Source organism: Misgurnus anguillicaudatus, chromosome 15 (genome assembly GCF_027580225.2).
Source record: "Misgurnus anguillicaudatus chromosome 15, ASM2758022v2, whole genome shotgun sequence".
Taxonomy (NCBI): Eukaryota; Metazoa; Chordata; class Actinopteri; order Cypriniformes; family Cobitidae; genus Misgurnus; species Misgurnus anguillicaudatus.
The window spans coordinates 10455538-10599716 of NC_073351.2; the positions used below are offsets into that span (position 1 = coordinate 10455538).

Sequence of the window (144179 nt, forward strand, 5' to 3'; positions counted from 1 at the left end):
TGAATAAGTTCAACCTGTGTTTGTGTGTGTATGTTTGTTCAGATGGTAAGAAAGATACAAGAGCCAACAAACAAGATCTCAGATGACCAGAAGCCCTCTCTGTTTGGAAAAATCTACACTTTGACAGAATTTTGGGCTCATAAATAGAGACATCAGATGGAAGAGTTGCAAGAAAAGAGCAAGGGAAACAACACAGATTTGCTCTTTTTGAAATGTATGTTAATGATCCGTCAGTGAAACATCTGCTTATCAACAATCAAGATGAACTATAACCTCTTTTACAATGTGTAAGGTACATTTCAGTAGAGTGCCCATTTTCAGTGACCAAATGCTTAAGTTTCATCAAAACATGTGATGATGTTATACATTTATAAATGCTCAATAATATGTAAATATAAACAAGACAAAGTTATTTACCATCAGTATATAAATTGTATAATAAAATGTTTTGTTGACTGTAATTGGTTAATTTTGCAAAGTTCTTTGTTGGGTTAATTTATGCAGTTGCTTGCATTTGTAAGCTTATGCCTAACATAAAGTAATTATAACCAGAAAAACATACAGTTGATGTATTCTATAATGTAGTCTGTTAAAAGTTAATGCACATAATGAATTAATACATTGTAAAAAAAAATTAGTCGTTAATGTTGTCTTAAACCCATTTAAACATGCTGACAGCGTGTAATTGTTTGGAATGCGCTCCATGAACTCAAAAAAGCATGTATCCAAAATAAACACCAACACCCTAAAGTGCATTATTTGAGATAAAACAGACATTTTAAGTGCTGTCCAAATCATAGTGAATTATTATTACTGAGTGCACTTATTCAATCCTTTTTGCCGCAAATGAGTATACAACTGTCTTCGACTTAATGTAACGCTGCGCAGAATGATACGCCTATGACAACAAAGTACCGCAAGAGCGATTTGAAAGCAAACTGCTTTACATAATTTCTCGAAACGCTCTCGCGGTACTGTGATGTCATAGGCATGTGGGTCTGCGTGGCGTCGCAATTTTTTGAATTTTTTTTACTCCGCTGCTTGTCCATTTGAATGAATTTTCGCTTCTCGGCTGAAGATGGCGCCCGCCGCACATCCGACGCCTCAGTTTCCGAAATCACTCGCTTGTTTTTGGATTATATTAATAGTGACTTAGGGCATGCGGACATTTCGAGCAATGCCAGTCTCAGTTTTTTCTTGCAACTCGGTTTATCAACAGCTCTGGTAAACTGACGCCACGTGCTTTAACAGATTCCGTGAAGTCAAAGGGGAACGCTATAAATTGGAGCGCTGCCCCTCAGTCTGGCGTGTTTGAGGTAAATATCAGAAGCTAGACGGGAATAGAGATAAAAGTATTTGTTATTTTTTGTTATATTTGGATTTTTAATTTTTCGCAGTTATATATATAAGCCTAAATCCAGTGGCGCAAGTGGGTTATAATTTAATTTATGCACATTTTTTTTTAAAGTGGGCCATTGCCTTGTGTTTTTTAAAATGCCCATTGCCCTGTGTTATAAACAGTGACATGACTAGTCATGTACTATTTATATAGTTCCCTCCAAAATCGGCCCAGTACCGTCAACATCTAGCTGCTGCTTCACTTCTCAGCATAAGGACCATTATAAAATTATACCATTAATCAATGTTTAGAATTTAGAAGTGGGTATACCCCATGCCATCTAATAAAGAACTGGGTATACTCTGTATACCTGTGTATACCCTGCACTACGCCACTGCCTACAGCATCATGCTAAAAAAGTTTAAATTTTATGTTACCAGCCATTTAAAAGTTATGCTAGTCGAAACAAAAGTAGAAAAAAACAGATACCTAAACTTAAGGCGTGTGAAAAATAGGTGCTTTGGACTACATCAAAACGTGTGTCTCTGGTAGAAGGTTAAACTATGCGCTCATAAGGCGGAGTCTGTGAACGGTCATGGGTGGGGCGTAATCAATGTGACATCACACTGATAGGGGATCCCTAACAGCCTATTTTGTTTAACTTTGCGGTTTAAAGGAGATTACACAAAGAAGAAAAGATGGATTTGTATAATAACCAAGCGTGCCGCACAAGCCCTGAAAAGTGAAGCCAAAACGTCTCGATCGCCCCCCAGTGACCGGTCCCAGTATAGGTCATAAAGCCCGCCTCCCCATGTTATTCAATGGGACTTGAGACCAACTAAAAAAATTAATTACACTTCAATTATCTTTTTTCCGAAGCTGGTTTCTGTCATTTACTGTAGCTTTTATCACGCTGATGTAAATTCAAATGTTTGTTTTTAAAATAGGTTTGTGTTTAGTTAGTTATTTAATGATATAAAAACGGTGGTGTCACGTCATGATTGACAGCTGTGATATCGTGTGATATGCGCATTCTACGAGAGCGAGGGCGGGGTTTTGACTTCGCGCCTTCCCTTCCTGCTCACTACTGCGCATGACTGGTCCCGAAATCGCTATTGCGCAGACTCAAGACCCAAGATGTCAGCGCCATATCGGGCAACTGGCGGCTTCACTTTTCACCAATGGAAGAGAGCGAACAGGCGTCGTCCATCTTTTTTACAGTCTATGATAATAACAGGATGTTTCTGCACATACACTGGAGACTCATTTTCTAATAGAAACACATGTAAAGGGGACAAATCATGAAAATTTGACTTTTCCATGTTTAAGTGCTATAATTAAGTGCTTTTATCAACATAAAAAAACATGAAAAATAACAACCCAGTAACTTAGTTTTGGTAAGCCATTCTCTGCAAGCATGTGAAAAATTGGTGATTGAAATTTGGCTCCCCCTGTGATGTCAGAAGGGGATATTACCACCCCTTAATCTGCACTATCCAACCGCAGCACTGCCATTTAGTGCAGAGATCAGCTCATTTGCATTTTAAAACGACACACCCAAAATAGCACATTTTTGCTCACACCTACAAAGTGGCTATTCTAATATGCTGTAATAAATTATCTGTGGGGTATTTTGAGCTAAAACTTCACATACGTTCTCTGGGGACACTAAAGATTTATTTGACATCTTTAAAAAGTCTTGTGAAATGTCCCCTTTAAAAGTGCATTTTTTAGGTTAGGGGGACTTTAACAATTTTAAGATTCACGAGAAGGTCTGTACACCTGATCACACTGTCGGGGCTTATTTCCCAATAACTACCGGCTGCCTCTACATTATCCCTTACTTATATATTATATAAATATAAACAAGGAAAAGTTATCTACCCTCTGTATATATATTGTATATTATAAAACGGTTAGTTCCAATCCTTGATTCTGATTGGTCAATAGGTGTGCTTTATTCACGATAAAACACTGCTATGACCGCTTCACCCAACAGTTCTATGTAATATCACTGCGCCCTTAGCAACACATAAACATATAATGAGACAAAGTTTGAGAACAGTTTGTTCAGAGTCGTATAATAATAGAGTTACAACACTCACATAGACGTCCTTTGTAAGAATGGAATGCAGAAGTAACAGCGTGTCATGTAGGGACCACTGATCTATATAAATGACTGGATTGCGCATAGAACGCTTGACGTAACTGCGTGAGGTGAAGCCAGCGCAGAGTTCGAGCCGCCATCTTGGTATACCCAACCGGCAGAGAGCGTCATTGACTTCCATTCAAAATCATGATCAAAATTTACCCCATTTACAGCGTATCAGTTACACAAGGTTAATTTTTAGGACATGTGTACGTTAATTATTTGTTAATTCTGGTGTTATTTGCAATGTTTATGTTTTAATCGGGCAGGATAATGGATTTATAAAAAAACGTTAATGTGAGTGTGTCTGTTGCATTTGTTAATGACACGGGTATAAATAAAGTTTTGTTTGACATTCAGCTACACTGTGACGGTCAGCGTTATTTATCTAAATAAGTTAAGGTAACTTGTAAGTTTAGATAACATAATTACAAAACTAGCAAATTATTGCATGCACATACGGTACAAAGTATGATTATTTATTTAGAATTCAGAATGAGCACGTTTATTGTCATTAATACTAAATATGCCGCGGTCTGTCTGCTGATCTGATACTGTCATGAAGATGAATGTATAATAACTGATTAAAACGCAAAATGTACAACTTTCAGTAAATAACTATTTACATGCTTTGGACGTTTGTGTTGTAATAATGTACAGGGTAACTTCACATATAAAAACGAAGACGAGTAAAGTGATGTTTTATCATTAAAATCTGATAACGTCCATTGGTTTAATAGAACGTTTGGGTATACCAACATGGCGGCGCGGTGGCTTCACAAGTGTGACGTCATGCGCGGTCCGGTCATTTATATAGATCGGTGGTAGTGACGCATAGTTCCAAACGCAGCACTGAAGCCCATTCATTTCAATGACACCTGCTGGTAAATCGATGAAATTACTGTTTCTCTTTACATTTTCCAGACATTTTATGAATATAGTCAACAGTGATATTTTATGAACTCTGCTGTAGGTAATGATTATCGTTAATAATAACTAGAAAATTTTTTATATTTAAATGAGTTGTGTATAATGTGTGAATAATATAGATTTAATGGTTTAATATTTTATTACTGGTGGCCATCTACTTTATACTTATCTTTTTTTATATATTACGAGTAACACTAGGGGGCAACAGCGACAAGCTAAATGCCTTATAATGCTGAGTTTACACCAAACGCGCCCTGGGCCTCAAAATCGCGTCCACCGCGCCTAGTTTGCCGCTTGAACACTTTGAATGCATTCGCGCGTGTAGAGCGGAGTAGACGCGCGGAAAAAGCAAGCATTTCACGCGCGTCCGAAGCAAAATCCGCTTCTTGTGGGAGGGGCAACTGCTGTGCGAGTGTCTGTTTGCAAGATGACTGATGTTACTTGTGCATTTATCAGTTTGTATTGGGTAACCTTACTATAGGGGGAAAATAATCGGCGCGGGTCGATAAACGTCACGTGACTCAAAAGTGAAGTGTGTACTACAACTTACGATGTTGCCCAAAGTCCTTATTGACGCTCTTCCAAGCGAGGTCCTTTTTATTCATGTCTCCTCTATAGAAATAACAACTTGTGTCATATAGCTTCGAGTGACTGCTTGAGTGAGTAACTCCGGGCGGGGCTGCCACCACGGCAGCAGGCAGGCTCCTGATTGGTTAACGCGGCGCAAAATTCCGCCAAAGTTCAAATTTTTCAACTCGGGCGTCAGCCGCAAATTCGCTTGAACCGCAAGATGCACAAAAGCACCATTCGCGCGTACCGCGCACAACGCTCAATTTGCGTGAAGCTCGCGTGAATGAGGCGGAAACCTCCTGACGCGCGTCAACACGTCTGCACATTGACTTAACATTGAAATCACTCACGCTTCACGCCTCTACCGCGGTTGGTGTAAACGCACCATTAGAAAGTCACACTGCTTTACAATGCTGCTATGTGTTTCATTGTGTTTGGTAAGTAATACGAGTGATGTATCCTCGAAAATCAGGTATAATTATATTAACATTTAATGTGTACTATAAGTACAATTAAATATGAATTTAGTGTGTTTCTGTTATCTTTCACTGTTACAAATAACCGTGTTGGTGATCTTTTTTGTGATTTTAATATAGTAAAAGTGTAGGAATTATGTTTTTAGAAGATTGATAGCCATAGCCATATTTTTGCTATAAAAATAAAAGATAAACTGTGTTGCTGTAGTTGGTATAGATAACCACAGTTATCTTTGAGTCACCATTCACTGTTTATCTTTATTAACTTATTTACTGTATTTCCATCACTGCCTATTAAAAAAAAATGTATAAGCATATTTAGTATAATGATCAATTCACATTACAAGCTAATATTTACCTAAAATAGCTGAAAACCTATGCAAACAGATTGACAGCCCTGCTTGGTTTGGAACTGTAGAACGTTACATGAATCACGGGACCACGCGGCGGCGAGATCAAAGCGTTTCGTAACTCTCTCTTTATATGACTCTGAGTTTGTTGTTTTTATTTGAGCTTTCATGTTATTGTTCGCAGTCAGGGACTATTTTTTCTAGCAGAAGGAATGCTTTTATTGATTTAACTTCATGAAAGTTGCACTAATATTTTTTTTACTTTAATATTGTGTAACCGTTTTATAAAAGCAATAAGGTACTCGAGGCAAGTGCTGTATCGTGAATAAGTAACGGCTGAAGGGGTTGCAGGCACTCCGCCTTGTACCTTATTGCTTACATAAAATGTTTTGTTGACGGTTAATTTTGCTCAGTTTTTTGTTAGGTTAATTTGTTCTTTAGCGTTAATGTATTCTATAATGTAATTTATTAATATTTGTTAGACCTTTACCTTATTGTTTAGTTGCAAATTATGTACACATTCAAATTAAGGTACCATATTGGTACCTCAGAGGTACATATCTGTACCTAAATGGTACATAAAAGGGTACCATTCCAATTATAACATTATTTCTGACAGTCTACATATTAAGTAAGTCAATCAAAGCTACATGAACAACATAAAGTTATAAATGATTTTCAGTGATCAGCTCTTAGATCTTAAGGAATCTTAAAGAAGTGACAATTTCTGAATCACTTTCTCATAATTTTGTTAAAATGAAAGATTAAACTATTATCATATGTTTTTACTTTTGTTTTGTTTAAAAGTTCCAAACCACCACGACTGTAGGACTACAGTATATGTTTGTTTGTGCTTTACAACAAAGCCTGCATTGTTCGCTTTGTATCAAATCATTCTGGGCATTGCTTCATTGATTCAGTTGGTACAGTGGCCACAGCTTCACTGCTTTGACTTGCTTTCATTTCTCTACCACTGCTTTGTATGCCTTTGGTAAGATTTACAGATTGTTTCGTTATATCCATTTATACTTTGTTAATATTCTAAAACTAGTTTTCTGAACCTTTTGGCTCTTGCAGATAATGTCAGTGAAAGAGGGACTGAATGCAGACTCAACCCATTTCACTTTAGGAGGAGCACCATTTAGGATCCTGGGGGGATCAATCCATTACTTTCGGGTCCCTAGGGCGCACTGGAGAGACCGGCTGTTGAAACTCAAAGCCTGTGGTCTCAACACTCTCACCACGTAAGACATTGACATATAAATCAATTAAATTTTTTTCTGATCAAATCTTCATAAAGCATTGAATCAGTTTTGTCTTTCAGGTACGTGCCGTGGAATCTGCATGAACCTGAAAGAGGAGTTTATCAGTTTCACCAGCAGCTGGATTTGGAGTGAGCACTGTTTCTAAACTTGGACGTATTTATATTTAGGATATTCTTGGTTCTCTATTTTGTGGTCTCTATAAATTGCATTTTAGCTACATTCTAATACAAACATTGGTAGCACAAAGGTTTAAACAACAAAGCAGTATAAGCAACAATGCTGTTTGCCTTAACAATTTTATTTCCTGTCATGTTTCAAAAGCGACCATTTCTATTAAATCCATACGCTTTTGCTTGTTTTAAGGGCGTACATTCGTCTTGCAGAGGAAATTGGACTATGGGTTATTATTCGTCCAGGGCCGTACATCTGTGCTGAATGGGATTTGGGTGGTTTGCCAAGGTCAGAACCTCACCTGTTAGATGTAAATGTGTTGAATGTGACGGTGTTTGTGTCAGTGTTCAATTTATATTAAAGATCATTTGGGGTCCCCTAGCTAAGCCCCACCGAACCCCCCTCATCATTATAGGGTCGCTGTGATTTCACAAAGTAAGATGTGATCCTGGATCTACGTTTTAATCAATGAAACCCCAAATTAGCTGTAACTCAAACCCTAACCATTTTTTACCCCTCAAATAAGTGTGAAATAATAGTTTGAAAATAAATATTTTAAAGCCCCTAACCCAATCCTAAATATAACAATCTGCCAATTCCTCCAGAAAACAGGCAGATACTTGAAAGATACATTTATTTTAGACAGAAATCATTTGGATTAGTTTATTGCAACAAATATTGGGACAAATAATGGACAGTATTGCATTGTGGCATGCACAACACGAGAATTTTTAATTCATGTAATATTTAAATTTTAATAAAAACCTTTTGTGCTTTACAGGGGGTACGGGACCACCCCAGCCCCCCTTAATTCAAACACTTGTTTGTGTGTCTTGTTCTCTGGTCCAGTTTTTTTATTAATGTTTTTTTTTCTTTTTTTTTAATCAGCTGGCTACTTCGAGATAAAAATATAAAATTAAGGACGACTTACTCTGGTTTTACAACGGCTGTGAACTCATACTTTGATGAACTCATCCCAAAAATCGTACCGCTCCAGGTAAAGCACCTGTCGTTTGGTTGTCTTGTTTTTATTAATTTGTTTATTTTCAGTCATGACAGCGTCTGCTCTTTTCCACCTGCAGTTTAAAAAAGGAGGTCCTGTTATCGCTGTTCAAGTCGAGAATGAATACGGTTCATATGCAAAAGATGAGCAGTACCTGTCATTTATTAAAGAGGTACAAATCTTTATCATTAAGCCAGTACTTTAAATACAATGCTTTGAATCTAAACACATCTGCGTTTCTCTTCATCAACAGGCATTACTCTCCCGGGGAATTACTGAACTTCTCCTGACATCAGACAACCGGGAAGGGTTAAATTGTGGAGGGGTGGATGGAGGTAGCTTATGGAAATCATTTTATAGATTTCACATTAACGTGATTCATATGCTTTTTGGATGTTCACGTCTTAAGAGCTAAAAGACAAAGTTTGGGATGACTTGGAATTCTGCACTTGCCTATTGTGGGCTGATTCTTAAACATAATCTGACTAAACTAATAACTAAAATAAATAAATAAATACTTCACATTCACATCATAACTTATCAATATAGATATCCTGATGTTACTTTTCTTTGCACTTGTAGATATTGTTTATCATTTTCAGTCCTTTTCTAGTCACAGCTTTCTGTCATAGATTATACACTCACCTAAAGGATTATTAGGAACACCACACTAATACTGTGTTTGACTCCCATTCGCCTTCAGAACTGCCTTAATTCTACGTGGCATTAATTCAACAAGGTGCTGAAAGCATTCTTTAGAAATGTTGGCCCATACTGTTAGAATAGCATCTTGCAGTCCAGATTTTTGGGATGCACATCCAGGGCACGAAGCTCCCCTTCCACCACATCCCAAAGATGCTCTATTGGGTTGAGATCTGGTGACTGTGGGGACCATTTTAGTACAGTGAACTCATTGTCATGTTCAAGAAACCAATTTGAAATGATTCGAGATTTGTGACATGGTGCATTATCCTGCTGGAAGTAGCCATCAGAGGATGACAATTCTGACTCTACCATCTGAATGTCTCAACAGAAATCGAGACTCATCAGAGCAGGCAACATTTTTCCAGTCTTCAACTGTTTTTTGGTGAGCTTGTGCAAATTGTAGCCTCTTTATCTAATTTGTAGTGGAGATGAGTGGTACACGGTGGGGTATTCTAATGTTGTAGCCCATCCGCCTCAAGGTTGTGTGTGTTGTGGCTTCACAAATGCTTTGCTGCATACCTTGGTTGTAACGAGTGGTTATTTCAGTCAAAGTTGCTCTTCTATCAGCTTGAATCAGTCGGCCCATTCTCCTCTGACCTCTAGCATTAACAAGGCATTTTCAACCACAGGACTGCCGCACACTGGATGTTTTTCCCTTTGCACATCATTCTTTGTAAACCCTAGAAATGGTTGTGCGTGAAAATCCCAGTAACTTTTGTGAAATACTCAGACCGGCCCGTTTGGCACCAACAACCATGCCACGCTCAAAATGGCTTAAATCACCTTTCTTTCCCATTCTGACATTCAGTTTGGAGTTCAGGAGATTGTCTTGACCAGGACCACACCCCTTAATGCATTGAAGCAACTGCAATGTGATTGGTTGATTAGATAATTGCATTAATGAGAAATTGAACACGTGTTCCTAATAATCCTTTAGGTGAGTGTATATCATGCTATATATAATATGTTATATTTTGTGATTAAGTCCTGCAGACAGTCAATCTACAGAAACTGTCTTATGGTGGTGTACAGTATCTAGCAGAATTGCAGGTCAGTGAAGTAATATTTCTTTTATTGAAAATTTGAATCATTTATTTACATTGACAAGTGACTACTATGGCTATGTCTACATTTAAGTCAAATAATCTGCGTAAGATGTTATATATCTGCTTTGAGAGAGGAAAATCCCTTCAAGAAAACAATTTGTTTTGAATAATGAATGTTAATGAGAGATCTGTATTGAAGCCACAGAAGCCGTTGCTGGTGATGGAGTATTGGTCCGGTTGGTTTGATGTGTGGGGAGAAGCTCATCATGTTTTTGATGCACAAGGTATGTGATTTCAACACGACAATGGTCTACCTGATGAAATTTACATGTAGGATTTTAATTCGCTTTATAGTGTATTTGTGACACAATGCATGAAATGTCTATGTGTGACAAATTATCCATCCCCTCTGTATGGTCTACTTCCCTCTCTATAATAGTCTGAATTCATTTCTGCTTTGAAATGCATTTGTATGTTGTGACAGAAATGATCTCTACAGTACGGGAACTTTTGGATCGTGGTGTCTCCATCAACTTTTATATGTTTCACGGAGGAACCAGCTTTGGTTTCATGAACGGAGCGATTGACTTTGGCACCTACGAACCACAGACGAGCAGCTACGGTTCGGTGTTTTTAACCATCATGATCACAGGGCTTATGTGTAAATATTTTGTTTTATTCTTGAGGTGAATTCTCTTCTATGTTCTTCCTATTGTAGATTATGATGCTCCATTAACAGAGTGTGGTGATTACACAGTCAAATATCATCTCTTGAGGAACCTGCTGAGCACCTACAGCAGTATGTTTCTATACTTTACTCCTTATTGGTTAAACGTATATGGAATAATTGAGGACGTGCCGTTGAATTATTCGCAAATAATGCACACCCAAGGTGTTAATGTAACGTGCTAAGACTGTGGTAGAATCCAAGTGCAGAAGTTTATTGACAAACCAAGCAAACAAGACAAAAGGGTAATCCAAAGATGTTATCCAAAAACAGGCCAAAATCCAAAACATGCATATGAAACAATGGCAATAAAATGAAATGCTTGGTAATGCAAGTTACTACTAACAATACTTAGCAATGTAAATGAGCCAATGGCAAAGTTAAATACACACAGAAAAGGAAGTGAATGCAGAAGCAGTGAGTGAGTGTACATAGTCCTGTTGGTGGAGTGGGTGCCACCTGGTGGTGGGATGAATGGTATACTGGTAATGCGGCACAAAGCGGAGTGGGTGTGCATTATTTGTGAATAATTCAACGGGCCGGAGTCAATTATTCCACTTATAACACGGTTACAAAAGACATTGCTCTGGTGGTTATTTTTACATTTGACAGATTAGGTGTGCGTTTATCGAAAAAAATAATGCATATCTGAGAAACATTTCTCAACCAATCAAAATAAAGCAGCCCTGTGGTATAAAAATAAATAATATTGGTGGAGATAAACATTTTGAACCACAGATTTTAATCTCTATCTATAAACAGAGGAGCCCTTTTCAGAGCCACCACCCATACAGAGCAGGAGATCATATGAGCCGGTGTTTGTAACACATTACATTTCCCTATGGGATACTCTTCAGTGTGCGGAAACGGTAAGAACCCGGATTGCCATTATCATGCGCTTTTAACAATGAACAATGTGTTTTTGACACATGACTATGCTCTTTTCATCCAATAGCATTTCAAAGCAGATGATCCCATCAGCATGGAGAACCTTCCAGCAAATCACAACAATGGTCAGTCCTATGGTTACACACTCTATGAAACAGACATTTATTCGGGTGGAGAACTCAACTCTAGGAACCATGTCCGAGACAGAGCTCTTGTAAGATCATTTCCTATCTGCCTTGGCCCACGTTTCATCTTATTATGGATAAATATAACAAATAATAAAACACTGAGCAATTTTATATGTAAAGCAATGTGGAATGTGTTATAATTGATCTGATGTCTTTTGAAGGTGTTTATTGACAGAGAACTCATTGGTGTTTTGGACTATAGGACTCAGAAGATTAAAATATGTCATGTTAAGGTATAAACGTTAAAGGGATATTTTAGGTTTTATTGCCATCTTTGACATGTAGAATAACAGAATTTGAGGAGTTTGGATTAGGGCTGGGCGGTACATTGAGTGTTTGTAATATATCGGTATTCAGTGGCGGCCGGTGACGACTTTTTCGAGGATGCACAAATGCGAAGCTCGTCATAACATGTATTTAGCCCGTCATGTGAAAATATGTGTTCGGCACGTCATGTGAACCTATGTGCATCACACGTCATGTCAAGGTGCATGCCTGCTGCGGATGCTTCGGAGGGGTTTATGATAAAAGAGACGCTCGCTTTTGACAAAAATCGCGTTAAATCTCATGTGTAATCAGAGTTTACTGTTAAGTGAGTGTCTTGCGAGTATTTTGTGAACGTGAGTGTGTCTTTTGTCATAAGCCCTTTCGACGTGTGTGCGGCGGGCAGGTATTTTGACATGACACATGATGCACCTGACACAACAAACACATATTTTAACATGACAAGCCACACACGACACGCCAAACACATACATTGAATTTGCGCCCCTCAGAAGAAAAGTCACTGGCCACCACTGTCAGTATTTTTCCGAGTGGGATTCCTCTTTGCCCTAAGGGCAGACATTTGACCTGCCCATTTAGATTTTTCCCACTTTGTTAAAAATATAGAGATATACCGTGTTTCACTATTAATCCCAAAATTTCATATATATGAATTTTGGTCAACATCGCCCACCCCTAGTTTGGATTAGCATTTATGCATTGATGTTATTTTATGATGATTTTGATTGTGTACAGGGTGAGATGACCTTGGGTTTGCTTGTTGAGAACTGTGGGAGAGTGAACTATGGTCCAGGCCTGGACAGCCAACAAAAGGGTCTGGTCAAATATTTTTTATTGTAATCTACATTATATTAATATGCAATTTAAATATAAGGTTTTAATATAAAAAGATCTTGAACTATTTTTTTCTTCTTCAGATAGGCTACTTAAGATACAAATGTAGTATTATAAGGTGGATATAGCTTTGATGTTACAGTCTAAAAAACGTTGGGTTGTTTTTTCAACCCAACTGCTGGGTTGAGCCAGTTGGGTTATTTTGTTGGGTTGTTTTATCAGTGTTGGGTAGTTTTTGTGTAACCCAACTCGTTGGGTTAAATGTTGGGTAATTTTGAAGCAAAGCCAACTTAATAGATACATATAGCCGTTTCTCAATATTACTTTCTCTAGTTCACAAAATGTATTTTTAAGATAAGTTTAGGTGAGAATATATGTATAATGTTCAAATTTGCAGTCAATTTGTAAAGAGAGCGCCAATTTTAAAATTTAATTACACTTTAGTCCCTTTCACACATACAGTCTTTACTGGTAATTTACTGGTAAATTGCAGTTAACAGATCATGTGTGAACAGAACCTTTCCGGTAAATCAGTGCTCCCAATTTACCAGTAAGACAGGTTGTAAGATTACCAGTAATTTACCGGTAAGCGCTATGTGTGAACGAACATTATAGGATTACCGGCATTTAGAACGGACGACGTCAGACCGTGCTGACAGCTTCGGGCCAATCATAGCGTTTTAATACAGATGACGCGTTTACCCCCGCACTGTTTACGGACGTTTCCACACACAAGTTCAGCACACCTGAAGTTTGTGTCCACATTTCTTGACCAAAGTTGTTTAAAACAGCTTACCGCCGAATTGCCGACGTCCTTAGCACGCCCTCTGTGAAGCCTAACGTGCAAACAGTAATGTTGTTAAAAACGCATTTTCGGTTTGACGTCGTCTCATTCAATGTTGTTTGGTCATGAGCAACTTCGCGACTGTTTACCACAGAAAACAGCAAACTACGAACCGTGGATATGAACGACGTGGATTGTTTACAAATACAACACTGAGCTCGCCACGTGCTACAGGTACTTCCGCTTTCTCAACGCATTTACCGGTATTTTGATACTGATGTGTGAATGATGTCTTACTGGTAAAATAGCGGAACGCCACTGCGTGTGTGAACAGCACATTTTTGTATTTACTGGTAAATTCAAACGGTACCTGACCATGCCGAAAAGCTATTTGAAACTTGGGCACTGCATTTTACAGACAGAATCCTGCAACTTCCCATCCAGGAACATCAACAAATCACCTCCAGGTACACTTGAGAATACAAAGTTGTTTGCTGAGTATTATGAAATGAAGTTACTAATTTAACATAAACATTAATCTCTACAGAACCCCATGATGATATTCCAACTCCTGTCTACAAAAGTGGAAAAAAATCTTAAGTCTACATGTAAGTAATGGAAGTGTTACACACTTTGCTTTGCAAGCAACATAAAACATTTAATTTTTTTTGGTAAACTAGCAAGTAGCAACCTAAAACATTTAATATTTATTTGGTAAACTAGCAAGTAGATGTGTTTACAAGTAGGAATAGAGTTAAAACTCTAAAAAGAAAAAATGTCTTACACTTCCACATCTAAAACATTAACTTTAGGGACAAACTTTAATGTCCAGCACTGTACATAAAGTGTTACATAAAGTGTTGGCTATATTAAGCAATAATGGCAAGGATGCAGATTGTTGTGAAATCTGAAAATTGGGCTTACTGTCAGGTAAAGTGATGTGGCAGAATCTATAATTACTGTGAATCTGAGTTATTGGCATGAAGAAAGGTTATATTGTAAGGTTATTGAAATAAAACATAAATGTATACATTTCATGACAATTAAACTAGATGGTACATTTGTGTGTATGAAATATGAATTGTTTGGTTTTGTATAATAATGCTGCATCATGCATTTAGAGTCTTTGCTTCCGTTCTAACAAGTGTTTGTCTGTTTTCAACAGGTTGGGACCAACATGATTGCATTCTTGTGAGAGGCTGAGGTGACAAAACCATTCCCTTTTGTCCTTGGATTGGAAGATGGCGATCTCTGCCATCAAGCCTTCGTTGTTTTTGAAAGACAGTCACTCCAGCAATACACCCTCCTTGCTGATGTTGACATGTTTTAAACTTTTTTTATGTTTTGGACATTAATTTTACTAAGCAGTGCACATCAGTATGGGTGTTTTTGCAGACCGTTGTTTAGAAACTCCCAAGAACGGAATTCCCTTTTGTAAGAAGTCTGTGCAGTTATTTCATTTGTCATGCTAAGGTGATTCATGTTGATCATATGTTGACTGTTTGTGCAACTTTGTGTTGATCTTATTTGTTACATTAACTATTTCTTATTACACGGTTCTCTAAAATGCTAGATTCTGATTGGCCAGTCGTGACATTCTACTACTGCTAAAAACTAAAAACTCAGATGCTGTAAATCATTTTGACAGGTAAACAAAAATTTAATGTCAATTTCTATTAATGACATGTCCGACATTAAATTTACAAATGATTAAACCAATGTGTTCGTGATATTTGTCCTGAAGAAACTGTTGGGGCTTTTTTGTGATAACCTGCTGCCAATACATTATCCCTTACTTGTACAACTTTTTACTTGATCTAATTGTAATGTTAACTGGGCATCTGTAAATATACATTTTTTTAAATCAGAAATGTGATTGTTTGTGTAGGGCTATGTACTCTTTTATTGTTCATGTGCAATAAACATGCTTTTTTAATTAAATCAATGCTTTGTTATTTATAGACACCACAATGAAAGGTATGAAAGCAATTTAAAATAACCCAGCGTTGGGTTGGTCCATATTAACCCAGCGATGGGTTGCAAAACAACCCAAGTTGGGTTAATTTTAACCCAACGTTTTTAGAGTGTAGTTGCCACATTGTATATAATAAATGGAGGTTTAAAAACTAGATTCAGTTCTGATTCATTTGGTTAATTCAATTGAGAACATAATCCTATGAGGGCCACATTTAATATTTTTATGTTTTTACACATCAATACAGGTCTTGTTGGAGATATAACTCTGGATGATGTACCTCTAAAGAAATTCACTATGCATTGCTTGGATATGAAGCCCAGTTACATAAACAGGTTGTTTTATAATTTGCTGTTAAAAATACAGACATCTGAGACTGTAGTTTGAAAAAAAAGATATTATAAATAAAGGCCCACACAGAAACACTAAGTCTGTTTGTTTTTCTCAGGGTGGAGACACTGAAATGGGTGTCTGTCGGTAAGAAACCCTCATACCCGGCATTTTTCAGAGGAAGCCTGGTTGTCGATGAACCCACAGATACCTTTGTGAAGCTACCAGTAATTCTTCAGTGAATTTTCACAAAATAAATTGACATGCGTGCTTGATGCGTTTGAGAGAAAATGTTACTTTGTGTTTTTCTCCTTCAGAATTGGAGCAAAGGTGTTGTTTTCGTAAACGGGCAAAATCTTGGACGCCACTGGTCAGTTGGTCCTCAGAAAGCTCTCTATCTCCCCGGTCCCTGGCTCAGACAAGGAGATAACCAGGTGAGTACTGTATGCACATGTAAATATGGAGGCAAATAAACATTGGACTTCCTCTTATGCAAAATCAAATGTGTCAATAAGTATCGTTCTTTTAATCTGTGTAACACTTTTGTTCAATTTTTAGATCATTATTTTTGAAGAGTTCAAAGCTGCAGAAACAATCCAATTCGCTGAAAATCCAGAATATGGCAAGATAATTGACGTATCAAGACAACCGTTTTGCGCTCTCATGTAATGAAGGCTTGCAGTTTTACAGTTTTTAAACTATATAATGACTATAACTATATAGTCTCACATCGATCTAAACATGAGTTATTCAATAAATGATGTGTAATATTAACTGTTAAAATGGGTTGGTTTAAAGTGATAAACCTTAAAAGATAATCTGCTAACCTATGTATGCAATATAAGTTTATCATTAAGTGTTTAGCAACCTCATTTCTAAGTACCAGTATATTTTATTTAGAAAAGTCTTATTTAATAAATAAAATATAAAATTGTAAAATCTCTCTGTAGTTATTTACATTTTACAAGTATTAAACACTTACAACAGACCAGAGCTTGAGGCAACTGTTTTTGTGTTTTGTTGGTTATTCTCCAGTTTTCTATACCTGTGGGCATGTCATTTTAAGGTCACTTTAAAACCTTTCAAAAATGTACCCCACCTTAAATTTTTACTTCATTTCACTTTATTGCTTCTTTCCAAATAAATCTTGCATGGATAGAACTTATTACTTTACCGGAAAAAGATGCATTGTTGTGATGCATTCATTCACTGTGAGAAAGATTTGTCAGCTTTTTAAGATTGTTAAACTATTGTGATGTAATTTCCACCACAACAAACTAGTTGTCCCTATTAAAGTATTTTTGTTTTCTTTGTGTGTGTGTGTGTGAGCGCGCGCGTGCGTGTGGGTGTGTGCACTTGTTAACAAAGCAGTCAAAAGGTAAAGAAGTTAGTGTAATGCTTTAAAAATTATATGACTTGCGGGCAGGTCTAATGGGGATATTTCATCATAAGGTCAAAGTTCAGCGGTGCAAATACTATCATTAGAACAAAGGTCGTTTTACTGTTGAATGTTGTATTGTGTTACCCGCACATATATCTATACTTTATACCTTTGTAATACTACTTTAAAATGCTTAATTCATAAATACAAAAATAACAAATATTAAAACAATTATGTAGGCAAACACATTATTGACAAAGCCTTGCAGTTCCTGGTGGGTGTGCGTTGCTAAAGTAACGGAGAAACGTATTCGTCTTCCATTGGACGACTGCGCTGTCAATCATGTCACGGCGCAGACTGCTATTCTCAAAGATAACGAGCGAATGCCTCGAGTGTGCACGTGAGAGGGAGGTACGTAAATAGCGGAATCTGTGTTCCGCTTTTTGCGCAATTCTCTGTCACTTTGTCCATTCACCGCTTTGTGTTATTGACGACATTTATCCAGAGGAGGAGGTATAATGTTATCTTACATTAACCTTTGCATTCCAAGATCAAACGTGACTGCGTGTTGAAGCCAACGCAAAATTATCCAGCAAATGCGCGGAAAAGGTCCATTTGAAACGTCATTGTGAGGGGCTCGGTTATTGATTTGTTTTCCTGCTTTCGCTGGACTTCAGGTCGCAGTCACCGCAGCGATGGGCATTTGTTTAGTTTTGGGCACTCTGGGTGCTGCTCTTGCGGGTCTCGTCCTTGCAGCTTATAAACTTGGCTTACTTTATCAGCTGTTTCATAAGGTATGTAAGGAAATTATGTATTATAACGTTTTTACAATATTTAGGACGACTGCAGTTTATACTTTAACACTTTCACTAGATAGATATGACAAATAGAATGGACACTTAACATTTTCCAAAAGCAGTGTTTAAAATATAAAGTTGTAATTACATGTAGGTACGTTGTAATTACAAAATGCTATTAATATGAATGACGTGGACCAAAAAAAGAAAAAACCTGTGTCTGTAATAGATGGAAACTCCTTTAATAATATTTACAAAACATTTGAAAGTGAGATTGCAAAAAGCTGCTTGATAAAAGGGTAAGGGTATTTGTGCAATGTTTAAGGCAAAGGATGACTATTTTTTAACATGTCAGTTTAAATTTATTTTTGGAAGTTACATTTAGTTATTTGATAGTTGATTTTACTATTATCCAAAAATAAAAAGTATAAAAGTTTGACAGGGGGGCGGTACGGTAGTGTATAATGTTACAGCTAACAATGTTTGGTTCCCAGAACCTTGCCTACATTAGTTTTTGGTAATCTGTTTAAAATAATGAAAGCACACATTTCAATATAATAAGGAGGATTTTCTGAAATAAATATAGAAGGTATGTGGCTTTATTTGTGCAAATATTATGAAATTGGAGACATGTTCATTTACAACCCTATGATTTCTCTTCAGAATTATTACCTTATTTGAAAGGGTCATGAATAATAATGCTGCGCTGTGCTCTGATTGGCTCAGAGCAGGTCAATTCAGTTGTTCTGTGTGTGTGTTTGTTTGTGTGTGTTTGTGTACCTGGTAATTATCACGTTGTGCCCACAAAGATAGGAATACCAGTATTTTTATGACCTTGTGGGGACATTTTGAGGTCCCTATGAGGAAACAGGCTTATAAATCAAACAGAATGAGGTTTATTGAAAATGTGAAGTAGCAGAAAGTTTTCTGTGATGGTTGCAATTAGGGTTTAGGTTAGGGAGAATGAATAGAATACAGTTTGTACAGTATAAAAACCATTACGTCTATGGAATGTCCCCACAAAAGATGAAAACCAGAATGTGTGTGTGGGTGTGCGCGCGCGTGCATGTATGTGTGTGTGTAAACATACTTTATGCATTAACTAGCATATAGCATATAATCCATTGGACTAACCTAATCACCATAGCGCATAAAACAATAATATATCTGCCTTCAAAGAAACCTGGAAACCTTTCATAATTTTTCTACAAATTCACCAGTTAATGTGAACCAAGTACATTCCCATCAACCCCGTCCCACCCTTCACTCTAACCACCTCTATCTTCACCCCCCAACAGCACCTAACAGACACACGTACAGTTATACCAACCCTACACTCATAAATCCTCGCCTGTATGTCTGTATGTTTCTGTAAGTCTGTCTCTGTATGTTTGTTTGTCTATATCTGCCTCTCTCTGCCTATCTGTCTGTCTGTCTCTATCTGTCTGTCTATCTATGTCTGTTTATGTCTGTCTGTCTGTCTGTATATGTGTACCTACTGTAACTGGTGTGTACCCCCCAAATTTCCTTTTCTTGTTTTCATCTTATGTATTTGACATTCGGAGTTGGTTTCTTTTTCTTTCACCTGTTTTTTTTTTAAATCAATATATGCGTTTTTTAAACCTTCATATGAATAAAAATAAAGTTGTCCTCCGAAGTCTGGGGGGGGGGGGGTTACTCAGCAGTCGCAGCTTTGTTTTTAGCATTGTAACAACATTGTACTTAATTTAATGTGTAATTTAATGTTGGGGTGTACATCTCGACTGTAACATGACAGTGTTATGTTGAGATTGGCCTGTTTTCCAGCGGTCTTTTGCATGCACACAGTTTAAATAAGAAGGAGGAAACAGTTGTGTTTAAGGCTCAATGTACAAAACTCTTATTATTCATCTATGCCTAAATAAATACAATTTTACATTCTATTGCACCTTTAAACTAGGGCTGGAACGACGCGTCGACGTAGTCGATTACGTCGATTACGTAATTACGTCGATTTGCCGGAAATGCGTCGATGCGTCGCATTGTTTACGTTTTCAAATGAAGGCGGCTTCAGCTCCGACCGGATAATATACCAAACAGCCAGAACGTGATCAAAAGTGTGGGAATACTTTAAGCAGAGACCAAATAAAACACATACTGTGTAAAACTGAAATGGCATACCACAGCAGCGCAACATCTGTGCATGAATCATGATCATCTTAAAAGAAAACAACCTGGAGCTCTCCGACCTCAGAATGACGCGACGGCAGCGTAAGTATTTGAATTTTTACAGTAAGTTTTTATACAACAATAGAATCAATGCAGGCATATATGGTGCTTAATACAGATGTGTTTACATCTTAGTTTAATACGAGCTGCGAGACGCCTGACAGACACGACATTGCATCGCGTCTGGGCAGTATGTTGAAACAGTAAATATAGAGCGGGACATGTTTAACTTTTTATATTAATAAGTTATGAAATAATAAGTTACTGTGTTACACTGAGATGGGCATGTGACCGCGTGCACTGAAAGCCATCTGTCAGCGCGGAGTTCCCATAGCTTATTTTTTTGCTATGTGCGCAGATATTATAAAAGCTCGTCTCGTTAGGTATTCCTGACATGCGTTTATTTAAAGTAACAGCAGCGTAAACGCCGTTTATAAAATATTAGAAGATCATACTAACTAAATTTGTATTTACCCGAGACTTAAGAAAAGTTCAATGTTAAAGTTGATGCTAAATGAGAATGCAGTAACGTTACTACTGATAGTAATAATATTAACAGTAATAATATAATGGTTACATTTTATAATAAGGGTTCATGAATCACAATTAACTTATTTTTACTTCAGTCAGAACTAATGCTGAGTAAATGCATGTACTAATCATAAACTAATGAAGAGTCATCATTAAGTACAACATGACATGTTTTTTAGTTAATGTATTAATAAACAATGATTTCATGTGAGTCATTTTGTAGTTAATGATGACTCTTCATTAGTTTATGATTAGCACTAGGGCTGGAACAATAAAGAGCGGGACATGTTTTTATATTAATAAGGAGTTATTATTCAGTTTGATTTATTTTTATTTTACTTCTTTAATATTAATATATTTTATTTGTTTAAGGTGAATAATGCCCCTTTTGCACTGTTTATGTTAGGCTGAATTAATGTTGGACTTGTTTTGATTTGTTATATTTTCCTTGGCACTGGCACTGTTTGTGTATTTGTTTAATTGAGAAAATGCTTCAATAAAATGTTGGCATTAATAGCAGATGTTACATTTATTATTTGTAAAAAAAATCTTTAGACTATTCGATTAATCGAAAAAATAATCGATAGACTAATCGGTTGAAAAAATAGTCTAAATTTGCAGCTCTACTTTAAACTACTATTTTTTTCAGTATTTGAGAGAAATCTACAAACTCTTCATTCAGCCATAATAAAGACCTCCTGAGGTTCACTGAGGAACAGCCAAATTGTTGGAGAAAAGTTTTTCAATAATTCTAACCACCCAAAAACTACTGACATTCATGAAATGTGTTTATAGAAAAGGTTTTGAACATAAAATAATGACAAAGTATCTTACTTTGAATTTTTAATACTTTAAACACAATTATAACATTTGTCTTAAACTGCTCATTTGAATGGACAGTTGCCATTTTACAAGTTTAAGATACCAAAAAATGAATATTTATTATTAAATTAATACTAAAAATTTATTAAAACTAACTAGATTTTATAAAATAAAGTGACACATGTCATAAATGTATCAAGCTATTTTTAAAGTACATAATGTCCCAGGACACAAAAATAGGCATGTTATGTTATGTCATTGACCCAGCTGTTTGACAGGTCTGCATGTGCAAGACTGCTCTTGCGTAATAACCGCATATTGTTTCATTCTTTTCAGCTGCTGACAGCTCTAATCATTGATCTTAAACATCTAGTTGACAGTCTTTTAGTGTTGCCAAAAAATGTTAGCCTATAACAACATCTTGTTTTAGGACCTTGTTTAAAAAAAGTTTGGCTGATTTCCAAGGAGACAGAAAATCACACCTTCAGGCTGACATCTGTTTAGTCTTCCGTTCTCTTAGCCATTTAAAATTGTTTTTACCCGAACAGTAAGACTTGTTGACAGAAACAATGCAGTGAATGAAACTTCCAAACTTTGAAACTGTCTTAGTAACTATAAGCATTTCTACCACACACAGACAGAGACAAAGAGCCCACGACATGGAGGAGAGAGCGTGGCAGAGGTTTTGCGGGCTCACGGGGTCAAATTCGTTTTCACGTTGGTGGGTGGACACATCTCACCCATCCTGGTGGCCTGCGAGAAACTGGGCATCCGCATTGTTGACACACGGCACGAGGCCACAGCTGTGTTTGCAGCCGACGCCGTGGCAAGACTTTCTGGTAAGAAGCAAGAACCTCTGAGGGGAAGAAGTTGTTCTGGTAGATCTGCTAGAATATGCTGCTATGATTTAAATAACAGAGACAAAATCTTGTATTTCGCTACTGTAGGCACAGTGGGTGTGGCTGCAGTTACAGCGGGACCCGGGCTTACTAACACGGTCACTGCGGTGAAGAACGCTCAGATGGCCGAATCTCCGCTGCTTCTTATCGGTGGTGCAGCTGGGACTCTCCTGCAGGTCAGCATGTAGACTTTCACACTTTAATGAGTTACTTTAGATAAGTCTTACCTGCACGCATGCCCTCTGCTCTTGCTGTTGTGCTGAAACACCTCAGCCTTATCTGTTCTTCATATTGCTATGAAAGTGAGATTTCCTCACTTCTCACAGAAGCAGCCTTGAACTGTAACAGTGATGGTTTGATTTGATAATTTTTAGAGCTGCAACAACTAATCGATACAAATCGATTATGACATTTCGCATTTGTTGTGCGCTTTTAATTAAAGCCAGGTTGGTTTAAAAGCACGGAAACAAAAACACAAACGAACGCTGGTTAATAAAGGTTTAATATCCTTTAAAGGGGCAATGAATCTGTCGATTTTATTGTTTTATACTGTTGTCTGAGGTCTACTTATGATGTTTGCATGGTTTTTACATTCAAAAACATCAAAAGCAATAATTAATAAGCTATTTTGTAACATGGATTAGTGGCTGTCTTGAGAAATGGTTCGTTTGAAGGGGCGGGCCGCATTGAAGACCTGGATGTAAACGCCCACTGCTATGATTGGACAAAATTACCGTATACAACACAGTAAGCGAGCATCAGAATCTAAAACGCGGCTGATAAGTCCTTATCAATAACTTTGTATATTTCTATTGTGCTTGTGAGGTTGCTCTTACATACACGTAACGTTACATACCAAAGTTATATGATTAAAAATGCTTTGTTGAGTGTTGGACCTTTCAAACGCAACTTGCCTAAATTACCGTATACAACGCAGTAAGCGGGCATCAGAATCTAAATTGCGGGTTAAGGTCTAAAAAATCCGAGTTAAGGTTATACAGCGTCTGTGTTCTTCCCCGACGGTTCTTCCACAACCGAGCACTCCGTTTCCATGGGTACTAATAACAGATCACTGTGTCAAAATAAAAGTCTCTCAGGAAAAATGTATTTAAAAGTCATTTTGGTTACATTTGGCAATCTTTAAAGACATGTTTACTGATTGTTTAGACATTGCATTTTTTGCTTTGATCCTGGCCCACATGTGTGTCACGCGAATCTGTGAGCAGGGCTACAAAAGTGGTCATTGTATGGAGGAGGTGTTTAAATTCTAGTCTGACGTCTTATTTCAGCACATTCCTAAATCGACTGTTTTAATGGCTTGGTCCAAAAACTAATCTCAAGCTGCAGGATGTTAATTTAAGTATGATGACCTCTTATATAACAGAATATCAAGTTAAAATTCTTTTTTTGATTCACCGTTCCTTTAATATAAGTGAGTTTGTATTTGTTTAATTGTTGTTGGGTTTTCATTAAAATAGTAACCACAAGCACCTGATTTAATTTAAAGTAAGGGGGAAATCCAGGTTTTTATTACTGTAACAACGCATCACCACTTTCATATCATAATGGCTTATTTATTGTGTTAATAACAAATCATCTTAATATTCATCAAGGTCTGAAGCTGAAGATTAAAATGAGTTGATTAATCCGTGGCAAAATTCTCAGCACATCCCTGAAGACTCAGTTAATTTTGTTAATTGATATTTTTACAAGATGTTTACTATTTAAAAGTTGCACAAACTTTTTTATTTAAGGCTTAAAATATCTAAATCCCCTAATTTAGTGCCTTATTTAGCTATAATATGTGAAAACATCTAATTAAGTAAATATTTATATTTTATTTGATTAGTCGATTAATCGAAAAATGCCAGATTAATCGATTATGAAAATAATTGTAGTTGTAATTTTATACATTTAATTCTGAAACATAATATATTTGGTATGTCTATACACAAAACATTTTGCATGTCTATGCACAAAAAATATTTCTTTTGTTTTACTGTGTCAATGAATTTTCAGTGTTTTATTGGCTAGTATGTTTACATGCACAAAATGTTGTCAATCCCACTGAATTTAATCTGATTGGAGGTAATGACAATACAATTTACATGCACCCTAAACATTGCAATCTGATTAGTAGTAGTAGTATAGCAGTATTAGTATATATTTATTGTCCCCTTAGGGAAATTCTTTTTCACATTTCCATAAAAAACGCTTTTCGTCATTCACATATGTGAATATATGTACATATTTAAATGTTTGTTTACATGTACATCCTGTATAATCCAAACCAAACGTCTGTGCAAGCACACAGTCAGGGTTGCCAGATTCGCAAATTCAAAACTAACCCAAAAGTATCCCAATGACTATATCACAGTCTAAATACCAATAACTAATGAACGAAATCCTTTCATTTTAACCTGCAGAAAAAAATCAACTCGCGGAAACAGTTTAAACAGTAGTCCAAATCTGCACTCAACCAAAAGCAGAGCACTTGGCAACGCTGCGCACGCTCTTGTCATTTTCTCAAAATATTGTCAGGGTTTTGAGACAGAAGAACCCAATCGCAGACGATGACGGGGGTAAACAGAACACTTTATTTGACTCACAAGAAACAAAAACCCTCGTGGGGGCAAACAACATAAACTAAGACAAACTTGACACTGAACACGACTTAGACTAGACCTAGATATTTTAACTGGAAAACACACAACTGACATGCAGAAACAATACAAAAAGATCCAGGACAGGACAAAAGACAAGAGGGAATTAAATAAGGAAAACTAAACAAGATAACAAGGTATGGACAGGTGAGGGGAGTTAACCAATAATTAATTAACGAGGAGACAAGGGGGCGGGGAAATGAACGAGACACAGCAGCACACTACCCAAACAAAAAGCCATGTGCTGCCACACAAAACATGGGTACTACCACGATCCTGCCCCATGACCATGAACAACTATGAACTATTATGAAAGACTGGCAGGATTATGACAAATATCTTCCTTTGTGTTCATCAGAACAAAGAAACTTATACAGGTTTGTAACCACATGAGAATGAGTAAACGATGACAGAGTTTTCATTTTTGGGTGAACTATCCCTTTAAGGTGTGTACATGAAGGCTTTTTAATACGATTGAACCATCAATACGATCACGAATTGATTATTTGGTTGCATGTAAACGTAGCTACTGAAGTTCAAAGATTAGATGCCATTAAATTCTTGATCATTGATGAAGTACATTTTGTAGAGTTGTCTACTCATCATGATACCATATGTTCCTGACTGGTATATTCTTTGACCTATGACCTCATGATTATATCTTTCAAAAAGATCACACTTAACCGGTTTTTACTAATGAAATTGCTTGCCATCATTAGGTATTTAAAACAACTTAAACACCTTAAACAGTTGTCAAAAGTATGTTCTGACCAGACCAATGGCAGGCAGAGGGAGTGTTCAGGAAACCAGTTTGAAAACAAATTGGCCATTTCATTATTCGGCATGTATTGGTCTCTACAGCTGCGTCTGAGCTTCAGTCCAGACCTTAAATCATTGTTTATAAGCATAACCCATCAATCATCCTCTTGTGTATCCATTATCTCTATTTACTAAAATATTGTGCTATTCTTCTGCATTTTAGGGTAGAGGTGCACTGCAGGATATTGACCAGATGTCCCTCTTCAAGCCGCTGTGTAAGTTTTGTGCTTCAATAAGAACCGTGAGAGAAATTGTTCCTACTGTAAGAAAAGCATTAAGCATCGCACAGTCTGGCACACCAGGTAAAGCTGTTTTTTAAATCACAAGTTCATGCTACATTTGTTGAAATCAAAGAATTTAACATTGTCTAATACTTTTACAGGCCCTGTGTTTATTGAGTTCCCCATAGACACGCTTTACCCTTACCATGTGGTGGAAAAAGAGTTTGCCCCTAAAAACACTCCTAAAGGACTAATGGGGAAAATCATAGCATGGTATGAACATTTCTCAGTATTCACAATGATATTATTATTATTATTACACTATGACTTAATTAATAACTTCTCTTGGTGTGAGTGAAAATCATTTTAAAGTGTCATTTGTTTGTTTTTTGCATGGTATCTTAAGAATCACTTATGTAACTTATTCGCTGGAGCATGGGAAAGCCGTGATCTGTCTCCGCTTCCTGTTCACATCCCTCAGGCCACAGAGGATCAGGTAAACATGTTAAATCCAAAGGGACTAGTGCATTACACACAAGGTAGCCTATACATTTTTTATCAGTATATGTGTTTATTGGATTTGAGCTGATGACCTTTTGTGCTGTTAATGCAATGCTCTACCACCGAGGGGAACTAACATTGAAAGCTGTGACTTTTGCCCCGATCACAGCAGATTACGTAACATAATCAGTGATCACATTGACACATCTTCACTCAAAATGTTTATTGTTTTCCCATTTCCAGATCCAAAAATGTGTGGAACTGGTGAGCAGAGCCAAGAAACCTGTTATACTGTTGGGCAGCCAGGCAACCTTACCACCTACACCTGTGGATGATATCAGGTGATTTTAACATTGTTTTATTCACCCAATGTGTATCAGATAAATCAGTCTATGGATTCATTCATTCTGGGTATCAGATCTTTGACTTTTTGAGGTCTTCACGGGTCCACTTAGATCCGAAAATCCAAGGTCTGACCCAAGCGGGTTCGGGTCTAACAGTTATATGTGTGCCCCGGTGTTGGGTATAATAACAGCGGCATTGGGTCTCGTGTAGGGGTGGGCGATAAACCTGTATGATAGTAATTACCGGTATTGTGTCATGCCATGATATGGATTTTGCAAAACCGTTGATACCGGCGTTACATATTTTACATTCTATTTTTGCACTTATCAGGGTTCCTGCCGGGTGTTAAGAAAACTGACCTTCAGAAAGTTATATCTAAGGCCTTAAAACGCCCAGATCTTCATCCTATGACTTGAATTTAACTTTCTGAATGTTATTTTTTTAAGACCCCGCGGGAGTTTACCCAAGTCTTAAAAGTCATACCTTCGTTCCTGAGATGCACTGTCCACAGAAACATAAAACGAAAAGCTCCGATCGCACTTCAATTCATTTTTTATCATAATTTTTTTTTAATAGGATGCACATAATAGTGCACGCAAATCCTGCCAAAGCCTATATTTCAGGTGTTGTGATCTGTATACAGCGAGTTTGGCGAGAAACAAGGCCGTGGCTTACCTAAGCATTACCAGGTTCTGAAACATAAGAGGACTCAGAAGCGAACAAAATCAACACTGATTTATTAAAAATCAACTTAAACACCCAAGGCACCAACAGCGCGTCAACAGTGTTATACATTTAGGAGGCTTTTTTACCTCACTGCTTCAAAGTCGTTTAACGGTGTTACTCCCTTTTCACTCAGATCTGCTCTCTACTGCGCCCTGCACGCGCTCTCCATATAACATCAGCGATTGGAGGACGGAAAGCAAGACATTACCGTAATAAACCATAATTTGCCAAAAAGTGCAATTTATCTTTTAGGAACCATTCCTTTTTTTGATAGCGCAAATGGTTGAGGAGTTACGGTTAAATGAATTGCACTTCTGAGTCCTTTAGCGGATAACGTAAGCAACATACCAAACACATTAAAAACAGCCTTTAATGGTAAATTTTGTTTTTTTAATGCAGATTTATTCATTAGAGAGGCTATTAAACAATACATAGTACATATTTACGCATAAAAACGTATGAGTGGAGTGTTTTTGGCACTGTGAATCTGCTGGTTAATTAAATTAAATGCAATAAATACATTTATTAATATAACTAACTTGTATTAATAAACTGCATTTATTAATGCGTTCAGGGATTAATAATAATTTAAAGTGAGATGGCATCTTCCATCAGATGTTCATATTAACAACAAAAAGAAAATCTTGTTCTTTGTATATTTATAAATCAAACAGACACAAGATATACACAGCACACAGCTTTAAAGTTGTTGGATGTAGCGTAAAACATTGTAATAAGACACATAGCCTACCAGCAAATGATCATACTAATTTCAATACTTTCATACTTCAAATTTTAGTGATTAATATGCACAAGAAGATGACTCCACCAATCCACATAATGGCACTTTTTAAGGAAAAAATAGGAAAAGATAAAAAATCATGTCTATACGTCCAATGCCTCACTTATTAGTTACATAAGGTTAAAAATACAAATTTTGCTAGTAATTTAACTAAGGTTTACTACAGTGTGACTCCAAAATGTTTTCTCTCATATGGCAACATACAGTACCGTTATACCGGCTGAAGAGTGAAAATACCTTGATATAAATTTTTGCTCATACCGCCCACCCCTAGTCTTGTGTAATTTTAAATGAATGTGTTTTTCCGATTGTACCCGAGACAACCCGAATTGTCTCATGTGTTAGGGCTGTGTATCGCCAACAATTTCCCGATACAATACGTATCCCGATACAAGGCCACGATACGATGCACATCACAATACAAGACTATTTTGAATGACACACGTCGGTGCCGTTTACATTCAGGTCAAGTCGGGTTAAAAAAATTGCCTCAGGTTTGTCTCGGGTCGGTTTTTATTTTTAAATGATTTATGCACGTCAGGTTCGGGTAAAAAGTGATTCAAGTCATTTCGGGTCTGGTACATTTCTTTGGAGCCGAGAAGACCTCTACTTAAAGGGGCCATGGCATGAAAATCTGACTTTTTCCATGTTTAAGTGCTATGATTGGGTCCCCAGTGCTTCTATTAACCTAGAAAATGTGAAAAAGATCAACTCAGTACTTAGTTTTGGTAAACCATTCTCTACAAGCACATGAAAAAATAGGTTGTTGAAATTTGGCTCTCCTTATGATCTCATAATACTTCCCCTTAATCTGTCCTATCCAATCACAGCACTGCCATTTAGTGTAGAGAAAAAGAGAGAAAATAACTCACAGTACAATTGAGTTTCAATTGCAACAAACCGCCATCATTGTGATCAGTGTTTGCACTTCATCAGCTCATTTGCATTTTAAAGGACGCACCCCAAAACGCCACATTTTTGCTCACACCTACAAAGTGTCAATTTTTACATGCTATAATAAATTATTTATATGGTATTTTGAGCTAAAACTTAACATATATGTGCTCTGGGGACACCAAAGATTTATTTGACATCTTAAAATCTTGTGACATGGCCACTTTAAGACTTAATCATTCGTTATTCATTATAAAGGTGTTAAATGTATAAAATAAGAATAAAATAAAATAATTTATGGGAATTAATTAGTTAAGAATGTTTATTATATTTTAGCTTTAATTACCTTTTGCCTTATGTACAGTTTTGCACACTTTGCATTATTGAAAGAGTCACCATTGATGACACATAACTCACTCATTTAAAAGACAAAAGAAATCATTTTATAAAGAAATGTATATTAATGCCCAACCTAAATTTGCCCTGGAGGCTTAAAACTCATGTTTGAATTTCTCAATTGAAAATAACTTGTACTGACAGATCTTAAAATATGCCATTGCCACAGATTTGTCTCAAGATGCACACAAGTAACGTCATTTTGTAATGCATGTTTATAATATTTAAGTCCTAATCCTGGCTTTAGCTTAACCTTGTCTGTGAAACCAGACCTTAATCTTAAGGTTTTGGTCATTTAAGCTTTAAGTTCAAAGGGTATCCTACACGCTAAAAAACGTCGGGTTAAATATGGACCAACCCAATGCTGGGTTATTTTAACCCAACAAGTTGGGTTGTACATAGGGTTGTGCCGATAGACGATATCATCGTCCATCGTGATGGTTGACTGACATTACGATGGAGAGTCACCATCGTGATGCCACGCCCCCTCCCCACTCCGCTGCGAGTCGACATACACTTACTCTCTTCTATATAGACTATAGTTAACCTAATATCTTTGCGTGAATTGCTCTATAAATTAAATAGAAACTATAACTAATGCATATATGCTATTTTAAATACTGTAGTTTATGCCTGAGACGTGACGTGTGTTAGTCTGTGAAAATATCCTGTCAGGCATTTGATCTTGACTAGGGATGGGCACGGATATTCGAATGGCAATAATAATTCGAATTTAAAAAATGCTATTCGAATGTTTGTTTGTTTTTAATGTGCCACCAAAGGGTAACAACTTATTTGATGCTTTTTCACTTCATCTATACTGTCTTTTACAAACTTAAATGTAAAATATACATGAACATTAATTTGTATGTATTTCTGATTGTTTGGCAATGCAGATTGCAGACGAATTTAAGTTTTTCCTTTTATCTCCGGGTTTGTCCGCGCCGCGCCGTATTTGGCCACTGGCTCAGTGAGGGCTCACGTGTTATTAAACGTGCTTCTCCGCCGCCCGAATCAACACATCATGATAGATTTGTAAGCTTTCTGTTTAAAGTCTACTTTATTTTGTTAATAAGGAGACAGACACGGAGAACGAAATGAAACGGAGAACATTTATTATATGCGGTGCTCTTTTGAAAATGAACCGGATAACTGCACATGGCTGTTTAAAGCAAAGCATTATTGTATCTAGTCAGAAGAACGGGCTTTCACCGAAGCAGGTAGGATAAATACGGTTTTCTTTATTCACAAATACATGTCAAACTAAACTGAGAAGATATTTAAATGGCGACTGAGCAGTCGGTTATGTAGATGTGTTTTTTCATTTGCTCCGGGCTCTTGGTGTTTTGAGTCTGTTTAAATGATGATAGCCTACTTTGTCAAGTCCTCAAACTTCGCTTAGATTTGGGGTTAGTGTATAATATTTGGTATAATATAATGTATGTAAGATCAAACAGTAATGAATTAATACTAACGACCGACCTGAAACTAAGGATTTGACTAGACTTCGCTCCGCATTAAGTTTTAACGCATTTTTTAGGATATTTTTTAAGAAGAATTTAAAATATATATAAATAAAATATATATTTTTACAATGTTTTCAACTTAAAAATACATATATATATATATATATATATATATATATATATATATATATATATATATATATATATATATATATATATATATATATATATATATATATATATATATATACATACAGAATATGCAACAAAAAGTTATTTCTACCCAACAGATGGGTTAAAAAAATTAACCCAACGAGTTGGGTAGATTGTACAACTAGGGTTGGGCGATGTCCCCATAAATTGGCAGTTGACGATGGTTACGTAAACCATCGCGATGGACGATGATATCGTTAGGTGGGAGGGGGGTATTTTAATTTTTCGTTATTATTCGTTATTATATAATTATTATTCGTTATTTTACTTTATTACTTCCACTTAAGAAGACTTGTGCACTTTTTATTTTAATATATATTTTACATAAATACTATTCTGTACTTAAAATCTATTATTTTGTTATTTTACTATCCCAACTACTATAGGTTGCACATAAGGGGAAAAAGTAGCTTTAATCCACTGAAGAAGAGTTGTGCACTTTTAAGCACTTTTTAATCTCTTTACATAAATATTTTTTTTCTATTTAAAAGCTATAATTTCGTTATTTTACTAACCCAACGACTCCTCCGCGCTTTCCAAATTTTGCACGTAAATATCTGCATATGTGCCACCAGTACTCCGTCAGAGAGCGGGTCTTCAGCACTGCGGGGAGCAGCCAGCACTTCAATCCGCAGCTTATTAAAACTGTTGCAACAACCCAATGTTTGGTTAATGTGTTTAAAGCTGAAATTTTGGTGGTTTAAATTGCTTTCATACCTTTCATTGTGGTGTCTATAAATAACAAAGCATTGATTTAATTAAAAAAGCATATTTATTGCACATGAACAATAAAAGAGTACATAGCCCTACACAAAAAATCACATTTCTGATAAAAAAATGTATATTTCATATCTCATAATCTAAAATGACAGATGCCCAGTTAACATTACAAAAGTAAAAAGTTGTACAAGTAAGGGATAATGTATTGGCAGCAGGTTATCACAAAAAAGCCCCAACAGTTTCTTCAGGACAAATATCACGAACACATTGGTTTAATAATTTGTAAATGTAATGTCGGATATGTTATTAATAGAAATTGACATTTAATTTTTGTTTAATATCATCTACAAGGACAGAATGTTGAAAAAAGCCAAAAACATTGTATGCGATCACACACACCCATTAGCATCCCATTTTAATTTATTACCATCTAGGCGTCGTTTCTGCCCATCTCTTATGACCAAGAACAGATCAAAATTTTATTTTGTACCACAAGCCATTAAGGCGTTAAATCAATTAAAATAAGCTATCTGTCCAGCTGGCAGGGTTAGACCCGATGGTATTTTATTTGTATGTATGTATTTTAGTGTTTTTGTAATGTATCGTATTGTTTTTTGTTATATGTTGTCATGTAGTGCCTTGAGACTGCGCCGCAAATCCAATTGCCCCAATAAAGTTCTTCTACTACTAATATTAAACTGTACCTGTCAAAATGATTTACAGCATCTGAGTTTTTAGTTTTTAGCAGTAGTAGAATGTCACGACTGGCCAATCAGAATCTAGCATTTTACAGAACCGTGTAATAAGAAATAGTTAATGTAACAAATAAGATCAACACATAGTTGCACAAACAGTCAACATATGATCAACATGAATCATCACCTTAGCATGACAAATGAAATAACTACACAGACTTCTTACAAAAGGGAATTCCGTTCTTGTGAGTTTGTAAACAACGGTCTGCAAAAACACCCACACTGATGTGCACTGCTTCCAAAACATTAAATGTCCAGAACATAAAAAAAAGTTTAAAACATGTCAACATCAGCAAGGAGGGTGTATTGCTGGAGTGACTGTCTGTCAAAAACAACGAAGGCTTGATGGCAGAGATCGCCATCTTCCAATCCAAGGACAAAGGGGAATGGTTTTGTCACCTCAGCCTCTCACAAGAATGCAACCATGTTGGTCCCAACTGTTGAAAACAGACAAACACTTGTTAGAATGCAAGCAAAGACTCTAAATGCATGATGCAGCATTATTATACAAAACCAAACAATTCATATTTCATACACACAAATGTACCATCTAGTTTAATTGTAATGAAATGTATAAATTTATGTTTTATTTCAATAACCTTACAATATACCATTTCTTCTCAGATTCACAGTAATTATAGATTCTGCCACATCACTTTACCTGACAGTAAGCCCAATTTTCAGATTTCACAACAATCTGCATCCTTGCCATTATTGCTTAATATAGCCAACACTTTATGTAACAAATACAGGGCTGGACATTAAAGTTTGTCCCTAAAGTTAATGTTTTAGATGTGGAAGTGTAAGACATTTTTTCTTGTCCGAGTTTTAACTCTATTCCTACTTGTAAACATGTCTACTTGCTAGGGATGGGCGATATGGCCTAAAATCCATATTGCGTTATACATTGCAGCCTCTTGCGATAGCGATATGTATTGCGAAATAATAATTCAATAGACTCGTTTCAGAACAGGTTATATAGACGCTTACAAAAGCCAAACTGCTAAAAAAGTAAGTAAAAGTAAACCGTTATGGCCAGATTAGTCTTGTTACCTCTCTTAGCTGGAACTTTTGCCTGACACACTCTACAGCAGGGGTGTCCAGACTTTTTTGTGTGGTGATCTACTTTTAAAATCACAGTTAATTATTTTTATAACACAACACTTTAAATGCTTGTGGGGACTATACTAATATATATATATATATATATATATATATATATGAAGAGTTTGGTTCCAAAACGCGATAAATGCCATTTTTGAAAAAAAAAAGAGTTACTGCCAAAATAATTATTATATCAGGTAATTAGTTAAAAGTAAATTATTAATTTTACGCAAAAACCAATATCCGCTGTGTTATTCTGTCATCTTTTCTCCCTTTTTCCCAAAATGCGATAAACGCCACTCCCCCTTTTTTACAGAACGCAATAAATCCCACAGCGCACCATTCACGCAATGTAAACAAACATGGCGGCGCGCTGAGTACACAGAGTCCTAGTTTTCCTCATCTACTTTGTACTTTGTGATCAACAAACAAAACAAAATAATACTTTAATTGCATCGCTAAACCTGTGATGGTTTTCTGTAATTGGAAAGAAACGTAAGCCATCAACATCTAATAATTTCCCTGTGAGGCACTCGGGAGACGGGTGCTTGTTCTCCCGACAGCATCAAGCTTCTCATGCTAACACATTGACCCCAGAGGATCTTATGAAAAACTTTACATAATTTTACTCAAAGTCAACGAAAATCGAGCAGGACCAAAAACATTTTACAGCTGATCGCTGTGAAAGACGTTAAGCGAAGACGTCAAGTATAACCGCAATGACAGTGATCTTAATATGACAAAGTAAGTGTTTTGATTAATAACATTAATGTTTATATTTTTAATTAGTGTGTACAACTAGTCAACTTAATGAATATAACATGGCAAAGATAAATGCACATTTATATAGGCTATTAATTCAATAGATTTATAGCATTTTGACTAAAAGCTTGTCATGGATTTATTGCATTTTGTGGAAAAATAATCTGTTTTTATAATAAATCTTTGAAAATCAATTTATGGATTTGAATTTTTTATGTTTTTATAACCTAAAGATGCTGTGTGAAAGTTTGTAACAGAAAATCGTTGTTTTCATCTTGTCACTTTATTGGTATAGAAAACACGTTTTTACCAAAATTTGTCAAAATGGATTTATTGCGTTTTGGAACCTAACTCTTCATATATATATATATTGCATGTTTCACAATTACTACTAGACCATAATGCCAATTTCGCGTGTGGAGCAGCAGTTAACTTATGTAACTTATGGCTTAAATCCAAAAATAGATGTTGCATCGGTCTTTTTCACGAGTTCCTGTTTCGCTGATGCTTTCATCCATGATTATTTGGCTGCAGCTTGTGGCTCTAAAGTTCGCGGGTAGATTGTGTCATCAACACGCATTATCGCGATAAATCTCTATCGTATGCCAATTTTCTATCGTTTATATTGCATATCGTTTATATATTGCCCATCCCTACTTGCTAGTTTACAAAAAAAATATTAAATGTTTTATGTTGCTTGCAAAGCAAAGTGTGTAACACTTCCATTACTTACATGTAGACTTAAGATTTTTTTCCACTTTTGTAGACAGGAGTTGGAATATCATCATGGGGTTCTGTAGAGATTAATGTTTAGGTTAAATTAGTAACTTCATTGTCATAATACTCAGCAAACAACTTTGTATTCTCAAGTGTACCTGGAGGTGATTTGTTGATGTTCCTGGATGGGAAGTTGCAGGATTCTGTCTGTAAAATGCAGTGCCCAAGTTTCAAATAGCTTTTCGGCATGGTCAGGTAATAACATAGAGAAGTCTTGTGAACTCTGAAAATGACAAATCATGCATTCATTTTCAATAAATCTTTAATGTTAATTTATGCAATAACGAACAATATATGGGCTAGCTTTTCAGTGAACTACGGCTGCATGTAGTAAATGGTGCTTCACCTGTTTTCAGATGATGGCAATTTACTACTAATCACAGAACCAATGAGATGCGCTTGACAATTTTATACAATTAGAGGGATAGTTTGGCCAAAAATTATATGAAGCCCCGGATTTGCTCACCTCAAAGCCATCCGAGATGCATATGTCCATCATCTTTCAGACTAACACATTTTCGGTTGTTTTGGAGGGTGTCTTGGATCTTTCGGTTGATCAAATGTAAAGTTACGGTAACGCCGCCATCTTGGTTGCGTCCAAATCTAAGATGGCGGTGTTACTGGAAGGTAGTTATTTTCATTTATAAAGTTTTAAATGTGGATATTTCTACAACAAAACGGCGCGGATTACCCTCAGAAGCCCTTTTGTTTATCATCGTGGAGCCGTGTGGATTTCTTTTGTGAAGGATGGATGCACATTTTTTTAACTTGAAGGAGTTGACACCGTAACTTTACATTTGATTAACTGAAAGATCTAAGACATTTTCTAAAATAACTGAAAATTTGTTTGTCTAAAACATGATGGACATATGCCTCGCGGATGGCTTGGGCGTGAGTAAATCATGGGTTTAATATCATTTTTGGTCAAACTATGCCTTTAATTGTGCAACCTTACATACCACTTTTGAAAATGGCATACTCACAGCTAAATAATCAGGGATTCTTAATAAAGAAATGCTTTGATATGCCTCATTGTAATATCAACATATAACTTTGAATAATAAAAGACAAACAAGTGCATTTTCATGTTACCTGTAAAGAACTTGGTAAAAGCTGGTATCAGAACCTCCACATTCCATTGTTTTAGCTTCTCCAGGACAAAATTATTTATTTAAAAAGTACACGTTTCTTCCTCATATTAACGTTATCTGTTTTAAACTGGATTTCTAAACCATTAGAATACGTTACCTTCTAACGTTATCTAAAATGACGTTTCTGTTAAAACAAGCCATGAGACACATTTCATAAAACGTTTGATCAAACAAAATATTTAAATAATTTAAAAGCAAGCATAAACATAGTTTAGATTTACTGGACATTGCAGACTAGCCAACGGAAGCGAATAAAACTAGTTTAATAACAGTCATGTGAACCATCATTTTGCCTGGAACATTCCGACTATGTGTAATAAAATTTTAAAATTGGCGCTCTCTTTACAAATTGACTGCAAATTTCAACATTATACATATATTCTCATCTAAACTTATCTTAAAAATACATTTTGTGGACTAGACAAAGTAATATTGAGAAACGGCTATATGTATCTATTAAGTTAGCTCTGCTTCAAAATTACCCAACATTTAACCCAACGAGTTGGGTTACACAAAAAGTACCCAACACTGATACAACAACCCAACAAAATAACCCAACTGGCTCAACCCAGCAGTTGGGTTGAAAAAACAACCCAATGTTTTTTAGAGTGTAGGATGTGATCATAAAATCATCGACTATGTTTATAAATTTGATAGTTACTCTATGCATTGGTCAAAATAGGCCGCATTGGATTTGAATGTTTTTTTTTCCCCTATATGTTTATAACAGAAAGGCCTTAGAGTCTTTAGGTATTCCCTGCTTTCTGGGTGGGATGTCCCGAGGCATGCTGGGTAAGAACAGTCCACTGCACATCAGACAAAACAGAAGAGATGCCCTGAAGGATGCTGACCTTGTGCTGCTGGCAGGTGAGAAACAGCGCCATCTGATGGACAAGTGAAGTGTTCGTGCCGTATCTTTCCTGTTGTGGTTATATTCTGATGATAAAGGCTCAATTGTGTTTTATCTGTGACTGTAGATGCTTTGTTTTGGTTTATAGGCACAGTTTGTGACTTCAGACTGAGTTATGGAAGAGTGCTGAACAGACGGAGTAAAATCATCGCAGTCAACAGAGACAAAAGTCAGCTGCTGAAGAACTCAGACATGTTCTGGAAACCAACGGTGGCCGTTCAAGGTGAAGAACTTCATTTTTTAAAGTCTTTATTGTAATCTATACATAAAAATATTAGATATATAACCAGTAAGAAGTTGTAACTTTGCAGCATTTCTTTTCCAACTGATTCAGGCGATGCTGGCTCTTTCCTCCTGCGTCTCTCCAAAGCCCTAAAGGGACACAAATGCCCAGAGGAATGGCCTCAAAGCCTGAAAGAAGGAGACAACATTAAAGAAAAGGCTAACAGGTGATCTTTCTCCTACCTTACTATTTTTACTTAGATGCTAGCTTTTTCTCATACCTTTAGTTTTGTCTCACTCCTTATTTATTTATCTCAGAGCTAAAGCAGATGAGAAGACCGAGAGGCATCTAAACCCTCTTAATGTTCTGCACCGGGTAGATGAGCTGTTGAACGAGGACAGTATCATAGTGACAGATGGGGGAGATTTCGTCGGTAGTGCTGCTTATATCATGAGGCCGCGAGGTCCCTTGCGATGGCTGGACCCAGGTTAGCAGGGCTGTAATGTTTTTAGTCTGATTGTGTGAGCATGTTTTTATAAATAAATCTGCACTCTTGATTTGTCAAACACTGCATGTGATCTATGGCCTCTGTTGTTTGTATCAGGTGCTTTTGGGACTCTGGGTGTTGGAGGAGGGTTTGCTCTGGGAGCGAAGCTTTGTCGACCTGACTCTGAGGTGAGACCGTACACTAGAAGTTAAATAGTATTAGATGCTGTTATATCAGTCTCTTGGACTGGTGGACATTAAAAATTTAAACGCTCTTCTTTATGTTGCTTACAGGTATGGATCGTATACGGCGATGGTTCTCTGGGATACAGCGTTGCTGAATTCGATACCTTTACACGGCACAAGGTATGGAAACCACAACTTGCATATGGATACATTAAACTGAGGACAAAGTCTAGTTTGCTTAATATTAGTTTTTAACACTGATAGACAGAGCTTTTACAGCGTCCCAATTTATGAGATTATATGAATTAAAGTTTACAATTTGTAACATTAAAGGTGTTAAAAGAATATGCAGGGTTAAATTTATGGTTGAAAACTAGTATTGCTTTAAAAAGGCCCTCATTGCGACTTACTTTGTCGTGAATGGTTGTAATAGCGTTTTTCATCTTATGTCAGACCCCAGTGATAGCTCTGGTGGGAAATGATGCCTGCTGGAGTCAGATCTCCAGAGAACAAGTGCCTATGCTCGGGAGCAATGTAGCCTGTGGTCTTTCCTTCACAGGTAAGATGCTTTACTCTTATCAGTTCATACTTTGTGCTAAATTGTGTCATATTGTCATGATTTAGCATGTCAAGTCAATAATTCCAGTAGTTGAATAGCGTTTACAAAAGTAAATCTCCTTTTTGAGTTTTGTGGTTCATAAAAATATTACATTTTATTTGTATAACGCTTTTCACAATAGGCTTTATGCCCAGCTGCACTACTTCCTGAACTTCAGCCAGCTCCTTGTTTCCTGTCTGCCATTATTGGACAAACTGATTAATCCAGGTGTGTCTGATTATTGTTGTTGTGGCTACTGAGGTTAGGCACACCTGGATTAATCGATCTGTTTGTGACTACTGAGGTCAGGCACACCTGGATTAATCAGTTTGTCCAATAATGGCAGGAAGTAGTGCAGCTGGGCATAAAGCCTATTGTTTAATTGTTCCAAAGCAGCTTTACATTAATAAAAACAAGAGAAAATCATAGGACAACAAAGTGGCAAAAATATGGCAAAAAAATAGGGATGCACCGATCGGTATCGGCTGATAATGTCATTAAATGACTCGATCGGTACTCGCTAAATTTGCCGATCTCATGAACCGATTTTTTTTTTGTTTACTTTTGTCATCATAGGGATCCTGAATGCGGCTGCAATTAGAGACTATTTTTTACATAGTGCGAGCATTTTTATATATACCTGTGGTTCATGTGCTACGTGCAGATTTGTATTTCTCTCTCTGCCTTTACAGAGATATGTGTATTTTTTTTGAGGACGCGCTCCGGTCAACAGCGCGAAACGTCTTCACATCCCCGTCAAACATCGTATACAACACATATCTATCACAGACAATTGCATCCTCATGCCAAAAGTTTATTATTTGCATGCGTTTTAAAGTTTTGTGTGTTTAAACTTTAATTTCCTAACAGCTGCTCTTGTCTGCGTACACCTGACGCACGCACACACAGCAGCCTGTCAATAGAGCATGTGAATACAGCGATCTCTCTCTCACGTCTTAAAGCTACAGTAACCCAATTAATCTTTTAATAAAATCACTCTCTTCTCTTGACTAAAGAAATGTTATATTTCATACGAATGTGTTTATATTTAATTCATACAGTAAAGACTGTGAAGTATTTTATTTTCATAATTTTTAACAGACATAAACCTTTTTAAAGGCATATTAAATTTCTTTTTGCAGAAAAAAAACATTTGTTGTGCTAATTTATTAGATTTTCTATTAAAGGTGCAGTGTGTAAATTTTAGCGGCATCTAGTGGTGAGGTTGCGAATTGCAATTAATCCACTGCTCACTCCTCGCTTTTGAAACAAATAGAAAAGCTAAGGTAGCCACCACCAGACAAACATGTCATCGTCGGAGACAACTTAGTAAAAAAATTTGGATGTTAAGGGCTTCTGTAGAAAAATGACTGCACAAAATGGCGACTTCCATGTAAGGGGATCCTCGGTGTATGTAGATAAAAAGGTCTCGTTCTAAGTTAATAAACACATAATGGTTCATTATGAAAGGTCTTTATACACCCCTAATAATATAGTTTTGTATATTATTTTGCATTTTTGTCAAGAGATCCTTCTAAAAATTACACACCGCACCTTTAAAATAATAATATACCTAATTACTGCAAGTAATATAACAAAGACAACATCTGTGGTATTACTTAATTTAGAAAAAATGTTAACAGTTACAGTCATCAAAGAGCAAGCATGTCAGCTTTTAAAAATCGGTATCAGAAGCAGTATCGAAGATAATCACGAAGATAACAAATTGGTAATCGGTATCGGCTGCAAAAATCCTGATCGGAGCATCCCTAATATGGCCTATCAATTAAGATCTTTTAACTCTTTCTCCACCAGCGTGGGTTTTTTTTTAAGAAGTTTCCAGCCAGTGTCAGCATTTTTAAAGTTTAATGCCTTCCAGAAAATGTTCTTATATAAATATATAAACATACAATATATCAAATGAAAGAACAGACCCTCTGCTTTTAAACAAACTAACAAATGGAAAAGAAATCTTGATTTTTTTATCACCTCTCAAATATGGGTAGGTTTCTACAAAAATACTAAATTTTGAGTTGGTTTCACGTGACGTCACATTGCTGCTTCGCGAAAGCGCGAAACTCAGATGGAGGGCAGGAAGTGAAGTAGCTTCATCTGCCGTATGTTAAAATGCCTATGTTTTGTGTAATTTACGGCTGTTCCAATCGTTCTAACCGAGAAAAAGGAAAGGGGGTTTATAGAGTTCCAAAGATTGTCGTTCATAAAGGTGAAAAATGTAAAAATCTCACAAAACAACGACGGAAAAAGTGGATTTTAAGCTTACGTCTGCCGCCGGGAGGAGCAAACTCTGCTAATGCCCGCAGCGATCACTTGGTCGGAGGTATGTTGATATATAACTTGGTTTTTGTTGCTGTGTTTATATAACATTAGGTTGACGTTAAATGCTCATTTACGTAGTAATGATTATTAAGTAACCGGTAGTCTAATGGACCTCATTTCTACATTTTAAGCTGCCCTAGTGCTTTGTGTGACGCTAATGGGCTCCGACATTCAACCTCGTTTAACTTACCAAAAACTAAACTCAAATCATAGGCATCTCTGCAACAAGAGCAGATGAAGATGTTTAAGAAATACCAACAAACACGGTCGGAATGTACAGAGGCTATTGGATCTCCAATAGACAGCTGAGAGCCCGGATTTGACGCAGACAGCCGAGAGCTCCGAACCGAAGCAGCCAGCTGACAACTACTCACAATCAGAGGGCATCAGTGGGAATGGGACATTAAATGATCAAGGTAAATTATTGTACTAAGATGTGTAACTAGCATTATTATTCAATGTTACAAATGTGATTGTCAGAAAATCACCCTGTGTAATTGGACCAGAGAACTTGAATGTTTGTTAAAAGGTTGTCAACCAACTCCACAAAAATTCACATAATTCATTCATGAATTTCAGGTGATACTCGAAAAATTAAAATATTGTAAAAAGGTTTCACCTATAAGTTGAATTACTGAAATAAGTGAACTTTTGCACAATATTCTAATTTCTCAAGTTTCACCTGTAACTAATTATGCTCCCCACTGCTATATTGCAGGCTATACAGATGCTGGATGCCAGACTGAGCTGATGATGGATGACATTGAGAAGATGAAGGATGTTCTGAGACATAACACAACAGAGCTGAGAGATCTTTGGACCAAACCACTAAGATGACAAAGTTCTACACAGGGCTCCCCAACTTCTTAGTTTTAATTCAGATTTTTTTTAGCTGTGCAAACCCTACATCACATGTGGTCCTATGTCTGTGCTGTCTAAATTTGAATAGTTCATTTTAGTTTGCTAAATAAATGTAAGAGCTGTCCAAATTGAAAACGACCTTCACTGACATCTTAAAACACATCAGTGCCCTTTGTTTTGCTTCAAAATGCACACAAGTAATGTTTTTAGTAAGGCATGTTTGTTAAAACTAGTTATATTTCATAATTAAACTAAGGCCTAGTCCTGGCTGAAAGATTTAGCTTGAAGATTTATAAATGCCTGTTATTTGCTGTGTCTTGTCTAATCTTTTGGAGTCTGTCATCACATTAGAGTAATGAGGAGGGAGGGTCATCAGTCACATCATGTGTTTTCAAATGTAATATTTTTATCCCCTAATCTAATTGTACTAGCAATATGTATTATATGAAATGAAATGGATGCCAATGTATTATTGCACACCATGTTCTTGTAGTTATTATAACAATTGTTTAAAAAATCTTGTAAATAAACCAATGGCATTTAATCACAACAATATTCAAAATGTCATCTTGTCTCATACGACACTATTGATATAACAGAAATATATTACACAGCCTACTTTAAAGAGTGCTTGGAGTTCATATCCTTTCATCACATTACACATGTAAGATTGTAACTCGCTGTCGCGGTATTTCTGGAAGTATACAGTTTCTAAAAAAACATTCAACATTAGGAACCACACACCATCCCAAAGTTTAAGATCTGGCAAAAAAATACTTTCAACAAAAATTCCATTACAGTAGTAGTCAAGACTTTGGTGACATTATCCCCATCGATACGATGTCGTTGATAATCGGTGATGTCAACAGCCTTGACTGTCGGTAAATCTTTCAGTTCTACCGAAAACGCACTCATCTTCATGAGGTAAGGGTCACGTCTAACATATGTTAATAAACTCCTTGTATCTATGTCTTGAAACTGGATCTAATTCTGTACAATACGGACTCTGCAACGGTTCCCTCCATTAGACGTATTCAGATTTTTACTTCCTGCCCTCCATCTGCCCTTAGACCCGCCCTCGCGCGTCATCAAAATCACGTGACTGAAACCCTGCTATTGCATTTTTGTAAAGGACATTTGTTAGAAATCAAACTCTGCACAAACTGCTGTATTTAAACTTCTGGATCATAAGGAATATTTTGTCTAAGGTTTGCAAAAGAAGGGCAGTTGCCGTGGTGCTTACTTAGCATAAAATCCCCCGCTTACCGTTTTTCCAGTCATCCGGAGAATGTTTTACTTTTAGTTAAATGGCATGCTCTTTACTGTCATAGTGTAACCAATGCTGAAACAATGCTGAGGTTAATATGTCTGTACTCCGAGTAGACGTCTGCACTGCTGAAAACCCCTGGGGTACTACAAAATTAATATTTGTTGATAAAACAAACTATCTGTAAAATCAGATAACATATTATTCTGCCGGTAGTGTCGTATAAATACATTTCCAGACATTCAGCATCTTTATTGTTGGCAAGGCTGTGAACATTATGTTGTTTGACCTTTAGCATACTTTTGCTTACAGTAACAATAATTTACTTGGGTATTGTTAAACCAATACAGTTCAACCCTGAGACTTTCTTGGTATCTATAGCAGTTAATAACTTATTTTTAGTCCTCTTATCTCCTATGGTCTTATGGGTTAGCAAATCTCAGAAAAGTATTTTTCAAGAAAACTGCAAAACTGACCTTTGACCTGCTTTCTGCATACTACATTGGAGAAATGTATATTTGGAGTATGTATTGATTTTGTCTTTTACTTGCAGATTATCATATAGTAGCCGATGGTTATGGGGGCAAGGGTTACCTGGTTGGGCGAGAGGATGATTCGCAGCTTGATGACATCATTAAAAAAGCCCAGAAGGAGTGCAGAGAGGGAAAAGCCACTTTGCTAAATGTTTTGATTGGGAAAACCAACTTCAGGGAAGGCTCTATTTCAGTTTAGACGGAGACACTGTGCACGATCCTGCCTAGAAACCCAAAGTTTTAACGTTTTACTTTCTAAATACGATATGCGGTACACCCTTTACTAAATTTACAGATTCATTTGATTTGAAAAGAAGGATATAAGTGGTTGTATAAACTGTTTGTGCAACAACATACCAGATGCAATCTGTGCAATACGTCTACTATACTTCTTCATATGGTAGTTTTTTTAACGTTTTAAAGATTTTCACATTACTGTAATAGTAAAAAATAATGCTATATTTAATTTGTAAAGTATATATACTGTACGCTCTGGTAGTTTATGTTGTCCTGCTTTTAATTTATGCTAATTTTAATTATATAAATGACTTTTTTTTATTATTCTGACTCCTTACAGTCCTAAGAATATACAGAAGTATGGCATAATGTTAACAGTGCCAACACCAGCCTTAAATTTACTTAAAAAAATACTATGATGTATCTAGGACGTGTTTCATAAAATTCACCCAACTACTCAAGGATCAAGAGTGCCTTTGCTTTGTCCAGACTTATGTGATACTTTGAAAGAGCAGAGATGTAGTGGTCCATTCAATTTCATTTCATTTTTTTCAAAGCACATGAATATTTTACTTGAATTACATATTGTTATTGAAACTGAAGGATTGATCCCTGTGTTAGTGTGACTGCTTGTGTGATATGCAATAGTGTTAAATCTCCTGCTTCATTCACCTGTGTGCCTGTCATTACTGAATGTTAAACTGATCTTATTAACAAAGTCAACTGTTTGGTAAAAATTTTGAGACTTTGCATCTGTAGTTATTTGGACAGTAATGTCTCACTAATGATTGAATCAAATTAATCTTCCTATTAAAGTCTAGGAAAATGAGTTTAAACCAAAGTACCATACTGTATATTTAGAAATATAGTCCTGTATTTTGAGTTTTTCCGAAGTTTGACACCTGGATATACCACAATGATTCACAGAAACATTTGCATATGGTTACATGATTTATCAGGATATATTGATTGTAATAAAATCATGAAAACTGCTTCTTTGCCTCCTATAAGGTTTTATTTTACCCATGCCATAAAGCAGACTCCTCTATACACACATTTGTACAATGTTGTGTGCATTAGGGACATCTTTTGTACTTAATAAAATTGTACAAAAAATTTAGGAAATTGAAAATAATGGTTTTATAGGTTATTCTGCCATAAAATCCCACTGAATAAACACAGATGTCTGGAAATCTTTGCTCAGATCTCTACTTGGTTAGTTATCCATTAACATTATTCACATTGTGTTGATTTTAATGTACAGACTCTGGCTTCTTCATTACCTGGCCAGTGTAGTTTAATAGGAGACGACAGCAAAGGAAGTACTAAATAGAGGAGGTCTGTGTTATCTTGTGTCTGTTTGCAAGAGCCTATTATGTTTAATGCTTCATTTAGTCTGGGCACATCATGACCTGTCCAAAGAGCCCTCGTCTTGCCATTAACTCGTTTACTGCTTTATGGTTGGCAAAATGTAAATGGGAACATTTCTTTCGATGAATATGAACTGGAAGCAACTTAACAGACAGAGTTCTTTCTGTGGCCATTTGTTATTAAAGTGATAGTTCACGCAAAAATGAAAATTCTGTCATCAGTTACTCTCATGTTGTCACAAACCTGAATAAATGTCTTTTCCTTTATGTTAATCAGAACAGATATTTTGAGAAATTTTTGTAACCAAACCGATCATAAGCCCCATTCACTTCCATAGTAGATAAAATGCATGGAAGTGAATAGGGCTCATATTAGTCAAACAGCTGTTAACTTACAGCTACTTGGACATAATTAAGTGGCAGACATTTTGAAGACAAACTAACCTTTTTTTGTATTTTGTATTTAATTGATCAAATAGCCAGAAAGTATAGGCTACTGACTATCAACTATGTTATGTAAATTGTGAGTTATAAAATATTTATTAGACGAAAATGTCAACTATGTTACAATGTTGCTTATTTTGTAAAGCATATGCATGAATCAGTACTTTTATTATAGGCCTAATTTAAGCCATAATGCATTATAATTTAAAGTCCCAATGAAATCAAAACTATTCTTATTTTATAATCGAATATTGCAGTGTTTATTATAAACAATTCATCTGTCAAGTAATTTTTTTTGCTGCTAATTCCATTTCTGAATAAAACGCCTACTTTCTATATCCAATCAAATTTCACAGTGGGAAACACAAGCCACACCCGCTATTTTCTTTGTGTGATATAGACCTATTGAGTAGATGTCACAGTTATGTCACTGCAAGCAAAAACAGTGGAAATGAATTATTCCTGACTCACAAGCATGATAACTCACTAGAAAATGTCTTGTTGTGCTGTTGGGTGTCAGAATAGGAATGCCAAAAAAGATGGCCTTCATTTTTATAGAATACCGTTGCCGAAGAGATCATTTGAAGATAAACGTAGGCATTTATGGTTGCAAGCCCTTAAGCTGGACAGACTGAGTGATGAAATCGTATAGAAGTCTATTAATAATTAGAGTAGAAAATAATTAGAGAAGGTGTCCTGTGTTCTGTCAAAGTCTGTTCCCTCCATAAGTGTTTCTTATAGTGTTTTCACCATGTTACATTTATAATTTAGATTAAAGATTTGAATGGGTTATACTAAAAAAGCAATAATATCATGTATTAATTAATATATAAACAGGCCTATGCATCATAATTTGTATTTAAACATAATAGTTTTAGAACACGTAGGCTATAAATATAAGGAAGAAATAATAGAAAACAGGAGAATTATTTAATATTTAATAAATTGTATTATATAGTACTTTATAAGTAGCTATGTACTTTAGCGATTCATATTGTAATACAAATAAATAACAATACATCATTCTACAAAAAAGGTGGAAATGCTTGTCCCTTGCTTTTGCAGACCCCTTAATCATTTAATTTGACCCAATAATCCCATAATGATATATATTTAATAAATATAGACTGTCCTTAACATGATGAGAGAGTTTATTTATTTAATTTTTTTAAATATCCTGAAAATTGCCCTGTCCCTTTGATCATACATTAAACTGTGTACTTATTATTTAAAACCATGTTTTTTGTAAAACAAAACAAATTTACATTTACCTTTAACCCTGTATGAATTTAATACAGCACTGAAATGGTAAAAATACACTATTAATATGAATAATATCAAATAAATATTTGTCCCCCAAATTTATGTCATTGGTGTTACCCTACCTACCCAAAGCACTTTTATTTTGAAACAATGCATCAGCTCTTTGAAGTTTTTCCTGGGTCAAGAGGTCAGTGAAAGAGGTGCAGTGGAGGAAGGCAAAAGGTTTGTGAGATGTCTTACCTTATTTGTCTAAAATATAATTATATATCTAAGAATTTTGAGATAAGATTTTTTTGATGTCATTAGTGTTACTTTTTTTTTTTTATAGCTGGGAGTGTTAAAATCTTTACATAAAAATACATTATACTGAATAAGTATGTGATTGTTACATCTCTGATGAAATAGCACATGGCAAATGGCAGCCATTTTGTTAAAATATTAGTTTTTTTTCTGTAAATTGTCATTGGTGTTACCATCATTGGTGTTACTGTCATTAGTGTTACTTCTCTAATGAGTACTTCCTAAGCACTATTCCTTTAACTGACCAACATAAAAGCATAAAAACAAAACAAGATGGAAAATTTTATGAAAGTTTATAAGTTTTATCATATTCATCATCTATTATTATATTCTAATTTTGTCATTGGTGTTACATTGTGTCATCTGTGTTAAACCAAGTTTTGGTGTTATGAATGTATTTTCTTGTACTTTCTAGTAATATTTTGTTGTTGATATGGGATGTAAGACATTGTTGATATTTCAGTCTTTGCATCAAAGCCTTTTTGGTTGAATATTTTTTGTTTTTGTTGGTTTTAAAGAAAAAAGTCAAACTGAGAATCAAATAATTTCATACAATGCTGGGTAAAGATTAAGAATTTAATTAAACAAATATTAATAATCAATTATTTTTCTTGCTGTTATCATTCCTCTACTCAACCTTTAACTAAATACACAAGCTGTAATTAGAAAAAATATTTAGCATCAACATTAATGTTGTTTAATTCACAGGTAACACCAATGACAAATAGATGACGCATGGATTCTTTATTAAAATTTATCAAAAAGTTAAAAATAGATTAAGCTCCCTGCTTTGTGGATTCATAGATTTGACAAGTTAATTAATGCTATTAAAGAAGTTTTGGGTATGTTAAAAGAAGTTCATTTAAGCAAATTTCCATCACCCGAACACAAGTTACGAAATACGTCATCTCTGTTTACAAGAGTTCCATTCGGAAATACGTCACAACACGGAAGTACAGTCGATCGCGACCCCCGGTTGGGTTCACGGGGACTTTAATTACAGTTAAACATGTCATATATTTAAGGAATATAACTCAATTTTCATGGATTATTACACTAACAAGTATTCGTCAACATTGGTTGAACAGATGTCAGCAGCAGAGAAACAGCGGAGATACAGGGCTCGACGAGATGCTGATCCCTACAGAAGAGAACAGTATTTACAAAAGCAGAGAGACGCACGGGACAAGCTAATAAAGCAAGGTAAAGTCAAATCCATTTTAGAGTTAAATGAGAGAGAGAAACAAAGCAGAAGAGACGGATGGAGGAAAGCCCAGCAGAGAAGACGACAGAGAAAGAAAATGCTAGAACTCAGAGTTACTCCGAAAGAAGAAGACAACCAAGATCTGTTATGGAGCCACCTGCAGAATCAAAGTGAAAGGTTAAATATCATGTTAATGTATGTTATAAAAAATAAAGAATGCTCACTTTGTCAATATTTTTTTCTGGTCAGCTTTGGTACTCTCTGTTTTTACATAGAAGTTCGTGTGCAAGTGTTACTTTATCATAAAATGTGTATAAGACGTTTATTTATGTTATTCATTTGATACCCAAAAAACTCGATTCGGATACTGCTATAAGGTATATGCTTTTATAACAGCCAAATGTTGTTTAGGTTGACGGTCTGCTTCGTTTTAGTATGCATTCAGCGCGTGAGTGATTATTTATAGAAAAAACAGAAGGCGTGACTAACTTCATTCGGCGCTTCGCAGACAGATCGTAGTATGACATCGGGGTACCGCGAGAGCAATTCGAAAGCTCTGTTTTTGGGTCGCTCTTGCGGTACTTTGATCTTCCTCCGATCGGTCTGCGCAGCGTTGCATGAAGTCGAATTCATACGAGGGCTAGAAAGTGCGCATGCACATCCGCGTGCTCTTGAGTGCATGAACGGTGTTACGCGTTTAAATCCTCCGCCTGTGTTCACACAAGACTCTGGCCAGGTCTGCAATAAAGCCTCATCTCATTCATTTAAGGTTCTCAGTGTAGTTTAAAGCTTAACCGTGATAAGAAAGCGATAAGTACAGAAGGTGAATCATATAGGAAGTTTGTACGATAGTAGAGTTTATATTTTTTGTGTTTTTCTTTATCTTTGGTGAACGCGCTGATCTCGGTAAGTTGAGGCTTGTTTGATATGATGCTTTTGTTACTGTAGTTTTTGGCCAATGATCAGGTAATATCGATGTTACGTAAGGTGTCATTTACGTAATTTGCTTAATAAGGTGTATTTTCTGTCAGTAAATTTCTTACAGTGCGAGCCTTTGATAATGTCTATAAAGACAATCGTTTAATATTAGCCGCATGCTAAAGCTGCACTCTGTCACATATGGAACAAAAGCAACAGGTGACTCGAGACTTAAAAAAAACTTGCACCGGCTAAAACAACCCAAAATGTTGCGTGTTTATGTAAACATTTCGGTGTCATTTATGTCAATGCCATTGGCATACACATACTCATTTACTATTTTATAATAATCGAATTATTAAATCACAAATGTAGCTAGCATATTAGCCTGCTAGCTGTAAGAGTTTAACTTGGTTTTCAGGGTTGTGCTTGTTGCTGTTTTCGATTATCATTGATTTGTTTCCTGTACTTGAATGTGTCTGACACGTGTTTGGTTTAAATGTCAGACAGGGAGATAACAAAAGTGAACTGTGTTGACTAAACAGCTGTTTAGCATCGGAGGTGTGAACAACAAAGCACTCCAGCATCTTTAGTATTGACACTCAGATATTGAACTTGTAGATACTCGAAATCCATCAGACAGTAAGAAATTATTTGTCAACCTTCCAAGTAAAGACGTGTTGCTAGTCTAAATTCATCCCTACTAGTAAGAACACTAAACTTAATTGTCAATTATGTAACAACAGTTTATTGTTATGTAATAGATGAAAATGATACAACAGGTTGGTGAAGTCTGTCTGTCTATCTGACTCATCTGTCATGTTTGTCAGCATTTGTTGTATTTAGTAATAAGTTTGACTTGATTTACATTTGGGACTCTTGTTTTTTTTAGCAGTCGAATGGCCTCTGTTATTACAGTGAAGACAGAAAAGCGTCCATTACTGGAAACTGAGGATGGCGACACTGTGGCTAAGAAGGCCAGGTATGAAAACAACAGATGTTTATTGACTTGCTTTGCTGCCAGCACATACCAAAAGCCATTCAAGTCGAGTCAAATATTCCTTGGAGCAAAACCCATGACACCAAAAGCCATACAGTCAGTCTATGAACACAAAAACCTAAATCAATATTAGCAGTAAACATACAGGATGGCTTGAAATACTGAATGTATGTATTATTGCAACACTGCATTTCATTGTTATTTCTGACTTGTTTCTATTTCCTCTTCCTCTCGGTTAACCACAGGAAGTTGTTGCCCAGCCTGAAGACCAAGCGAGCGCCTGAGCTTGTGCTGGTGATTGGGACTGGGGTGAGCTCAGCCGTAGCTCCTCAGGTTCCTGCTCTGCGCTCTTGGAAAGGTTTGATCCAGGCGCTCCTGGATGCGGCCAATGACTTCGATTTGCTCGAAGAGGAAGAGAGTCGCCGCTTCCAGAAAAGTCTGCAGGAGGACAAGAACCTGGTGCACGTTGCTCATGACCTCATTCAGAAACTATCACCGGTACGACAGTTATGTTTTTTCTATTTACATGTAACGCACATTGTAGCCGTGTTTTCATTCTGTTTGTAGGATTACTGGATTTATTTATTATTTTTCAATAAAGTGCTGCAGTGTCTGCAGTTTTTTTTCAGTTGTGGGACATTTTTGGGATGTTAGTTTTAGGGCTGCACGATATTGACAGAAAATGTTATATGTTGTGCGCTACGGTGCACAATATAATAATCTTTTAACTCTTTCCCTGCCAGTTTCTTTTTTTTTAAGTTGCCAGCCAGCGGCAGCATTTTTTATAATTTTCACAAAAGTTTAATGCCTTTCTAGAAAATTGTATTTTTAATATACAAACATACAATATTTCTTTTTTTTTAAGTTGCCAGGCAGCGGCAGCATTTTTTTATAATTTTCACAAAAGATTCATGCCTTCCAGAAAAATTTCTTTTTAAATATACAAACATACAATATATCAGTTGAAAGAACAGACCCTCTGCTTTCAAACCAAAAAGTTTCATTCTATCTTTATTTGTTCTCCTTTTTTCACCTCTCAAATATGGGTAGATTTCTTCAAAAATACCAAATTTTAAGCAAAAAGCTGTGATAATTGAATTTTTTTGAAGGACTTGTGTTAGCGATCACATTCAGAATGATGATCAAAACATACACCAGAGTTTTTACTGTTTTTGGATCAGTGGATGCTTCAGTGTTTTCTAATGCTGCGTTCACACCAGCCGCAGTAGAGGCGTCAAGCGCAAGTGATTTCAATGTTAAGTCAATGTGAAGATGCGGCGATTGAGCATCTGTTGCGGTACACGCGAATGGTGCTTTTTGTGTGTTTTGTGTTTGACTTGAATTTGAGGCTGACGCCCGGGTTGAAAAATTTTAATTTTGACGGATTTTTGCGCAGCATTAACCAATCAGGAGCCTGCTTGCTGCTGTGGCGGCAGCCCCGCCCGGATTCAACATGGAGGGACACTTGATATTGTCCGTAAGCAGTCACTTGGAGCTATGCGACACAAGTTCTTATTTCTATAGAGACAGGAATTAAAAGGACCTCGCTTGGAAAAGTGTCAGTGGGGACGGTTACGTGACGTTTATCGACCCGCGGCATTCCCGCTGTTTTTTTTACTATTTTCCCCCTGTAGTAAGGTGACCAAATACACACCGGTAACTCTCTCAATGAATGCACAATCATCATCAGCCATCTTGCAAACAGACAACCGCATAGCGTCAAATGCTTGCTTTTTCCGTGCGTCTACTTCGCTCTAGATGCACGAATGCATTTAAAATGCTTAAGAGGCAAACTACACGCGATTTTGACGCCTCAAACGCGGCTTGTGTGAACCCACTGTAAGTTGGGTAAGAGCGCCACCTATTGGATAATAGTGGAATTATGGATTGCTGTAAAAACTCGTCATTGGCAGGGAAATGTTTTTTATGGCGGGGAAAGAGTTACGTTTGTAAAATCAAATGAAATTATTAAATTTTTTCAAAACAGAACTTAACAGAAACATTTTTTAAAATAAAGTTTCTCATTATTTATGGGAAAAGTAGCACCAGTCTCTCTGCTATCTACATCAACCAAATATTTTACTATATAACTTTTTATTAAGTATTAAAATCATTTAGTTATGCAAATCATTGCTTTATACAAAAAATTGCTGTGTCATTGATCATTTTTAATAAATCTTGCAGACCTAGTCTGTTTGTTGTTTTGTTTAAAGCATTTGTCAAGTCAGTGGTTATGTCAGGAGAGTCTTTGCAACTACAAACACTCAGGTTTTGACGTATTTGTAGACCATGTATGTCCTGTTCATCCAGTACTACATACAGCAGAAATGTCAACCTGGTAGAAATTTTGCTGAATCGTTTATACAGCGATAGATGTGGTCATATGATCCAACCAGTCAGTTTAAGTTTTTGCAGCGTCACTCCTCCACCCGATTGCCTCAATCTCAGCTGGCATCTCTTTTCAAGTGAAGCAGGGGGTAGTACTGTGGGTTCGGGTTAAAAGTACAAGCTCGGAGCCTTATGCTTTTTCATATTTGATTGCATGTTAATGCAAACACGTGAATGAACAAGCAACACATACCTTAGATGTTCATTTAGACTGTTGATCGTAGCTACAGTGCCAGGCCGTGGACAGACCAATGGAAGAGATTGACTTTTGATTGTGAACTCCAGACATAATGGGGTGCAGAGTCACTTGCCACTTGTTTTGTTGATGTTTTTGTATTTCATTCGCAGGCATGCACACTCAACAAAACGTGGCCAAACAGCGCTCAGTGTTTTATCCCTGTTTTGATAATAAAGCCCCTGTATCATTTGCACCAAGGCCCACCAGTATCACTAGAGGATTTACATGGCATTAGGGCTGTTAAAAGGGGTTATGTGATAAATTCGAATGCAGAAGAACCCAAATGCAAACATTACACTTGGTCTACAATTTGGAATTACACCACTGTGGTATAAAGGTCTCGGATCTCCACAAGCAGTTTAACCTAGCTGTGTGAGTATTCATAGCAGACCCCAGTGGATCAAATGACCTGTTGGAGATCAGGGCGAAAAAAAATTAGGCTAATCTACACGTGCCTCCAAGGACTCCCACCTGCTGAACAACGTGCCATGGCTAGATGCTGTTTTTCTAAGCTTGAAATATTTCTTCGATTACATCAGAGCAAAATATGTGTTGGGACAAGCTCGATCCAACACTTATTTTAGTGAACGCCCCACTTCTTTATTTTTTGGAGCAAAGAAAATTCCTTGCTTTTAAAATAATCTTAACGTTTAAACCGGTCGTTTTATTTGCTAGGTCATTCGAAAACTTGCTCACTTCCATGGTTGTACACCTGTTACACCTGCAAGTGACCATTGTTGTCTTTGCAACCTATACAGCTTTGTGTGTTCAGATGTCATTGCTAATGGGAAGCCATTAGTCATGATTGACATACACCTGTGTTACATTGGATCATAAGCACACACCTCCACAGGTGCATTATATATTTCAGGTTTGAAGATGGTAGGGTAGTCAAAACGTTCCTCTCTCTGTGGAACTTAATTCCTTCAGTTAACAGATCTGCAATCTAGTAATCTTACCATAGGATGCTATTCATAGTAGCCTCTTTCTCTCTTTCATGTTCGCAGTCTCGCTCTGGTTTTCCATGTACTTCTGCCAAGAGAGAAGAAATTGAGCTCGGTGTAATGAGATTTTGTTACTGTCCATGGCAAGGACTCTGTCGAAACTCTTAACCTTTAGTTTCATTTAACATTGTAACAGTTCTTAGAGATTCTGCCATTTTTAGATTCACCTTGGTTTCCTACGTCACAACCATGTAACCAATCACAGTCGAAAGAGTGAATCAGTAGTTTGAGCCATAGATACAGTATGTATCGATGCTCTATAGACTGAAACGATCATAGCACTGCTGCTTCAACTTTACTTTTGCGCCGTGAGCGCCTTGCTCATACGTGCAGTTTGTATGCTCTAAACTGTAAACTTCAGCGTAACAAAAGTGCTGCAAATGTGCAGTTCATGTATGCGTTGTATAACCATTAGCTATGTGCAGGCTCAAATGGAATCCGCGGCCACAGATTTTCGCGGATTTGATGCCGTCATTGACAAGCACACATACCATATAAACGTGTTTGTGAGCAGTAGCGTCATTGACAAGCACACACATCACGCGTGTGTTTGTGAGCCGCCATTGACAAGCAGTACAGTACATAAACCCTGCTAGAGAGCACAAACCATTTAATATTTGAGATGAAATAAAACTTAGTCCGGAGTTAAGGAAATCTATGTGACGCGACAGTCAGCACTCGGTACATGATCATTTCAAATCAATTCAATTCAAGTTTACATTGGTTGTAAAAATAATTAAATTATCTTGATACATGCTAAATTCATAATGAGAATGTAGTAACACAAGTTTTTTTTATTCTGCTATATAACATATATATAACACAATAATATATGTAAAACTCATTGGTTTGGTGCATAAATTTTCATTGTAAGTCTTTAAAAAGTCATTATTTTAGATGCAATTTTGTAATTGTTACAGCTTAAATCTTTTTAAAACCTTTAAAAAAAGAATTCTGCAGATTTTTCCAAAACATTTTCATAGAAAAAACAAAGCAAGTCTGCAGATTCCGTCTGGTACTGCCGAATTATATATATATATATATATATGTATATGAAGAGTTTCGTTGCAAAACGAGATAAATCTATTTTTTTTACATTTTTGTCAAAACATGTTTATTATTATGTTATCATGTTATTATATTGTTTTATGGTGCTACTTAGCTGTATTTTGTAAGTTATGAAGGTTTAAATCAAAACAAAAGAACTGCAGTTGCATTGAAATCAATTGGAATGCACAACCAAAAAACGAGATTTCTGAACAATTAAAAGAACTGTGGTTATCTCGTTTTGCAACTAAACTCTTCATATATATATATATATATATATATATATATATATATATATATATATATATTTATTTATATATATTTATTTATATATTTTTTTTTTTGCCTTTATTTGGTAGACCGTATGTCAGGAGAGGACAGGAAAGTACAGGGTGGAGAGGGGTACAAGATCGGCAAAGAACTTCGAGCCAAAATTCGAACTCGGTTTTGCCGAAAGTGCTTCTGCACCATATGTGGAGCATTGCCCACTACACCATCAGTTCCGACGGAACTGCCGAATGTTGCATCTATGTACATATATATCTATGGTCCGAGCTGTGCGCTTAAGTGGAGGCATATTTATATCTATGAGCTGAGCTGGTGCGATTTAGTAGAGGCGGGGAATCATTTGCATATTCATAGACCTGCGTGTACTAAATAAGGCAAGAGTGTAGAGTTACATTCAAGCTGTTTTAAAGCATGTAGAAAACACGTTACATATGCTGATGAGTTTTAAAGATGAGTTTTAAGTTAAAAATTATCAACTATAAGGGAACTTTAAATCCACTCTACGTCACTTTAGATAAAAACATCTGCTGAATGCATAGATTTTTTGTAATAAGTATTATATAATATGTAAGGAGTAATTGACAACAGGTCTTGAATTATTAGAAAACAATGCACACCCAATTATTCAATTATTGCACACCCAATTATTCAATTATTTTGCTTATACCACTGTTACCACAAACATTGCTCTGGTGATTTTTTTTAAGACATTTGACAGGTTAGGGGGGTGTGCGGTTTACAGAAAAATAATCAACACCTGTGGAACATTTATTAACCAATCAGAATAAAGCATTCAATGGGCCTGTGCTATAAGTAATAATAAATCCTAAATTCACTAAAAACAGCATGCCGTGTTATCCTCCTCATAAGCATGTTCTCCCTCACCTGCTGTGCATGCAAATGCAAATATGCTGTAAACAAATCAAGAAGTTGATTTGTTTTTTTACCATCTCAATTTCTTTTTGTATGTTTTTACTCTCCGCAGCGGACGGGAAATGTACGATCCACTTTTTTTAAAGACTGCCTCTACGAAGTGTTCGATGACCTGGAATGTAAGATGGAGAACGCTGGCAAGCATCTCCTCCGCTCAGTGTTGCAGCTGATGGAGAGCGGAGCTCTTGTCCTCACCACCAACTTTGACAACCTGCTCGAGATCTATGCTGCTCACCAAGGGACCAAGCTGGAGTCTCTGGATCTCACAGATGAGAAGAAGGTATCAGTTATTTATAGAGGTGTTTTCCTAGGCTCAGACTGAAAATGCATTATGGCCTGGTGTGTTTGGACCAGGCGTGACACACGTGCTGAAAAAGAAACCCAAAACATTTTGCTCCTCGTGGCTGGTTGCAGTATGGGTCATAAACTTCGCCCTCTCTGTGTAAACGAATGGGTTGTGAGCCAAACTTAAAAATCAAATAGATTGGAGTTATTTCTTATCATGTTGATGTAAGTGTTCATTTTCTTAATGTTTGGTTGAATAAGTAAGTTATGTTATTTAATAAGTTAGTTAAAAGGACACTTCACTTTTAATTCTTTCCCCTACAGCGTTTTTTTTAAAAAGTTTTTCATGATTTTCACAAAAGTTTAATGCCTTCCAGAAAATGATGTTCTTCAAATATATAAACATACAATATACCAAATGAAAGAACAGACCCTCTGCTTTCAAACAAAAAACCCGTTTCATCCTACCTTCAGTAGTTCTTTTGTAATCAGCTTTTGAATATGGGTAGGTTTCTGCAAAAACACCACATTTTGAGCAAAAAGCAGAGATAATTCCATTTTTGTGACGGACTTTTCATAGCGATCCCATTCAGAGCGATCTTTAAAACAGACACGGACATGCAGCAGCTTGCCATAGGGCAATACTTCCGGCTTTAAAAAGTTATCATCTAGTGGATAATAGCAGTATTGCGGAAAGACGGAAATACTCGTCATTGGCGGGGAAGCGTTTTCTCTTAATTGACGAGATATCTCGTCAATGGCGGGAAAGAGTTAAAAAAATGCTCATTTTCCAGCTCCCCTAGAGTTAAACATTTGACCGTTTTGGAATCCATTCATTCGTTTTGGAGCTGATCTCCTGGTCTGGCGCTAGCACTTTTAGCATAGCTTAGCATAATCCATTGAATCTGATCAACCAAAGAGTTTCAATATTACGCAGTGCCCGAAAATAGTCCACTGCTATCGAAAGTTTTCTTGCCATCTTCTGCAGCCATGGTGCGGCACCCAATTTCTTGATTATTATGCTGAAATGAGAGTATAGTTCCTAGCCATATCGGCCTAGAAAATCGCAACTTTTAATTTTCCGTTCGTCTTTGTACACGATGTAACTACAGAAGAGTCAAGTTTTAAATAGGAAAAAAAATCAAAACTCTTTGGTTATTTTTGAGCGCGATGCTAATGGTCAAATCAGATTCAATGGATTATGCTAAAAGTGGTAGCACCAGACCCGGAGATCGGCTGAATGGATTCCAAAAACTGTAAAAATCAACTCTAGGGGAGCTGGAAAATGAGCAATTAAAAAAAAAAGTGGAGCGTTCCTTAAATTGTCATTTTAATGTGACTGTCATCAATTAAGGACCACATATGAAAGTGGCCTAGGTCTGATTTGAAAAAATTGGATTTGTGCTGTTCAGACATGATATGAAAATCAGATATGGGTCACATTTGGCCTGGACGTGTGAACGCATTTTTTACTATGATTGGACTGCATTGTTTATTTCATTGAAATTCCTTTCAGAAATTAAATGGTCACTTATTTAAAGAAGAAACATTGAGGAAGTTTGCTATAGTACCTAAAGCATAAACTAACCTTTGCCCCCCAGATTAGTTTAGTCAACGGGTTCATCTCTGTTTGCTCACCGCCATAAATTTTGTTTAGCACAAAGCAGGGAAAGCTCGAGCTATTAGCCATAAAACCAAGCTTATGGTACCCTGGCAAGCATCATCTAGTGCATTAGTGCATCTAAGGTCTGCCGCACATGACCTGAAGGGCACTCTGACACAAGCGACCGCATGTTCAGTTCTCTCTGTCTTTTATTCATCAGGCCGTGTGTGTGGTTTTCCACCGCGTGGCCTTTAGGCAGGGTGTTTATGTACTTTTTTCATCAAATGCCTCTTGATGAGAAGCAGCTGCTAGTGGGAACCGGATCAGGAGCGGTGGAGTATGAAATGCATCTGTGTTTGTGTGTGCAGGTTCTGGAGTGGGCTCAGGAGAAGAGACGGCTAAGCGTCCTCCACATTCACGGTGTTTACACAAACCCCAGCGGCATCGTACTGCATCCTGCAGGCTACCAGAACGTTCTGAGGAACACGGAAGTCATGAGGGAATGTTTGTCACTATTATGGGAAATGATATAACGACATGGGAGCTCATTGTTTATTCCACCCTAGTGAATAATATCAAGGCGATTTGGCTTTGAAGAGATATTCCAATATCTTGTTACATGTTAGTTACAGTGCCCTCCACAAGTTTTAGGACAGTAAAGAGAAAATTGCTATGGAGACCAGAAACATTTAAGATAAATATCAGGCAAAAGTACATGCATGCTTTAACATTTGCAATGTTGTTCTTTGTTGGTAAATTGAGCAGATAATCATATGCTTTCCATGATCAGTTGCGCTCCTGCATGTATCTGGCAACCTGAGAGTAGGGCGGGAATAAACTGTTTCCAATATTTGGAATTTAGACTGCGATGCCAAGTTGAGGTCAATGTTACACACAGCTCCTTAAACTTTACCAAATGTGCATAATTTAAATGGCTAAGATGCAAAAGCCGCCAAACGCCACCTCCGTACAAAATTAGATTAATCTTGGCAAGTATTATACATTCATCAAATACCTTTGCTTTTAATCCACTTAAGCCCAGCCTTGGGTCATTTAGAAATACTGGTTTGTTGGCATTAATTGGCACATAATTTTCAGCAAAATGTGGAGGAAGAATTGAATGAAACTACTGTGAATCAGATTTAATCCGATTTAAACTTGGGTCCTTTGTGAGTACTTGGACCTGAATAACGTATATGGCAAGACCCTGATAAATAAATGCTTATTGCAAGAAAACATGTCAGGTGCACTTAGAGGGTTTTGCATCTGAACTCCTCATTTGTCGTTCTTTATGTAAGGAATAATTGAGGCTTTGCGTCGTGGCCGCATCACCACCTCGGGTGTGCGTTATTTTTCAATAATTCAACATCCCAGAGTCAATTATTCCACTTATACTACGGTTACCACACTTCAAGACATCGATCACATGATATTTAAAAGGATTTATCCGGTTTTTGTTTTTAGATCGCTATTGTGAGTAGGAATATTTCTTCCGTGTCTCATCCAACAGCTCTTTTGATTGTTTCAAAACGTCACTTTAAAGCTGGCAATGGAGGCTTGAGGCGTTGATAGCATTCTAATGCACTTATTAATACAATTATTAGAAAGACAGCGACAGAGACACAGAAAGGGAAAGAAAGAAAAAGAGAGGAGGCAAGTGAGTGAGAGAGAGAGAGAAAGAAAGAGAAGGAGAGAGAGATTGTGTGAACGAGGCAACCTCTGTGCGTCTCTAAACAGCGCTGTTATTGCCTCTGAAAATCGTCTGTCATGTTGTTTTTGTTAGTCTGTTATTACAGTTAAAGGCGGAGTCCATGATGTTTGAAAGCCAATGTTGATATTTGAAATCACCTAAACAAACACGCCCCTACCCCAATAGAATCTGGACCTTCTGTTGATAGACCCGCCCCACACATACGCAACCCGGCATTTGATTTGATTTGATTGGCTATAAGTGTGTTTTGGTAGTCGGCCCATCTCCTTTTCCAACGCGTTTTTCAAACATCGCCTTTAACTATGCGAATTGATCTGGAACTGTAATGCGATCAAGGGAGCTGCCTGGAACTACGTTCGCCGTGCGATTCCCAGAAAATAATTGCACACCTCAGAACATTCATCAGCCAATCAGATTCAAGCATTCAACAGACCCGTAGTATAAAGTACAACATAACATGTCAAAATAAAACAGTTAAGTTAAGAGATGTTCAATATGGTCTTTAAAATCCTGGTAAACTGGTCTGGAAAACTATGAAATAGAAAATATGTTGGAAGCCATATACATAAAATGTTTTGGTGGTTTTTTTTAGAGGGAAATCCAGAAACTCTACGAAACCAAGTCGTTTGTGTTCCTGGGCTGTGGGAGGACGGTGGACGACACCACCTTCCAGGCCCTGTTCCTCGAGGCGGTGAAGCACAAGTCTGACCTTGAACATTTCATGCTGGTGCGGCGAGAGGACGTGGGAGAGTTCAAAAAGCTTCGCGATAACATGCTTGACAAGGGCATTAAGGTCATCTCGTATGGAAACGAATACTCCGACCTGCCGGAATACTTTGAGCGGCTGGCCAACGAGATCTGCAATCGGGACATGGAGCGGGAGGCGGTAACCAACGGTTGGGGTAAGGCTTCTCCACGGCACGCTCACACTAGCTGTTTAAAGGATTAGTCAATTTTCCTCAAAAAAAATCCAGACCATCCACCCGCCACCATGCCACCCAAAACGCTGACGTCCTTCCTTGTTCAGTCAAGAAGAAATTATGTTCTTCGAGGAAAAAACTCCAGGATTTTTCTCATTTTGATGAACTTTAATAGACCCCAACACTTAACAGTTTTAATGCAGTTTTAATGCAGTTTCAAAGGACTCTAAACGATTTCGAATGAGGCATGGGGGTCTTGTCTAGCAAAGCGATTGTCATTTTTGGAAAGGTCACGTGTTACACACATGAAACACAAATTTTCGGACCATTTTAAACAATAAACTGACACAAAGACATTAATTAGTATCATTCGACTTACAACAACATTATAACGGTGCTCTTTCTCCACACTTGTAAAAACTGGGGTGTAGTTTCACATACATCATTCATGACGCTCTGGTGCATCACAGGACCGGAGGAAGACGAGAAGTTGTGATTTAAAATTGCATATTTTTCATTTTTCTTGCCAAAAATGACGTCGTTTCGCTAGATAAGACCCTTATGACTCGTTTGAAATCGTTTAGGGTACTTTGAAACTGCAATTTTAAACTGCGTTAAGGCTGTTAATTGTTGGTGTCCATTAAAGTCCATTAAAATGAGAAAAATCCTGGAATGTTTTCCTTAAAAAACATAATTTCTTCTCAAATAAAGATATCGACATTTTGGATGACATGGTGATGAGTGAATTATCTGGATTTTTTAAAAGAAAATTGACTAATCCTTTAATACTCTCATACCCGTGCAGCTGACACCCTCTTTTTTATTTAACTTTTAGGATCGCCCATCTCAAACGATGAAGAAAGCCAAAATGGTTTTACAACCCAGAATCTCCTGAAAGGTTAGGACAGCTTTTGTGTTGCCATGTCAGCCGCCTCGCATACTGAAGACATTTCGGGCATTTCACAGTACATTTTTTTCCTGCTTTCTCTCTTTTTTCAGTGCATGCTTCTAGAACGATTAAACCATAGACTTGAACGCTGGAAACATGCCACTTTTGTTTTTCGCTAACTACTCTTTTATGCTCCTCTGCGCCTGAACCCAATTTGCACTGTGGCTTCCTATGACGAAATCATCTGCCATCTGTTGTAATAAGATCTTCCTCTCTTCCCGTCCAGACTATCACTCGTGACACAAGTGGCAGTCTGAGAACGTTTCCACAGCTCCGGTTCAGTTCCCCGTCTGGTCTGGTCTGGTCTGACTAGATCTACACGCACAACAGACTTTCATTTCACTGTATGTAAAGTGATGTCATTAGTCTTGTCCCTCGTAAGGAAGGGCATAGCGAAAACATCACCAAGCAAACTGTGAACCCCGTTTCAAAGATGTGTGTGTTTGGAAAAGGATGTTATTAGATTTTTTTATGTTATGTGCAGGAATGATCTTAAACATCAGACAACTGACAATTTACCTGATATATGGTTAATGGGTGAGTCTCATAAACTACTAGAAACATGCCTGGGCCATATACAACTCAAACTAGTGAGCCAGTTTCTTGGTGTGTGACATTATTTAAGCACGCACATGTTTATGACTAGATTACATTTTTTATAGTACAGTAGCATTACAAAGCAAATAAATTATCCTATGGTTGGTTCAGTTTTTTTTGTTATACACTGAATATTTTGTGAGATTCACCCCGTTAGTAAATCTAATCTTTTGTTAGAAATGCAATTTATGCCCTGTCAGGATGACTTTAAATGCATGTGATTCTCAGGCTATATTGAGAAGCTTCTCCTGTATCTATATGTAATGGTCACAGGACAAAAAAATATTGGTAATCTTGTCTTACCAAAGCCAACATTTTTATGAAAGACATACATTTTATTGCACTTTGAGTTATTTATCATTCACATTTTGGAAAAGCCACTTGAAAGATATGTAAACAGTTGTTTATAAACCTTTTGTATTTTTTAATACAGTGGGCCGCTGTTGTATCATCTCTGTCCAGAAATGTCTTTGGTATTTATATGTTATTTTAAAATAAATCATCTGTTTGATACCAAACATGCTGCTGTCATTATTGTCAGGAATGCCATTAAAAATGCAATTTAACATGTCCTGCAGAAGCAATGCAAGGGATTTTAAGGAATGACCTATTTTTGTTATGTAAGAAAAATAAGATTACATAAAAAAAAAAGATTATTATTACACAGCAGACAGCACCCATATAGGCCAGCTGTTAACTTTCATGTTTTAAAGGTGCAATGTGAAACTTTTAGAAGGATCTCTTGACAGAAATGGAATATAATATACAGTAGCAGTTTTGGGGGTAATGCATTACAAGTAATGTGCATTACGTAATAATATTCAGGGTTCCTGCAGGTCTCACCAAGTCAAATTTAAGACTTTTTAAGACCATTATGAGTGAAATTTAAGACCAAAGCGGCACAATGATCTCAGAAATTCTCAAAACATTATATTTTTATTATATCTTTGTTTATTTGTTTATTTATTTATTTTTTTGACAAATAAAATCCACTAATATGGGAAGATCAGTATGGTCAGCTGCTGATATGTGGCTTGTTAACATGTTTTACACTTTCTCCACCCATACGTTATACAGTATGCATAAATATGCACTATACCGCCATCACATTTATTCCCCTCTCTAATTACACAATAATGAAATGAAAAGGAAATTTACTATTAAAAGGCTGTTCGTGGTTTGTTGTGTGTTGCAAACAAGGCCGTTTCTAAATCCGAAGGCTGTAGCCTCCAGAGGTCGCATTTGTAGGCTGCATATGAAAACTGTGTAACACTAAAGTTGACTCATTGTTGATGGCGCGGGACTTGACGGCCTGACTGTTAAGTTAATTTTCAATAAAGCAGTGTTGATTTTTTCGCTTCTGGGTCCTCTGTTTCAGAACCTTGCAAATGCTCTGGTAAGACACGGGCTAGTTGGTTAAATTAACACAGAAAAGATTTTGCTCGCCAAACCTACAGTATACAGTCGGATCACAACATCTGAAATATAGCTTATGGCATGAATTGCGTGGATTATAATAGCCTACATTTGTATTCTCTTTAAAAAAATAATGATTAAGAACTGGATTGAAGAGACATTCAGTGACACGCAAAGTGCAGAACTTTTCTTTTTAGAGGCCCACCCATCAAATACATGAATATTACTTTTCTGAAGTAACGAGTAAAGTAACGCATTACTTTTAAAATGTACACCTTAATATTTGAGTTACTTTTTTAGTTTAATTCATTCGATAAAAAATTGTGTACTGAATTAAAATAAACGTAGTCACATGCATTCTATGCGTACACGTCTGTGTGGGAACAGTTTGAGTCAGAAACTGAGATGGCAGGCCAGAGCTCGACATTTTTGTGATGAAATATGCATTTTCTGAATGCAGAACTTTTCAGTCATAAAAAACACCTGCAAGGCCTGAAAGAGATCAAGCCTCAGCCAAGAAAAAGTAACGCAAAAGTAACGTAAGCATTACTTTCCATGAAAAGTAACTGTAACGTAATAAGTTACTTTTTGGGAGTAACTTAATATTGTAATGCATACTTTTGGAAGTAATGCCCATCCATATTTATTTTTCAATCTATTTTGTTAAGATACAAACAGAAAATACAGGAAATATGCAAAAAAATTTTATTGTTTAAGACTGTCTGTTGTCTTTAGGCATCGTCAGTGTTGTGACCTCTCTTGGCACTAAACACATCTTGAGCATTTTTGAGCAGAATGGAGTAAAAAGAATAATTTCTTTAAAATTAGGATTTAATTTTATTTAGGTTTAAGAGATCCTGCCTTTTCCTGCTATTGCTCAAGTGAAAGGGGAGTTTACCCTAAAAACTTGACACATCAGTTTACATTTTTGTACTGTTTTTAATACTACATACATACACATTTGAAATGTGACATTTCCTGTATTTTCTGAATGTGTTCTATTAAAGAGACTATTATATGATCACTATAACATTGCAGAAACAACAAATCTAATTCTGGCATGGTGGCCTAAGACTTTTGCACAGTACTGTATATAACTATATTATCAGTGGTGTATAAAGATAATGAACTTTATTGTTTTTTATTAACTTAGCACAGGGGTATCCAACCTTTTTGTGAGCAAGGGCTACCACAATGAATTTAAACAATCTGGAGGGCTACTTGTTGATATAGTCCACTCAAAACTTTTTACCTGGGGATTTTTTTTGTTTGTTTATGTTTTATCATTGTTTAAAATGTTACATACATAACAAAAGCCAAGCTAATATAAAAATATATAATAAACGAAATATTAAAATTGAGGCTATTTATAGAACGTGCTTCTGCACAACTCAGACTTTGTGCTGGCACCATGTTGGAGACCACTGCTTTAGAATAAGCTGTTTTATCTACATACACTGTGTGTCTCCTTACATGGAAGACGCCATTTCGTGCCAACATGTCTACAGATGGACAAATTGTTCTACAGAGCACATTCCGCCTCCAAACTCAAACCGCCTCCTCCCTCCCAAGACCAAGCTCAGCACCATGGGTGATCGGGCTTTCTGTTCTGCAGCTCCTCGGGTCTGGAACGCCCTCCCCGACCATCTGAGGGTATCTCAACATACTGAGACTTTTAAAAAAGGACTAAAAACATTTCTGTTCAGCAGAACCTATGAATTTTAATTAACCTTTTTAAACTGTACGAAATATTTGGGAGTGTTTTTTTTATGTTTTTACCTGTTTGTTATGATATTTTTATGACATTTACTGTAGCACTTTGAGATTTGCCATAAATTTAAAGTGCTTTACAAATAAAATCTATTATTATTATTATTATTATTCATCATTATGTTTGTCCTGTGGCAACTACTGTAGCTACCATGCGTTTCGAAATTGAGCGGTGAGCTGTGGATTAAGCTGCAATTAATCTCACCACTAGCCGCTAAAATGTACACACGGCACCTTTAATGTCAGAAAACATTTCCTAGCAGAATGTTTTTTGTATAGTACATTTTTACAGTGTTGCAAAAACTGAAAATGAATAAGTATTAGTGTATAAAATAGAATATATGGTACTATTGCACATTTTTAATTTTCCTCAGATTAGAATCTAATGAGACAGTAATAATAAATATAAAAATTTATTTAAAACCAGTGGCGGACAGTGACTTTTTTTGAGGGTGCACAATGCCACAACCATAAACTATAAAAAAGATGGACGTACTGTCCGTAACGTCACCCACAGGTTTCTAAAGATCGTTTTTTAGCCAATAGTAGGCGGTGCCTGATGTTGGATATCCGAAAATGGGCAAAGAGGCAGGACGTGGGTATAGCTGAGGTGACTGGTTGCTGAAACCACGCCTGCCTAGCTCGACTCTATTGACAGCAGTGGCTGTTCACCCATCACTCCAGTAGCCACGCCCTTAATTATACAGAACTTTAAGGCTTAATATAATTTAAATGGATGAGTTAAAAATTCCCCCCTCACAGTTGTCATGAAGGGCAATATTAGCTATATAGATCCGGCTGAAAACATATTTTTTCTGCTCTAAATTTTAGCAATTTAACATGAGAGTCTCTGGGAATTGACTCCCTTTTCAGTCCCAGTTTAAGTCACTTCCATATTGGCTTCATCAGATAGATGTAAAGGTTGCATCTCAGTTACAACATGTATGTAGCCCATCATGCGTGTGGTTCGTAATTTCAAAATATGTGTTCGGCGCATCATGATAAAAGAGACGCTCGCGTTTGCCAGATACTCGCATAATGTCATGTGTAATCAGAGTTTAGTGTTAAGGGAGTATCTTGCGTGTATTTTGTGAACGTGAGCGTCTCTTTTATCATTAACGGTTTTGATGCGCCTGCAGCAGGCACTTATTTTGACAAAACACGTGATGCACATGGTTCACGACGCAACAAACACATATTTTGAAAACACGAACACACACGACACTCCGACCCCTCGGAAGAGAAGTCACCAACATATTTCATTATGTAGGGCCTCATACAGGGTTCCCAAGTCTGCATTTATGCGAAATCAGGCTTCTTTAACACTGTTGCCCCAGGCTGTTTTTCATGTCCATGGGTTAAAGCAACCCCAAAAAAGAATTTAAGCAGATGAACCATGCACAAGTTTACCGGAGGACCCCCCTCGAAATGCAATTGGGCAGGTTTTCTGTGAAAACTTGGCAACCGTGGCCTCATACATTATTGCTATAGAGCAGTGCTTCCCAATCCTGGTCCTCGAGCACCCCCCCCAGGAAGTTTTAGATGTCTCCTTATTTAAAACACCTGATTCAACCCATCAGCCCCCTTCCAAAATGGTAAACATGTCTCCCTACAAGCTGATGTATTAAATCAGGTGTGTTAAATAAGGAGACATCGAAAACTTTCTGGGAACCAGGATTGGGAGGTACTGCTATAGAGTATAGACTATTGACACAAACATGACAAATAAGACTATTATAGCAGCTTTATTTAGGAAATATTACATATTCTTAAAGAACAACAAATACTCGCTATCCAGTCTTGCTTTTGTGCTAGCACAAATTAACCTGATAATGGAGAAGAACTGAGTTTAAAATAATGAAGGGGTTTGACAAAATAAAACACATCTGTATAGTCACTATTGATTAAAATGTTACTTTGTATTCAAAACTATCTAGGAGTCCATCAAAACAAATCGATCAAGATTGAAATATCTGTGATGAGTAAAGATGAACATCATAAATAAGGGGGGAAGAAACCATTTGAGTTGCACTGAGTTACAGTTTTTGGCATAAATTGCCCTTCACACTGCCAAATCTTTCAACACATTTTAATACACTCCTTTTAAAGCATGAAAGGTCTGAAACCAATGATGAAAAGATCATTGTATGTGTAAGAAAAATGAGAAAATGCAGCATTTGTGAAGTCAAAGTTTGAGAGTAAAGAGTTGGGACAAACAATGTATGACTGCATCACGTGTGCTGTGGGAGCAATGCATCATGGGATTGAGCAGAGCCTGAGGCACTACGGTATTCATGAAATTAATTCATGAAAACAACAGTTTGTGGTGCAGACTATATGAATGTCGTTTACCTGCATTAATCAAATTAACAGTAGGCAAAATACATTTAGTATATATATATTATATCTCTCTTATAACATATGAACCCCACCCTATTGATAGTCTGGGCAGGAACAGACAGTTTAGCATAGTGAATTAAAAAGGGAAAGTGCAAAAATGCTTTCCATCACTTTAATGATAGTGTGGGGTAGGAGGTCAGAAGAAGATCCACTAAATAATGAAATGGTCAGGTTTAACTGTAATCTCTCTTATCTGATTGGCTACATTGGATATCAATCAAAAGTAATTTGCTTTGGTTGGTCCAGAGGCGAGATGATACACATTATTACCAGTCCTTGAATTGAATTCTAAACACTTTCTGAAACAAAACACAATAAGGATCCTTAATAGGAAAGGATATGAACTGAATTTCAGTTATTTTATATGTGTGGAGATTTTCAACACGTAGGGACGTCTGCATTCGACGGAAGCTGAGCTGGGGTCACGAGATCTAGTTTGAAGCAAAATTTTGGAAGATGCTTGACTTCCAGAAGCAGATCTAAAGCTCAGGCCTTCATGAGCGCGCTGACCACGGCCCTCGCGTTGAGGCTGCGCAGATCGCTGTACGTCTGTCCTGTACCCACAAACACGATGGGCTGACCTGTGATGTAGGTCATGGAGATGGCAGCTCCAACCTAAGGGGAACATGCAGAACATTTAAATAACCACTTTGTACAAGTTACTTAACCAGATGGTACGGAAAATTATTTGATGATCTAGGGAACTTTCATGGACGAGTTACAGTCTGATGGTGTGAGCAATAGTTAATCCACAGAACAATGTAAAACAACCTTTTAGTTTGCTAGTGTTATAAATATGTAATTACCAAGTGATGACGCTTAAAAAAATTACGGTCACTACTAGCGAAGTTTTATTTTTTGCCTTTATTGGATAGATAGTAATTAAGGAGATGACAGGAAAGTATAGGGTGAAGAGAGGGGTATGGGATTGGCAAAGGACCTCGAGCCGGGCGCCATGTGTCAGAGCAGTGTCCACTACACCATCGGTTCCGACTAGAGGTCTTCATGGGTCCACTTAGATCTTAAACCCGAGATCCGACCTGAGACCTGATCGTGTTCGGGTCTAAAAGTTTCACTTGTGCCTCGGACAGGGGTCGGGTATAATATTAGTGGCATCGGGTCTCGGATAGCCTAATTTAAAATGAATGTGTTTTTGCCGAATGGACCCGAAAACCCGAACTCTCTCCTCTGTTTGCGACATTTTGTGGCTGGCGGTAGGTTAATTTTCGTTGAGACAGACCATCCCAGTCTCACAAAATTTCGTTATATAGTCACATAATTTTTTTATTATTTTTTCGTAATATTATCATGAATTTCCGCGTTTTTTTGTGATCATATAACGAATTCCTGTTTTCGTGTGATTATCACGTATTGGTTACTCAACTGTTTTGTCCCACCTTCTTTCATTGTTGCTTCGGTTTAGGGTTAGATTTACATAAAATGACATCCTTACCCAAACCCAATTCTAACCCTAACGCCAGGTGACATATAAAAAAATAAATCAGAAAAAATTGTATAAACCAATATTTAAAGTGACATTCTAATGCAAGCACCAAATCTAACCCAAAATCGAAGCGACAATGGTTTAAAAATAGGAAAAAGCAGTTGAGTAACCAATAGAGACAGAGCGCAGTTATGCAAATTTGAAAACCACGCCCAACCGTCTCCATTGACTTTGTATTGCGAGAGGCTGCCTCCTTGTCATTTCTGGTTTATAACAAATAACAGAATAATGCCTAAAAGCTGCTGTGTGACAAGATGTACAGCTAACAAGCCAAAAAACCCAGAAATCACTTTTTATAAGCTGTCGACCCCAAAACACGAGCGTTTAAAGACACAAAAGTGGAAAACAGGCAACTTTTCATAGTACTACTATTAGTAGAACTGCGTCCACTATGGGGAAATGTAGTAGGCGATCCAATTTTTTCTCCGCAAAAGGCTGGGTTCTACGGCTCAACAGCTTATAAAACTTATTTCTGGGTTTTTTGGCTTGCTAGGTGTACATACTGTCACACAGCAGCTCCTAGGCACCACTCTGTTCCCTGTTATAAGCCAGAAATGACGAGGAGGCGACTTCTCGCAATACAAAGTCAATGTAGATAGTTGGATTGTTTCCACCCCGGTGAGCGTGGTTTTCAGGTTATGACGCGCTGTCTCTATATGTGATAATCACATGAAAACAGGAATTCGTTATACAATCACGAAAAAACACGAAAATTTGTGATAATATCACGAAAAAAGAATCAAAAAATTATGTGACTATATCACGAAACTTAGTGAGACTGGGTAGCAGCGACATGTCAGTCAATGTACATTTTAGCGGTTACCTGGGTGTCGTTTTCAAACAAATTGAGCAGCTCGCCACATTGGTTGGAAGACGAGCGGGGTTTCTTTCTGTCTGACTGCTGCGTGCGAGGGCTGCAGACTGCACACACGTCGGTGCCGTTTACATTCAGGTCCAGTCGGGTTAAAAAAATGCCACTGGTTCAGGTCGGACTCGGGTCTTATTTTCTCGGGTTTGTCTCGGGTTGGGTCTGTCTTTTAAAAAAAAAACTTATTTATGCACGTCAGGTTCGGGTATAAAGTGATTCGGGTAATTTTGGGTCGGGTACATTTCTTTGGACCCGAGAAGACCTCTAGCTCCGACTACTATGGAAGTTTTTTTCTGCCAATTTTAAATGATAAAATAAAAACATTAAATTAAAATATTACATTTTCAAGGTGATAACGCATCTTTCCTGCCAAATAAAAAAATACCAAAGGTAGCAATAAAGTGGCTAATTTGGCAACACTGCTTTAGACAATCTCCAAGTAAACCCCACCCACTGATTAACATATAATTTAAATAGTTAAAAATTAAAACCATTAAATAAAAGAGAACATAAAATTTAACTTACTTTTTAATTAGATTTTTGTCAATATTATTGCATGAGCATTAATAAAATGCCTTTTAAAAAAATTAATTTTTTCATGTTTGCCTTTAAATTTTATATTTTATATTGGCAGTCTTGCCTCACGATTGTAGTGAAAATGAAATGTCAAATCATCAAATGCATTTTATTTTTCAATTTGGCAAATACATCAATCACCTTAAAATAATTTTATTTAATGTATTAATTTTTTATTTTATTTTATCATTTAATTTTCAATTTTGGAACATATTTTAAGTTTTTTATCATTTAATTAATTTAAAATTTGCAGAAAAAACCTTCCATACATTACATCATTTGTTTTGCAAAATGGTGATGAAATATAAAAACAACACTCTTCGAGCTTTCTAACGATATATAGTTTGTCAAGATTATTTTAGTTTTAGAATAAGCTATTATCGATTTAATAGTTGCATAAACAATTTGGGACCACCTGTGGGCCCAAAACAGAAAAGGGGTTAAATCTCACCCATGATCATAAAGATTATATATTTAAATGTTTTTCCAGTACAAATGGTTTCTTCATGCCTTAAAGTTACACTTTGTAGTTTTTCAACCTTCATAATATATTTTCAAGACCCTTGTGATGGTACATCGACTTAAAAAAGGTTGAATGGCATGTCTACCATAGCCTGACGGGGTCTGTATCGCTTTTACTGGTACTTTTAAACTTGGGGTTTCGGTAGTAACCCGAGCACAAAACTACAAAAACCTGCTTGACGGCATACGTCACTTCCTCCACTTCCTCAAATTCGGATGTGAGAGCGCAACTATTTCTTTTCCTGATGTTTTTTTGTCATGGCCGAAGCAGCAACTAAGGAAAAGAAACCCAAGGTTTTGTTGGAGGAGACTAGAAAGAGAAAACGGGAGAGTGACAGAATAACAGGAAGGATGAGGATCAATATTGGGCCAGCGTTTGCTCGCTGGTGTGAACTAAAGGAGGAGGCCTTTTGGACTAGTAAGTGATGCATATTGCTTGCATATAGAAGTCCTGTGAAATTATATTCATATGACATGCAGGAAGGCAAACTTTGTGACTTAAAGAGTTGTCTTCTTTTCCTTTGCGACAGGGCTGCGGCCCTTGTGACCTCTAGAGGCACTAGATGTGAAAAATACATGTCTAGCACCCCCTAGTGGCCAAAAAGTTTCATGGTGTGCCTTTAAATAGCTAGAATTCAACTCTACACCCTTGCCGCATTTAGTACAAGAAAACGCATACATATGCAAATTAGTTCCCGCCTCCTCTCAGGTGTTTTTTGGTAAACTGCAGTTTTAAGGAAAAATACTGATGCACATGGTTTTGTCTTGGGTCGTGCAATCTAACTCTGCAAAGAACAAACATGCTTGTTGTGTATCAAGGCTTGATTTTCATACCTTGTCATCGATGGTGTCAAACTTGGTAAGAACGATGCCATCTATCAGTCTGGGTTTCTCGGTCTTGGAATGATCAGCCAGCGCTTGATTGAATTTAACCTACGAGACATTCATTTATTGGCTATTTTGAAATGACCTTTAAAATATCTCAGGGGTTTCTGAAACAGCTCACATAAAAACTGTTAGATTTAATTGGTCTGCTATGTTGGGACAAAGGTCACACGTTACAGATTTTTACATTGGGTATCAAGTGATGATCAACACAGTACTGAACAAACCCACCAGCTGATCCACAGCCTCATTGCCCACCAGCGCTTCTCCCACAAACAGAACCAGGTCTGGAGTGTTGACTGCTATCAGCTTAGCCAAAGCGGTCATCAGAGGGGCGTTATCCTGCATCCGACCGGCTGTATCAATCAGCACTACATCCAATCCTTGGTTACGAGCTGTACGAGGAAGAGAAACAGAGGTCAGCTGGAGTAGTCTCTGTGCCAAATTTACATAAAAACCAACGTCAGTTGCGATAGTTACAGTAGGCGATGGCTTCCATGGCGATTCCGGCCGCATCCTTGCCGTAACCCTTTTCATACAGCTGCACGGCGGCGCGCCCCCCGTGTTTCTCAGGGGGGTGCAGAGAATTCAGACGGCGCTGATGAGTCCTCAGCTGCTCCACGGCACCCGCTCGAAAAGTGTCGCAGGCGGCGATGAGCACAGAGAAGCCATTCTCAATCAGCCAATAAGAGATCTGTATAAAAAAAGTCACATGGCTACAAAGATAATTAACTTACAAACAAAAATGAAAAGTCAGCAACCACTGGCTGACCTTGGCGAGGTTGGTGGACTTCCCGACGCCGTTCACCCCACAGAAGGTGATGACGAAAGGTTTGCGCTGGGAACGAGCCTCCAGCACATCCCTCAAGATGTCCACGCGACGCTTCGGCTGCAAGATCTGCACCAGCGAGTCCTGCAGCGCTTGCTTTACCGTAGAGGCCACAGCTGTGCGGAAGAGAAAAAGGGAGATTTAGAAGACAGAAAAATAATACAAAGATGAAGAAGATGTGTGCTGTACTCAGTGGTGAAAGTGCCCATGACTTTGCCTTCCAGTTTTTTGGCCACAGAATCACATAGCTGGGAGGCTATTTCAGTAGCTACATTCTTGGCTTAAAAACAACAACATTAGAAGATGCGATTATCAATCTAAAACAAGCGACCAGTCACAATTTTTAATAACTATTATACAAAAACAGTATGGGGTATAGGTGTAATGTAATACCGATGAGATGGTCCCTCATCTTTTCCAGTACTGGCTCCATGTCCTCCTGAGACAGATTTTTAGATCCAACCAGACCCTTCAGCATTCCAAACATTCCCCCAAATCCGCCCTTTTTAGCCCTGAACACACAGATTCATAACAAAAATAGTCACAAACTTAAGCTGAAGGGTTTAAATATTAAGGCAGTGCTTGAATATTTTACCCTTTCTTGTTAGTGTTTGCCACCACAACTCTCTCCTCCTCCTCTTCCTCCTCCTGCTCTTCTTCTTCTGATGACTCATAGTCAACCCCTCGCAGGTCACCTTTCATTGAGTCCACCTGCATCAGCTGTGAGGAGCACAAAGTGTCTGTTAATTCACAAGTTCCTCTGTACATTTCGCCATAATATCATCCTACATAATGTAAAGCATATTGTGTGAAAATAAAACCTTGACATCTTTAATAATGACCGAGTAAGATCATGACAAATCAAACTTTGATGCTTCTAATCTCATCATTAGATTATGAGATTTTGGGGTGGTTTCCCGAGATTAGATTAGACTAGTTCTAGACTAAAATAAATGTAAGATCTGTCCAAACTAAAAACAACTTGCACTGACATATCTTAAAATACATCAGTGCCCTTTGTTTTGCCTCAAAATGCACACAAGAAATGTTTTTAGTAAGGCATGTTTGTTAAAACTAGTTATATTTTATATAATTATATTATATTTTAAATATAATTATTAATAGTTATATAATTAAACTAAGGCCTAGTCCTGGTTTAAGATAATCCCTGTCCGGGAAACCACCCCTTTAACCTGGATTTCAGACAGGGTCAAATTTTGCTAGGGTGGCAACTAACGGTTATTTTCTTAAACGATTAATCGGGCGACTAATCGCATAAAAGCATAAATATTTTTTTCTTATTAAAGCTAAATAAGGCACTAAATTACGGTATTCACGTATAGAAGTGAACTTTTACAAAAGCCACACACTACCACAGAGTTTTACTAATATAATCTTTTTGATTTTTATATTTTAAGTCTTAAATAAAAAAGTTGGTGCACTTTGCAGCTTTTAAATGTCTTTAGGGATTTGCTGGTGAGGAAATGTTGCCACAGGTTAAAGGTGCAGTGTGTAAATTTTAGCGGCATGTAGTGGTGAGGTTGCGAATTGCAACCAACGGCTCAGTTTACTGCTCACCCCTAGCTTTTGAAACACATAGAGAAGCTACGGTAGCCACCACCGGACAATCATGTAATCGTCGGAGACAACTTAGTAAAAAAAGTTTGTCCATTAAAGCAACACTAAAGACTTTTTGCTCTTTGCTCCCCCTACAGGTTAGAAGCGTAATTGTCCATTACCACTGTTGAAATAATTTAGCCTACTGCAGCATAGCTGGCTCTGATTGGATTGTAGGTCTGCCGTAAAGCAAGTTTTTGTAGTTTTCACCCGAACTACAGGACCGCGACCCGACCGTTGGAAACTTCTTTCGTGCGGTTTTGGCCAATAGAGGGCTGCAAAGCGAATGTGAAAGTGCCGTTCACTCTGTATGGAGTGGATGAACGACTGAAACTTTTTTGGAAACGTTATTTTAAGGTAAAAAACCTCTTTGGTGTTGCTTTAAGGGCTTCTGTAGAAACATGGCGATAAAAACTTCCCGTTCTAAGGTAATAAACACATAACGTCATTATAAAAAGGTCTTTATACACCACTGATAATATAGTAGTTATGTATATTATTTAGCATTTCTGTGAAAAGATCATTCTAAAAATTACATACTGCACCTTTAAAAAACTTCAACTTTAGATCTTCATGAGAATTAACATTATTCGGTATTAACATTATGATATAAAAGCATTATATGATATGATATTATGATATGAAAGCGGTTTACATGCAATGTTATAGTAACAAATACCTGTATTTTCAACAGATGCTTAGTTTGTGATTCATTACTATTTTTATGAAAACCCAACAACAATTAAATAAATACAAATTCACTTATTAAAGGATGAAATTTAACCTTTATTAACCAGCATTCGTTGGCGCTTTTGTTTCCATCATTGTCGATGGGGCAACGCTGCTTGCTTTTAAACAAGATGGTTCTGCGGTGAAAAGCAGCAGCGCCTGATAAATGTGCAGCTAGCTTTGTATGAAGAAAACGTGCTCACAAATTCATCGATTTCCACGAGTAAACTACATGCAAAGACAATGTATAGAAGTGAATGTCGATGCGAATGACGCAAATTGGGTGGCGCAATTGCCACGAAAACACGCACTATTCACCTCAAACGCGTCTTTGCGCAAATTGAAAATATTTAACTCAAGCTAAAAATTTGGATGACACGAAGTTAAATCCCACGAGTAATCTATAGCAAGGAACGTGATGCTTTAAGTTTGGTGTGTATGCAGCATAAGTGCAAAGCTCCCGCTGTATGAAGCACATGTCTTCGTGCTGTCTGAAGTGAAGAATGGTCTTGAGAGACACTTGATGGATTCTTACTGGTTCATCTTTGTCTTGGGTCTGCGTGTCACCGGAGTTGTTCCCGTTGGCTCCACTGTAGTCCAGATCTCCAGTGTTCCTTCCACCCATATCCCAAACGCGTTTAACCTTCCCCTTTGGCTTCTGGGGTTTGGGGGACTTACTGTGAATGACAATGATACACCGATAACCCACGGTATCACGTGATCATAGGTAGAAACTGCAGTCTGTTGGACAATCATCTATTATGAAACCTTATGTTTTTCTTTTTTATAATTTATTATTTTCAATTGTAATTTAGAAGTTCAGTAGTGGTGCTTCATGTGCAATGCAAGAGGTTTGTTCATAACATCTCTTACTGGACTTTTCGGGTTTTACTCCACCCAACTGCTTACTGATGAACTTGGCACGGTTTCTCTCAATGATCTCCTCTGGGGTCAGAGCCTCGCTTCCGTTCTCCATCGTCTTTTTGGAGGCAGTTTGCGGGGCAGCTTTGGACTGATCCACCACTGATTCAGCTTTAAAAGTGACAAAAGAGAAAAAAAACAAAATTCTGGTATATAAATACATACATACATACACACTTAGATTATATAATATATAAATAAAATATTTATATACACAAATAACATTTTTCTTAAATGTTTACTTTATGGCAAAGATGATATTTGCATAGAATTGCTTAACTATAATCTTTTTTTGTATTTATTGATCTAACATCTTACCTTCTTTTTTGGTGTTTTTCGATTTCTTCCCTCCCTGCTCTTTGCTTTTGTCTCCATCCCTTGTCTCAATCATAGACTTCACAGTTTTCTGGGATTTCAGAGACTCATTGAAAGTCCTCATATAGCTGGGGCCTTTAGCTTTGCTGCTGCCCTCCGCCTCTCTGTAACACACAGACAAAAACAAGCATCTTATCAATAATGATGCATACAGATCAAAGACTGTGCATTAGATTACATTTCTGTTACAATATTGTTCCAGTGCTTCACTGGCCAACCGTACAATACTTTTACCCAGCTAATAGATCAAAATTATAACTGTAATCTTTCATTTTATTGACTTAAATTATTTTTATATCGGTTTTCTCTTGCAACTGAAGATCCTGTGTATGTGGATGATATATGAAGAGTTTGGTTCCAAAACGCGATAAACGCCATTTTTGAAAAAAAAAAAAAGAGTTACTGCCAAAATCAGTATTATATCAGGTCAGTAGTTAAAAGTAAATTCTTAATTTTACGCAAAATCCATTACCCGCCGTGATATTCTGTCATCTTTTCTCCCTTTTTTCCCAAAATGCGACAAACGCCACTGCTCCTTTTTTACAGAACGCAATAAATCCATTCCTGATATTACAGCCCACCAGTCACGCAATGTAAACAAACAATGGCGGCGCGCTGAGTACACGGAGTCCTAGTTTTTCTCATCTACTTTGTACTTCGTGATCAACAAACAAACCAAAATAATATTTTGGATTATATTGGATTTATTGCATTTTGTGGAAAAAAGAATTAGTTTTTATAATAAATCTTTGAAAATCAAGTTATGGATTTGAATATTTTATGTTTTTATAACCTAAAGATGCTATGTGAAAGTTTGTAACAGAAAATAGTGGTTTTCATCTGGTCACTTTCTTGGTATAGAAAACAACGTTTTTACCGAAATTTGTCAAAATGGATTTATTGCGTTTTGGAACCAAACTTTTTATATGTTTTGCAGGTTGGTAACTCAATTAAAGGTATGTTTATATGTACGAACAAGAATATGTTTGAATCACAAGTCGTCTTCCTTAAAAAAAAAGCTTACTTCAGAAGTTGGTGGAAGTCATCTCCAAACTCAAAGTTATTGAGCAGAAACTTCAGAGCACCTTTCCTCTCAAGCTCATTCTTGTATCGATCTCTGAAGTGAAGCTGGACATCGTCTATAAACTTGTCCACGTATGTTAAAGTCAAGATCTTTTGAAAACCCACCTAAAGAAACAAACATTTAGATACATGGACACACATGGACGGACTGACGAATGTCTTATTTTCATGCAGTGAAAAATAAACAGCAAAGACTTACCACAAACACAAGCTCAAACTCATTGTCCAGCTTGTATTTAAGATTGAGGGCATTGTGGGTGAAGGAGTTATTCCCACTCCTCTCCTAAAAATTAAAAGCCAGAAAACTTTCAATACGTTGCAACAATATAACACTATTTTGTAAATTATGTAATTATTATTATAACACAAATAAACTTCTCACAGCTTATTGTAAAACTGTCTAGTCTAGTAAATACGACTGTTTACTTCATGTGCATCTGAAACCTAATCTAATGTATTTACAAGTCTATATTCATCTAACGACATTATTTCCATAGCAACCTACACCTCACCATCATAACTCACTGTTATGTGTGTGCTGGGCCAGGTAGACACGCGACATACGGTATGTGATCTAACGTAAATAGCTGTAGGCTACTGCGTATGTGTACAGCAACAGAAAGCACGTGCAGGGTCTCTCTCCTGGAGGATCACGGAGCGGATAAGAGCGTTGACAGGACCGGTGAACGATTCACTGACACCGGCTCCCTGAAAACACCACAGCACGATTCCCCCCTTACTGAAGATGGCGAAGAAGTCCAGCATCTTGGCCAAACGCGAATGAACCCGATACTGCGAAGAACACAACAAACACCGATAAAAACGATTAAGGACACGTGTACAAAATAAATAAGTGCTACACTCTTCTCCTATGCGTGAGAAGAAACAATGTGCCGACTGTCGTTGGCCGTACCTGCCTTCAAAATCCACACTGCGATCAGACACGTCAGTGCCACAATGAGGAACTGACGCAACTTCCTGCGGAGTGTCCAGCTTGTCATGTGATTAGAAGTTGCTCTCTGTGTCCAACGATTTTTTATTTCTTCAATACATAAATATGATTTTTAAACATATACATATTTAATATACGCTTAAAATAACGTCAGATCTCTCAGGCCTGGAAATTATCAGGTCAATTTATGCATATAAACCTATGACTTTTATTATATTTGTGGTTTTGCTGTTTTGTGAGTTTATGCACACATTGGAGTCGATCTGATCGCGATATAAATCACCACGACTATTTTGGATTTTTGTAATATTGTTTTAAAACGTTGGTAATAATTAAATGCAATAAATATAGGTATAGTATGTTTATTCAGTCTGTAAATTAATAATATAATTAATATTTATGTTGCGCTAAGACATTTAATTTGTAAAAAATATCACTTCCGTCGAGTCTGTTTTAATCGTCATTGGTTTCTGTTTTCACTCTGCTCAGTTGGCAAGATGGCGTCGGAACCGAACAAGACAGAAATTCTCACCATTTTTAAGCGATTGCGCTCCATTCCCACAAACAAGGTAACACGGGAAATCTAACAAAAATGTATCAGTGACGATGTTTGTTATCATTCCGGACTATTCCGAGACATTAAAATATGTGTTTTTAAAGGGATTACGTGTCATTTATCTTCCTGTTAGCCGGTGTGATGGGGCCTGTTTGTATCTGAAGAGTATTTTAATGTATTAACAGCCAACATCACACCTGGAAACAATAGCGTATTAAACGATTAAATAATAATAACACTATTTTAACTAACTGTAGTGATTAAAACGACTGTCTTGAAGGAAATTAGTTGATTGTATTGTTTATTAGCTGTGAATGACGCAGTGGCGCCGGAAAATTACTCAACCTATAATAATGTGCTGGAGAGATAATGTCTGTCACTCTAAACCTTGTGTGTTATCTGTCTAAACACCACAAAGATAGATAAACCCATCTTTATTTTATAAAAAAAATATTTAAACATCATATTATTACGTTTAAATAGTTAAGTGTCATGAAATTCATATTGTTTTATAGTATTTTGAAATGGGAATGTGTGTAGACTAAGCTTATATGTTTATGTAATGACTTACTAATATAGGCTAAGATTCAATGGTTACTATGTCTGTCTACTTTTTACAGAAAGTTCATTTTGACTTGTGTTCAAGCCATGAACGGTACCAGATGGTTTAAAAAAAATGGTCTTCAAGTACATGTAGTTATTAAAGGGTTGTCACTGAAATAACAAGAAATACAATTATAACATGGAAAGTAAGGTCATGGAAAAAATCAGAAATTTCTGAAACGTAGCTGACTTTCTCTGAGAATACCATTTGTGTGGCTTTTTTAAAAGTCTATCCAGCAATCATGAATGAATAAAAACGTATGTATGTTTATTTGAATAACATAAATGTGTTGTTTTTTAGGCTTGCTTTGACTGTGCTGCTAAGAATCCAAGTTGGGCTAGTATTTCATATGGAGTGTTTCTGTGCATTGACTGTTCTGGGATTCATCGCTCATTGGGAGTGCACTTAAGCTTCATCAGATCCGCATGTTTTTCTTTGTATTTTTTTATTATATTATGACGTTATGTGAATGTCTGTTAAGTAATTTGTTCATGCATTCCTTCATAACATTGTGCAGTTCATTCATAAACAACACTGTCTTGTTGTTATTAAAAATTATGTTAATCCAAATTGCATATGAGTTTGTGTAAATCTCATACCTTCTTAAATCACTGGACAATTGTGACCCCTGTGTAATCCAGATTAAAGTCTCATAATCTAATTATGAGATTAGGAGCATTGAAGTTTGATTTCAGTCTTAGTCAATGTTAAGATCTCCCTGTAGTCGATTATTTTTTTTCCCTTAAAACTAATCTTTGAGCATCATAATAGCATATGTAAAAGTTATTCCTGTGACAGTAATTTTTTAGGGATGTAACGATTCAACCGTGTGTCCCATTAAAAATGCCTGTCTGAAATCGATTCTGAATCGCAAGGCTGCGATTCTTTGTTTAATGCACAGCTTGTGCATATACTATGGCATTTGGTCAGTAGGAAGTCCTTATCAATCTAAAATCATAACGAGTTGGAGTCGTTTATAACGTGCATTTAAAAAAGCAACACTCGTTAAACCAAATAATTTAAAATATTCTTTATTATCATGAAAATACCTGAAACAATTTAAAGAAGAGTGATATAAATATTCCTGTTAGTTTCTGCACGGGAGCTCCCCCTGGCGTTCGAATGTGCCTGGATTTCACCGTAATTCATTCAAATTCATTCATTGAGAAAACGCGCATGTGCGCGGTTAATCGTTACACCCCTATAATTTTTACATGCTTTAAAACCGTTTGAATGTAATTCCTTCATTTAGTATATGCAAATGAGTCTCTGCCTCTAGAGCTGTCACAATGATTAAATAATCTTCTCATCGTTATTGTTTGACCTCATCGCAATAATTTCAGATCACCGCAATGATTGCACATCTCTTTAAAAAACACAAGGGGGAGCTGCAGCGCCTGTTTAAACGACAGTATCAGATTACTTTTAAATATGTGTTATGTGCATTAATATTTACTGCCAGGTAAATAACTTAAATAATCACAACAATGTGTGAAAATTATTTCATAAAGAAAACAATGTATGAGAATTAAATGTCAAACCAATAATTATAATCATCAGCCCTAAAACAGGAAATTAATTGTCACAATTTATTAGACAATTCACCATCAACCAAATTTCATAATCATGACAGCCCTATCTGCCTCTACTTAATCGCATAGCTTGGACCATAGATCATATAAATAGGGCTGAGTGTCATTTGGACCTTCATGATTTGATTCAGAATCGATTCTTGGGTCCCGATTCGATTCGGAATCGATTCTCGACATACTAATTAGCATATTTGTGATGTTATTGCGTCACATTTGCTCTCAAAGTCAGACTAGTGTTTGCACTTTTATGTTGTCACACATTAAAACCAGTAAAAAAATATTAATTAAATGTGACATTCTATGTGCTAACTGGCAGTAGCTTCCACAAACTGACACATCATCTAATCATCATCATTATACACAGTGATTTTGGCAGTATTACACTATTTATCTAATGCAGCGTCTCTGGATAACAAACTATGTGCATATTATTACAATATTTAATTAAGTATATTCTTGTTCTTCTGTCTAAACAGTCAGCGGCAGGTTTAGGGAAACGCCATTTGTACAGTCAGATGAGTCAATAAATGAAAGGCGCTGTTTCTCCCTGCTGCTCACTGAACAGAGAAAAGGCATATTAAGACCATCCCAAAGTGTATTTTGTTTATCTTGCACTTGATTTAGAATTAGTCAAACAGGGCTAGGTGTATTTGTTTTTTCCGCTGTCCGTCTGCAGCATCACTCCCGCAGTTGAGTTCCACGTTTTGGTCCTGATAACGTCACATTATATTTTGTAAACTAAATTTTAAGAATCGATTTTCAATTTTGGTATTATCTACATCCACATTGCGATGCATCTAATCGATTTCCCCCACTCCTAGATATTAATATACGATTAGTCTCCGCCGCCACCCTTTTGTACCATAAAAGATGCTAATTTCGTTAGTTTTAGACACATAACTGCCATGTCCAGTTTCACATTGCGTACTGCACCTGCACTTCGAGTTTAAATGTGATGATGTGATTGGGTACGTGTGATTATAGCAAACTGTGGGAATGAGAAGTCTTTAGAAAACTTAAATATTATGGATAAAATATGGTGTTGAATGATGAATTTACACATGGGTTGTCTTAATGCATATTAAAAACACCACATATACATATAAACAACAATAAAAACTTCACAGAGTGAGTGTTCTTTACGTTTATGTAGAATGATTTTATGTTAAAAACAATAGATTGCAAAAAACTACTTAAGCTGGGATTTCATAGGCAGGGTCACAATTGTGTATTATTTGTCACTACTTACTTTAATATTCCTACATAATCGTAATTACTTAAACTATGAAAGATTTTTAGACTGTTTGTTTCTAATCTTTTCAGATCCACAGAACTGGATTCCAACTGGAGCTGGTTTCAGCTGAGATGTATGCAGGTCGGAGGAAATGCCAATGCGGTTAGTAGGCTACTTCCTCTTCCCTACACAGTGATTGCATGTATTTGATTTGAATTTACCATGTAGGTCTTTCTTCATATTATCAATAGTACTTCACTATTTTTTCTTCTATGTTTTTGACACAGATGGCGTTTTTCCGCCAGCATGGCTGTACCACCAATGACACCAATGCGAAATATAACAGCCGCGCGGCTCAGATGTACAGAGAGAAAATTCGGCAGCTCGCCAACACTGCGCTCTCCAAATACGGCACTGATGTGAGTATACAACAAACCTTGTGCACCTGAAAGCAAATAAATCTTTTAAATAAATACATATTTTTTATTATTATTCATTTTAATGTTGATGCTTATAATTTAGCTTATGGCACCTATGAATAATATAAGTAATTTTTGTGTTGTTTTTGCAATTTAGTTTATAACGCATTGTGTAAAGCCACGGTTTGCTTTCAGTGTGCAGATGTGATATCTCTTAAACTTTGACCTGAAGTGTGTCATTGAACAAACTCCACGATACGGCAGCGTTCCTTAGCTTTGATTTCCCACACTGTCAGGTTACATAATCCTGCCAGATATCCAATGTGTCTGCAGTGCTGCATTCAAAACACTGATCTTTATTTTTAACATCGGAGACGTTGTTTTCTTTTCATCGTTCAGCTGTGGATTGACAGCTCGGGCTGTGCTCAACCGTCACCTTCAGAGAAGAAAGAAACCGACTTTTTCGACGAACACACACAGGTAGAACGCAAGCAGTTGTGTTACTCTGGTAAACAACTGGTTTTGATGTTTAAAGGGGTTGTACTATGGGGAACAAGGTTTGTGTTTTTTCTTCCTCATCGGTACACAAAGACCGGTTATTAAAATTAAGCAGTCCAAAAGATCTTATTTAGAGATCACAATGATTATGCTATTCAATCATTTTACAGCAGCACTGATACTTATTGTGTATGCAGATAGGTCAGCCAGAGATTCAAAGGTCCAGTAGCCAAACAGTTATTTTTATTATATTTAAAGGTCACCTAATATGGCAAATGTTCAATGTGTGATATTAGTCTTGGGCCTGTAATGTTCATTTATTATACCATGTTAAAAAGGCCTGTTTTTGGGTGTGCAGGAAAAATTGCAGTATTTGTGTGTGTCTCTTTAAACGCAAATAAGCTGCCGCTTCCCTTCCTATTTACTGTTATTTATACAGATTATCTATTCAGTTATTAATAAGACAGTTACCTTATGTCATTGTTGATAATGAATTATGTAAAGACGATTTTAAGGTGCAATATGGGAGTTGTAGAAGGGTCTTTTGAGAGAAATGCAATATAAAATACATAACTACAGTGTTTCCCACAGGATTTTGAGAGACTGTGGTGGTGATGACGTCACCCGCTAATTAGCATATATGTGACGTCATCATGTCGTGTTTGCGTTTGATCTAGTGTTGGCACCTGAAAAATGTTTCACTTCTACTCTTTGATGTGTATCTGATCTGTATTATATATCAAATTATATTTTAAGCCGAATTAAGCTGTTTTAAATAGTGAAATAAAAATGTAAATGGGAATCATGAAAATTCTATTTGTGGGGGCCAGTGTTGATTCTGTGGTGGGCCACCACAAATAAATCAATGTATGGGAAACACTGATAACTATCTTATAAGTGGTGTATAAAGACCTTACATAATGAACTGTATTGTTTTTATTTCCTTAAAATTAGCCGTTTTAATCTACATGCACTGCAGGACCCGGTCTTGTTTCTACAGCAGCCCTAAATGGTCAAACTGCTCTAGTTTTGTCACTACGTTGTCTTAGACGATGACATGTTTGTCCTGTGGCGGCTACCGTAGCTTCTCTACGTGTTCGAAAGTGAAGCGTGAGCTGTGCATTTGGTTGCAATTCACAATCTCATCACCAAATGCTGTTAAAAGTCCCACATTGCACCTTCAAAATAGAAACCATGACCTTACTGTGGTCTTTGGTTGGTTGTGGGTGCAGATTGATGTCAGTTTGCTCAAACACCCAACAGCTTGTTCCAAGAGGTTTTATTGGGATTTAATAAAAGTGAGATTTTTAATCTTACAGGGTGGTTGTGTACACACACAGGCGACACACAGTTATGTTCAAACAACATATAAAAGTGAATTTCTCATATTAGGTGACCTTTGAAGGATAAGAGATTGTGAGAAAGAGTCAAACTAAATTAATAAAGCTGGAGTAACATAAAAATCCACTTCATAATGATTCGGAAACAGTAAAACTTGGCTTGATATGCAGCTATGACGTTATTTTATTTTTATGTGTATAATCAAACTGTTCTGGGTTTGTCGTACTTGCAGTCTGTCACCAGCTGGGACATGGCAGTGCCATCCCTAACAGATCAGAACGGATCCGAAACAATCACAGCTCAATTGGAGAACAGTTCTAAGAGTTTGGAGACAGCCAGCACCCGTGAGACTTATTACTTTATATCTCATAACACATGCATATTTACACAACCACATTCTCAAAGACTTTCCGGTCCGTTGATTTAAAATTATGTCCTTGTGATCCAGAGCCTGAAGATGGTCCGAGCATTGAGGGTCTGAGCACAAGTCCTAAAGCCACGATAGGTGAGTGTTCGAGAGCGGTGGTCAGGTGGAATGCTTTTCATCACAACATCCCCATATTTTATATTCACCACCATCTGATTTTTTTTTACATGGCACCATATCCAATGCTAGTGAGTCCCATAAACAAGTCAAGCTCTAGGACCTGCTAGGAAACCTTATTGAAATTTCTACAAGCATCCCTATTAAATGTCAGAATTAGACTGCTGTTTAGCTAAATGAGGTTTTTATTTTTGTCCTGTTAATGTAGAAAACTCAATGAGATTGACATCTGATGAGTCACAACCTAAAGGTGATTATTTTTTAAATTGCTGGTTGCCTATTGGCTGATGGGAAAGTAGCAGCATGGTTCTGCGCTTGACTGGCACTTGATTGAAGTGTGTGTGCTGCTTTGACCCCACCCCTCTCTTCTTAATTTTAATATTTTAATATCATCAGCTAATGACCTTTTACGCTTTCGAGTAAATATAACCATTATAATTAATTGGGCATAATTCTGACTTGATTAATTTCAGTCATCATCCTAGCAGTGATTTAAACATGGCACACAAAGTTACAGCACTGCATGTCATTTTTAACACATACATAAGCTTGGCGCGTGTTAAATAACTTGGGTTTGCTACAAACACTGAGATGCTGCTTGTTGAAATTTTGCACTTTTAAATGCACTATGATCGTCCATTGATCTGCCTGTGCATTTCAGTTTCCTTTCTTACGATGTTAGTGCTGGTTTGGAGAACATGTAGATCAGCTCACATGATATCCCACTGTGTCTGTTTGTACCTTATATACTGTACTGTTCTCGCACTTTTGTGTTTAAGGTCAAACCCTTAGTAATGTCCAACGCGTTTTATGAGCAATGCGGTATAGTTTTACTGAAAGTTTTTCAGGTGCATGTTTGTATACGTTTAATTGTTGGGTTTTCATAAAAATAGTAACGAACCACAAGCTAAGCATCTGTTTTAAAGTAAGGGCTATATCCATTTTTTTATAACTGTAACAATGCATATCATTCTCATATCATATGGGTTATTTATTTAGTTAATGAATAATTTTAATACTCCTCAAGGTCTAAAGTTAAAGATTAAAATAGGTTTATTACTCTGTGGCTAAATTTATTCACCAGCACATCCCTGTAGACTCATTACGTTTTGTTTATTATCATTTTGACATATAAAGATGTTTTACTATTTAAAAGCTGCACAAACATTTTTATTTAAGGCATAAAATATAAAAATCAAAAAGATTAGCTAAATTCTAGTATTGTGTGACACTTGCACGTCTAATTGAGAAAATATATTAAGGTTTTTATCCGATTAATCGAAAAATAATCGCCAGATTAATCGATTATGACAATAATTGTTAGTTGCAGCCCTGCTGTAAAAGCATTATTAGCCGTAATACATTAAAAGTAAAGAAAATATTAAATTTATACTAGGATACCTAGGGGTGGTTTCCTGGACAGGGATTATCTTAAGCCAGGACTAGGCCATAGTTTAATTAGGAAATATAAAAACTAGTTTTAACAAATATTCATTATTAAAAACATTACTTGTGTGCATTTTGAGGCAAAACAAAGATCACTGAGTTTTTTTCAGTATGGACAGCTCTTACATTTATTTTAGTCTATGACTAGTCTAATTCCTGTCCGGGAAACTGCCCCATACTGTTTAGATGTGCAAAAAATGCAAATAGCTGTTAAATCAGATTTGGTAAAAACCTTTTATAATCTATTATAAATAATAATTATGTGTATATATAAATACACACATTGTATATATTAAGTATTCATATTTAAAATTAAATATAAAAATGTAAAATCACATGTAAATATTTCTTAAATAAGCATGTGTGTGTGTTTACACATAATTATTTTACACAATACAAACACACATATATATGATGTAAACAGAATGCATGCATAACAAAAATTTCCCTGAAGGCGTTGAAATAACCTCACAATCGTTCTTTGCTTATTTCTTCTGATCTGTATGTCTAAAGGCACTGACAGTGTTGTCTCTGAGAACTTTTGGTAATACAAGCCTTTCCAGTCTAGATACAGAGCTTATCACAAAGTATTTCCTATGTGTGTGCAGTCTGGGCTGACTTGTGCCTTGGAATGAGCTCACGGTGGCTTTTCATGGTTGACTAGGAGGCGTAAATCTGAAGACTAAGTGGGACAGCTTAGAGCTTTAAACTACTCTTGTCTGATTTGTGGTTTAATTCAGTATGGCTGTACAATTGTGGTCTGGTCTTGGGGCTTGTGCAAACTTCAGAGACCACATGAAATCAAAATTGGAATTTTATTGCTTTTATTCCGTGAAAGACCAATAAACAAAAGGTACTGTTGAGACGTCGTGCATTTCACAAACTTGTGTCCAATCAGATCTCCCTTTCTGATAGCACCTGCAGCAAACCAGCAAGTAGCATATTGTCACCTATATTGTTTTGTGTGATATCACTTCCCTTCTCCTAGCTTTGCTGGCATGATATTTCTAAAGCAGTGAATGCTGTTGCACTAATGATCTGGAGGTGGTGTGTACTCTATGTAATCACAGCTTGAAGAAGGAGGCTTGTTGTTGGCTTTTTTACTAGCTGTTATGTGTGTGTTTTGCAGAAGTGAAACCCTCCATCATTGGAAAGAAAAAGCCAACCACAGCAAAGAAAGGGGTAAGTGAATCAGTGCTGACAGTTTACTTCCTCATGGGTGAATTTTGAATTCCGATCCTGCAATACTCGGCTTTCACCAGTAGGTGTCAGACGGTTAACACAGAATATTTATCAGACGTTCTCTCTGCCTCCAGCCACAGTAAAATCCAATGCAATCATTTAAAATCTTGAGTTACTACATCATTAGCCCTTTTAATAATAATGAGATTAATCTGGCTAATGTATGACAGTAGAGCTTAACAATGAAGTTTTTTTTTTGTTACTCAGCTTGGAGCTAAAAAGGGTCTTGGGGCCCAGAAAGTGAGCAGCAAGAGCTTCAGTGATGTTGAGAAACAGGCCCAGGTGGCTGAGAAGATGCGTGAGGAACAGGCTGCCGAGGCCAAGAAACACGCAGAGGAGTCTATGTAAGTCTTCTATACAAAGCACAGCTCAACCACACTCTGTCTGATGGTACTTTTAGTTCACCCTCACCTTTGAATGATTCATTGGTCATCCTGTATTTGTGGTTTTAATGCTGCAATCACGGTTGTAGCTCAGAATGCTTATTTCGATCATGTTCCCTTGTTACTCGCAGAGTGGCCTCAATGAGACTGGCCTACAAAGAGCTGGAGATTGACAGAAAGATTGAAGAGAAGAAACTGAAAAGCCTGGAGGGGAAAAAGAAAGAGCAGGCGGAGAGGCTGGGCATGGGATTCGGCAACAGGAGGTAAAGACACGCCGTCGCCTTAATTACATAACTCCAGTCGAGCATGACCTCATCAGCTAATTGATAACGCAAACAACATCACCCTTAGTGTGACGTCACTATAATCAGCTAATTAATAATGCAAAACATTACTCTGAGCGTGAAGTCATTGTAACGAGCTAATTAATAATCCAAACATCATTACTCTGAATGTGACATCACTATAATCAGCTAATGTATGACACAATCAGTGAATTAATGAGCCGCACACATCCTCACTCTGAGTGTGACATCACTATTATTAGCTAATTAATGACCCAAGCATAATCACACTGAGTGTGACATCACTGTCATCAGCTAATTAATGACCCACGGATCATCACCCTTAGTGTGACATCACTGTCATCGGCTAATTAATGAGCTACACATCATCACCCTGAGTGTGACATCATTATCATCAGCTAATTAATGACCCTATTAGCTAATTAATGACCCAAGCATCATCACCCTGAGTGTTCAGCTAATTAATAATGCAAAACATCACCCTGAGTGTGACATCACTGTCATCAGCTAATTAATAATGCAAAACTTCACACTCAAAGTGACATCATTGTAACTAGCTAATTAATGACCAAAGCGTCATCACCCCGACTGTGACATCACTGTGATCAGCTAATTAATGACCCAAGCATCATCACCCTGAGAGTGACATCACTGTCATCAGCTAATTAATGACCCAAGCATCATCACCCTGAGTGTGACATCACTGTCATCAGCTAATTAATAATGCAAAACATCACCGTGAGTGTGACATCACTGTCATCAGCTAATTAATAATGCAAAAGTTCACACTCAAAGTGACATCATTGTAACTAGCTAATTAATGACCAAAGCGTCATCACCCCGACTGTGACATCACTGTGATCAGCTAATTAATGACCCAAGCATCATAACCCTGAGTGTGACATCACTGACATCAGCTAACTAATGACCCAAACATCATCACCCTGAGTGTGACATCACTGACATCAGCTAATTAATGACCCAAACATCATAACCCTGAGTGTGACATCGCTGACATCAGCTAATTAATGACCCAAGCATCATAACCCTGAATGTGACATCACTGAAATCCGCTAATTAATGACCAAGGCGTCATCACCCCGACTGTGACATCACTGTGATCAACTAATTTATGACCCAAGCATCATCACCCTGAGAGTGACATCACTGTCATCAGCTAATTAATGACCCGAGCATCATCACCCTGAGAGTGACATCACTGTCATCAGCTAATTAATAATGCAAAACATCACCGTGAGTGTGACATCACTGTCATCAGCTAATTAATAATGCAAAAGTTCACACTCAGTGACATCATTGTAACTAGCTAATTAATGTCCAAAGCGTCATCACCCCGACTGTGACATCACTGTGATCAGCTAATTAATGACCCAAACATCATAACCCTGAGAGTGACATCACTGTCATCAGCTAATTAATGACCCAAGCATCATCACCCTGAGTGTGACATCACTGACATCAGCTAATTAATGACCCAAACATCATAACCCTGAGTGTGACATCACTGACATCAGCTAATTAATGACCCAATCAGCTAATTAATGACCCAAGCATCATAACCCTGAGTGTGACATCACTGACATCAGCTAATTAATGACCCAATCAGCTAATTAATGACCCAAACATCATAACCCTGAGTGTGACATCACTGACATCAGCTAATTAATGACCCAATCAGCTAATTAATGACCCAAGCATCATCACCCTGAGTGTGACATCACTGACATCAGCTAATTAATGACCCAATCAGCTAATTAATGACCCAAGCATCATCACCCCGAGTGTGACATCACTGTCATCCGCTAATTAATAATGCAAAACTTCACACCGAGTGTAGCATCATAGTAACTAGTTAATTAATGACCTAAGCGTCATCACCTCGGCTGTGACATCACTGTCATCAGCTAATTAATGACCCAAACATCATCACCCTGAGTGTGGCATTACTATTATCAGCATATAAACAACTCGAACATGACATCACTATAGCCAGCTAATTAATAACCTGAGCATCATTATCATCAGCTGCTTAATAATTCAAACATCATCACTTTAAGCACGGAGTCAAAATAACTCCAGCTAATAATGAGTGTAGATGCTGCCATAAGTTATGCTAATGTTGTTGTCTTGGACGTGTGAAGTTCACCTTAATGAGGTGTGTGTGTTATCTCACTTTGTTTTGTGTCCTTGATTGTATCCAGTGCCGTGTCTCACTCTGTGATGGCTGAGATGCAGGTGATCGAGCAGGAAACCCCTGTGGGGGTCAAATCCTCAACCCGCACCAAGTTGGACATGTTCGATGAGCCCGGATTTACCTCTGGACCCCCAAAGTACGTTTTTGACCTGAAGTGTTAGTCCACTGTATGTGTTCTGTAGCTTAACTCATAAAAGTGTGTTTCGTTCATTGATTTATCAGGTACAAAGACAACCCTTTCACTTCAGGAGAGAGCTTTGGGTCACGATGGGACAGTGATGCTGGATCATCTTTCTCCTCTTGGGCTCTGGAGAAGGATGAGCCTAAAGATAGTGAGGTCACCATCTCAAGCATCCAGCCAATCGGAGAAAGGTTATCATGAATGGCGTTTTTATTCAGTAGTTAGCGATTGGATTTGTGTCAGGTTTATGGACTGATGTCATGTCATTTTAGATTGCCTAGCCGAAGGAAGCCAGATGTGTCCGTGCCGGTGTCCGAGTCCAGCGAAGCACGACAGAAGTTTTCCAACGCTAAAGCGATCTCATCGGATATGTTCTTCGGCCGCGAAAGCAACCCAGAGGTATCTTGGAGTCTTTCTTTGAAACTTGGGTTTGTATATACATTAGTCATGTCTAAGATTTGATTTTTTTACTTTTACAAGTATGAGGCGAAGACTCGTCTGGAGGGCATGTCTGGAAGCACCTCCATCAGCTCTGCTGATCTGTTTGGTGAAGGCAGTGTCCGTTCCCATGGTAAATACATCTTCAGCTATCAATTAATTCTAATGATCGTAAATGTGTAGCCTTTAATAGTGTATCATTTTGCGCTGATGATTTTTGGGTTGCTACTTGATGTCCAGTGTATAATCCCAGTCCTTTAACCGGTTACGATGACTCTGTCCTTTTCATCGTTGTAGGCTCAGCAGGATTTGACAGCGTGCTTCCCTCCGGTCCAGATATTGCCCAGTTCAAACAAGGTGTGAAGACCGTCGCAGGAAAGATGGCAGTGTTGGCTAACGGGGTTATGAACACCATTCAGGTGAATGCTGCTGAAGGCACACGCCTCTGATTTAATACAATAATTCAATACAATAATTCAATCAAAGTCAGATATCTTAACTCATCTTCTGTTTCAGGATCGCTATGGCTCTTACTGACAGAACTGCATTAGACTGATATGGACGTTGCATCAAACAGGAAACACCTCATTGCTGATTGGATTTTGTCTTGTCTGTCATGAATACATCAATTTAAGAGCAAGACAAAGACCTGAGAGCCTCTCTCCTGACCACTGTACACACTCTTGCTGACAGTATTTTAATGTTTATTTTGAAGACTTGTTTTATTTTGAATGAACAGAAGCACTGGGAAAGAGTGTAAAGTCTAGAGTCGCAGTGCTCTGTGTTTTAACCAACAACAGTTCTGTTTTCTACGCCGTATTTGGTCTTTGATTTCAAAGTATTCTTTCTGGAATTAAATGTATAACTTGCATTTGTTAGCTCTAATGTGGTCTCATGGCTTTTCTTTTGTATTTTAATAATATAACATTGAGACGGCAAAGTAGACATTTTTAACATTCAACACCATTTCACATCGTCACCGTGACAAAGTTTGGGGTTGCTGATATAGCGCTCCTTTGCCTAAGATGACTTGACATCTAAATTAAAATTTTAAGTGATGTTAAAAATAAACGTAATATTGTGCAATATGTCCTGGCATGATAAAAGCGAGTTCTTGTTGATGCAGTGTGTGAACGCTAGCTGGAGATTTATCATCGTTGTTTTCTGGAGTGACAAGTTTACTGTGTTTGCTTTTTGCATGCCAGCACAGAGAGAAGACACTGGTGTGCTGTATGTCGAGTTATTCCCAGTATTCACTCACTTTCGTATTTACAGATAAGTTTATGTAAAATCCTCATGAAGCAGAAACCAAACCGACTTTAGGTGTAATTTCTGTGGCGCTAAATGAATTATTGGTTCATCCAATAGTGTGTTTTGGGGCGGGGGTACCCAGACAGCAGGCAACCCCGGGCTGAATCATCTGGTTTCTGGGTTCCTGCTTTATCAATGAATGGAAACTAGTTAATACTAGTGCTGGCATTACACGCGTCACTCAATTGGTAGTACGATTAATTTAATACAATGACAGCTGACGACCATTTTTAGTGAAGTACTTTGTTCTTTGGCAATGTGCATGTGCAATACTGTTTCCTAGTACATGCATTACAATTTGTACTTTTTGTTTTCCTTGAGGGTTATACCACATGGGGCATCGGGTATAGGATTTGTTTTGAACTCTTCATAGATTGTCTGCCTGTCCATTTGTATCCCAATGCTAAATTTGACAATAAAGACAAAAATCTGACAACTGCCTGAAACAAAAAGCTATTTATTGTAGCCTGTTGAGAAGAATCTATTGAGAGCTGTGTTAATAAAAATTGAAATCCCCAAACAAAACCAGTTTAAGACTTTGATTCAATAAACACAAAGACTCACATAATCAATTCATGACTTAAATGGACACTCCACTTTTTTTGGAAAATGCTCATTTTCCAGCTCCTTAAACATTAAACATTTGATTTTTACAGTTTTGGAATCCATTCAGCCGATCTCCGGGTCCGGCGCCAGCACCCCCAGCATAGCTCAGCACAATCCACTGAATCCGACCAGACCACCAGCATCACGCCCAAAAATAACCAGAGTTTCAATATTTTTCCCGTTCAAAACCCGACTCCTCTGTAAAAACACTGTTCAATAAGACCAACAGAAAATTTAAATGTTACGCAGTGCCCAAAAAATAGTCCCCAGCTATTGAAAGTTACCAAGGGGACTATTTTCAAGCGCTGCGTAATATCATTGCGCTGCTGCAGTCATGGTACAACAGCAAAATCCTTGATTACGCCAGAATGAGAGTGTAGTTCCTAGCCATGTCTGCCTATAAAATCGTAACTTTTAATTTTCTGTCGGTTTTAGTACACGATGTAACCACAGAAGAGTCAAGTTTTAAACGGGAAAAACATCAAAACTCTTTGGGTATTCCCGGGCGCGATGCCAATGGTCCAATCAGATTCAATGGACCATGCCAAGCCATGCCAAAAGTGGTACCGCCAGACCCAAAGATCGGCTAAATGGATTCCAAAACGGCAAAAAAGTCTAGGGGAGTTGGAAAATGAGCCTATTTTCAAAAAAAGTGTCCCTTTAAGGCTTATGTAGTGCAAAACAAACAAGTGGTGTAGATCCATCCCTTTAACCCTTTAAAATAAACTGAACAGTGGTTTGACCCTGGAAACCTTAGTAAAGTGTCCGTGTACGGGTCAGTGCTTTAATGTGCCTCCTATTCAACATGTATCTTTAATCCAGTTGTACAAGGCTAAGACCGTCTCTCCATTCAGATGATGCTAAAGCAGAATCGACTGATCCTGGATCAAATTTAGCTTGACGGCACTTGAGACAGCGTGAGAGTCCAGATTTAAAAGCCTCTGTTCGGGTTGCTAAAAGACTCTTTGATCACAGTTACATAAACACACATAAAAGTCACCAACAGTTATTGCATCAATAGCAAGGATCTCCCACGTCCAAACAAAAGATCAATACAACTCTACGCCGTCTTCCAGTGTTGTTTTTATAGCAGTTAAATAGAAAGAGAGTGATCAGAGAAATGAATGATGTTAGTGTGGATGATGACCACATCCTTTGGTTTTCATTCATATCATCAAAGCTTTGGATTTACTTAAAGCATAGCACCTATTTTTGTTAACACTCTTTGTTATTATTAGTTTATAATCAAATAGTGTTTAAAAAAAGCAATGACAACCTAAATAATGGAGATTTCTGATTCAATTGCCATTTCGGTGTGTAGCTAAATTAAACTTGCATGTTAATGGAAATCTTCACAAAAAATTTACAATTGGTGATACAGACTTTAAAGCTATCAAATGAATGTGAATAGCATAGCTCAAAAGAGTTGAGCTGAAATCTCTCATATATTTGATTGAAGACTTTCTCACCCTAACAAACCTGAGCACGTCACTAGTAAATCCTCCTCTGTAGAGGATACACATGACATTAGTGGGGTCTTTATGTCACATTAGAAAGATACATTTCATTTCATTGCTGTCTAGGAGAAACCATTTCATATATATTTACATATTAAAGAGATCTCATTGGTCATTTCCCCAACATATTTACCTCTAGGATCATGTAAATGCAAGCGTTATACATTCCCCGCTCAGAAAAGTCCTACACAATGTATTGATACTGCTACATAATCACCCGGTAAAGCTTTGCTTATGTCACACAGGTCGAAATGAAAATGTGGTGGACGGGTCGATAAATCCCATGATTGTGGCTTAGCTCATCCAGGCATACGAGTAGAAGCCGTTCTTCTCCCACAGGTCACATCGCTGGGCCGAGTAGCTGCTTACGAATGAAACGGTTTCATCCAGCAATGCAGTTTGTGAAGGAAACTCCGACCACTCTTCTGGCATCTTACCTGCAAAGATAATGCATTTGGAAATATTATGAACTCAAAAGTCAATGTTAATGCATTAAATAATTTTTATTTATTCATAAATATGAATATATTATAAATATTATGTATTTATATTATTACATGTATTATATATTTATATTTGACTGTAGAGGGCCTTTGTAATGCATTATGGCACTGGACTGTCACTGCTAAGCTCTTCTTTCTATTATAACAGTGACATTTCTGATTGGTCGATCTCTCTTAAAGGCGGGGTGCATGATCTCTGAAAGCCAATGTTGATATTTGAAATCACCTAAACAAACGCGCCCCTACCCCAATAGAATCTGGACCTTCTTTTGATAGACCCGCCCCACACATACGCAAACCAAGCAACGATGTCGGTTAGTAGACACGCTTCTTACTGCTGATTGACTACAAGTGTGTTTTGGTACTCGGCACGACTCCCTTTTCCAAAGTGTTTTTCAAAAATCGAACACCCCGTCTTTAAGGATTATGTCTAGTGTGATTTAATAACATAAGTTCACTGTTTAACAGTTTGATAACTGCCCCAATAGATTGAAACCGTCACTTAATAGGAACTCTTCTTTAAAGCTTACCCTCTTTGGCAAAATGTAGGAAATACTTTGTGAGCTCTTGCTGAAATTTGATATCAGCAGGTGACAGGGTTCCCAAAACCATTTCAAGACCACCAAAGAAGGCCAGGCTGTCTAGAAGATGAAATGCAAAGCGACTGGGAAATGGAAGCAAGCTGGAGACGCTTGCTTGTCTCGATGGTGTGTAAGTCACTACATAACGGTAAACTGGGCTCTTCAAAGCTCCTGGAATACAGTTTAACAACAGTCAAAGTATTTAAATTAAAACTGAATATGGAAAAAAATTATAATAATAAAATGATGAGATAATGATGTTGAAGAAATTCATTCATTATGAATTGATGAAAAAAAAAACGAATTTGCACCTGCAGCTCTTTTAGCCAGGTCATTATTGGGGCAGGTGGCCTTCATGTCAGAGGTCATGGTGGTGTAGAGTCTCTCCGGACATTGATCACGGGTTGGACACGGTGCCGAACTGTTGTACAGCCTGAGGGCCTGATTGGTCACGTTCTCTCCAAAAGGCATCAGTTTCTCTAAATGGTGGATGGACAGAAAAGTGTTTAAGAAGAAACACCAACTCATAGGGACAGTTTTACCGGACAAGGTTTCGATTAATCCAGGACTAGGCCTTAGTTATATTAGGACATTAAAGTAGTTTTTACAAACAAACCTTACAAAAAACCAATACTGGTCTGCATCTTGAGACAAAACAATGGCACTGATATATGTTAAGATATGAAGGCAGCTCCGGGAACCCCCCCCCCCCCCATAATGTACATTTCTTTAAATGTCCCTTGGGACATTCTTACCTCTCACAAACCACTGATAGTCACCCCACACCCATGTTGAGATGTTCTCATATGGACGACTGCAAAAAATACAATCAATTTAAATTCATCACCACTTTTACTATAAAAACAATGAAAATAGTACAAATCCAGTCTTTCAAACGCAAATCATATTTAGGGACCGAACTGGAAGTGGACACAGTTAACAATTGTACCCATAGTCAGTTTCCTGTTCTGTTGTTCCAACCACAAAAGGAACATCATTGTAGGCTCCGCTCTTCTTCTCCCAGGACTTAAATGGAGGCTCGAGGAGAACATGACCATCAACTACAGCTACCGGCCCAACAAATTGACCCTTCACCGGAAGATCGCTTATGTCATCTGCTGCCCAGGATGGGTACTGCTGCCACGGAATTGCCTGAGTCAAAGAAATTACATAATTTTAACAGCGACCATAGCATTTTGTTACATAGGTTGGAAAGGGTGGTGGGTATTCAGGGGGTTGCGTTGCAGTGGCTGTCCTCCTATTTGAAGGATAGAACTTTTTCAGTGAGCATTGGAAATGTCTCCTCTCGGCCAGTTCCCTTGTCCTGTGGTGTTCCCCAAGGGTCTATTTTAGGCCCACTACTAATCTCACTGTATATGTTGCGCCTGGGTTCCATTGTTAAGAAATATAAGATCTCATACCACTGCTATGCAGATGATACGCAGTTTTATCTTCCAGCTAAGATCGAAAATAGTGATTCTTGGGACACACTCTCTGACTGTTTTGAGGAGATAAAATTCTGGATGGCTAATAATTTACTGCAATTAAATAAGGACAAAAGTGAAATTCTGATTGTAGGTCAGCCTATTCTTGTAGCTATCTCTCGTTTGGGCCCTCTTTCTGTATGTGTTCAAACTGATGTTAGAAATCTTGGTTTTGTATTTGATTCTTCGTTAAACTTTGAGAAACAAATTAGCACTCTGTGAAGGGAAGTTTTTACCATTTGAAAATGATTGCAAAAATAAAACATTTCCTGTGTTATAAAGATTTGGAAACCGTAATCCATGCCTTTATAACTTCGCACTTTTACTATTGCAGTTCCCTCTATAGCGGCTTGCCTAAAGCCGCAATCTCCCGATTACAAATTGTGCAAAATGCGGTAACGAGGCTTCTCACCGGTACTAAAAAGAGGGATCACATCACTCCTATTTTAGCATCCCTTCATTGGCTTCCAGTACAGCTCAGGATCGATTTCAAAATCGTTGTTCTTGTATACAAGGCTATGTCTGGCAAAGTACCAAAATACATCTGCGATCTTTTGATTCCTTACTCTCCTCAAAGGGCTCTGAGATCTCTTTTAACTGTCCCTCGTTGTCGCTTCACAACAAAAGGTGGACGGGCTTTCTCTGCCATAGCTCCCAGACTTTGGAATAGCCTGCCTATTAATGTGAGTCTTGCTCCTTCGCTGACATGTTTTAAATCTGCTCTCAAATTTCATTTTTATTCTTTAGCATTTTCTTAAGATTTGTTGTTTTGTTGTAATTATGTTGCTTGTCTTGTTTTAAATGTACAGCACTTTGGTGCAACACTGTTGCTTTGCTTTAAAAATAAAAATGACTTGACTGACTTGAGCAAAATCCATTTCTAAGTTATTACCACCATTTACCACACTTAAACCTGCGGGATGTCTCCCGAACCTGGACTTTCATTGTAAATTCATCGAGCGTCCGGTCAGATCTGGCAGACGGTTGAGGTTTGATGATTTATTAAAAAGACTTCACAGATGAGAAGGCCAGCAGGTTGAGGCTGTTGTTAGTCAGCCATGACCTGCTGTGGAGGGACATAAATTTCTCACCTGAAGGACTTGAGTGATGTTCAGGCCTCGCAGGCAGACGGCATCTTTGCAGCCGGTGCTCTTCAGGAATTCTAAGTTGTCTTTTTCGGCCGACTCCAGGGAGGCGTTATAAACGTACGAGCCGCTCATGTCGATCGCACGATGGAAGAGACCTTTGGCTAGCGGTGACATCATCAAGGTCCAAACTGATGTCCCACCTTATGACCACAAGGAGAAAAATTATTAACACAGTGATTGGCAAAATAGTACAAATTTATATCTCTTTTCTCACATATGAACAGATTACAATACAACTTTTAGATTTGAAATAATGGAACAGTGGATTTGGGACATCTAAATACACACAAGGGTGAAGTATGGTCCATTTTGGTCCAGATTTTTAAAAACCCACGTACATTGTATGCGTAGGTCGTACATGCGCAAACAGTTGAATTTAGTATGTAGCCCAGGGGATGCGTTGCATTTTGTTGTAATGCGCATACGCCGAACGTCTGCGTACATGTACGAGTCAAATTTTTTTCTGCTTTTTAATCATGCATGTGCGTTTGCGTACATGTAAAAAAACTTTACTGCGTGCTTTAAGGGGACTTTATACATACAATTAAAAGTGAAATTATATCTCTGTATTTCTAAGCTTATCATTATTTGTTTATAGATGGCACTTTTTGTTATGCAAGACATTTTTAAATGACAGGACATTCAGGTTTCATTTATTTTGTATAATTACAGACATCATAACACAAAGGCTGCACAGATATGCTTATAATGTTATTGCAAATTGCACTGTGTATGCTTATTCAAAGGCATAGGAAACAAATAAATATAATTTGCATGTATTTCACACTTTTAGACATTTCTACATTTTTTCCCTTAATATTTGTGAGATAATCACTGCTTTTCAAAGACCTATTCATTATCATGTCCTCCCACTTTCCAAATAGTTTGCATGGCCCAAAGCATATTTCTTTACCTGAGCTTTGGCCAAATATGGTAACCCTTTCTGCATCCCCACCAAATTTATGGATATTCTTCTGGACCCAGTGAAGTGCTTGGATCTGATCCATGAAGCCATAATTTCCTATAAAGGCAAACAGAAACATATCAGTAAATGAACTGCTGTTCTGTAGCTCCATGTCTCTAAATAACAGCATCTTAGATGGAGCAACTCGTTGAATTTCAATATCCCACAGCATGAAACTTGACAAGCACAAAGTTAATGGAGTAAAGCGCTGGGATCTGAGATAGACGGCAGCACTGAATAACCTGGACAGATACAGACGTAACATGCAGAAAGTGCTCTGTGATCTAACCTGAAGAGTTGGTGGCAGACCCCTCCCTGAGCACCTTCAGTGCCATGAAGCCGAACGCATTGAGCCTGTAATTCATACTGACGTACACCGTCTGCGTCCGTGCCGCCAGTTCTTCGGTGGGCGAGTAACCTTTTTCCTGGCCGCTCAGCATATGGAGGTACCCTCCGTGGATCCATACCATGACCGGCAAGGGTTTGGTGGGCCGAAGGCTCGGCGTCCACACGCTGAGGTGCAGGCAGTCTTCCTGCCCCAAAACTTTTCCATTCTTACGCAGGGGCTGCACTTGCGCACATATGCTGCGGAATTGTGTGGCATCGTACACACCGTCCCAACACTTTCCCGCCTTCAGCAGGTCCTCCGGGGGGCGCCAACGGCTTTCACCCACAGGCGGTACGGCATACGGGATGCCCTTAAAAGAATATGCCCCATCTTTCAGACTACCACGCAGCCAACCGCACTCTGTCTCCACCTCTGCACGTCCCATACGAGGGGTCTCGGCTATGTAAGCCAGGTATCCGGCAAGAGCGAGGAGGGACAGGACGCCGCAGCCAATGAGGAACATACACCTGCGGGACACCACCAGGAATGGACTGATGTAGTGGCGACGGACGTACTGGATCTCCTCCTGCTCTTCATCTTGGACCAAGTAACGATATTCTGTCCCCTCAGGGACCTCATATATGTCATCACTCATCTTCTTGCTTCTTGATTTAAATCATTCCTGTTGATTCAGAAAAACAATGTCTGGTTGTGTAATCAAATGGAATTTTTGTGATTGCTTCACAACCGTCACTTATACAGCATTGTGGGTAATATCGACCGTTAAAGGGATAGTTCACTCAACAATGAACCTGTATAAATGTATTTGGTCTAGTGAATTTTGAGCAATGTTTGTAACCAAACAGTTTTGGGGCACCATTGACTTCAAAAGTATTTTTCTCATACTGTGGATGTCAATGGTGCTCCACACTACTTGATTACAAACATTCTTCAAGCAGGAACTTTATGAATTGATACAGGTTTAAAAACTTAAGGGTGAGTAAATGAACACAGAAGTTTCATTTTTAGGTGAACAATCCTTTTAAGGTGTGCATGGACCTTTAGCCTACCTGAAATAGTAGGTGTACTTATTTCAACTTCATACAATTTAGGACATATACTTATTGTAATTCTGATTACTATTTAGCACAGATAGTATGCACTAGCAAATGCTAACTGCTAATTATTAATGTATAACAACTATCAGCCCTATGAAGCCTGTATTTCTAATGCATTATACAGAAACTGTACTTTCAGGAGCTTTCAACTGATTAGGTGCACTTTCATTGTGAATATTTCATTATGACATTTATAATATTTCCTGTATACTATTCCACATGATAAATACTGTAGCATACTTTAGTATTTACTATAGTACAATTCCTGGGTACTTTACTATTGTAAATATTAAACTATACTACAGTATTAATTGCATTTTGTCAATAAACTACAGTTAATATTACATAATACTAAATTAACAAACTATAATAATTAATAGAATATACTATAGTTAACTACTTTAGTAAATAATAAAGTTTACTACAATATTTTTATGTGAGAACTGTATATCATTATATATGTCATTATAGCATTTAAATATTTATATTAATTTGATGTAAACAGTGTTAATGCATTAAATAAGCTTAAAAAACAGATTGACTCGTTGAATATAACAGCAAGAACAGTAAACAGTCTTTGTGTTGTAAATACAGGATGAAGAGAATAATCGGCGGAAATAATCCACCATGACGCCACAAAGTAAAACTTTTACATTTAACGCTTTCGTTGAATAATTCTACATGAGCTGAAAGTCATACGATTACTACAGAAATAAACACATTTAAAGAAATAAAGTAAATGGAGAAACACTGGGAAAGCTGAAACTTTTAAAACAGATTTTAGTGAACTAACGTTAGCTCATACTTCAGACCTGAGGAACTCATTTTACCATAGTATAAGTGAATTTTACTGTACTGGATATAAAAGCGAATAAAGTGCTACAGTTTATAAAACTATCTAACTCTGGATCGACGACATTTATAACTGTTAGCTGCAAGAGCTAAACAACAAACGTCACATGTGACGAAGTAACATTTTAGTAAAACTTACTCAATCATAAGCATTTATCCCTGCTTTATAAACCCGAGATTACTGTTAAAGACTGATAAAATGAGATGTGTGTGTAATATATTTACCGTGTCGACATGCACACGCGCAGTACCCGGGTCCCGAGAACACATTTGTGTATGTGTGTGCGTATGCGACGAGATCCCCGCCCATAATGTGTTGATTTAAACCGTAAAAGCTGTGGATATTGAAATTCAACGAGTTGCTCCATCTAAGATGCTGTTATTTAGAGACATTGAGATACAGAACAACAGTTCATTTACTGATATGTTTCTCTTTGCCTTAAATATGAAATTATGGATCAGATCCAAGCACTTCAGTGGGTCCAGAAGAATATCAATAAATTTGGTGGGGATGCAGAAAAGGTTAACATATTTTTTCCAAAGCTCAGGTAAAGAAATATGCTGTGGGCCATGCAAACTATATGAAAAGTGGGAGATGATTAAGTATACACAGAGTGCAATTTGCAATACCATTATAAGCACAAACAGAAGACCTATATAACAACAAACCTATAAAACTAGTTGAAGTTATTTAACTCAATAATTTTAAGTTAAAGTAACATAAAAATATATGTGGATTTGACAAAATAAATGCTGCATTTATTTTTTACACACACAAACGCACTTGCACGCACGCACACACAAAGTTGAAGTAAAATATGTATAGAAATGTAACCAGTCCTAGATGCACCTGCTCTGAGCGCAGAGGCGCACCTTGTCAACAGGCAAGGCAGGCAACTGCTTGGAGCCCCGAGCCACTAAGGGGCCCCTGAGTTTGTTTCTCGGATGGCCAGCTACACCCGGTAGATGAACGTAGATATTCAACACGACTGCATATCAAAATTCCGATTGGATGGAATGTTGATTGACATTGGCTTAGCCCATTCAAAATCCAACCCAGGTGAGCGAGTTTGTAACCGCTCAGATTCGTCATGAGAATCGGACCATCTAATATCGGACCCCAGTATTTGGCCCGTTACCTGACCCGCACACGCATAAATCACAGACGCTAAAATCATTCCAATTAAAGTGCTTTATTTTTGATCTCATACCTCTCAACATCACAACAGCGTCATGAATGAGCTAATGAAACAGGCTAAAGTGCGCTTTGTATTGCGCCATACCATTGGCACCTAAATAGGCTATGAAATCTGATAACTATACACAAATAGACCTATTAATGAAAAAAGAACTAGAAAAAAATACAACCTACCTACACAACCCCTGCTGTGCTCCTACAAGTCTCGTCTCAAAATGCTTTCCAAGAGATGACGTTCCCAGCTTCTGGCTATTAACGGCAAAACTTTATGTAACTCCTGCAATGCTCGCTTCAACCACTTACAAGAAGCATCAACGGCCCTGTCCCAAATGGAGCACTTCATGTGGACTTTCGGTCTCGTGGCCTTAAATTGCGCATGCTCGCTTAGTCTACGAATCCGTAGGGTGTCCCATCTGTCGTTTTCACGCTTTGAACTGTGCTCATCAGTGCCCCCTTTGCCCCCTTGATGCGGTCTCCAACCCAGAAGTCTTGCGAAAGAGCAATCAGAGCAATCAGACAACGGAATGGAGGAGTTCACACTGACGGGCAACTTCTCTTCCTATTTCCAGCGTGACGCTTGAGTCTGTATACAACTCCGGTGCGCCCTCTTGGACTCGCGTCAAGGGTCCCTAAGGTCTGCACTACATGATGTCATCAACGTGTGGACTCTGAGAAGGTCCACAAGTCCGGAGGGTACCATTTGGGACAGGGCCAACAAAGGTTGCGCACTGTCGCAGTGGTGGTGACGTGATGGGTCAAATGTCATGTTACGCATGTAATGTTAATTTAGACATAAAAATATTGCACATATTTTCATTTGCGCCACTACCCGCACGCACAGAGTTCATTATCCGCCTGCATCCCCGCCCGTGAATTTTAGGAATGTCACAATCCACCCGTTTTATACACTTTTATGTGGGTGTACGCAGGTACCCGCGGGTACCTGACCCGTTGCTGGAATCTGATTTAAATACCTTTTCCTCCACATGCTTTGATTAAATTCATCAGTACCAAGATTAAAGATAGTTTGTCAACCTTATCTTTCAGTTGTCCCCTGAGTCTAGCGTAAACACACCCACCAGTTGAAAGTGACACAAATTTTTAAACAGTTGCTATAAAATAAAAACACCTCAGGACTGAAAGCTCAAAATATCAAACGGTTCCAGTGGTTCTTCTTCATGTATTTATTGTAGTATTGTAGAAGTACAATGCGCGTGCCTGCGATATCAGCAATGCTAGTTTCTACGGTAGCCCTGACGGACAAACTACTCTACAGAACAAATTTTGTCACAACGTTGTCTCAGACAATGACGTGTTTGCCTTGTGGCGGCTACCGGAGTTTCTCTATGCGTTGCAAAAGTGAAGCATGAGCTGTGCATTTGGTTGCAATTCACAATCTCATCACCAAATGCTGTTAAAGTCTCACATTGCACCTTTAAAATAGAAATCCTGACCTTACTGTGGTCTTTGCTTGGTTGTGGGTGCAGATTGATGTCCGTTTGCTCAAACACCCAACAGCTTGTTCCATTAAGTTTTATTGGGATTTTATAAAAGTGAGGAGCGGAGTTTTTCTCCCAAAGTTGAATCTCTTTTAACTCTCGACGCTCAGCGCAGAGTGCGGAAAAACCGCCGAGCGCCGGTTTTCAGCGCAGAAAAAATCCGCTAGCTTCTGGCTTATTTGAAAAACGCAGAGCTTCCATTGGAAACAATTGAAAACATGCGCTGGCCGCGGGCGTAAAAGCGTTGGTGTGCACGCCCCCTTAGAGTTTGGAGACAGCCAGCACCCGTGAGACTTCTCTATATCTCATAACATTTACATACATTTATATTTAGTCATCTAGCAGACGCTTTTGTCCAAAGCGACTTGGACAAATGAAGTAAACAATAGAAGCAATTATAGCGACAAAAGAACAGCAATACATAAGTGCACTGGAAATAGTCCAATACAGTATACATAGCCAAGGGTTGGTTAGTAATTTTTTTAAAGAATGTACAGATAAAGAGAAAGGAAAAATAGAGAAAGATAGTAAGTCTTATATTAGGAAATTAGGTAATGGCGGAAGGGATGGATTTTTAGACAATTCTTAAAGACAGCTACAGAGTTAGCAGATCGTGTCACGGCCGGCAGATCATTCCACAGTTGTAAAACAGCTCCTGAGAAGGTACGTGCTAATATTTTTTCTCTTTTTTGAGATGGCACCACAAGCTGTCCCTCAATGACAGAGGGCAGGGATCGAGAGGGTACATAAGGCTCATAAGTAAGTGAAGGTAAGGCGGTGCTGACCCAGTGGTGGTTTTAAAGGCCAGGAGCAGAGCTTTAAATTTGATGCGAGCTGCTATAGGAAGCCAGTATAACTTGACAAAGAGAGGAGTGACGTGCGCCCTCTTTTTCTCTTGAAGACCACTCTTGCAACTGCATTCTGGATCATCTGTAGGGGTTTGGTTGTGCAGGCTGGAAGTCCAGCCAGTAACACATTGCAGTAGTCCAGCCTGGACAGGACAAGAGCCTGGACTAGGACCTGCGTAGCGTGGTCATTTAGGAAAGGTCTAATTTTCCTAAAATTGTAGAGGATGAATCTGCAAGAGCGAGTGGTGCTGGTAACATGCTCTGTGAAGCTAAGCTGATCATGAATGACCACTCCCAGGTTTTTGGCTGTCCTGGAATGCGTGATGGTCGAGGAACATAGCTGAATGAAAAGGTTGTGCTGAATCTTTGGTTCAGATGATATGACAAGCAGTTCTGTCTTTGCAAGGTTAAGCTTGAGATGGTGATCCTTCATCCAGAGTGAGATGTCCCTCAGGCATGCTGAGATGCGGGCAGAAACCTTGGGATCATCAGGGTGGAACGACAAGTGGAGTTGAGTGTCATCCGCATAGCAGTGATAGGAAAAGCCATGTTTTGGAATGATAGAACCCAGGGATGTCATGTATATTGAAAAGAGCAGTGGTCCAAGCACAGAGCCTTGAGGCACCCCGGTAACGAGACATTGGGGTTCGGAGACGTCACAGCTCCAGGATACCCAGAAATTACCTACCTGAGAGGTATGACTTGAATCATAGAAGCGCTGTTTCAGAGACACCCATAGCCATGAGGGTCGAGAGGAGGATGTGGTGATTGACCATGTCAGAAGCGGCAGATAGATCCAGTAAGATCAGCACAGAAGATTTGGAGACTGCTCTTGACTGCCTTAGGGCTTCAATGACTGAGAGCAACGCAGTCTCAGTGGAGTGACTGCTTTTGAAACAAGACTGATTGCTATCCAGGAGATTATTTTGTGTGAAGAAAGAGGAGAGCTGGTCAAACACCACACGTTCAAGAGTATTGGCAATGAAGGGAAGAAGAGAAACAGGTCTGTAGTTCTCTAGCATAGCAGGATTGAGTGTGGGTTGCATCAGCAGCAGGGTTATCATGGCCTCTTTAAATGCTGCGGGGAAGGTACCAGTGGAAAGAGATGAATTGATAATGTGGGTAAGAGCAGGGATATCCAATGAAGAGATGGCCTGAAGGAGATGGGTGGGTATGGGATCTAGCAGGCAGGTAGTCGGATGGTTAAAAGCAAAGGCCTTGGAAACGTCCACTTCAGAAAGGAGAGAGAAGGAGGAAAGCGAGCATTCCTCAGTGGTTTGAACATGCGCAAGAAGTGGGGGGGGGGCGACGGACAAAGTTTCTTCAGACGAAGAGCAAAGTGAGTATTTTGTGCAAAACATAAATGTATAACTAATTATTAAAGTACTTTGTAATGTGTTCTGTATGTAAATTGTGTAACGTATATTCTGTAAATATTAATTTCTGTGATGTTATACTTAGTTATTAGTTGTTTTTTAATCATGCATTTTTCTCTTTTATTTTTGTTTTATTAACAGAAAAGTTCGATATCCAGTCTGAAGGTTTGTCTGAGGATCATATCACCTACTTACAGCTACTGGTTCATCATATTCTGCTGTTATTATGTGAAGACCACCGTGACTTTTGAATTGAAATGAAGTAAAACTTGTTTGAACTGAATCATCCCATAAACTGTGTTTATAAATATCTGTACTTCTGTTATACATTGGGAATGTGCTTTTTAGTTGTCTCGGATGTTAATATATGTTAATTTAATGAACACTTATGTACTATTCGCACGGGATTAGTATTACCTGGGGACCCTGTCTGATTTAGAAATTACCTCCCTACGTCTGAGTTTCGTGTGGCCGGTTCGCACGGGATAAGCAAAGCCTGTGATTTCACTCAAATTTACTGACTTATCTCCCTGATATAATGTTGAGGCTTTGCATAACACTACCACGCAACACCGCGACACGCTGTAAAAGGTACCTTTACCAAATCATATTTCGTTAAATCATACAGTGAGTGAACGTGTGGGGAAAAAAGTGAAACTGAGATGACAGAATTAGCGTCCTCTGCCTCTAGATGCCGTTTTAAAGATTAAAATTACTTTTAACTATCTGATCAACACAAATACAAGGCGCCAAAATATGATTGCTTACCAGCATTTAAACCGCTTTTAATAAAAAGCGACTTTCTCCGCTCCGTGGACGAGGAGGCAGCAGCCAATGTCTGGCTGTATATTAACTGACTGACCACTTGACTCTCGCCTGGGCATTTAGATATGCAAGTTTTTCATCAACAATATCTGCGTGAAACATTAACATCATGATCATCTGCCGACTCGACTGTTTCAGCACGTCCTCTACGGAGAGTCTGCTTTATTAACGGCTTTTCGTTCGCTCCGCGTGAGCTAAATGTTTTTGTTCTGTAGGCCTACTTTTTTACTCGCATATATTTCTACATATTTTCAACCAAGGAACACACGGAATATAATATAAGTTATTATGAATAGCAGTTAAGCTTGTTCTGAAATGATGAAAAAAGCCAAATGACTAAAAATTATCTTACAACTTAATTTCAAACGTTTTAGATACAAATTGAAAATGTCCTAATATGTATTGCCTTCAAGCCTAAACAATGTTCTTTAATATAATATATATATATATATTCTCATAGGGGAAAGATAGCACCCTGCGTTCTACCTCAGTGCATCTCGTTGTTCTGGATTTAAGTAATAATCTTATTTTAATAAACAAGGTATACCACGCTAGTAAGCCACGCAAAATCACCGCAAATGAAATTCCTTTACCACGACATCCATAGCTCCACCTAAACTTAGAGATCGCAAATATTGACAGTTCTGCATATTTTTAATCATCAAGATGGACGAGAGAGACTGATTAGAAGTTTAAAATTAGAAATATACTAATAAAGTCCTCAAGTTTCACAATGAAAGCCAAAAAAAATAGAAGGGATGTGTCTCTGTATGTGCGCTTCACAGCTGCAGTGCGAGAGGCGCAGAAACTGAGAAAATAAATAAATAAAAAAGGCTCACTGGTAACAAAATTCGGCCAAAGTACAGAGATGCCTATTCGCACGGGACTAATATTATCAGAGGACCTCGGTGTTCGGCGAAATATGGTAGGTCATTTGCGGAGGAATTTTTACTTTACAAATTACAGACATGGCCGATTCGCACGGGATTAAGATCACAGAGAACCTCTGTAATTATTACAAATCACTAGAGGTCACCAGGTAATACTAATCCCGTGCGAATAGGGCTTTAAATGCATGATACATTGAGGAAAATTTTTCTGTCATAAATGTTGATCAGATGACATTTTAATTTAAATCCTTAACAGTTTTATAATGAGAATGATAAATGATACTGCTGTATTGTTACATTTTAAAAACAGTTTGAAAATAAAGTTTTTTGTCCCAAAACAAGAACCGTAATATGTTGCCGTCTTTACATTTACCATATTAACACCATAATATTAAAAATATAACACTATATTTGAGTTAACAAATTACACTGAGGGAGTTAATTTTTTTTACAAATAATATTTAACACTGATTAGTGTAAATTTATAGCTAGATTTTTAACTCTGTATAGAGTCAATGCTAACACTTTAAAAGAGTCAATGTGCTAACACTTTCAAAGGTGTTGAAATTACTTTATTGGGAGTGGACCCCATGACATGAGACACTTTTAAAGTGTTGAAATGAACTCTTATAGAGTTATTCTGAGGTTCCAGATTTTGCTGTGTGTGTGCAGTCTGGGCTGACTTGAGCTCAGGGTGGCTTTTCATGGTTGACTAGGAGGCGTAAATCTGAAGACTAAGTGGGACAGCTTAGAGCTTTAAACTACTCTTGTCTGATCTGTGGTTTAATTCAGTATGGCTGTACAATTGTGGTCTGGTCTCGGGGCTTGTGAAAACTTCAGAGACCACAAGAAATCTAAATTAGAATTTTGTTCCTTTTATTCTGTGAGAGGCTAATCAACAAAAGGTACTGTTGAGACGTCGTGCATTTCACAAACTTGTGTCCAATCAGATCTCCCTTTCTGATAGCACCTGCAGCAAACCAGCAAGTAGCATATTGTCACCTATATTGTTTTGTGTGATATCACTTCCCTTCTCCTAGCTTTGCTGGCATGATATTTCTAAAGCAGTGAATGCTGTTGCACTAATGATCTGGAGGTGGTGTGTACTCTATGTAATCACAGCTTGGAGAAGGAGCATTGTTGTTGGCTTTTTTACTAGCTGTTATGTGTGTGCGTTGCAGAAGTGAAACCCTCCATCATTGGAAAAAAGCCAACTACACCAAAGAAAGGGGTAAGTGAATCAGTGCTGACAGTTTACTTCCTCATGGGTGAATTTTGATTCCCAATCCAGCAGTACTTATCTTTTACCAGAAGGTGTCAGACGTTTAACACAGAATATTTATCAGACGTTGTCTCTGTCATGTTTGGGTTCTTAGTAGGCTATATATAATAAAGAAGCAGCAGCGCACATCTACACGGCATACACACTTTTTATTTACTCACAAACTCCCCCTGTACTCTTAGGAAGCCCTTTACTGCCCCCTAGTGCCCAGGCATATAACATTATTCTTGATCACACCACATCTCCATTTCTGAAAAGCAATAAACTTAGACTTAAAGGGGACAGAGAATGAAAAACCATTTTTACCTTGTCTTTATTGAATAATGGTAGTCTACCCACATTCACAAACATACAAAAAGTGCTAAACATGTTAACATCTCAGTCTCATAGAAATTCCTCTTTTAGAAATGTCAGCCAGAAAACAGCCCAATCTGAAAAACTGATGCTTATGACATCACAGGCATCTCACTGCCCCTCCACTTTAAAAGAATTGGCTACATTTTTTGAGTGGCAGCAAAGTCAGCCAATAAGAAATGAGATTGCAAGTTAAGCCAGTAGGGGGACCCAAATAGGTGCAAAACTACTTGTTTAAAATCCCCCACCCTAATAGAGCTATCTGAGAGAAGTTTTTAGGAAGCTTCTAAGACATTACAGACGCAAACAAAATTTTTTTTGTCTACATGTCACATCACAGAACAAGGATAAATACTCCGTTCAATCATTCTATGTCACCTTTAAAGGAACTGTCTGTAGGATTGTGGCCAAAACTGGTATTGCAATAACAAAACTTGTGGCTAAAACTGGTACTGCAATCACACAACTTGTGGCCAATACACAAAATGACAACATAAACATCAGTTGAGGGCTGCAACTCTACTTTTTAAATGAAAATATCCTGGCCAAACCACTGTTGTCAGTGATATAAGTATTTGAAATGAAAATGATTTTTTATTGTATAGTGACATATCAGAGCCATTTTATGATTAATTGATATACATTTCTTACATACTGTTCCTTTAAATCCTTTACCCCCATGTACATCAAACTCTTAATTTCACATTTGTAACACTGTGAAATATCAGGTCTAATATAACACATTTCTTTACAGACCTATTTAACACTTTCTTTTACAGAGAACACATAATAAGAAACCAGATTACACAGAATAATATCAATATTTAGTTAACTAGCTTTTGTTGTTATTTTTTTGTGGAACACCAGTAGTCTGAAAAACATTCAACACTCAACAGGATTAAACTTCCCATTAAATCCACTTTTAAGACTTAACACCTTTAACCATTTATTTCCCTGTTGCTTTCATTGTAGTTTTCACAGGTCCAGTCTATCTGGCTTTTTGATAATTCTGCCAGACTTGGTTCTTACAATTTGCGGAGAGCCCGAAGGCCCGTCCAAAGACATCTGACCTGTCTCTGTTACTGTATCTTGCGGGTCAACCTCTGCAGCATGACCAAGCGCTTCACTGCTGTTGTCTGCTGATATGGGCACAAGGTGACAACGGTTTCTCCTTAAAGTACCATGTGATCCACTAACCAGGTAAGACCTTGGTGTTTCATGTTTAGACATCACAGTACCAGTAGATCTTGTATCTGTAATCCACACTTGATCTCCTGGAGACAGGTCTGGAAGGTTTCTTACTCTGTGTATGTGCCACGGAGTGACTAGATAGGGCGGAACCAAAAGTAGAGTGAAGAGGTTCCGCCCGGACCGGTTTGCACAGACACCGGCACTTCCGGGTTTCCCGAGAATCCCCCGCAATCACCGTAAACGGGCACAGCTGCGTGAGCGACGTGGCAAATGAGGATTGGGCGAGCCACGCTAAAGAGAGGGATATAAAAGGAGAGAGGAGAAGTTACTTTGGAGAAGTTTGATCGCGTTGGATGTACGCTGTGGATATCTGCTGGGTTGTGAGTCGTTCTGGGGCTGGAATACGTTGCTGTGATACGTCTGGGATCTGTGAAGAGAGAGAAAACACTGTTCAAAGTCAAGTAAGAAGGTTTTGTATTAGAACGTACCCATCGGCACCTTTTGTTGTTGTTGTCTCCACGAAGGACTGGGAACTCTGTATCGAAGACGTTGTTTATATCGGGGATGTCCTGAGGACGGAGGAAATAAGAAGAGAGAGATCGATTAGAGGCTCGCCAACCGTGAGTAACAGCATATCAGTGACAAATGTTGAATGTTTACATGTTTAAGGAGAGTGTAATCTATTTCTAAGCGGCCCCACCAGATGTGCGTAGTAGGTGGGCGAGCCGAGGGACGTGTATTGAGTTAATACTGGAGAGTGAGAGTTTCGCCATCAGTTGAGGCACTGCACGACGTAGCCAGTACTATTCTACCCCTCTATTCAGGCATAGTCCCGCCAGGAGAGGAGTACGGACCCTAACCTATTCCCTGAAGTGTGTGCTGTGCAACGAGTGAGTGATTTATTTGACGTGAGTACACAAAGCTTTTGAAGTGTTGTGCTGTGTCCTTGTTGTTTGTACTCACCTCAGGAGGGATTGAACCCCTGTGGATGCCATCGGGAGCTGCTACGACGGTGCGTGTCCAACCAAACAACTTAAGCCCTGTAACTGTGTCCAGCAGGAGCTAAACGGAAACATCGAGTTAGGTACTGTGAGGAATTTTGTAGCTACATCAGCGGCCGAGCAGCAGAGGGGTAGTTGAGGGGGATCAAGGAGACCTGGGCGTCCATACGTACGTTGTGTACGAAAACTAATGTGTGACAACTCCTGTTTTTTCGTCTAGATCTTCGCCTGTCTAGGGAAGAGGACGTGCGGTCATTGGCCGTTTGGAGTTCATTCAGCGGGACGTTATTGTGTCAGCCCCGGCCGTGAGCCCGACAAAGCCCCTCGCCTCTTGCTGCATTGGATGGTTGCGGTGATGTATGGATTTCAGTTTTGATCTTACTCCCGTGCCTAGTCAAGAAGAGACTCACCTTAACACGAGCTAAAGCTAACTTACCAGCAACGACCCACAGCCCTAGAGAACCCGAGTAGAACAGAAGATACTTACCTTCTCACGAGCTAAAGCTAATTTATCCAGCAACGACCCACAGCCCTAGAGAACCTGAGTAGAAAGGAAGATACTTACCTTTTCACGAGCTAAAGCTAACTTACCAGCAACGACCCACAGCCCTAGAGAACCCGAGAAGAACGGAAGATACTTACCTTCTCATGAGCTAAAGCCAATTAACCCAGCAACGACCCACAGCCCTAGAGAACCTGAGTAGAAAGGAAGATACTTACCTTTTCACGAGCTAAAGCTAACTTACCAGCAACGACCCACAGCCCTAGAGAATTTGAGTAGAATGGAAGATACTTACCTTCTCACGAGCTAAAGCTATCTTACCCAGCAACGACCCACAGCCCTAGAGAACCTGAGTAGAAAGGAAGATACTTACCCTCTCATGAGCTAAAGCTAACTTACCCCGCAACGACCCCCAGCCTTAGAAAACCTGAATAAAAAGGAAGATACTTACCTTTCCACGAGCTAGAGCTAACTTACCTAGCAACGACCCACAGCCCTAGAAAACCTGAATAGAAAGGAAGATACTTACCTTCTCACGAGTCAAAGCTAACTTACCCAGCAACGATCCACATTCCTAGCAAGCCTGAGTAGAAGGGAAGATACTTACCTTATCACGAGTTCCAGCTAACTTACCCAACAACGACCCCAACAACGGCCCGAGGAAACCTACAGAGGACGACCATACTTACCTGTGTGTAGGCAAAAGTTAAAGTCCACCCCAACTGACCCAGGCACCTAGAAGGAAGGCGTTGTGTGAGTTGATCCAACAGAGAACTTACCTTGTGTTTATTTTGCCCTCAGGAGGAACGAGGCGTGCCACGGAAAGTTCTTGTACACAGGAGGTGGGTCGTGGACGAAGGAGCTCCGCCTGACCCTTGCCCTGTTGTCTCCTGGCCCCGCAGAGAAGGCTTCTCTCCTCCAACGTCCCTGGCCCCGTAGTACTCCCCCTGAGGGCGAGAAGCGAGACTTTTTAGATTCCCTTTCCCCACTCCCCACTATTTTTAACTAATTTAAATAAAGTTTACTGTTTTAATCTACTTATCTCTCGTTGTTTGGTCATTGGGGTGCTTTTGGGACCTCCTCGAGGTGGAACTTGGGAAGGAGCGAGACGCACACAGTCTGTGGTCCGCTCCGACCTGTGACATATGCAGTCATAATTGCTTGTGTCCATCCATCTTTTCTCCCTTTCCTTATGCTGTAACGACTGAAGGTCTGGGATGGCTGGCTCCAACATCGCCGGGTGAACTGGCACCGTTGTGCGCAGGCAGCGCCCCATAAGCAGCTGAGCCGGACTAAAGCCATTGCTCAAAGGAGTGTTCCTGTAAGCTAGCAGCGCACAATATAGGTCAGTTTCTTTCTTCAGCAGGTTTTTGATGGTTTGAATGGCATGCTCAGCCTCACCGTTGCTCTGATGGTATCTTGGGCTGTTCGTTACATGCTCAAACTCATACTCAGCAGTCATGTGAGCCCCCGTGAACTAAGGCCTGTTGTCCGTGACTAGAATCTCCAGTATGCCGTGCCTGGTGAAAATTGACTTGAGGTGATTTACCACATCTGCACTTCTCGTCGGGTTCAGCTGGGCCACCTCCACATACCTGGAAAAATAGTCCACAATGAGCAAGTAGTCTTTGTTTTCAATGTAAACAAATCAGCCCCCAGCTTCTGCCATGGCCTATCTGGTAGCTTGGAAGGCATAAGAGGCTGTCACATTGGCATGTTCTTCAACACACAATGTGCATTTCAACACCAGCTCACCTATCTGGCAACTTAGCCCTGGCCTCCACACGGATTGTTTGGCTCATTCACGGCTTTTTACGATTCCCTGGTGCCCTTCTTGAATTTTCTCTAGCACCCTATTCCTCATCACTGAAGGGATAACTAGCTTAGTACCCTGCAATAACAACCCATTGTGAGTGCTTAGAACAGCCCTTTCAGTCCAGTAAGGTCTTACAAGCGCATCCAATCTACTGCAGTCTGGCCAGCCTTCAATGCAGTATTTCATCACTTCGGCGTACGCGCTGTCTGCCCTTAGCTGCTCCCGCAATTCAGATAGATAGGTTTCACTTGCTGGTAAATTTGCAATCACAGAGTCGACATAAATGTTTGTTTCCTCCATCAAGCCATCACCATCAGTCTCGCCATGCTTCAGCGGCACTCGTGACAGGGTGTCTGCTGTAGTGAGGCTTTTCCCTGGGACGTGCCTGATCGTGTTTCTGTACCTCATGAGTCTCATCCTGAATCTCTGTATTCTAAGTGGGAGGGAATCCTGCGCTTGACAGCCCAGCAGGCTCACGAGGGGTTTTTGTTCAGTCTCCAACTTAAAATGAAGGCTGGGGATGAAGTCATTGGCTGTTTCTCAATGTCAAGGATACTTCCTTGGCAGGAATTGTCTTTCCAAGTCACTTCCTTCAGAGGCTAGGCGAGGCTCCTCTTTAAAATTTCGAGAACACGTAAATGGAACAGGCTAGCAAGTGCACGTCATTGCGTCATTATGTCAGTAAAAGGTGTGCGCGCATAGGATTGTGGGTGATTTGAGAGCACAAAGGATACACATATGCATCCTTTCCTGTATATGGGATATTTTTCAAACGAAGGACTCAGTCCTTGGTTGCAATTTCAAGGATCCTGGACATTGGAACAGTCCTTCGAAGGATGTCGATGGTGTAGCATCCTCGAAATTCTGGCTTCCGAGGATCCTTCCTTGACATTGAGAAACAGCCACTGAATCGTTCACACACGCAGTTCAGTGCCAGCGCCTCTTTTTCGACCTGAGCATAGCGCTGCTCTGTGATGGTGAGTGCCCTGGACGCATACGCCACTGGCGCCCAGGTTTCCTGGCATTTCTGCAGCAGAACACTGCCTAGCCCATACGACCACTGCATATCAGTCTATATACCTGCTCTGGTATGACAGACACGTCCGCCCCTGTATCAATTTTGAATCTCACTTTTGCACTCCTTACGTGTAAGTCTACAGTCCATGCATGATCTCCAGCATCAACAGTTCCCAGAAATATCTCACCGTCTTCAATGACAGCACTCACACTTTTGGAGGACTTGCACACTTTACTGTAATGTTCTCTTACCACAAATGTGGCAGTCTGCATTCTTTGCTGGGCACTGGAATTTAGCGTGTGACTTACCACATTTTGGGCATGACTTATGCTCTGCTCCTGAATGTGTTTCATGTTTGTCTTTGTGCTGTTTCACTGGATGTCTTTTATTTTTTCAGGCTGGCTGTTTTCCTTTCCTAGTGTGTACTGCATCCACTGTCATTTTAATAGCATGTGCTGCATCTCCTCTCAGATCCGTTTGTTGCCGTTTAATATCCTCCGCTTGTCTGACCACACTAATGGCTTTAGCCAGATCCAGCCTCCCCTCCATCTGCATTTTCTGTGAAAGCACAGTGTCTCTAATGCCGACTACGATCCTGTCTCTTAACAGTTCATCGTGCATATAAAGCAGTTATGAACAAATCTGCAGATTCGGACGGCCCCTGAGCTCGCTGGTTAAACTTAGCTCTTTGGTAGATCACATTTTTCTTTGTCACAAAAAGTGAAGCCGTCTCGGACAGAACTATATATCAGTTTCTGTTCTGTGGTCAATGTTAAGCCTTTTAGCACATCATCTGCCTCGTCCCCCATGCAATAAATAAGCGTGTTCCCCTGATACGCGTCAGACGACTTATCAAGGTTGCTAGCCACTCTGAAGCGCTTGAACCATCTTAACCATCATATAAGTCTTATCCACTTTTCCTAGTCTTGTGGCTTTCGAAAAGCTGAAGGATTCCGGCTGATTTATTGAAAGCGTTGCAAATGCTTTAGCAGAAAGTTGTGGAGGATCGTTCTGTTCAGCTTGCTGTCATCTTTGTGCTTGCGACATGCTTGCTAAGTTTCTTCTTACTTTCTCCCCCTTCTCATATAATATCCGCTAGCCTTTGGCTCAGTGATGCACCACTTCTAATATCATGTCGTGTTTGGGTTCTTAGTATATATAATAAAGAAGCAGCAGCGCACATCTACATGGCATACACACTTTTTATTTACTCACGAATTCTCCCTGTACTCTTAGGAAGCCCTTTACTGTCCCCTTGTGCCCAGGCATATAACATTATTTTTGATCACACCACAGTCTCTGCCTCCAGCCACAGTAAAATCCAATGCAATCATTTAAAGTCTTGACTTACCACATTATTAGTCCTTTTAATAATAATGAGATTAATCTGGCTAATGTATGGCAGTAGAGCTTAACAATTAAGGTATTTTTGCAGCTTGGAGCTAAAAAGGGTCTTGGTGCCCAGAAAGTGAGCAGCAAGAGCTTCAGTGATGTTGAGAAACAGGCCCAGGTGGCTGAGAAGATGCGTGAGGAACAGGCTGCCGAGGCCAAGAAACACGCGGAGGAGTCTATGTATAGTCTTCTATACAAAGCACAGCTCAACCACACTCTGTCTGATGGTACTTTTAGTTCACCCTCACCTTTGAATGATTAATTGGTCATCCTGTATTTGTGAAGATGGTTGGTGGTTTTAATGCTGCAATCACGGTTGTAGCACAGAATGCTTATTTCGATCATGTTCCCTTGTAACTCACAGAGCTGGAGATTGACAGAAAGATTGAAGAGAAGAAACTGAAAAGCCTGAAGGGGAAAAGAAAAAGCAGGCGAGGAGGCTGGGCATGGGATTCGGCAACAGGAGGTAAAGACACGCCGTAATCTTAATAACATAACTCCAGTCAAGCATGACCTCATCAGCTAATTGATAACACAATCACCCTTAAGCCCGGGTTAGACTGTAAAATTTTTGCTGTCCCAGGCAATTTCTGTGATCGTGGCTCTTAATCAGTGGTCTTGCGTCCAAAGACAGCCTGCGATAGTTTTCTGACAGTGTCAGAAATTCAGCATAATCAATGAACAGTGTGTTTGATGCTATGACCTGCGTAAACGCGTGATTTAAACACGTTTTTGCCCTAATGGTCTTCCATAAAATCCTGCAGTGTATCCAAACCTTAAGTGTGACATCACTATCATCAGCTAATTAATAATGCAAAACATCACTCTGAGCGTGACGTCTTTGTAACTAGCTAATTAATAACCCAAATATAATTACCCTGAGTGAAGCATCACTATCATCAGCTACTTAATAACCCAAAGCATCACTCTGAGCATGACGTCACTGTCATCAGCTAATTAATGACCCAAGCATCATCACCCTGAGTGTGACATCACTGTCATCAGCTACTTAATAACCCAAAACATCACTCTGAGCATGACGTCACTGTCATCAGCTAATTAATAACCCAAGCATCATCACCCTGAGTGTGACATCACTATCATTAGCTAATTAATGAGCCAAGCATCATCACCATGAGTGTGACATCACTGTCATCAGTTAATCAATGACCCAAACATCATCACCCTTGAGTGTGACATCATAAGTATCAGCAAATGAATAACCTGAACATACCCAGACTGTAACATTACTATTATCCGCATGTAAACAACATGACATCACAACAGCCAACTAATTAATAACCTGAGCATCATCACCCTGTGTGTGACATCATTATCATAAGCTGCTTAATAATCTAAACATCATCACTTTAAGCACAGAATCAACATTTCTCCAGCTAATAAGGAGTGTAGATGCTGCCATATGTTATGCTAATGTTGTTGTCTTGGACGTGTGAAGTTCACCTTAATGAGGCTTGTGTTATCTCACTTTGTTTGGTGTCCTTGATTGTCTCCAGTGCTGTGTCTCACTCTGTGATTGCTGACATGTAGGTGATTGAGCAGGAGACCCCTGTAGGTGTCAAATCCTCAACCGGCACCAAGTTGAAAATGTTCGATGAGCCCGGATTTGCCTCTGGACCCCCAAAGTACGTTTGTGACCTGAATTGTTAGTCCACTGTACACTCACCTAAAGGATTATTAGGAACACCATACTAATACTGTGTTTGACCCCCTTTCGCCTTCAGAACTGCCTTAAATCTATGTGGCATTGATTCAACAAGGTGCTGAAAGCGTTCTTTAGAAATGTTGGCCCATATTGATAGGATAGCATCTTGCAGTTGATGGAGATTTGTGGGATGCACATCCAGGGCACGAAGCTCCCGTTCCACCACATCCCAAAGATGCTCCTTTGGGTTGAGATCTGGTGACTGTGGGGGCCATTTTAGTACAGTGAACTCATTGTCATGTTCAAGAAACCAATTTAGAAATTATTCACGCTTTGTGACATGGTGCATTATCCTGCTGGAAGTAGCAGTCAGAGGATGGGTACATGGTGGTCATAAAGGGATGGACATGGTCAGAAACAATGCTCAGGTAGGCTGTGGCATTTAAACGATGCTCAATTGGCACTAAGGGGCCTGAAGTGTGCCAAGAAAACATCCCCCACACCATTACACCACCAGCCTGCACAGTGGTAACAAGGCATGAAGGATCCATGTGAGATGCCTGTGTCTCTCTCTCTCTTCTCTTTCAGTTCTCTGTCTCTCTCTCTTTTAAAACATCCCTTCGAAATTTCCAATTGGTTGTTTTTGTTTTCATTTAATGTAATGCATGTCAGTGTTGCCTGTCATTCATAAATATTTTTAATAAATCCATTAAAGAATCATCAAGTTAGCTATATACTTAAGCAACGAGGGGACTGTAGACTTTAAAGTAGAGACGCAAACAGCCACAGGTAACTCGCGCACACATCTCTCTCTCTCTCTTTCTCAAAAAAAATTTACATTGTAAACATTAATTACAGCTTTAACTTGTTTTTAACTTGGCAAATACCCAAGGTATAAGCGGGATAATCCACGGCTAGCCATGCATTAAAGGATTTTAACGCACTTCGTAGAGGCACGTCATGCATTAAAATCCTTTAATGCATGGCTAGCTGTGGATTATCCCTTACAAAATCCTCAAGAAGCAAAAACCAACCCGACTTTAGGTTATTTGATAAATTTAAAGGTTGAAGTGTAATTTCTGTGGCGCTAAATGGATCATTGGTTCAACCAATAGTGTGTTTTGGGGCAGGGGTACCCAGACAGCAGACGACCCCGGGCAGAATCATCTGCTTTCTGGGTACCTGCTTTATCAATGAATGGAAACTAGTTAATACTAGTGCTGGCATTACACGCGTCACTCAATTAATTTAATATGATGACAGCTAACGACCATTTTTATTTAAAATTCACCAGTTTTAGTAAAGTACTTTGCTTTGTTCTCTGGCAACATGCATGTGCAATACTGTTTCCTAGTACATGCATTACAATTTGTACTTTTAGTTTTCCTTGGGGTTATACCATTAATGTATACGATTGTTTTGAACTCTTCATAGATTGTCTGCCTGTCCATTTGTATCCCAATGCTTAATTTGACAATAAAGACAAAAATCTGACAACTACCTGAAACAAAAAGCTTTTTATTGTAGCCTGTTGAGAAGAATCTATTGAGAACTATGTGAATAAAAATTGAAATCCCCAAACAAAACCAGTTAAAGACTTTGATTCAATAAACACAGACTCACAAAATCATGTCATGACTTAAAGCTTATGTAGTGTGGAACAAACAAGTGGTGTAGATCCATCCCTTTAACCCTTTAAAATAAAATGAACAGTGGTTTGACCCTGGAAACCTTAGTAAAGTGTCCGTGTACGGGTCAGTGCTTTAATGTGCCTCCTATTCAACATGTATCTTTAATCCAGTTGTACAAGGCTAAGACCGTCTCTCCATTCAGATGATGCTAAAGCAGAATCGACTGATCCTGGATCAAATTTAGCTTGACGGCACTTGAGACAGCGTGAGAGTCCAGATTTAAAAGCCTCTGTTCGGGTTGCTAAAAGACTCTTTGATCACAGTTACATAAAAGTCACCAACAGTTATTGCATCAATAGCAAGGATCTACCGCGTCCAAACAAAAGATCAATACAACGCTACGCCATCTTCCAGTGTTGTTTTTATAGCAGTTAAATAGAAAGAGAGTGATCAGAGAAATGAATGATGTTAGTGTGGATGATGACCACATCCTTTGGTTTTCATTCATATCATCAAAGCTTTGGATTTACTTAAAGCATAGCACCTATTTTTGTTAACACTCTTTGTTATTATTAGTTTATAATCAAATAGTGTTTAAAAAAAGCAATGACAACCTAAATAATGGAGATTTCTGATTCAATTGCCATCTATGTGTGTAGCTAAATTAAACTCGCATGTTAATGGATATCTTATTTATGTATCACTTAAGCATTTTCTTTTAAAATCAAAATTCACAATTGGTGATACTGACTTTAAAGTTATCAAATGAATGTGAATAGCATAGCTCAAAAGAGTTGAGCTGAAATCTCTCATATATTTGATTGAAGACTTTCTCACCATAACAAACCTGAGCACGTCACTAGTAAATCCTCCTCTGTAGAGGATACACATGACATTAGTGGGGTCTTTATGTCACATTAGAAAGATACATTTCATTTCATTGCTGTCTAGGAGAAACCATTTCATATATATTTACATATTAAAGAGATCTCATTGGTCATTTCCCCAACATATTTACCTCTAGGATCATGTAAATGCAAGCGTTATACATTCCCCACTCAGAAAAGTCCTGATACTGCTACATAATCACCCAGTAAAGCTTTGCTTATGTCACACAGGTCGGAGAAAATGTGGTGGACAGGTCGATAAATCCCATGATTATGTGGCTCAGTTCATCCAGGCGTACGAGTAGAAGCCGTTCTTCTCCCACAGGTCACATCGCTGGGCCGAGTAGCTGCTTACGAATGAAACGGTTTCATTCAGCAATGCAGTGTGTGAAGGAAACTCCGACCACTCTTCTGGCATCTTACCTGCAAAGATAATGCGTTCGGAAAATTATGAACTCAAGTCAAAAAAAATACTTTCCATTTTGTCATTGGAGTGAGAAACATGGCACAGTATAAAACTTCCACCAATGTCATTTATTATACACGCTGTCAGAATAAATGTTCAAAAAAATGGTCTCTAGCTGTCACTGAGGTAGCACCTTCTCAAAAATTACATCTTTGCACCCAACAACCCATTCACATATTAGTTTAAATATACACATATCTGTCATAAATGGTACACATTAGGAACTTTCTAAAGGGTACCATCCCAGTGACTGCTTGAGACATTTTCTCTGACGGTGTACAAAATTTTGATTGATATATCTATAAATATTAAAGGGGACTTTTTTAAGATGTCAAAAAAATCTTTGATGTCTTCAGAGTACATATGTAAAGTTCTAACTCAAAATACCATATAGATAATTTATTGTAGCATGTTAAAATGGCCACTTTGTAGGTGTGAGCAAAAATGTGCAGTTTTTGGGGGTGTCCATTTAAATGCAAATGAGCTGATCTCTGCACTAAATTCCAGTACCGTGGTTGGATAGTGGAGATTAAGGGGTGGTATTATCCCCTTCTGACATCACAAGGGTAGCCAAATTTCAATGACCTATGCTTGGAGAAAATGGTTTACCAAAACTTAGTTACTGGGTTGGAAAAAGTCAAATTTTCATGTGACTGTGGAGCGCCTGCAATGCATTATGGCACTGGACTGGCACTGCTAAGCTCTCCTTTCTATTATAACAGTGACATCTCTGATTGGCATGAAACTCTGTGACTTTTCCAAAATAATCTAAACATAATCTAAATCTAAACATGCACAAAAGAGAAACTGAGGTTGATATGGTTGTTCTAAAGTGGATGGCATGGGAAGGAGTGGAGGAGAGGAAGATCTCCTGGAAAGAGCTGTGGGAGATGGAGGCATTCAGAGCAAGCTTTACCATCATGGCTGCCTACAATGTCCTGCCTCTCCCGCAAACCTAAGCCAATGGTATGCTGAGGACCCCACGTGCCCTCTATGCACAAGTCCAGCAACACTGAAGCACATCTTAGTGGGATGCAAGATCAGCCTCAGCCAAGGCCTTTACACCTGGCGGCACAACCAGGTGCTGAGGTGTCTTGCTGCAGTGTTGGAAAGTCGACAGACAAGTGTGAATGCCCTTCCTCCCCCATCATCCCAGTGGCAGCCAACACCATTTGTTCGGGAGGGTGAGGGTCAAGCCAACCTCACCACCATAAGATCAGACTCTAGTCAGCTGGGGAGAGCACGGGACTGGAAGATGTTGGCAGACTTGAACAAGAAACTCTGCTTCCCAGCTGAAATTGCAGCCCCCAACCTGCGACCAGACCTTGTTTTGTGGTCAGCCTCGCTCAAGCTTGTCTACATCATTGAGCTCACCGTGCCCTGAAAGGGTGCATTGGAGGAGGCCTATGAACGGAAAAGGCTGAGGTACGCTGAACTTGCAACCGATGCGCAACAACAAGGCTGGAATGTGAAGGTACGCCAAGTGAAAGTAGGTTGCAGAGCCACCTCAACATCCAGGCTACTCAGGGAAATGGGAGTGCGAGGAAAGGCCCACCGGCAGGCAGTCAAAGACCTTTCCGCGGCTGCAGAAAAGGGAAGCCAGTGGCTGTGGGTGAATAGAAAAGACTCCGCTTGGGTCTTCAAGTGAGTTGATGGCACCTAGGGAGTGAACCTGGGATGCTGGGATTCACTGCTGAAACCTCTGGAGGTGTCGTGGGCCTATCAGCGAAACACCCAGGAAGGAGGGCGCCCACTTGACAACCCAAGGGTGCCATCACTCAATTGACCAGCCCACAGAGTCTCAACAATGCCTCAGGTAAGTATTAACTTAGGGATATCAACAATTGTCTAGTGTTGCTGGGTAATTGTGGCATGTAGTTTGTCACCGTTTGCCACTGAACCTGCATTAACGACGACAGTGGGGCCTCTGGCCTTAGTCAAATGGGTTGGCGTGAGCTTGTGGCATTTGATATTGAGGTTAGGTCATGTCAGGGGTTTATGTGCTGAGTTACGCGAAATGATCAACCTCAGGAGATGGAAGGGCTGAGGAGTAGTGTGGCAAAGGGTCACTCAATTGATCATCCCACAGAGTCTCATTGGTGCCTCAAGTAAGCATTAAGGGATATCAACATCATGTCCTATACAACAGATCTGTGTAAAAAAAGGTGTTTAAGGTGTTTGGGGTCAAAATGACCCCACATTGAATTTTTTTTCATTTTGTTTAAAAAAAAAAAGTAAATTGATTATAAATCAGAAATTTTCTACATTTCTACTTTTTCCTTTAAAAAATCATTTCTTATGAGCCAATTTATGGCCTAGTTAAGTAATTGTGCAGTAAATAGGTAAAAAAACTTCAAAATTTCCACAAAAACACAACATAAATTTATAGTTGAGAAGTAAATAAAAACATTATATAGTTTTCCATATAAATAATGTATATTTCCTTATGCAATCGCTCTTTACAAGTTTGGGGTCTATCTATGCCCCAATAGATTTAAAGTTAATAGAAACTCTTCTTTAAAGCTTACCCTCTTTGGCAAAATGTAGGAAATACTTGGTGAGCTCTTGTTGAAAGTTGATATCAGCATGTGACAGGTTTCCCAAAGCCATTTCAAGACCACCAAAGAAGGCCAGGCTATCTAGAAGATGAAATGCAAAGCGACTGGGAAATGGAAGCAAGCTGGAGACGCTTGCTTGTTTCGATGGTGTGTAAGTCACTACATAACGGTAAACTGGGCTCTTCAAAGCTCCTGGAATACAGTTTAACAACAGTCAAAGTATATATATTAAAACTGAATATGGAAAAAAAATGATGAGATAATGACAAAAATATTTTAAATGCTGTTAAAGCTCCCAAACTCCAATGAATTGATTAAAAAAAAACACGAATTTGCACCTGCAGCTCTTTTAGCCAGGTCATTATTGGGGCAGGTGACCCTCATGTCAGAGCTCATGGTGGTGTAGAGTCTCTCCAGACATCGATCAGAGGTATTACATGGTGCCGAACTGTCGTACAGCTCGAGGGCCTGATTGGTCACGTTCTCTCCAAAAGGCATCAGTTTCTCTAAATGATGGATGGACAGAAAAGTGTTTAAGAAGAAACACCAACTCATAGGGACAGTTTTACCGGACAAGGTTTAGATTAATCCAGGACTAGACCTTAGTTATATTAGGAAATTGAAGTAGTTTTTACAAACAAACCTTACAAAAAACAATACTGGTCTGCATCTTGAGACAAAACAATGGCACTGATATACAGTGAGGAAAATAAGTATTTGAACACCCCGCCATTCCGCAAGCCCTCCCACCCAGAAATCACGGAGGAGTCCGAAACTGTCACCGCAGGTGCATGTCCACTGCGAGAAGCACAATCCAAAAACAAAATCCAGAAATCACAATGCACGATTCCTAAAACTATTTATTTGTATGATACAGCTGCAAACAAGTACCTGAACACCTGTCTATCAGCTAGAATTCTGACCCTCAAAGACCTGTTAGTCTGCCTTTAAAATGTCCACCTCCACTCCATTTATTATCCTCAATTAGATGCACCTGTTTGAGGTTGTTAGCTGCATAAAGACACTTGTCCACCCCTTACAATCAGTAAGTATCCAACTACTAACATGGCCAAGACCAAAGAGCTGTCCAAAGACACTAGAAACAAAATGTACACCTCCACAAGGCTGGAAAGGACTACTGGAAAATTGCCGAGCAGCTTGGTGAAAAAAGATCCACTGTTGGAGCAATCACTAGAAAATGGAAAAAGCTAAACATGACTGTCAATCTCCCCCGGACTGGGGCTCCATGCAAGATCTCACCTCGTGGGGTCTCAATAATCCTAAGAAAGGTGAGAAATCAACCCAGAACTACACGGGAGGAGTTGGTCAATGACCTGAAAAGAGCCGGGACCACCGTTTCCAAGGTTACTGTTGGTAATACACTATGACGTCATGGTTTAAAATAATGCATGGAACGGAAGGTTCCCCTGCTTAAACCAGCACATGTCTAGGCCTGTCTTAAGTTTGCCAATGACCATTTGGATGATCCAAAGTCATGGGAGAAAGTCATGTGGTCAGATGAGACCAAAATATAACTTTTTGGTCATAATTGCACTAAATGTGTTTGGAGGAAGAAGAATGATGAGTACCATCCCAAGAACCCCATCCCTACTGTGAAGTAGGGGGGTGGTGGCATCATGCTTTGGGGGTGTTTTTCTGCACATGGGACAGGGCGACTGCACTGTATTAAGGAGAGGATGACCAGGGCCATGTATTGCGAGATTTTGGGGAACAATCTCCTTCCCTCAATTAGAGCATTGAAGATGTGTCGAGGCTTCCAACATGACAATGACCCGAAACACACAGCCAGGATAACCAAGGAGTGGCTCTGTAAAAAGCATATCAAGGTTATGGCGTGGCCTAGCCAGTCTCCAGATCTAAACCCAATAGAGAATCTTTGGAGGGAGCTCAAACTCTGTGTTTCTCAGCGACAGGCCAGAAACCTGACTGAGTGGGCCAAAATCCCTCCTGCAATGTGTGTGCAAACCTGATGAAAATCTACAGGAAACTTTTGATCTCTGTAAATGCAAACAAAGGCTACTGTACCAAATATTAACATGGATTATCTCAGGTATTCAAATACTTATTTGCAGCTGTATCATACAAAAAACAGTTAAAAAATCACACATTGTGACTTCCGGACCTTTCCAGACCATGTCCCTCACAGTGGACACGCACCCACGATGAAAACCTCAGACCCCTCCATGACCTCCAAGTGGGAGAACCCGCAAAACAGCAGGGCGTTCAAACACCCACCTTCCTCACTGTATGTTACGATATGTTGAAATGAAGGCAGCTCCGGGAAACCGGCCATAATGTACACTTCTTTAAAATGTCCCCTAGGACGTTCTTACCTCTCACAAACCACTTATAGTCCCCCAATGTCCATGTTGAGATGTTCTTATATGGAGGACTGGAGTTTAAAAAATACAATCACATTCAGAGTTTAAATACATGTATTCATCACCATATTTACTATAAAAACAATGAAAATAGTACAAATCCAGTCTTTCAAACGCAAATCATATTTAGGAACCGAACTGGAAGTGGACACAGTTAACAATTGTACCCATAGTCAGTTTCCTGTTCTGTTGTTCCAACCACAAAAGGAACATCATTGTAGGCTCCGCTCTTCTCCCAGGACTTAAATGGAGGCTCGAGGAGAACATGACCATCAACTACACACACCGGCCCAATAAACTGACCCTTCACCGGAAGATCGACCAGTTCATCTGCTGCCCAGGATGGGTACTGCTGCCACGGAATTGCCTGAGTCCAAGAAAGGACATTATTTTAACCGCGAAATCCATTTGTAAGATATTACCACCATCTACCACACTTAAACCTGCGGGATGTCTCCTGAACCTGGACTTTCATTGTAAATTTATCGAGCCAGTCTGATCTGGCAGACGGTTGAAGTTTGATGATTTATTAAAAAGACTTCACAGATGAATAGGCCAGCAGGTTGTGGCTGTTGTTAATCAGCCATGACTTGCTGTCAGAGGTGGAAAGAGTAGCCAAAAACTTTACTTAAGTAAAAGTAACTAAACAATTAATTACTCAAGTAGAAGTAAGAGACATGATTTTAAAATGTACTTGAGTAAAAGTAATAAAGTATGAAATAAAAATAATAATACTCCAGACATCCCAAGTCTCCCGGAAGTTCCTATTTTGATAGCGGCTCCCTGATGCCCGCAAATTAGTTAAAATCTCCCGGAATCTAGAGCGAGCAAGAAAGAGTAGACGCGCACGGCAGAGAGGGAGGGGGAGACCTTGCGTGTGTGTGTGCTAGTGTGCCTCATTAAGCGCATGTAAGACAGAGAGCATCCTGATTGGCCTGCTCCGGTAAATCAACCAATCAATTGTCAGTGTGGGCGGGCTTTTATCTCTTCTCCCGAACTGACATTGAGTCAAAGAGGGCTTCTATACTCTTTGATTGAGTTCAACAAGTTTAATATCATGTGCATATTTTTCAGGCTGGCTACTAGTAGTTGCCAAGGCTACATGAAAACAACAAACTCCTTAGACCTGCTTAAAGTTGCAATAGAATATAAATAAAACAGTTTATATAAATATTATAAGCAGCTTATATAAAAAGTAAAAGTAATCTACATATTGTAAAATAATTAACAAATAATTGGGTAACATATAAGGTAAATAAGGTTCATTAGCTAACATTAGTTTACTACATTAGTTAACATATAATAATGAACTGCATTTATAAAGCATTTTTTATCTTTGTTAATGTTAATTTAAACATTTACTAATACATTATTCAAATCTTGTTAACATTAGTTAATGCACTGTGAACTAACACGAACAAACCATGAACAGCTGTATTTTTATTATGTAACGTTAACAAAGATTAGCAAATACAGTAACAAATGTACTGCTCATGGTTAGTTCATGTTAGTTAATACATTAACTAATGTTAACAAATGAGACCTAGTAAAGTGTTACCAATAATTGCATAGGCCTCTAGAAATTAATATTATGCTTTTATATCTTGAAATGTCATATCCTGTCCTCCTTTTTTTTCTCTTCTTTTTTTTTTTTTTGAGGGGGGGGGGGTAGGGGGCTTCGGTTTAGCTCCCTGAAATGACTTTTTGCAAGTTGGGATGTCTGATACTCAAGAAGCGAGTTACTAGTTACTAATGAAATTAAAAATATATACAGTCGTGCTCAAAATTACTCATACCCTTTGTAAATATGACCAAAGAAGGCTGTGAAAATAAATCTGCATAGTTTTTTACTTTTGATCTATTATTTTAAAAAAATTTACAAAAATCCAACCTTTCATTGGAGAATACAAAATTTAAATGGGGGAAAAATCTCATTATGAGAGAAATATTTTTCTCTAATACACACTGCTCACAATTAATCATACCCTTTTATTCAATACTTTTTGCAACCTCCTTTTCCCAAGAGAACAGCTCTGAGTTTTTTATTAAAGAATACAAATACAGAATAGACAAGCATTTCTTTACAATTAACTCTAGTCTCACTGTTGATGTAGTTTATAGCTGAAATATCAGACAAGTAAACTGACAAGAGTTTTGCATTCACTAATTAGAAAATTTCCTTCAAGACATTGCCAGTCTACACTTACATGATACAAACTGATTTTACACAAAACTCATGCTTTCTTATGTTGTGAATCTCATGTCACGTGTGTGTTGTCAGAAGCACTTACATCATACAGTACATTATACACCAATCAGACGTCAATCATCGATGGATGATCTGTGCTACAATGCTTCTGGAGGTTGCGTGTGTTTAACTGTGTCTGACGACGAACAGGTCGCGCGTATGTTATGTGTGAAGTTTTGCTTTTAGTTAAAAGATTAGTAAATTCATATTAACGGCATCCAACACTGTTTATATTCTGCTTGTTTCTCCATAGGCTACGAGTAAAACGGCATCAGACGATTCAGTCTTTGCAGCGATCTGAACAATTCATTCAAACTGATTCGTGAACCAATTCAAAACGTTTGGCCCATTTGCTTAGTAAAGAATCGCCTCAAAAGACTCATTTATTTGCAATACTTTGTAAGGAATCGACTCAAATGAGTCATTAATTCGCGAATGCCCCAGAAAAACGAGACAGCAATTTTAAAATCAAATGCACGTTTCGTATATTATTTTATATTTCATTATATTTCAATATTTCATTTATTAAAATACAGTAACGAAGGAATGCCGCACAGTGTAACAAATTGAAAGTACAAATTTTCCATTAAGAATATACTCAAATAAGAGCAAAAGTACCCTTTTTAAACGCACTCTTAAGGGTACACATTTTCCAAAATCTTACTCCAGTACACGTAACGAAGTAAATGTACCGCGTTACATACCACCTCTGCCTGCTGTGGAGGGACATAAATTTCTCACCTGAAGGACTTGAGTGATGTTCAGGCCTCGCAGGCAGACGGCATCTTTGCAGCCGGTGCTCTTCAGGAATTCTAAGTTGTCTCTTTCGGCCGACTCCAGGGAGGCGTTATAAACGTACGAGCCGCTCATGTCGATCGCACGATGGAAGAGACCTTTGGCTAGCGGTGACATCATTAAGGTCCAAACTGATGTCCCACCTTATGACCACAAGGAGAGAGATTATTAACACAGTGATTGATAAAATAGTACACATTTATATCTCTTTTTTCCTTTAATATTCTGTTTTAAAGTGGCCATGGCATGAAAATCTGACTTTTTCCATGTTTTATTGTTATAATTGGGTTCCCAGTGCTTCTATCAACCTACAAAATGTGAAAAAGATCAACCCAGTAACTTAGTTTTGGTAAATCATTTTCTGAAAGCACTTGAAAAATTAGGTCATTGAAATTTGGCTCTCTCTGTCATAAGGAGATCTTATAATAATACCGCCCCTTAATCTGCACTATCCAACCACAACACTGCAATTTAGTGCAAAGAGAAAGAGAGAGAAAATAATTGACAGCACAATTAAGATAAAAAATAGATAAACTTGGTCCAGATTTTTGAAAACCCACGTACATTGTACGCGTACATACAGGAGAATTTTGTATGTAGCCCAGGAGATCGCATTGCATTTTGTTGCAATGTGCATACGTCGAACGACTGTGTACGAGTCAAATAAACTGTACTTTGCAAGGCTGTGCTTTTAATCGTGCGTTTGCGTACACGTAAAAAAACTATACTGCATGCTAAAAGGGGACTTCATACAAACAATAAAAAGTGAAATTATATCTCTGTATGTCTAAGCTTATCATTATTTGTTTATAGATGGCACTTTTTGTTATGCAAGACATTTTTAAATGACAGGACATTCAGGTTTTCATATATTTTGTATAATTACAGACATCATAACACAAAGGCTGCACAGAGACGCTTATAATGGTATTGCAAATTGCACTGTGTATGCTTATTCAAAGGCATAGGAAACAAATAAATATAATTTGCATGTATTTCACACTTTTAGACATTTCTACATTTTAATATTTGTGAGATAATCACTGCTTTTCAAAGACCTATTCATTATCATGTCCTCCCACTTTCCAAATAGTTTGCATGGCCCAAAGCATATTTCTTTACCTGAGCTTTGGCCAAATATGGTAACCCTTTCTGCATCCCCACCATGAAGCCATAATTTCCTATAAAGGCAAACAGAAACATATCAGTAAATGAACTAATATTCTGTAGCTCAATGTCTCTAAATAACAGCATCTTAGACGGAGCAACTCGTTGAATTTCAATATGGCACAGCATGAAACTGGACAAGAACAAAGTTAATGGAGTAAAGCGCTGGAATCTGAGATAGACGGCAGCACTGAATAACCTGGACAGATACAGACGTAACATGCGGACAGCGCTCGGTGATCTAACCTGAAGAGTTGGTGGCAGACCCCTCCCTGAGCACCTTCAGTGCCATGAAGCCGAACGCATTGAGCCTGTAATTCATACTGACGTACACCGTCTGCGTCCGTGCCGCCAGTTCTTCGGTGGGCGAGTAACCTTTTTCCTGGCCGCTCAGCATGTGGAGGTACCCTCCGTGGATCCATACCATGACCGGCAAGGGTTTGGCGGGCCGAAGGCTCGGCGTCCACACGCTGAGGTGCAGGCAGTCTTCCTGCCCCAAAACTTTTCCATTCTTACGCAGGGGCTGCACTTGCGCACATATGCTGCGGAAATGGGTGGCATCGTAGACGCCATCCCAACACTTTCCCGCCTTTAGCAGGTCCTCCGGGGGGCGCCAACGTCGTTCACCCACAGGCGGTACGGCATATGGGATGCCCTTAAAAGAATATGCCCCATCTTTTAGGTGACCACGCAGCCAACCGCACTCTGTCTCCACCTCTGCACGTCCCAGACGAGGGGTCTCGGCTATGTAAGCCAGGTATCCGGCAAGAGAGAGGAGGGACAGAACGCCGCAGCCAATGAGGAAAATACACCTGCGGGACACCACCAGGAATGGATTGACGTAGTGGCGACGGGCGTACTGGATCTCCTCCTGCTCTTCATCTTGGACCAAGTAACGATATTCTGTCCCCTCAGGGACCTCATATATATCATCACTCATCTTCTTGCTTCTTGGTGTAAATCATTCCTGTTGATTCAGAAAAACAATGGCTGGTTGTGTAATCAAATGAAATTTTTGTGATTGCTTCACAACCATCTTTTCTACAGCATTGTGGGTAATATCGACCGTTAAAGGAATAGTTCACTCAACAATGAAAACTCTGTTATCATCTACTCACCTTCAAGTTGTTGCAAACCTGTATAAAATTGTTTGTTCTGCTGAATTTTGAGCAATGTTTGTAACCAAACATTTTTTTGGGGCACCACTGACCTTTTTAAATTGACATTCTTCAAGCAGGAACTTTATGAATTGATACAGGTTTGAAAAAACGTAAGAGTGAATAAATGACCGCAGAAGCTTCATTTTTGGGTGAACTATCCCTTTAAGGTGTGCATGAATCTGTAGCCAACCTGAAATAGTAGGTGTGTACTCATTTCAACATTATACAATTTAGGACATATACTTACTGTACCTATTGACTACTATTTAGGACAGATAGTATGCACTAGCATGTGCTAAATGCTAACTATTAATGTATAACAACTATCGGCATTATGATGAAGCCTGTATTTCTTATGCATCCACCTTTTTCTCGTACGCGGAAGTAAGTGATGTGACGTTTTTCCCTTCCTGTGCGAGACTTGTGGTTCAACAGCCAGCTGGTAGAAAACCGTGTAGTGGGAGCACGCATAAAACATCATTTAAACAGTTAATATTTACTACACCTGCCATGTATGAACCAGTGTGAGGATGAAATTAAGAAGTGGCTTGATATATGAAGATACATTCAATCATTTCGTGTTGTTGATCGGAGGTGATGGGTCTTCAATGCGCAAATATAAAAGCACAGAGATATATCAGTATCTTTACTTGGCATGGGCCGGTATGAGATTTTGGTGGTAGGATAACCTTAAGCAAAAATACCAGTATTGCGGTTTTGACATTGCATTACTAAAATGTGTTATTTTTAACGCCTACGTATACAAACAACTTTTTAAAGCGACACCATGTAATTTTTCAACCTTCATAATACATTTTCAAGACCCTTGTGATAGTACATCGACTTTAAATAGGTTGAATGACATGTCTACCATAGCCTGGCAGGGTCTGTATAGTTTTTACTCGTACTTTAAAACTTAGGGTTTCTGGTAGTAACCAGAGCACAAACAAACCTACAAAATTCGACTGCTTTACGGCATATGTCACTTCCTCCACACAATATTTTTTTAACGTGAATTTTGCTGGAGGCTACTTAAGGAGTGTAGAGAGCAACTTCTAATATCTGACTCTGTGGCACCGTGTTAGTGTCATGGACCTATGACATGGGCGACCTGGGTTCGATTCCCCTTTAAGGCAATTTTTTATATAAACTCACGATCTTGATTCATACATAAATGCGATCTTCTTTATAAATTACGGCGATTATCTTGCATATAGTTCCCTGTATTCAGATGCTGCATTCACGTGTTCACATATTTACCTTTCTTTTACTGTTTATATTTACATTACAATCCAGGATGCTATAGCAGTCAAACTTGCTCAAACTCACACAGTGTAAAATCAAATAACACAGTGTAAAACCAAATACTATTCATTCACCAATCAGATCCGAGCGTTTCTCTCTTCTCTCTTCCTCATTTGCTGCGTTCCGCTGTCACTCACGCGACGTATTACAAAGCGGCAGACCTAAACGCATCGGTTTACTTGGATTTGGAGCGACAATTTTCACATAAAAGAGAGGAAATACGAGCGCCATTGCGCAAAATCCTGGTGGCGAGGGAGAGAGAGTCGATGCAATAATATTTGTTTGGAAAAAGGCAAGGAAATACTTCTGGTCGTTTCTCAATTGGAAGGCTGCAGCCTCCGGAGGTCAAACATGCAGGCTGCATACGTCATCAAGCCTGGCCCATTAAGGTAAACTGAGCATTACATACGCAAGTCATAAGCATACTGCAACAATTTACGATTAACTAAGTATAATAGTCACCTTTATTAATGTTAATATTCTGAAATAAGACAGTCTTGATGACGTATGCAGCTTAGAAATACGACATTCGGAGGCTGCAACCTTCAGATTGAGAAATGGCTTCTGCCACGAGTTCCTCATCAGAAAGTTGTAAAATGACTGCATTTCTCCCTGATGCCTCAAAATGTTGATCGTTTAGCGTTTTCAAGGTTTAGTTTTAAGGTTGGCCAGTTCTTTTTCTTTGCGACAGTGCTGCGGCGCTTGTGGCCTCTAGGGGCGCTAGGCGTGAAAAATACATGCCTAGCGCCCCCTAGTGGCCAAAAAGTTCCGTGGTGTGCCTTTAACTAGACACAATACATTTTCTTTTTAAGCAACATACAATATGTATGCCGGGTAAAAATAAAGCCTTTAAAAATTATAATTTATTTTTTATATTATTTTCTTTTAAAAATATATATTTTGTAATGTCAAATGTAAATTACATGACTTAATGATTTTATTAATTTTGTGTAAACACAACTTATACCTTGGAAACGGTATCACAGAAAATGTTAGTGGTTTTTAAACATTGACTCTTTAAATCCTTGGTATACCTTGAAACCAGCTTTACAATGTGAAAGTCAGTCGAGTGTTTGTACATGGAATTTACCAAGATTTCGTGTTTTTAACTTTTCAGGGGCTGGTTTAAAATGTCACAACTGTCCCACTGGTGAGTTTTTTCAAACGGCAATTTTTAATGGACTTGTTTATGGCGACGTCGAGCTTCACGCGGTCCGACACAGTCAGCAGTATCTTTCTTATTCAACACATTGTACGTTTTTTGAACAAACCATAATAAACATATTAAACTACTACATGTATTGAGTATTGTTTTCATCTTATGAAAATATTATTACATCCCTTCTTATGCGGTGGAGACATGAGCTTATGAAATTATTTTCTTACTTTTTAAAGTTTGCTTTTTCATTTAAAACATAACAAAAAGTACATGCAAACACATTACGAACTATTATAAACATTAACTAAGCAGATTATGTCATATATATTCTGTACTGTAATCGCATCTTTGTAATAATATATAGTAACAGAATAAATAAATCAGCTAAATCAGCATATTTTTATCAGCATAATATTAGTTGTTTTTAAACAATTATTGTATTTATTGTTTACTGGCAGTTTCTATGAAAGGTTTTACTGGATGGATTTGTAAATACAGATCATGAGTGCATGTGTGCCACATACACATTCAGTTCTTGTGAATTATGACTGAAGCAAATGTTTTGTAGAGATTTGCTGCGTTTGTATTAGCTATTATGGCAACTCCTAACTGCACTAATTATGTCGGTCTTCCTGGATTTCATAATAAACATTAAACAGCCAGTCAAAACGGCACACTTCGCAATAGACTACCATTAGCTTTAGTGGCTCACCAGAAGTCATAAACAGGAATGCTCAAAGATGGCGCGCCCACATTTATGTCAAGAAAAAGGTGGATACAGAAACTGTACTTTCAGGAGCATACAACTGATTAGGTGCACTTTCATTGTGAATATTTCATTAAGACATTTATAATTTTTACTGTATACTATTCCACATGATAAATACTGTAGTATACTTTAGTATTTACTATAGTACAATTCCTGGGTACTTTACTATGGTAAATATTAAACTATACTACAATATTTATTGCATTTGATCAATTAACTACAGTTAATATTACACAACACTAAATTAACAAACTATAAAATGAATTTAATATATTACAGTAAACTACAGTTTTCTATAGTAAATACTAAAGTTTACTACAGTATTTTTTAATGTGAGAACTGTGTTTACAAGTACTTACAGGAACATGCAAATGATTATCAGGGGTGTTCTCATTATATATGTCATTATAGCATTTAAATATTTAGATTAATTTGATGTAAACAGTGTTAATGCATTAAATAAGCTTAAAACAGTTTGACTTGTTGAATATAACAGCAAGAACAGTAAACAGTCTTTGTCTTGTAAATACAGGAAGAGAATAATCGGCGGAAATAATCCACCATGACGCCACAAAGTAAAACTTTTACATTTAACGCTTTCGTTTAATAATTCTACATGAGCTAAAAGTTATACGATTACACAAAACAGATTTTAGTGAACCAAGTTAACGTTAGCCCTCATACTTCAGACCTGAGGAACTTGTTTTACCATAGTATAAAGTTAAATTTACTGTACTGGATATAAAAGCGAATACAAATCGAAAGTGCTACAGTTTATAAATCTAACTAACTCTGGATCGATGACATAATTTATAAAAATTGATTATAACATTTATTATAACGTAACTGTTGGCTGCAAGAGCTAAACAACAAACAACACATGTGACGAAGTAACATGCTTACTCAATCTTAACCATTTATCCCTGCTTTATAAACCAGATATTGTACTGTTAAAGACTGATAAAATGAGATGCGTGTAATATATTTACCGTGTCAACAACATGCACGCGCAGTACCCGAGAACACGTTTGTGTATGTTGCTGCCTTTACGTGCTATAATAATTATGGTAAATACCAAAAGCCGACGTGGAAAATGCACATGAACATCCCCTCATGTGGTATTTTCCACTGGACAACTCGTATGCTGAGTACCAATTCGCATACTATATCCGTCCTAAATAGTATTCGAAACTAGAATAAGTACGTCCCAAATCGTAGTATGTTGTAATGAGTATCCCAAAGATCCCGGATGGTCTACTATTTCCGTTTAGAATTCGAAGTGCAGATCAATGAATGCACACTCTAACGGCTAATATTGCCCACAACCCATTGCGTCCGGGAGGGAGGAGCTCACACTGATCCTCTTGCTTATTTGTAGTAATGTGGCTGTACAAATATTAAACTTTATTATTCCAACGAAAGAAACATGGTTACTACACTTTTACTATAGTAAAAGCATGGTTCATTTTCATCTGGGTATTTTTGAGTTATATACATAAGTATAAAATTAAGTATAAAATACGTTAAACAATAGTAATACTATAAACTTTAAATATTTTGACTTTAAATAGGTAGCTTTCGTTACACACATTGCACATGAATGTCAGAACCAGCCGCCTTAAAAACGATCTGCGTTTGGTTGTAATGATGTCACAAGGTGACGATCTTTTTTTTCTTTGGGGCGGAACCAAAATTATGGAAGCTTGGTTCCGCCCGGAAGCGTTTTCGCCCGGACCGGAAAAAACGAACACCGGACTTCTGGTAAGCGCCGCGGGCGGGAAAATCGCCGAATTGGATGCACCTGTGCCTAATTATGAAGAGCGGTTGGTGATTGGAGGACACGCTAAACAGGGCAGTACTTAAGACAAAGTTTAATCACAGTTTGGGGTTGTTGTTTGGTGTGTTGAAGCACTGTGTTGTGCCCGTCTGGCGTGCCGCTGGTGGTTGTCTGGACTCTCTCTCCCACAGGCTGAAGTTGTATGGTGGCAAAGATATTCGGGGACCTGAAAGGGAAACAGAAAGGAATACATTGTAAACGGAGACGAAGTGAAACGGAACTGAGACGGGCCTCGATGTGAGTACTCAGATTATGTTGGAAATGCATTGCTATTAATCTGCCTTTGTGATAGATACCTCCAGGAGGAGAAGGGCGGCCCCACCCCTAAACCAGCGCGGTGGGCGAGCCGAAGGAATTCATACTGAAGCAGTCACAACGACGATACTACCAACTAGGCCGTATATTTCATCGCCCGACCCAACCTAAGCGAAGTGGAGGAAGACGGGTGTCCTTTGTGTTCACTAGAGTGTGGTGGGTGAGTCCTTGTGCTGTGGAAACCTTTATTTTGACGTGGTGCTGTATATATTGCTGTGGATTGCTGTGCATTATTGTGTGTCTTGTCAGATAAACCCCCGCCTTCATACACGTCGTCGAGAGAGGACGAAGAGGCTGTCGGCCCTTATCTACTTCAGTATAGCATACGTTGTGAGTGTGCTCCAGGTCTAAGGAAATAGTACGGTGATTCAGAACGATTTTGTCCCCGTCTAGACATTGGGTGAAATTGGAGAGTGGCGGCGAAGAACAGAAGGATTAGCAGATGTGTGAGTACGATCAGAGGCTGTCATTGTGGATGTGTTAAACTGTATAGAAATTGCTGTTGCAGAGTGAGAGGTGTAGGAACTTCCCCGTCCCGAGGTCTCTACAAAGGGGCGCCCCTGTCCAGTGTTCGATCACCTAACGGTAGCGAGGAGAGGGAAGCGCTCGGCCCGGTGAGACGGTGTGACGTCCACCCCTCTGTAACCATCGAGCCAGTCGAGAGGGTTCGCCCCCGACGTCACGTAGGAACTGCTTGTCCCAGCCGACACATCGCAAACACTTGACGTAAGCCTGCCACATTTGCTAGAAGTCATATCTACTAACCTCTTTGAGCCCGTTCATCGACAGATACGGAGAACACATTGTCTCCGGTTGTCACGGAGTGAGCGCCACGAGTGAAACCTGTACTTACGGTACGCTGAGTCCCGCAGAAGAGGTGAGAGCCATACGAATCGAATTAACTGCACCCTTGTGTCCTAGTCACCACCTGTGGAGAAGGAAAGAGAGAGAGTGAACAACACGAGAAGAAACGAGTGAAGCTTGTACTTACGGTACGCTGTGTCCCGCAGAAGAGGTGAGAGCCATACGAATCGAATTAACTGCACATTTGTGTCCTAGTCACCACCTGTGGAGAAGGAAAGAGAGAGAGTGAACAACACGAGGAGAAACGAGTGAAACTTGTACTTACGGTACGCTGTGTCCCGCAGAAGAGGTGAGAGCCATATGAATCGAATTAACTGCACCTTTGTGTCCTAGTCATCACCTGTGAAGAAATAGAAAGGAAAAGTGAGCGGCACGTCCAGAACTGTGCGAGAACAAGGGAGAAGGCTCCACGAAGTAAGCTAGGTGCTCAAACAGGACGTTACTTTTAACACTCACACTGCTTTGATTTCTGCCTCCAGGAAGAAGAAGGAGGGTGCCACGGATAGTAGAGACCAGGCAGAAGCCTGAGTCTCACATCCCAGCCCACAGGGCTTTGGACCCCCTCCCCGTTGCCCCCCTTCCTCCCTGTCACCCTCTTGGCCGTGGCCTACCTGGAGGGCAGAGCCAGATACTAGTTTTAATTTCCCTTCCCCATTTCCCCACTACATTTTAAATATTTAAACAAATAAATAAAGATTGTTTTATACGTACCTGTCCTCGTTGTTGTCTGGTCATTGGGTTGGTTTTGGGGACCTCCTCGAGGTGGAAGTTGAGAAGGGGCGTGGCTTTAGCCATTAGCAGCCAGCCCCTGGGTGTGACAGATTTTGGCGTAGTCGGCAGGGTTTCCACCTCGAGTTGAGTAACCAAGGTCGCCCAATGACCGACAACGCGGGGCCCGCAGCCCAACCCCGTGCCATGCCCGTCTTCATGGGTAGTCCTTGGATCCAGAAATATGGAGGAACAAAATCCGAGGTACGATTGGCAGAATGGAAAGCCCAGCTGGAGTACCTAGCCGACCTACAGGGTCTCAGCGCCGCCCAGCGGCTACAGTTTGTGTTAAACTCCCTGGATGGAGAAGCACGACGGGAGGTACAAGCCGCCCTCGAAGCCGTTAGAGCCACTGCCCAAACCGTATTTCAGTTCCTTACTGAACAGTATGGTGACCACACCCCCGTTGCTGTCCTTCGCTCCCAGTTCTTTTACTGCAAGCAGGGCCCCCGCCAACCAATTAGAGCTTTCGCCCTGAGGCTGCGAGAACAATTCACCCGGCTGCAGGCCCGTCGTGACCACGGGTTGGGGGATGGAGAGACCCTGCTACGAGACCAGTTTCTCTTGGGGCTGAAAGAGGGCCCGGTGAGACAGAGTCTGCGTGTCCAGTTTCGAAGGGACCCGGGTCTCACGTTTGAAGATTTGAAGAAAGAGGCCCTGGCCCTGGAAGGAGAGGAAACTGAAGTGGGTGAGCCCCCAGTGTGTGCGGCCATCAGTGGAGCAACATCGGCGCAACCCGAGGGCCCTGACTGGAAACAAGCATTGAAGGCTGAACTTTTGCAGGACGTCCGAGACCAGATGTCTGAATTGTCTAAAACTCTGGTGGGAGAGTTGCGCCAAGGACGGGCGCGGGAAGAACCACGGCCGGTGCCCCGAGACCGAGTGTACTCTGAGGGTGGCCGAGAGCCGCCCAGGCGCCTGAACCGCTTTAATCGGCCCCGTTTTGAATGGGACGAACAAGGGCGACCCATCTGCAACCGCTATGGAGAACCAGGTCACTATAGCCGCCAGTGTGGGCCCCGCAGGGCGTCAGAAGGGGGTTTTTAGGTCGACCGGCCACAGTGGGTCGTGTGGCCGGGACCCCTCGAGAAGACCCTGGAAGAGGAAGTAGCTCTAGGAGCCAGATGATTGGGCATAGCCCAGTGGCGAAGGTAAGAGTATGTGGTAAGGAGATCCAATGACTGGTAGACACCGGCTCCCAAGTGACGTTATTTGCTGAGAGCCTCTCTGAAGAAGTGTTTGGGAAACGAGGAGCACCGAGAGCGGAGGCCCCCTGGCTTACGTTAAAGGGCGCGAATGGCCTTGACATCCCATACATCGGCTACCGATTGACGGACCTAGAAGTCCAAGGAGTGGTGGTCCCCCAGAAGGGTGTGATTATTGCAAGACCACTGTCTGGGTGCACATCGAGCCCTGTTGGGCATGAACGTCCTCTCTGAGTGCTGGGAAGAATTGTTTCGGGCTAAGCCCGTATCGAAGATACCACCTGCTGAGAGGCCCAAGTGGGAGCGTGTGGTAGCCGACTGCCGAAGGGTGCAAATGAGTCAAGTACGCAGAGACCAGGAAGAGGTAGGAAGAGTGATGTGCCGTTTTGCTTTATCTGTCCCCGCAAGGAGTGAGGCTGTCGTATGGGCACGAGTACCGCCCCGAAGAGCTGGCTCGGAAGAATGGGTGCTTGTGGAGCCCCATGTGGATTGTCCACAGGTGGAGGTGGCCCGAGGTCTAACGACGGTCCGACGGGGGAGAGTCCCTGTGAGAATACGAAATGCACACCCATACGCAGTGCAATTGCATCGACATCAACGACTAGCCCGTTTGACGACGATTGCACCCCACCAGGTGAGAGAAGAGAGGGATGTCAGTTTTCGTCAGGTGTGCCCCATTGTCATCGAGGTGGCACTGACACAAGTAGACACCCCACGGGGTGGCACAGAGAGAGGTATGCCGAGCCACCTAGCGGGTGAGTCACTGCAAGGGGAAGGCTTAGAGCGAGCTCAGACACAGAAGTTACAGGCACTCCTCCAGAGATGGCAACATGTGTTTGCTACCCACGAGGAGGACTACGGATGCACCCAGGTGGTGGAACACCATATACCTACCGGGGATGCAGGACCCAGCCGGGAGAGATATCGCCCAATTCCACCCACCTTGTATACCGAGGTACGCACACTCCTGCAAGGCATGCTGCGGCGGGGTGTCGTTAGGGAAAGTAGCCGCCCGTGGGCGGCTCCCATTGTACTTGTGCAGAAGAAGATGGGGGCTTGGAGATTCTGCATAGACTATCGTAAACTGAACCTGGTGACTAAGAAGGACGCTTTCCCCTTACCACGGATCGAAGATTCACTCGCTGGCCTCACGCAGTCAGCCTGGTACTCCACTTTAGATCTGGCCAGTGGTTACTGGCAGGTGCAGGTAGCCGAAGCAGACTGGGAGAAGACCGCCTTTACAACCCCGTTTGGATTATTTGAATGGGACCGGATGCCCTTCGGGCTCTGCAACGCTCCGGCTACCTTTCAACGCTTGATGCAGCGGTGCTTGGGAGGTCAGTTGATGGAGTCAGTATTAGTTTACCTGGATGATGTGATTGTCTATTCCCCAGATTTTGATTCACATCTACGGCACCTCGAAGAAGTCTTGCGGGCCATGGAGAAGTACGGACTGAAATTACAGCCTGATAAATGTCATTAACTGCGACAAGAGGTCAACTTCCTGGGCCACGTGGTCAGTGCAGCTGGAGTGTCTGTGGATCCTGGAAAGGTATCGGCCGTGAAAGACTGGAAGGCCCCGAGGACAGTGAGGCAAGTGCGATCCTTTTTAGGATTTGTGGGGTATTATAGGCGTTTCATAAAGAACTTTTCTAAAATTGCTAAACCCCTTAACCAATTGCTAGTTGGCACAGGTCGTAACCGGGGCCGTGGGTCCCCCAACGTAGACTGGGATGTAAATTGTGAGTCCGCTTTCCAGACATTAAAGCAAGAGCTGTTACAGGCCCCTATCTTGGCTTACGCAGATTTCACGAAACCATTTCTCTTGTACACAGATGCCAGCAATCTCGGGCTGGGAGTGGTGCTGGCTCAACGGCAGGACGGAGTTGAGAGGGTCATCGCTTACGCTAGCCGGAGTCTCCACCCAGCCGAGAGGAACAACGCAAACTATAGTTCCTTTAAACTGGAGCTGCTGGCGATGAAATGGGCGTTAAGCGAAAAATTTAAAGACTACCTCTGGGGTGCCAAGGTAACGGTCATTACAGACAATAACCCGTTGGTACACTTACAGACGGCGAAGCTTGGAGCTGTGGAGCAGCGATGGGTAGCCCAACTAGCCAACTTCGACTATCAACTACAGTACCGACCGGGGCGTGAACACACGAACGCGGATGTCCTCTCAAGGCGGCCCGAAGCGGAAAGCCCAGGAGGAGCTAGCCCGGAGGAGGGCTATATGGTCGGAGTGGTGGATGCACCGGGCGGTAGACAGGAAGCCGTGCCTGAGAACTGGGGGTGGGACCCCCGCCGGTGGATGGAGAGACAGGCCCAGGACCAGGATGTGCGACCAGTAAGGGAGTGGCTGGAACAGGGCCGACTGCCGACACCAGCAGAGAGGTTAGCCCAGACAGATACTGGGAGGAGGCTGCTGGGGCAATGGGACAGGTTGGAGCTGAAGGAAGGCGTTCTGTGCAGAAGGATCAGTGATCCGAAGCTGGGAGAGGAAGTATGCCAGATTGTGGTGCCCGCGGCCGAGGTAACGGCTTTAGTCTCGGCTTACCACGATCAGGTGGGACACCAGGGACAGGAGAGGACTGTGTCCCTACTAAGGAGATTCTTCTATTGGCCCGGGCTAGAAGCCTCGGTGCACGCCCTAATTCAAGCTTGCCCAAGATGCACATTGTTTAAGTCCAGACGAGAGGTCCGAGCACCAATGGTACCCATCCATGCAAAGGCCCCCCTTCACATCATGGCCATGGACTTCCTGACACTGGGACGACCACGGGATCGCTATCAGAACATCTTAGTGATAACGGATCTATTCACGAAGTACGCATGGGCCATTCCTACCCTCGACCAGACC

General features: G+C 38.8%; 7 protein-coding genes and 1 long non-coding RNA gene across 21 annotated transcripts; 5 read left to right on the forward strand and 3 right to left on the reverse strand.

Moving 5' to 3' along the window:
• Positions 1-1095: 1095 nt before the first annotated feature.
• Positions 1096-17229, forward strand: glb1l2 (galactosidase beta 1 like 2). Of its 6 annotated transcripts, none has more exons than XM_055174807.2 (19): positions 1096-1316; positions 6892-7058; positions 7139-7207; positions 7443-7538; positions 8139-8247; positions 8333-8425; positions 8507-8588; positions 9944-10008; positions 10204-10288; positions 10489-10626; positions 10723-10803; positions 11494-11600; positions 11687-11833; positions 11969-12040; positions 12828-12906; positions 15933-16020; positions 16134-16242; positions 16333-16449; positions 16574-17213. In XM_055174807.2, exons 2-19 carry the CDS (start codon positions 6895-6897, stop codon positions 16682-16684), a joined length of 1812 nt encoding a protein of 603 aa, XP_055030782.2. In that variant the 5' UTR covers positions 1096-1316; positions 6892-6894; the 3' UTR covers positions 16685-17213. The 6 variants fall into 6 exon arrangements, with proteins under 6 accessions (XP_055030782.2, XP_073709447.1, XP_055030781.2 ...); XM_073853346.1 differs by lacking the exon at positions 1096-1316 and adding an exon at positions 4313-4372 and having other exon boundaries at positions 16574-17214; XM_055174806.2 differs by lacking the exon at positions 1096-1316 and adding an exon at positions 6642-6794 and having other exon boundaries at positions 16134-16162; positions 16574-17229.
• LOC129419646 (uncharacterized) lies at positions 13952-15699 on the forward strand. Its single transcript, XR_008636602.2, has 3 exons — positions 13952-14177; positions 14258-14318; positions 14876-15699. It is a non-coding gene; the product is annotated as an uncharacterized lncRNA (long non-coding RNA).
• A 606-nt stretch (positions 17230-17835) lies between the features above and the next one.
• ilvbl (ilvB (bacterial acetolactate synthase)-like) lies at positions 17836-45598 on the forward strand. The gene is made up of 15 exons (XM_073853347.1): positions 17836-18190; positions 22392-22593; positions 22702-22829; positions 26299-26437; positions 26518-26622; positions 26746-26852; positions 27101-27198; positions 37699-37835; positions 37967-38101; positions 38213-38327; positions 38419-38588; positions 38706-38776; positions 38882-38953; positions 39227-39332; positions 44390-45598. Exons 1-15 carry the CDS (start codon positions 18092-18094, stop codon positions 44566-44568), a joined length of 1863 nt encoding a protein of 620 aa, XP_073709448.1. The 5' UTR covers positions 17836-18091; the 3' UTR covers positions 44569-45598.
• Positions 45599-48911: 3313 nt separating this feature from the next.
• On the forward strand, positions 48912-63586 carry fam118b (family with sequence similarity 118 member B). 7 transcript variants are annotated; one of them, XM_073853348.1, is made up of 8 exons: positions 48912-49382; positions 50998-51087; positions 51351-51603; positions 57056-57283; positions 59260-59387; positions 61194-61504; positions 62358-62420; positions 62522-63586. In XM_073853348.1, exons 1-8 carry the CDS (start codon positions 49027-49029, stop codon positions 62548-62550), a joined length of 1458 nt encoding a protein of 485 aa, XP_073709449.1. In that variant the 5' UTR covers positions 48912-49026; the 3' UTR covers positions 62551-63586. The 7 variants fall into 7 exon arrangements, with proteins under 7 accessions (XP_073709449.1, XP_073709450.1, XP_073709451.1 ...); XM_073853349.1 differs by having other exon boundaries at positions 62698-63586; XM_073853350.1 differs by having other exon boundaries at positions 48912-49364.
• A 4394-nt stretch (positions 63587-67980) lies between these two features.
• On the reverse strand, positions 67981-79628 carry srpra (SRP receptor subunit alpha). 2 transcript variants are annotated; one of them, XM_073853356.1, is made up of 15 exons: positions 79477-79628; positions 79201-79355; positions 78763-78841; positions 78505-78668; positions 77424-77584; positions 77053-77216; positions 76720-76857; positions 74434-74558; positions 74232-74350; positions 74029-74118; positions 73782-73951; positions 73490-73703; positions 73241-73404; positions 72959-73057; positions 67981-69269 (listed from the first exon to the last, which is right to left on the reverse strand). In XM_073853356.1, the coding sequence occupies exons 2-15, from the start codon at positions 79326-79328 to the stop codon at positions 69141-69143; spliced, it is 1944 nt and encodes a 647-aa protein (XP_073709457.1). In that variant the 5' UTR covers positions 79329-79355; positions 79477-79628; the 3' UTR covers positions 67981-69140. The 2 variants fall into 2 exon arrangements, with proteins under 2 accessions (XP_073709457.1, XP_073709456.1); XM_073853355.1 differs by having other exon boundaries at positions 79481-79580.
• Positions 79629-79998: 370 nt separating this feature from the next.
• Positions 79999-93398, forward strand: arfgap2 (ADP-ribosylation factor GTPase activating protein 2). The gene is made up of 17 exons (XM_073853357.1): positions 79999-80084; positions 80976-81102; positions 83599-83663; positions 83789-83920; positions 84320-84400; positions 85992-86103; positions 86208-86264; positions 86512-86553; positions 88879-88931; positions 89199-89335; positions 89506-89637; positions 91902-92030; positions 92117-92266; positions 92348-92474; positions 92556-92646; positions 92811-92932; positions 93030-93398. The coding sequence occupies exons 3-17, from the start codon at positions 83637-83639 to the stop codon at positions 93048-93050; spliced, it is 1413 nt and encodes a 470-aa protein (XP_073709458.1). The 5' UTR covers positions 79999-80084; positions 80976-81102; positions 83599-83636; the 3' UTR covers positions 93051-93398.
• An 867-nt stretch (positions 93399-94265) lies between these two features.
• On the reverse strand, positions 94266-103250 carry LOC129419355 (para-nitrobenzyl esterase). Of its 2 annotated transcripts, none has more exons than XM_055174474.2 (9): positions 103151-103250; positions 100917-101637; positions 100577-100684; positions 99607-99803; positions 97981-98183; positions 97787-97845; positions 97343-97510; positions 96981-97202; positions 94266-96384 (listed from the first exon to the last, which is right to left on the reverse strand). In XM_055174474.2, exons 2-9 carry the CDS (start codon positions 101608-101610, stop codon positions 96242-96244), a joined length of 1794 nt encoding a protein of 597 aa, XP_055030449.2. In that variant the 5' UTR covers positions 101611-101637; positions 103151-103250; the 3' UTR covers positions 94266-96241. The 2 variants fall into 2 exon arrangements, with proteins under 2 accessions (XP_055030449.2, XP_055030451.2); XM_055174476.2 differs by having other exon boundaries at positions 103065-103179.
• An 18031-nt stretch (positions 103251-121281) lies between these two features.
• On the reverse strand, positions 121282-137614 carry LOC129419356 (para-nitrobenzyl esterase). The gene is given in 9 exon segments (XM_073853358.1): positions 121282-122724; positions 125296-125517; positions 125664-125831; positions 127680-127738; positions 127895-128094; positions 130717-130913; positions 131893-132000; positions 132166-132904; positions 137320-137614. Coding segments are annotated over 8 exon segments (1809 nt in total). The 5' UTR covers positions 132878-132904; positions 137320-137614; the 3' UTR covers positions 121282-122581.
• Positions 137615-144179: the final 6565 nt, after the last annotated feature.

Excerpts from the sequence above, each read along its gene's own strand:
- glb1l2 (XM_055174805.2), top strand. Across the intron at positions 12,907-15,932 it reads CCTGGACAGCCAACAAAAGG|GTCTTGTTGGAGATATAACT; the intron begins GTCTGGTCAAAT and ends ACATCAATACAG. Across the intron at positions 16,243-16,332 it reads ATACCTTTGTGAAGCTACCA|AATTGGAGCAAAGGTGTTGT; the intron begins GTAATTCTTCAG and ends TTTCTCCTTCAG.
- ilvbl (XM_073853347.1), top strand. The coding sequence starts at position 18,092 with ATGGGCATTTGTTTAGTTTTGGGCACTCTGGGTGCTGCTCTTGCGGGT. Across the intron at positions 18,191-22,391 it reads TTTATCAGCTGTTTCATAAG|ACAGAGACAAAGAGCCCACG; the intron begins GTATGTAAGGAA and ends TACCACACACAG. Across the intron at positions 22,594-22,701 it reads CGCCGTGGCAAGACTTTCTG|GCACAGTGGGTGTGGCTGCA; the intron begins GTAAGAAGCAAG and ends TCGCTACTGTAG.
- fam118b (XM_073853348.1), top strand. The coding sequence starts at position 49,027 with ATGGATTATTACACTAACAAGTATTCGTCAACATTGGTTGAACAGATG. Across the intron at positions 51,088-51,350 it reads ACTGTGGCTAAGAAGGCCAG|GAAGTTGTTGCCCAGCCTGA; the intron begins GTATGAAAACAA and ends GGTTAACCACAG. Across the intron at positions 62,421-62,521 it reads AACCCAGAATCTCCTGAAAG|TGCATGCTTCTAGAACGATT; the intron begins GTTAGGACAGCT and ends CTCTTTTTTCAG.
- srpra (XM_073853355.1), bottom strand. The coding sequence starts at position 79,564 with ATGACAAGCTGGACACTCCGCAGGAAGTTGCGTCAGTTCCTCATTGTG. Across the intron at positions 79,356-79,480 it reads TCGCAGTGTGGATTTTGAAG|TATCGGGTTCATTCGCGTTT; the intron begins GCAGGTACGGCC and ends TGTTCTTCGCAG. Across the intron at positions 73,952-74,028 it reads CATGGGCACTTTCACCACTG|TGGCCTCTACGGTAAAGCAA; the intron begins AGTACAGCACAC and ends TCCGCACAGCTG.
- arfgap2 (XM_073853357.1), top strand. The coding sequence starts at position 83,637 with ATGCAGGTCGGAGGAAATGCCAATGCG. Across the intron at positions 86,554-88,878 it reads TGATGAGTCACAACCTAAAG|AAGTGAAACCCTCCATCATT; the intron begins GTGATTATTTTT and ends TGTGTTTTGCAG. Across the intron at positions 92,475-92,555 it reads GCCGCGAAAGCAACCCAGAG|TATGAGGCGAAGACTCGTCT; the intron begins GTATCTTGGAGT and ends TACTTTTACAAG.
- LOC129419355 (XM_055174474.2), bottom strand. The coding sequence starts at position 101,610 with ATGAGTGATGACATATATGAGGTCCCTGAGGGGACAGAATATCGTTAC. Across the intron at positions 97,511-97,786 it reads CTATCAGTGGTTTGTGAGAG|AGAAACTGATGCCTTTTGGA; the intron begins GTAAGAATGTCC and ends TCCACCATTTAG. Across the intron at positions 96,385-96,980 it reads CCTACATTTTGCCAAAGAGG|GTAAGATGCCAGAAGAGTGG; the intron begins GTAAGCTTTAAA and ends TTATCTTTGCAG.